The 144,179-nt window shown below is 39.5% G+C and overlaps 2 protein-coding genes, 1 non-coding gene and 1 pseudogene across 5 annotated transcripts; 2 read left to right on the forward strand and 2 right to left on the reverse strand.

Annotated features, from left to right (window-relative positions):
- Window positions 1-18,232: 18,232 nt before the first annotated feature.
- On the reverse strand, window positions 18,233-31,724 carry ELAC1 (elaC ribonuclease Z 1). 3 transcript variants are annotated; one of them, XM_069467992.1, is made up of 5 exons: window positions 31,653-31,701; window positions 31,060-31,377; window positions 25,963-26,127; window positions 21,447-21,914; window positions 19,159-19,820 (listed from the first exon to the last, which is right to left on the reverse strand). In XM_069467992.1, exons 3-5 carry the CDS (start codon window positions 26,117-26,119, stop codon window positions 19,354-19,356), a joined length of 1,092 nt encoding a protein of 363 aa, XP_069324093.1. In that variant the 5' UTR covers window positions 26,120-26,127; window positions 31,060-31,377; window positions 31,653-31,701; the 3' UTR covers window positions 19,159-19,353. The 3 variants fall into 3 exon arrangements, with proteins under 3 accessions (XP_069324091.1, XP_069324093.1, XP_069324092.1); XM_069467990.1 differs by lacking the exon at window positions 31,060-31,377 and having other exon boundaries at window positions 18,233-19,820; window positions 31,653-31,724; XM_069467991.1 differs by lacking the exon at window positions 31,653-31,701 and having other exon boundaries at window positions 31,060-31,610.
- A 4,727-nt stretch (window positions 31,725-36,451) lies between these two features.
- Window positions 36,452-96,363, reverse strand: ME2 (malic enzyme 2). The gene is made up of 16 exons (XM_069468370.1): window positions 96,203-96,363; window positions 84,692-84,810; window positions 76,021-76,154; window positions 71,741-71,890; window positions 68,775-68,850; window positions 67,493-67,654; window positions 67,083-67,186; window positions 64,751-64,860; window positions 64,556-64,653; window positions 64,137-64,250; window positions 61,491-61,605; window positions 59,325-59,467; window positions 52,618-52,720; window positions 48,708-48,778; window positions 47,483-47,581; window positions 36,452-42,256 (listed from the first exon to the last, which is right to left on the reverse strand). Exons 2-16 carry the CDS (start codon window positions 84,797-84,799, stop codon window positions 42,089-42,091), a joined length of 1,755 nt encoding a protein of 584 aa, XP_069324471.1. The 5' UTR covers window positions 84,800-84,810; window positions 96,203-96,363; the 3' UTR covers window positions 36,452-42,088.
- LOC138383546 (small nucleolar RNA SNORD55/SNORD39) lies at window positions 43,741-43,817 on the forward strand. The gene has a single exon (XR_011233612.1). It is a non-coding gene; the product is annotated as a small nucleolar RNA SNORD55/SNORD39 (small nucleolar RNA).
- Window positions 96,364-111,154: 14,791 nt separating the features above from the next.
- Window positions 111,155-111,275, forward strand: LOC138383556 (small nucleolar RNA SNORA48; annotated as a pseudogene).
- Window positions 111,276-144,179: the final 32,904 nt, after the last annotated feature.

Raw genomic sequence — 144,179 nt, forward strand, 5'->3', positions numbered from 1 at the left:
TCTAGGGGATGGAAAATAGACTGGGGTAGTATTGAATTGGTGTTAGATTTCCTGATTCTGATAACTGGAGCATGCAGGGCCGGGACTGGGGTGAAGCAAGAAAATCTCCTAGGGTGCAGAATTGAAGGCAGCCCACTGGAGGGGCCGCTCACTCTCAGGCCTTGCTCGCCTCTGTGTGGTTCTGGCCCTGGTATTGATTGTGTAAGAAAATGTCCTTGTTCTTAGGAAGTACACACTAAAGTCATAAGGGTAAAGGAGAAATAAAACAATTAGCCATGCATGGTGGTGCACACCTATAGCACCAGCTACTCCTGAGGCTGAAGCAGGAGGATCACTTGAGCCCAGGAGTTCAAGGTTACAGTGTGCTATAATCAGGCTACTGCACTCCAGGCTGGGCGACAGAGCAAGACCCTGTCTTTAAAAAAAACAGCAAAGGCATACCAATGTATGCAATTAACTCTCCAATAGTTGAGCAATAATAATAATGATATGTAGATAGAAACAAAGTTAAAGCATACATTGTAAAATGTTAACAACTGGTGAATCTAGGTAAAGGGTATATAGAAGTTATTTGTATTATTCTTGCAAGTTTTCTGTAAGTTTAATATTTTTGTAAATTTTAAGTCACCTGTCCATGTGATGAAGTTTCATTAGCAGCAGAGCTGGAATCTGGAATTCAGACTGTGCACACAGTGTGTGCTGCGGTGCTACCCTGCAACCCAAATAGCTACAGCCTAAAGCCAGGGCCTGGGAGGCCTCCCGTCCCCGTGCCTCAGAGCAGTGTTTCTCCAACTTTAACACGCACAAAAATCACATGGAAATCTTGTTAAAAGTGAATTCTGATTCAGTGGATCTGAAGCCAAGCTGGAGAGTCTACATTTCTAACAAGCTTCGAAGTGAGGATGATACTGCCGGTCCCTGGACCATGGGTCCAGAGGCAAGGCCCTAGCCCCTAGGGGCCCCGACCTATAGGGCCTAAAATTCAAAATGTATTAGGGAGGAGAATAAAGGAAGGGAACACTAAATGATTTAGGAGACAGTTTACTGTCATGATTCTATCCATTTAAAATGCTTTTCAGTGATTCTTTTTTCAAACTTCCTTTCATTCCGTAAACATGCAGAGTGAGCCTACTACTGGGTGCCATATTTCAGAATTCAGAATTGAATGGGGACGAACATTCACTGGAACAGTGATAATTTACCCAGTCGTTCCCTTCCCCCAGGAGACTCCACATCAGCCTTAAATCCAGACAGTGTGTAGTCCAATAAGTAAACTTGGCATCTACCCGTCACCCTTAATGTCACAGGCACAAGAGAGAATATCACAAGCAGGGAGTGCTGGAAATGACAAGTTCATCAAAAGCAAAAACCAAACATAAAAAAAAAAAAAGAGTTGCCATATGTGCTGTGGGATCATTTCAGTGGTAAAACGATCTTCTAATGAATATTTGTGTTGCTTTATTTATTTTTTTTTTTAGCTTTCAACAACACAAATCGTTTTCATATTTCAAAAGGATTTTCCTTGGGAAACAACCTTGAAAAAAATAATTAATGCTAGCTGAGACCAAAATCACAGTTACTGTTTGTTTTTTTTAAAGCTTCAGGAATAATCAAGTACCACCTTTTCAAAAGTGGGAATTAGGCCCAGAAACAGGTATTGAAGAGAGAAGGATGCTGTGAGCACTTGGGCAGGCGCAGACCTGACATCTGCTCCTTGGCATGAGCCTTGTGGAGGGTAGAGAAGAAGGTGGTTCCAAGACTCAGCCCCTCCTGCAAGACGCAAGGGCCCCCAGACCCCTCAATACAGGGAGGCTCCCAGAACACTTACTCCCCTGGGATTGTTCTGTCCCTTTCTCCCAGAGCTGCTGCCGCCTCTCTGCTTTTGCTTCTTCCCCTTTCCTTTCCCTGGCTGACTTTCACTTCCCTGGCACTTCTGACAAGCTTCACCCAGCTGCTGCCCTGGAACTGCCCCCATACTTCCTTCCTCCCAGGCTGCCAATGCAATGCGTGGTGCTCCTGGGGACCCAGCTCCTAAGAAGCCCTGGGGCCACAGTGCTCTCCTCTGGGGCTCAAGGACCCAGCCATCCCCATCTTTAATCAGGAAGGAAATAAGAACATGACACACCACTGGCCATAGCTGTTTCCCTCCCTCCTCCTTTTCAGGGAGGCTGGTTCCCAGGTCACCTCCTACTTGGTGCAACAGTCGCACCCATCCTCTTTAAGAAAGATGCCATGGCCCAAAAGCCCTGTCAGGCCTGGCTGCCTTCTCCAGCACACAGATCACTGAGCTGCAAAGTTAGTCTGAACTTGCCCGAGGCTACACCGGTTAGTTAGAATGCAGGCCCTGACTCGGGCCCTAACCACAGTCCACAAAGGCTCCTTGGAAAATGTTCTTTGTTGGAGGATTTGACACAAAGGCCCAGGAATGTGGGCTTAGGCAGTCCTGCCCCTACAGCTGGCCCTCCAGCTTCACTGCTCTCCCCAGGGGAAACTTGGAACTGGGTTCTTCAGCCAAGCACAAAGCCACTGTGGACAATCACAGGCCCAGGCCCAGGGTCTGCCCTTCCTCCCTCTTCCATCTTTACAAATCTCACCCTCTATGAGGCCCAGCTCGTCTCCTACCGATGACTCCATCTCCGCTGATCTCATCCAAACAACCGCAAGTCCTCCACTGGCACTTGATTTTGTACTGTCTTGTGTGTTTACATTCTGCTGTATTAGGAGACAGTGGCATAGAGGCTAAGATTATGGATGAGGTTGGAAATCAAACAGACAAGCATCCAAATGCTGACTGTATCTCTGTGTGCTCCTGGGCAAGTTACTGAACCCATCTCAACTTCAGTCACGTCATCTGTAATAGCAGGCATCATAATGTTTGTTTCAGTTTTTCTTTTCCTGACCGGGTGTAGTGGCTCATGCCTGTAATCCCAGCACTTTGGGAGGGAAGATCACTTCAGGCCAGGAGTTTGAGACCAGCCTGGGCAACATGGCAAGACCTTGTCTCTACAAAAAATAGAAAAATTAGCCAGGTGTGGTGGTGCAGGCCTGTCGTTCCAGCTACTCAGGAAGCTGAGGTGGGAGGATTGCTTGAGTCCAGGCATTTGAGGTTGCAGCAGTGAGTTATGATGGTGCCACTGCACTCCAGCCTGGGTGACAGAGTAAGACCTGTCTCTAAAAAAAAAAAATATATATATATATATATATATATATATATATATGATGTTTTTCTTTTCCTAAGAGTTAAATGAAAATTCTCATCCAACAAAAATTTACTGAGTGTCTACTATTTGTCAGGCACTGCTTTACGTGGTGATAGAGTGGTGTATGAGACAAATTCTTTGTCCTTAAAGAGCTTACATTCTAAGGGGTGATACATATGACAAACAAATGGATAATACACTAGTGAAGTATAATTATAATTGCTATTTTACATAATAGAAAGTGATGGAGAGTGATTAGATTTGGGGATGGGGTGGAGTGTTATTTTAGATAAGGTGACATTTGAGCAAGACCCTGACTGGTGTAAAGGAAGAAGCTATGCAAAAATGTAGGAAGAGCAGATATAAAGACCCTGAAGCAGAATAAGCTCGGCATATTCACATAACAGGAGTAAGAGCAACACAGGGCAGGGTAAGAAAGGAGTGAACTAGAAGGTGAAAGCAGAAAGGTACTACGTGTGGAAGAGGCTTAGCATGTAGTAAGTGCTCCATAAATAACTATTCTTAAGGGGGTCTTATTTTCCTAATAAGGCTGCATGCTCTATGAATGCATTAATTCACTGGACAGATATTTGCTGAATGACTACCAGGTGCCAGGTACTATGTTACAAGATAGGAACAACATGAACAAAACAGACTTGGCAGAAGAAAATAATAAGAAAATGAGCAGGGTGCAGTGACAAGATCACAGAAACAGCCGAAGCCACCTATTGCAACTTTAGGAGCTGAACTTGGATTCAGAGGCATCCTGACACTTGCCACTTTATAGCAAAACACTACTTAGAAAAGTGCCCAATGAATCATTATTTCAATCTTAAGAGATGGAAAAAGATATACAGGATAAATATGAATGAAAATAACTCCAGGGTAGCAATTTTAATATCACTCAAAATAGACTTTAAGGTAGAAAATATAAAGGACAAAGAAGACTTTATATACAGTGTAGATTAAGAAGCTATACAGATCATAAACTATTAATATATATACACCTAACACTATAGCTTCAAAATATATACAGCAACAATTTACAGAAGAATCAACAACTATAATCAATGATTTTAATATATTCCCTTAGAAACTGATAGACCAGTTTTTATAAAGTGAAGATAAAATACATTTGAATGACTCATTAGTAAGTTCAGTCGAATAGCCTTATACCCAACAGATGAAGAATATACCTTCTTCTCAAGAACACATGGAATAATCACAAAGATTTGTCACATACTAGTCATATATCTCACTAAATTCCAACGTATCAACATCATACAGCCCATATTCTCTGACCACAATGCAATAAATTTAGAAACCAATAATAAAAAGAAAGGACGGGTTGAAATTCTTTAGGGTCTGGAAGTGTAAAAGATGCTATATAATACTGGAATAAAGAAATTGTAACAAGGGAATTTTTACAATAAAAGCACCATGTGTGAAAGCGTGTGTGAGGTGGTGCATAAGGAGGATTGATAGTGTTGTGTATGTTTATTTAGCAAACAAGAAAAATTAAAACCAAATGACCTAAGTGTTCAGTGCAAAAACTCTGAAGAAGTAAGCAGGCAGGAAATACTAAAGATAAGGGCAAAAACCAATGATATGAGGTAGTAGGAGAAGGAGGAAGAAAAGCAATAAATAAGAATGACAAAATCAAAAGATGATTTTCTTGAAAAGACTGCTAAAATTGACCAATCTCTGGAAAGACAGATCAAGAGAAAGGAGGAAGATATACAAGTAAACAAAAGACAAAATAAAAAGGAGGAAATTATTTACAGAAAACATTCTTATTTTAAAAGATTATAAAAATTAGCCGAGTGTAGTGGCACATGCCTGGCTGAGGCAGGAGGATTGTTTGAGCCCAGGACTTTGAGGCTGCAGTGAGCTGTGAGCATGCCACTGCACTCCAGCCTGGGTGACAAGAGTGAGATCCTGTCTCAAAAAAAAAAGAGAGAGAAAGACTACGGATTAGAGGGGAATAAATAATTTGTTTTTATAATTATATTAATAATTAATAATATATTGAACTTGTTATTATAATTTACATGGAAAACTCAAGAGAATGAACAAGTTATTAACATCTAATGCGAGTTCAGGAAGGTTGCTAGATAGAAGGGCAACATACAAGAATCAGTGGTCTTCCTCTACACCTTGAATTATAAGGTAATCCAGTGTAAATAAGATACCATTTACAGTAATGATAAGATTATAAAATATGTAGAAATTAACCTGTCAAAGAATGCACGTGAATTATCTGGATAAAAATGTAAAACTCTATTAAAAGGGATAAAAGGAAACCTAAATAAATGAGAACATAGTTTACGTTCATTGGTAGAAGAGCTTAACATTGTAAAAATAACAATTCTCCCAATATTAATCTATAAATTCAGTGTAATTACATCAAATTACTTTCTGTGTTGCTATAACAGAATACCTGAGGCTAGGAAATGTGTAAAGAAGAGAAATTTATTTGTTTTCAGATCTAGACCTGGGAAGTCCAAGGGCATGGTGCTAGCACCTGCTCAGCCTCTGGTGAGGGCCTTCTTGCTGTATCACCACACAGCAGGAGGGCAAGAGCGTGCCAGCTCAGCTCTCTCTTCCTCTTCTTAAAAAACCACCAGTCCCACCATGGGAGCCCTGCCCTGATGACTTATCTAATACTAATTACCTCCCAAGGGCCCTGCCTGCAAATACCATCAAACGTACAAGTTTAGGGATTAAGTTTTCAACCCATGAAATTTGGGGGACATACTCAAACCATGGCATATGGCAAAAGGGAGTTTGCAGCTGTGATTGAGTTAAGGACCTTGAGGTAGGGAGATTATCCTGGACTGTCCAGGTGGGCCAGATGTGATCACAATGGTCCTTCTAAAAGGCACGCAGAAGGAGTCAGAGTCAGAGGAGAAGGTGATGTGATTATAGAAGCAGCAGCTGGAATGATGCACTTCAAAGATGGAGGAAGGGGCCACAAGCCAAGGAATAGAGGAAGCCACAGAAGTTGAAAAAGGCAAAGAAATGGATTCCCCCTCAGAGCCTCCAGAAGAAACCAGCCTTGTCAACACTTCACTTTAGCCCAGCAAAACTGATTTTGGGCCGGGCGCGGTGGCTCACGCCTGTAATCCTAGCACTCTGGGAGGCCGAGGCGGGTGGATCGCTCAAGGTCAGGAGTTCGAGACCAGCCTGAGCAAGAGCGAGACCCCGTCTCTACTAAAAATAGAAAAAAATTATATGGACAACTAAAAATATATATATAGAAAAATTAGCCAGGCATAGTGGCACATGCCTGTAGTCCCAGCTACTCGGGAGGCTGAGGCAGGAGGATCGCTTGAGCCCAGGAGTTTGAGGTTGCTGTGAGCTAGGCTGACGCCACGGCACTCACTCTAGCCTGGGCAACAAAGTGAGACTCTGTCTCAAAAAAAAAAAAAACCAAAAAAAAAAAAACAAAACTGATTTTGGGCTTCTGACTTCCAGAACTACAAGATAATGAATTCATGTTGTTTCAAGCCACTAAGTTTGTGGCAATTTGTTACAGTGGCAACAGGACACTAATACACCTGGGGTACTTGTTAAATATACAAATTACCATCTCTCTCCCTGTAAATTCTGATTACATGGGTCTAAGTTGGGAGCCCAAGGATCTGTTTTTTAACAAGGGTCCAGGTGATCTGCTATTGCTGTAGCAGATTATAATAGCTCAACCAAATTCCTTGACACCACTTTTCTGGTAACAGACTCCATGTGCTTGGGCTACAGGTGTGGAGACATGACCAAGGATTGGCCAGGCCTGGCACTCCATTGCCCTAGAGCTTGAAACTGGTCCACAGGTGGATCTATGGCCCATGTTGGCCAGTGATAATCCGTCTCTGGGAATTTATATATGGAAGCCACAAGAAAAAGTGCTCTTTCTTTGTGCTGGGATTTGGTTTGAGATTCCACAGTGCCGGCCCAGGATGAAGAAGCATCAGCCTGCCACTGCTGGCAGCCACCTGCTCTGACTGGATGGAGGAAGCTCGTCTGCACTAGGAAAGAAGATAATAAACAGGCAAGCAGAGTTGAAAGTTAGAAGAGAGAGGGAAAGCCCTAATATCCTTTGAGCCTCTGGATCTAGTTACATCTGATGCTGCTACCATCCTTGTCCTTTTGACCTATGAGAATCAATGAATCCCATTATTTTTCAAGCTCACTGGATTAGTTTTTAGTCCCCTGAAACGTAAAGACTCCTAACTGTCATATTGGGTGTTACCTGCGATGGCTGGGGAGTGGATCCTGCACGTTGTCTGTTTTTCTCTTCACCCATTTCTTTGTCCAACGTTGACTGCTTCATACTTGTCTATGCCAGGTTATACTAGTCTGATCAGAATTTATGTAACAATTGTGTAGAGATTGTAGTGATTCTGTCTCTACCACTCACGCTAACTCCTTAGGGTATAAACACTTTCTGCCTCAATCACATAGTCCCCAGCATCTGTGTGTTCAGGCTAATTCTCTTGCTACTGCGAGTTCCTGCTCCCTCCCACCTACTCAAAGATAAGAAATTCTGAAGTGGTGGCTCTTTTCCAATGGAAACAGACTCTGCAAATCTCCTACGATTGCTTTTGTTCAAAGTATTGTCTACAAAATACCTTTGCAGCTACGTTATATTGGGTTTTATAGGCATCTTTAGCTTGAATTGAGGAGCGAGGAGGTTGACTGGAAGATTCTCCCCCATTAGTAAAGTTAGTTCATCAATTATTCTTTCCTATCTTTCAATTCCAAATTTTCCCATCTCTAGGAGATGCAGCTAAACACTGTTATCTGTAACATCCACCTAGTATAAATCTCCATTGCCAGGGGGATGAGTCTATAACATTTACAAAGTGGGATTGACCAAACAAGACCCGGACTTTGCTGAAGGCTCACAATAGACTATATTGGCAAGTACTTTCAAGGTCCTTTGTAGAGTTGGGCTGGAAATCTTGGTGGAAGAAAATGGGAATTCCTAACACTTCATTCTGCCAGTAAAGTAGAAAGAGCACTGGGCTAGCAGTCAGGAAACCTGAGTATGATCTTGCCTCTGCCAATTATTACCATTTAGTAAACTTAGGCAAGTCAGCTAGCACTTCTTGGTTCTAATTTCTTCATCTGTAAAATGGAATTCATGATACTCCCAGCCCTGCTTACCTCACTTGTTGTAAGAATTAAACAAGGTATGCAAATGTAAGGTATTATAATGTACTATACAAATCTAAGATATAATTATGGTGCCCTAGTCCTAGACATCTTTATTTAAACCTGGGTCTGTTGGACTGTGACTATTCTGCTTACCAAGATTGACAAAAGTGAATTGCTTCTTATAAACCAATTTATTTAATATCCGTATGTCATGGGTTAGGAATTATGCAAGCCCATGCATAGAGTAGGATCAAATTTGGAACATCAGTTAGAATACTACTATATGCAAATGGTTGAAGATTCAAAGTATGGAGGCACATAATAATGTAAATAGATGCTATAAATTTCTGCAAAACATGCCTAAAAATGGTCTTCAGCAGATGCTTTCAAACTCTCTCTGGATTACAGCTTTCAAACAAAACAAAAAACCCAAAGGATTTGGACCAGGGATCTTTAAAACCTCCTCCACCCCCACAACTGTCTTTATTTAGTACTAAATTTAAAGCAGATGGAGAAAGCAGCAAGCAAGACAATGCCTACATCTGCTAGTAAATTAATACTGCTGAGCCAAGCAAGTAGAAAAATCTTGAGTGGTCTGTACATGTTAGCAGAGCCATAAATAATGCAAAGGCCCCCGCTTTTGAGGAATTTATAATTTATATAATTTAGACATAATATAGTCTGCTAACATTTATTGAGGACTTACTATGTATTGGGCACTATTCTAAGTGCTTTACTCAAATTGACTCATTTAATTTTCTCAACAACCCTCTAAAATAGGTAGTGTTATATAGTGTCCAGTTTGTAGAGGGGAACATTGTGTCACAGAGATTGAGTGATTTTACCCAAGATCACATGGCTAGTAACGGAGTTGGGATTCCAAAGCCCACACTCCTAACCATTGCACTAACCTGCTCCTCTAGAAAGACATCGAGAAGAAGGAACAGAATGACCTATGACTTCATTTCATACTTACTATATATCCTTTATTAATTTTTAGATGTGCAACCCACCCTCGTTAGAATGTTCTACAGGTCTGTATCATAGCCCTTATAGTGAGCCTTGCACACAATAGGTACTCAGTTAGTATATATTGATTTGCTCATGGACAATATTCTTTTGGATACTTAGGTTGCTTTGAACATAAAATCATCACAAGAACTTAAGGAAGCTGATCAATGGCATGAGAAATGTGTCAGACCTCTGAATTCCAGTGAGTCTCATATCTATTACACGTGTTCACACCTCATTGCAATTGCCATTTTCCATCCTGGTCTCTCCCTGGAAACTGGAAGCTCCTTCAAGGCAAGGATAGCGTCCAGGTCATCATTGCATCCTCAGTGACCAGCCCGGCGGCCTGGTACATCATATTAGTGAGGAGTTTTAATTGGGAGTGACAGGAACTCAATTGGCATTTGCTAAAGCAGGAAGGGAAGTGTTGGAAGGATGCTGGGGGATTGCATGGGTTGAAGAAAGAGCAAGAGCTGCAGGAAGCAGAGATCTCTGGAAACTGGACCCAGGTGCCACGCCACTGGAAGACCTTTCTTTCAGTCCATCTCCCTGCCTGGGAGAAGTATCACCCCCCCCACCCCCCGTCCCCCCGAGCCCTTAATTCACAGCCTCAATGATATGACACAATATGTCAGGGGCTACTTCCTCTCCCCTACTCCAGTGAGAATGATCTTGAGGAAGTCACGGATTGGCCAAGCTTGGGTCATGAGCTCATCTCTGCCCACATCTCTGCCCAGTCATTCTGGAGCACTCTGGTTGAGCATGCCTAGAGTGTGTGCTTGTCCCTGGGGGCTGGGAGTCATCTCCCAAGTAGCAGTGGAGTGTGGGATTAGGGAAAGGATGGTGTGGAAGCATGCCAGGTGGCCATAAACAACAGCCACCAAGACCTAATAGGTCCTTAATAATGATGATTGAGGATATGAGCTGGGGGTGTGCAATGAATTATTTCCTTGAAAAACTGATTCCATACTGAAAAAATAACAGGGCTTACTTGTCATTCAACTTATATTCATTCATTCAACCAATAGTTTTGAGTGTAGGTTATGTAGGTTAGGTTACATATAGTTTGTAGTCTAATTACAAATTATAAATATAAAAAATTCAGGCCAGGTGTGGTGAATCACACCTGTAATACTAGCACTCTGGGAGGCCGAGGCAGGAGGATTCCTTGAGGTCACGGGTTCTAGACCAGCCTGAACAAGAGCAAGACTCCATCTCTACTAAAAATAGAAATATTAGCTGGGCATCATGGCACACACCTGTAGTCCCAGCTACTTGGAGACTGAGGCAGGAGGATTGTTTGAGCCCAGGAGTCTGAGGTTGCTGTGAGCTAGGCTGATGCCACAGCACTCTAGCCCAGGCAACAGAGCAAGACTCTGTCCCCAAAAAAAAAAAAAAAAATTCAACTTTAGTGGAAATGTATTTCTTAAATGAGATAGATGAGTCTTTTAAAAAAATTAGTTCTGTATCCATTGATAAATATTACTGACTGCTAAAACAAAACTAGGTCCACATCTATACGATCTCTGTTTTTCATTTTTATAGATGTGAGCACTGAGAATCTTGTTTTATAAATAAGTAGATGGGGATGAAAATATGGAAATCATTTTCTAATAATAGTGCTACTCAATTTTTTTTTTTTTACTATGCCCAAGTTGTGTGCTCAACATTATAGAGTGATTATATTGGTTTTCAATAGCTGCATGACAAATTCCCACAAAACTAGCAGTTTAAAACACTACCCATTTATTATCTCACTGTTCTGTAGACCAGAAGTCAGGGAGGAGGGTTCAGGAGAATGGGGAGGCTTGACTGGGCTTTCTGCTTAGAGTCTCACAAATACAAAATTACGGTGTTAGATGAGCTGGGCTTCTTATCTGGAGAAGTGTACTTCATCCAGCTTATTGGCAGAATTAAGTTCCTAGCAGTTGTAACACTAAAGTCCCTGTTTGCTAGCTATTGTTGGCCCGACACCACTCTCAGCTCCTAGAGGCTACTCTTAGGTCCTTGAATGTGGCCCCCTCCATCTTCAAAGCTAGCACTGGATGATCAGATCTTTCTCATGCTTCAAATCTCACTTCCCCTTCTACTACCAGCCAGAGAAAATTCTCTGCTATTAAAGGGCTCCCCTGGTCCAGCTAGGCCCACCTGGATAGCTTTCAATAGAAAGTTGACTTAAGAACATTTTTGATGAAAATTTCTAGGCAGAATTCTAAAGATCTTATCTCCTGGTTATTCAATCAAGCTCTAATCTAGCCACTGCTGTGAATGGACTTTGGGACTTTAATTAAAGTCCCAAGTCAGTTGACCTTAAAGCTACCCAGGTGTATTTCTTGCTTAATTGATTTTAAATGATTTAAATCATTTAAATGATTCACTAATTTGGGCCTAGAGATTTTTTTATAAGGTTTTTAATCACAAATTCAATTTCTTTGATAAATAGACAATCTGAATAGTCCTACTTTTTTTGTGTGTCAGTTCTGGCAAATCATATTTTTAAAAAATGTTGTTTTAGTAATTTTATCTTAAAGTTATTCATAGTGTCCTTTTTTATCTTATTAATGTTTGTAAGATCTGTAGCAATATCTCCTTTTTCATTCCTGAGTTGGGTATTTTGTAGACAATATTTTTAATAATCTATCATTGGATCATTTGATGAGTAGGTAAATAAAATGTACTATATCCATATAGTGGAATATTATTTGGCAATAAAAAGGAACAGAGTACTGATATAACATAGATACATCTTGAAAACATTATGCTAAGTAAAAGAATCCAGCCACAAAGGACCACATAGTGTATGAATTCATTTCTATAAAATGTCCAGAATAGGCAAATCTATAGAGACAAAAAGCAGACTAGTGGTCACCTAGGGCTGGAGAGTTTGGGGGGCGGGGATGGGAGTGCCTGCCAAAGAGTATGGGGTTTCTTTGGGGGATAATGAAAAGGTTCTAAAATCGATAGTGGTGATGGTTGTACAATTCTGTGAATATATGAAAAACCATCAAATTTTATGGCAAGTGAATTATATTTCAATAAGCTGTTTAAAAAAATTATCGTTGGACAGATTAGATTCTCCTTCATTTTTGTTCAAAACAACAAATTGGAAACTACCTAACTTGCAAAAGAATTGTTATCTAATTTTTCATTTTTTCAACCTCAATATTTCAATTATCCCTTTCTTTGGTATCCCAGAGGTTTTTTCATCCTAGAACACTGCACAATAGTACCAGCAAGACACTTTGACTACACTAGTTCTCAGGAGGATCAATTTTAGGAAATTGATATGAAAACATGCCTGTGTACCCTTAGAAAAGTCTTTGCATATCCCCAGGAGTATTAACACCTAGTCTGAAGACCACTGCGCTAGGCTATACTCTCAGTACGGGGATGTGAGGGAGGAAATGGGTCATGTCCTAGTATCTGCTAGCTGTGTGACAACGTGTTCCATGGCAAGGCCCTTTGTAAGTCAGTTAGGATCTGCATTTGGGCTGCTGACCCAGACATGGGTACTTCTACAAGGTCAGCTACAGTCCAGGAAGAGTGGAGATAGGGTCAGACAAGCCTATGATCTCTGGAAGCCACAACAATGTAGAAAACAACCTGGACAAGATAACCTTGGTTTCATTTGGTGACACAGAACTAACTCTCAGCTCTACCTGAAGCTGCCTGAACAGTTTCTGGCAGTTAAAGGGGGATTTATACAGCTGGAAAACTTGATCCCTCACCTTTCCCCTTTTATTTTTTCGTGGGCGCATTTAATCTTTGTACCTGCCATGTCTGCTGAGTGTATAATTAGCATGCTGACATCTGAGCAGCAGTGCTTCTCAGCTAGCTTTATTTAGGGGTGGAAATATTTCTTACTTTGGATAAACTTAGGCATTGCTCCCCCCTCCCCTGCCCAACTTCCTTGTTATCCTGGGTATGACAGCTTTTTATCCCTTGGAATATGTCAAGGGCACAGGAATATCTGTGTCCAGATGTCAGCTGGAGTTACCCTGTCCTTTAAGATATACATGAAATTGGCTCAACCCCTCTCACCCTCATTCCATGGGCTACGTAAAGGTCAATGCCCTCCTCACGATTTTCTGGACATTTCTGGGAAGCATTGGTTCTCACGGTCACCTCTGACTCCAGCTCCTGTGAATTGTATTCATTTGGAGATTGTCTCTCTCTTCCTCCTGCTGCCCCCTTTTCCTCCAAATCAACCCAGTCATGGAATTCAGAACTTGTTCTCCTTTGGTGGTGTGCAGGCTGAGGAAGGATCCCGAAATCATGTGACTTCAAAGAAAGTTAGGGGGAAATGAGGATTTCCTTCCAAGCAATGCAGCCACCATAAAATTAAATATCAGCCATCTGTGTTCTTAAGGTCTCCCACCATTTTCCTACCTGTGTGGGGCTCCAGACTCCTGAAGGGGGCTTGGCCCTCTTTCTTTCTTACCTGTGTTCTGATTTCCCTATACATAGCAAAAGCCAACAGCCCAATTTCTTAGGCAGAGAAAATATTTTTCCAACCGTTTCCTTGGGTCTAGGTTTCTGTTTGCGTGTCTTAGGACACCAAACTACAGCTTTAAAGTTAGTACTAAGGATTTGCCCCCTGAAAGTCACAGGCAACCAACCATTCGCCTCCACTCCGGTTTTAGTTCAGAGACTAGGGGAGAGGCTTTTGTGGTTCATCTTAATCAGGAAAAATCCCTACAAGACAAAGGCACTGCATATTAATTGAATAACAGGATGACAAGGAAAATTGAGCCAGGCAACGCTATTTATTAAGTGCCTAATATGTTCCAGGCACGGGGCTAGGCACAAAGGGAAACAAAATCAGACAGTTGTGTTCTTGTGAAGCTGACAACATTAGTGGGAAAGAGAAACATTAAATACTCACACAAGCAAAATGAAAATATTAAGTGACAGGCACCAGGAAGACAGGCTGCAGGTGCTAGGAGAGGGATACGCTACCCAGTAGGGGGCCAGGGAGAGTTTCCATGAGGCTGTGACCTGAAGGTCCAGTAAGGGTTAATCTGGGGAGCAGAGAAAGAACATTCCAGGCTGAGAGAACAGGCCGTGCAAAGGCTTTGTGACAACAAAAAGCCCTGACAAAGGACTGAAAGAAGGCCCACGTGGCTGGAGCTGCAAAAATGTGGAGTAAGATTAGGTTGGAAAGTTGGGTAAGACAAGACCACTAAAAAGTTCCAAGCAGAGGGAGTGCGAGGCTCATGTTTGCATTTTGAAAAAAAAATTACTCTGGCTGCAGCATGGAGAAGGGATTGGAATGTCACAAAGGCTTGAGAGGAACTATTTGCCACCTGGAGCATCCATGTGGAGACAAGCAGTTGCTGTAATTATCCAGAGCATCATCTTATCTGTGTGTATTTTAATACAATGCTCAAACAAAATGAACACATACATACAAATAGTTAAGAATATCAACTAGTACTAGTACTATTAGGTTTATAAAAAATAGCAGTCCCCTGACCATCCCTCCCCACCCCCTGGCCCTGTCCACTAAGGACCCCTCCCCCTCCACTCTTAACTATTCATCTGGTGGTCTTCCTTTCTCCCTGCTTTTTAAAAACATAGTATGTTTAAAATGATATTTATTTTTCAATTTTAGACATTACTCCCTACTACAGAAGAAAAGAATTTCTTGCTCTTACCCCGCATTCCCTCCCCTCCCTTAAAACTATTCTTATCCTGCCAAGAGGGAACACTCAGCGCATTACCAGCACTTCCCTTTTAGTCTTCCCATATACGAAAAATACTGACTCATTCATTGCTTGAAAAACCCATCAATCAATAAGGACAGAAACAGTACATCTCACTGGAAATGTATACCTTTGTAAGTACAAAAGTACCTTCACTGTCCATCTGTCAGGGACCGAGGGGTAAGGATTTTTACCCCTTTAAGTAAAAACTACCAAGTTCTTAAGCTGGCATGAGAATATTCAAGGAAATCACAATATGTGCTAGTTGAAAGACATAATAAACTTATTTGCACTATGAGGCAAAAATAATCTTTACAAGACTAATGTCTTGGGGAAGAAGTGTTAGAAAGGTCACTGATTGACGATACTCCATATCATCTGCGGATGGAGTAGCAAAATAGGCCACTCCTATGCTACTGCTAGGAGTATAAGTGAGCATGAAAACAAGCGGGTGATTCCTACCCAGTCTACAAAACTCAGTCAGATGTTTTCACCCTCAGAGAAATCAATTCCAAGGAAGGAAATACTCAGAGATAAAAAGATTTACGCACAAGACTATTCACGACAGTATTATTTATAACAATGGAAAACAATCTCAATGCACCCAAATGGGAAAATGGCTAAATGATACATCTATAGCATGGGAAATATAAAATCATTAAATCTGTGCTTACAGAGAACATTTAGTGTGGTGGGGAAATGCTCATAGTATGTTAAATGAGAAAAACAGGCTACATGTAAAAATATACATGTTGCATGTGTGTAATGTGCACACATACAAACATATGTAGAAGCATATATATCTATATATACCCCAATTTTTTAAAATGCATCAAGAAAAGTTTTTTTTCCTCCCAATGTGGTCTGCCAGCCATATACTTCAGAATCACCTGGCGGGCTTATTAAAATGCAGCTTCCTAGGTACCACACCAGACCTACTGGAGTCTTTGTAAGCAGAGCCTAAGATCTCTGTCTACCTACACACCCTGAGTAATCCTGACTCACACCTCAGTCTGAGGACCACTGGATCTGAAATGACAGCTTTCTCTGAGTGCTGGGATTATGAATAATTGTCTTCCTTTCTTGAATTTTGAATTCTCTACCAAGCATATGTTGCTTTTATGATTCAAATTTCATTTAAAATGCATTAATGAGGCATAAGTATTAGAAAATAGAGCTAACTTAGCATCTATTTAGGCAAGTGTAAACAACTTGTGAGAACTCGAAAGTACATATTTTTTACCTAAAATAAGTAGGTATCTATGGATTCCTGACAATAGAAAGTCAGTTTGGGACAAAGAAATTACTATACTAAGTGTAGATATGGAAATCATTACCTCAATAAATTGTGCAAGTAAAAACATAAATAGAGTAACTTTGAGAAGTATAAGGAACAGCATTTCTAATGTTCCAAGATGTTCCTTGGCAAAAAGAGGATTCAGTGATCAAATAAATTTGGGGCACAATATATACTATCATTCCCTCTCCACTCTTAGAGTCAAAACCATGAGTGATAACAGGTTCTGAGAAGTCCAATAGAAGCTTCATTTTAATTCTAGCTCCACAAATTCTTAGAATGTTCCTAGCATTGAAAGCAAATTCTAGGCCAGAAGAGGGTCTGGAAAAAGTTCTCACCATGTACTGATATCTTATACTTGATCCAACATATCAATTCATTTCCACGTTCCCACAGTCTCTGAGGGCTTAGCCCATATATATTTATAGAGCCTGCTTCTAAGGGCATGGTTCAAGTCAGCTAGCAAGTAATGTTTAGGAACAGCAAAACTGAGCGCCAGGCTGCAAGATTAAGAGAACATTTGAAATAACTGCGGATTTACTTTGGTTTACTTATCTGTCTCTACCACTAGACTATTAGCTTAGAGCTGGAATTTTGTCCTTTGTCTATTCATTTACGTACTCCCAACACAGTAAAGCCTGGCACTTATTTTGCACTCAGTGAATGGGGTACCACCAACCAGGTGGTTTAATTTTTTTTTTTTTTTTTTGAGACAGAATCTTGCTCTGTTGCCCTGACTGGGGTACAGTGGCATCATCATAGCTCACTGCAACCTCAAACTCCTGGGCTTAAGCCAGCCTCCTGTCTTGGCCTCTCGAGTAGCTGGGACCATAGGTGCATGCCACCACAACCCGCTATGGTTTAATTTTTTTTTTGACAAGTTCAGTAATGACATGGGCTAAACATAGAAGCATGTCCTGAACTTTGTGCACTCATGTTATCAAGGCTTCATTTCACTGAAAAAATATTTGGGTGCTTACTATAGGTGGGCATTTCTAAGAATGTAAAGGTGACTAAGACACAATCTCTACCCTCAAGGGCTCCATGCAGTAGAGATACCAGTCTTAGCCTCTGTATAGGTTTGGGCATAATAAGTGTCTAATTAATGTTCATTTGAATAAACCAAGACACACTTTAAGCCTGATCAAACTTTCACACTTTGGGGGCAGAGTCTAGAGTTGGACAGAATCAGACCACTCTAGGGACTGCATCAAGATGACTGGTGTCTTAAGCAACCAGACCTATCTTGATCATTGCTACTTTGGAGTCTCCACAACTAGCCAGGAATCAAAATTTTGACCAAAGAGGCCCCAGAACCCAGAGGAATTTAACAGTATACACTATGACAATGTTTGTACTGCAAAACTCTCCAGGTTCTTGATGTGTTAACAGTTGGTATGCGGTGCAATAAGACTGAGAAAGGGGTTCAGCAGAGCTGACAGGCCTCTGGCCTGCAGGATTCTCAGCATCTTCAAGCAATGTGCTATGTTCTTTATATGCATTGTCCCATTTAACCTTCACAACAATCCTACCAGGTAGGTCTTATTATTTTTCCCATTTTAGAAATGGATATGCTGAAGAAACTCAAGAGAGAGTAAGGAACCTGCTCTAGACCACATGGAAGTACCATCAAAAGGTACAGAATGGGACTATGATATCAGGTCTTTCTGGCACCAAAGTCTGGTTCACGGGCATTCAAAGCAACACTAATAATGTTTTTAATATGCTGATGGGCACTGGACCACTCCCAGAAGGATGCAGAGCATAAAGGGCTTCCCAAGCTGATTTGATTAGGGAGCCTTTTTGAAGGAATCGGCATGTAAGACTAGCTTTCTGTGGAACACATTTTGAGAAACACCGTGGGGCAAGTGAGTCAGAGCTACATCATGGCATGGCAGACAAAAGGGAGGTGGAAGGCAGCTCAGAAGGAAGAGCTACTCTAGAACGAACACTTATTAAAATTGTGCTCAAAGAATTATTAATAGGGACTTGTAAATTAAACCTCAGTTTAACAGATACCATTTCTACCTCCAGATTCATAAGCTTCACTTGATGGCTCATTTCTTTCAAATGATATCTGATATGACATTCCAATTCCAACATATTCACACTTTAGGATTTGTTGTAAGATTTGACTTACCTAGTAATTCAAATCATTATGTCACTAATTTTGGAAAAGCATATTCACATTGGAGTGTTAAGTTTTCAACTTTCTCTGTATTTCAATGGGCCTGCAATTTGCATTTTGGGTGAGATGATTCTTTATTATACAGGACTGACTCAAATTTTGCAGGACAATCTAGCATCCCTGACCCCTGACCAGTGGTAGTAGGACCACGATCATTACCCTTCCAGTCATTGTGACAAGAAAACATCCCCACAATTTCAAAACTCTTTCTAGGGGAGTAGTAGCACTCCAACTGAGAATCATCAGTTAAGAGCAAACCAGAAAGTTCAATAAAATACTAGGATAAACACCTAGCCCAACCCTACATTCAGTATTCTAGCAAAGCTGTGGTCATGCTATCATCAATCCTGTATATCCAATGTCTCGTTATTTCTCCCTATTCTGTTAATAACACAGATTCAACATAAACTGCCAAAATACTATTTTTAGCCATGAGGGCCAGGCTCTGTGTACTTTGTGAACAATAGCAAAAATGCTGAGCAGAAGCTAAGCCGAGGATTGCATGGAGTAATGGCTTATATCTGTGGCAACAGCACAAAATGACAAGTATACCCGAACGGTCTATCGTTTTGTCAGATTTGGGCTTTAAGAAGAATGCTGGGGTTTTGTTCTTTTAAAAATGATTTATTATCAAAAATCTTGCTCCCTCTAACTACTGAGTCAGTTCAACAATGCAGCTCCATCCTTTTCAGGATTAATAGGGCTCAAATAATTTCAGACTAAAAACAAAAAATAAAAAACTTGACAACAGGTCCAGTTCACAAATATGTCAACATGTGTTCAGGAACATTGGTTTTACTTCTTGATTGGAATGCCAATCACCATAAAATCTTCTGCTAGAGTCACTTCTTGGAGATCTAACACTGATTCAGCTTGCTTTTTTAGTTCTACAATGCCATCTGTTTCTCCTTCTCTGGCCAAGGCAACTGGTTTGTACCTCTGACTGAAGTGAGTCAGAACCAGCCTCTTTGCATGGCACAACTTTGCAAATGTTGCTGCCATCTGTGGTGTGCTGTGGCCGTGCTCCTTTGCTTTGTCCATTTGGGCATCATCCAAGGTCGCTTCATGGATCAACAGGTCTGCTTCAAAGCACAGCTTCACTCCTCCATCACCCACAACCCCGGAACAGTCACCCAATATGCAGATTTTTCTTCCAACGATAGGCTTTTTTAAGACATCCTGGGGAAAAACTGTAACCCCATTTTCCAGAACAACAGAAATTCCATTTTTCAGCTTTCCATAGGCAGGACCTGGCGGAACACCTAATGATGAAGGCAGATAACATTATATCATGGGAATGGAATGTATGACCATTTAAGAGTCTATTTTAACAGCATCGCAAATAGCTAATGGAAAAGGCATCCAATTCTTTTCACAGTTGTTGTGTTTTACTACTCATGGAAAACTGGAATATTTATACATTTTTTAAAATTCTGTGTTGACTGATACTAGCAATGCCTTAGTATTTAAAACGTTTCCTATATACGTATGTCAGATGATTTTTAAGCTCCTAAATCCCACTAAGACCTTACACAGTCAAGAAAACAGTCTTAATTCTCTGCTGTGCATGGAAATATCAGTTTTAGGGAGTGCTTTATTTAATAAACTCACCTTTGGGTAAAAGTATAGAGTATATTTAAATAATAATATGATCAATGCCTAATCAAGACAGGTACCTACAAACTGACTAACTTAATAAAAAAAAAAAATTGTTAGGATTGTTTGGATCACAAGATCAAGGAGTTTCAGGCAATCATACGTGATCAATCTACTTGGTAGACAGGGACAGTTCCACATTTACCAAACTTGGCTTAAGGCTCATATTAATCTGGAATAACATCACTCTGGACAGTACTTACAAACAAGGATAATGTGATCATTAATTCCAACCCAGATCACATTTAAAGTTTCCAAATATAATAGTATTTCTACAAGCTTTTAAATAATAAAAATACTCTTGGTTTAAGTCATATTTCCTCTTTATGTAGCATTTTGTTTTAGCTGAGGAAGAAATTGCATAAATTAAAAAAAGGACATTAAAAAAAAAACACCACCATGCTTTTTTTTTTCTCTTTTTCTTTTTTATCTGGCAGCACCCCAAACCAGAATAGGATCAGAGCAATTTCCAGCTACCCTGCTTTTTACAGGCACTGCCACTCTGTGCCAAGGAAGGTGGTGATACTGGAGGTATAATGCCCTGGACTCTGCCTTGGAAGAGGTGCTGAAGACCTCCTCATGCATGCACGCAGGAGGTGTGAAGCCTTAGATGGGCCCCAAGCCCACGTTTGTATGCTTGCTTTCAACTGTGATGAACCCTGGCATGTAAAAGCGGTTGAGGCATAATGTTCTGAATACCAAATTAACTTAGTCAAGGTTGAATGAGTAGGCAAAGCAGAAGGAGAAGGAAACCCTGAAAGTAGTTGGCTGCAGCTGTGAGGTTAAGAAATGTGGCAAAAATTCTAAGACCAAAGATGTTACGGAAAACATATCAAAACGAAGACATGAAAAAATAAAACCTGGACCTAAAACAACCACTACTGCCACCCAAACTACCTGGCCAATCAAGACAGTGTAAGCTGAAGATAAGACAGACTAAGAATATGAATCCAGGGAGGTGAAGAGAGGATTCAAACATATATTTGATTTTGCTCTAAATAGTATATTTTGGCCTCATGTATTAATATTTCCCTTAATGAGGAAACTTAGGGCAAAGGAAGTAAGTGGAGAAAATGTCAGTTTTAGGTCTGGCATATAGGCCTGGGATACTACGACACTTCTAATAGCCTCAGTTAACAATAGCCTGATTTTACACGTCATGAATTATTTAAAACAAACAAACAAAAAACAATAGCCTGACTGATGAGAAGGAAAAAAAAAAAACCACTTACCAAGGTCTTTTAGTTTCTGTGCGTTGAGTTTACCTGGGCGTTTCTTTTCCACGACTGAAAACCCAAAGGAGGGAATTCTGTGAAAGAGGCGAAATGCTTTAACAACAAACTGTTCATCATCAACCAGGAGGTATGAGTTTTCTTCTGAGTCTAATAGGATAGTTCTTCCTTGTCCCTCTTTGGGAGGGCTGTCTGATGTATTCACATGTGCAAATTCCTTTAGTTCTTCTGCAGGACATTGATCCGCTGTAGGCACCAGCTCATGGACCACGTAAGGGAAGACCAACTCCGTGTGAGAGAGTTCCATGGTTCGCCAGATAAAGTCCCGAAGTCCTACAGGGCCATAGATTTCAATAGGCTGTTTGGCAACCACGGAGCTGCTTTGCAGGCTAATTGTGCAGAGGAGCCCAGGAAGGCCAAAGAAATGGTCTCCATGAAGATGAGTGATGAAAATCTTGGTAATTCTCCCTTTTGATTGAGACAGACAAATACATGTGGAAAGTTTTCAGAAATAAAAACTCGTACAAAGCTATTTGAAATAAGGATAACAATTCACATAAAAAGTTGTAAGTTGAATTTAGAAGTTCTTCTTACCACTGTAAACTTACTCGTTTACATTTTGTTACATGATTCCAGAAGCAAGAAAAACAAGCTTTATTTTACTGAATGATTTTAATAAGGTATAACTTTTTCATAAAACATCTTCAAATTACATAGTTTTACAGTTTGCAGAGCATTTCACTTAAGTAGACAGGCCTCAAGTGTCAAGAGCATTTAGCAGTTACACTGCCCCCTACTGCTCCTTCTAAGAATAGCAAGCATGTACATCAAGCAAAACAAAATGTTCCACTGACTCCAATTGACTGGACCAGTGCCTGAACCCAAAACTGCCTTTTAAGGACTCCCTACAATGGACAGAGATTAACCAATCAAGGCAGAGATTAACCAATCAAGGAAGGAGGGTAAGGGAGGGAGAGGAAAGGGAGGAGGGAAAGGAAAGGGAGGTAAGAGAGGAACAAGGTGAAGAACTGAGGGGAGAGGGTGGGCAACAGATGCCAGAATGCAGACTGGAGGGCAGATCGCCTACGGTATCATGTAAGGGTACTTGGACCCATCTCTTCCTTTCAGTCTGAATGAACACAACAGCTTTTTCAGTCCATATTGGCTTAGGTTATCGCTTGATTTAGCCAGTGGTAAATTGAGTTTACGGCTGTATGTGGCAGGGTGCCACATCAGCATTTTCTGAGATGCGCCACACAGCATTTCCCAAGTAACAATCACAACTAACACATTTCCAGTGTACAGAGGCTTCTTGTTCTTTGCTCAAGGTACGCCTATTTTAAACATTTGATACTGTAAGTGCACAGGAATCACTTGTTGATAGTTTATTGATATGATTTGTCCTATGACATCAAGTGCTCTCCAAACGAGTCTTCCCAAAATCACTACACCAAGCCCAGGCCCCAGTGCAAGAGAACAGAGTGGGCAGAGGCTGATATTGGACCTGAGAATCCCCAGGAGGCACTCTAGAAGTTTCCTCAATATGCTCCTTTTTCTTTTCTCTTTTTAGTCCTTGTTTTTCTGTTTTTTGACTTCCAGAATCCTTTCGTTTCCCCTTTCCCCCGGCAAGGCTGCAAAGCCACCTCCAAGTGTGACCTGAGGACTGTGCAGATAAAAGAACTACAGCAGTCGCTGAGTCCAGATCCCCCGTTGGCCTCAAAACTGCCAATGTCAGACTTCCTGGGCCCTTCGGTATCTACTCCGAAACAAAGCCAAACTGAACACCAAAACAACCCGTGAACCCAAAGCAAGTGAGGCAAAATAAGTAAGTGAAGAATTGCTTCCTACTGTTATCACAGTTTCAAGGAAACAAACATTTTATTTTTCGAGAAACTTGATTTCAGAGGGAGAAGGAATGGTAACCACAATTATCAAAGGTATGAGGAAGCTATCAAATGAAGAGAGAAAAATGCATGAATTCCCTTTCACTTGCAAACAGGGAAGTCATGGGAGAATATGTCATCCACAGAGGAGTGGAATAATTAAGCGTCCTCTAAAATATCATGATGCAGGCTGGGTGCAGTAGCACATGCCTGTAATCCTAGCACTTTGGGAGGCTGAGGCAGGAGGATCACTTGAGCCCACTGAGTTTGAGGTTGCAGTGAGCTCTGATGACGCCACTGCACTCTAGCCTGGGTGACAGAGTGAGACCTTGTCTCACAGCAACCTCAAACTCCTAGGCTCAAGCAATCCTCCTGCCTCAGCCTCCTGAGTAGCTGGGACTACAGGCGCACACCATGACGCCTGGCTAATTTTTATATTTTTAGTAAAGATGGGGTCTCACTCTTGCTCAGGCTGGTCTCGAACTCCTGAGCTCAAGCAATGCTCCCACCTCTGCCTCCCACAGTAGCTAGGATTACGGGCATAAGTCACCACGCCCGGCCCTACAAGTACTTCTTAAATTGAGTCTCTCATCTCCATCCCTATCTAATTTCTTGCTTCAACACCCTCATTCATATTCTCTCTCAATCTCTCTCTTTTATTCTCTCAAATGAATCGCAGCTGCCTTGGAACTGGTCTCCCTGGTGTTATTCTCTCTCTCCCAATGAATGTGCCATCAGAAAACTCTGTCCTAAAACACAAATCAGATCACATCGTTCTCCTGCTTAAAAACATTTAATGGCTCCTTACTGCCAGTAGAACAATAAAGTCCAAATACCGTACTATGCCACAGAGGACTTCACAGTCAGCCTTCACTTTCCTTTTCAGCATTTGTAGTCCCATCTAGCCCAGCCAAGTACCTGGGGTTCCCCAAACATGCCATTTCTTTCCTGGAAACTGCCTCACTTGTTGTTTACTTTGTTGTCTGTTCCTTAAATGTCTATCCCTACTTCTCCCCCGACAAAAACTTCTAGTTATCTCTTGGATCCTAGCTCAACTGTTACCATCTCTGGGATGCCTTCTGTTAATACACAGGCGCAGTTAATGTCCCCCTCCTTTGTGCTCGAGAAGTATTTAGAAAACACCTCTATTATTCTATTTATATTACATCACTGATGACTGTCAGTTCAGTTTCCATCACTAGACCAAGATATCCTTGGACACTGGAAGTATCTTTCCTTTAGTCATCAAGTGCTATGTACCGTGATGAATTATAGGAATAATGACTTCAATAACTACTATCTATCAAGACCTAATAAATGAGAGGCACTATACTAAGCTGCTAAATGTTTTATCTACTCACTAATGGAACATACATTTACTAGGCAACTACTAGGTACATAAATGATCATTGAACTTACTTTATAGTACAGGGAGATAGAGAACACAGAAACAAATTACTTAAATAACATAATTCCAGACACTGATGATGCTAAGAAGTCAACAAAAATAAGATGAAGTAAAAGAATGACTAGAGTGAGAGAGAAACTAACTCAACCCAGGAGGTTCAGGAAAAGCCTCTGAGGAGATGGCTAAGATTTAACTATGAGAAAGAGGCAATAGTATAGAGAAAGAATTATTATACATAATTCCCACAACACCCTCCCCCCCTTTTTTTTTTTCAGACAGGGTCTCACTCTGTTGCCCAGGCTACAGTGCAGTAGCCTCATCACAGCTCACTGCAACCTCAAACTCCTGGGCTCAGGTGATCCTCCTCCATCAGCCTCCCGAGTAGCTGGGACTACAGACGCCTGTCACCATTCCAGCTAATTTTTCTATTTTTTGTAGAGACAGGGTCTCCTGCTCAGGCTTGTCTCGAACTCTTGGCCTCAAGTGATCCTCCCACCTCAGCCTCCCAGAGGGCTAGGATTAAAGACGTGAGCCACCATGCCTGGCTATAACACCCTTTCTAAGTAGAGTTTTTATCCCCATTTTCAAGATGAAAAAAGTGAAGTTTAACTTTGCTAATCTGCTAAGATCACAAGCCAAAGACACAGCTGGGACCAGAACCCAGGTCTGCCTGACTCTGGGTTGAGGCTTTTCACTGGAATCCTCTAGCTCCCAGATGCCGGCCTCTGCTTACTCCATTCCTTCTGGCTATAATACCTTTCTTCTCCCCAGCCTCCTCCTTCAACAACTCACAGGCCAATCTCTCTGAGATGCTGACCCCGATAACCCAAGTGGAAAAGTACATCTCCCTCCTCTGAACATTTATTGCCCTTTGCATGCTCTCATGACAACTATCTCCTGGCGGAAGAAGTAAGTATGTACACTGTTCCCTTGCTAGGGCAGTTGTCTATCTAATATGCCTGATGTATCCCACTCCATCCTTCACCTGCCAACCTTACATAAATCCTTGCTCTCAACATTTCCAGGATGAATGAAAAGCACATAAATAAGGTAATGAAGTTCAGTGGGCATGGCCAGATGCCTGAGGGCCTTTCCAGTCTCCCAGAGCTCTAGCACTGAAGGGAGATGCAACTGTCAAGGCTGTTTCTGAACAAAAGGCCCAAAGAGAGCCAAGAAAATGAAGCAGACCAAAGATAATCTTAATGAGAGCTGAAGGCACACTAACCTGCTTTAAGCTGGCTCTTCATAAGCTGTGTCTGTGTTCCCTCTCCACAGTCAAAGAGCCAGCACTCGCCCTCACACCGAAGGACCACAGCAGAGGCACCCCGGGTTGGAGATGGGTATGCTGCGCCCGTCCCCAGAAATGTCACATCCATAGACATCTTCCACCCTGCAACAGAAAGATCACCTGGGAATTATTTCATATCACGGCACCAAAAACACATTCCTGTGAGATTTACTGTTATTTATTTTTTGTTCATGCAGAACTGTCTGGATTCCTGTTTTCTAATAGTTTTCCACACAAATCCAAAGTAAAACTTTAATAAATCTTAATCAGCTAAAACTACAATTACCAAACTTTGTACAACTGCTTACGCACACAAATAAAAACTGAACCCAGTCAATTAAAAACTAAAGCTGAATTCCAACTATATGACGTTCTCAAAAAGGCTAAACTATGGCGATAATAAAAAGATCAGTGTTTGCCAGTGATACAGGGGGAGGGAGGGAAGAATGAATAGGTGGAGCATGGGACTTTTAGGGCAGTGAAACTATGCTGTATGATACAGTTAGGACAAACACGTCATTATGCATTGGCCAACTGTACACAGAATGTACGACACAAGGGTGAATGAACCTTAATGTAAACTTTAGTTATTAAGAGTATATCAATATTGGCTCATCAACTGTAACAAACATACCATACTAAACCCAAGACGTTAACACAGGAGAAACTGGGAGGTGAGGGGTGAGAGGGTATATGGGAACTCTACTTTCCACGTATTTTTTTTAAGTCCTTCTAATAAACACTAAACAACAATTCTAGTTGAGATTCTGGGCAAGAGATGGTATTTAATGATGCTTTCCAAATGGTGTCCCTGGTGTCCATGGTGATCAGCCCTTTCTCTGAATGACCATAAACAGCAATGCTCTATGTACGCTACAGTAACGCTGATACTTCATAACAATGCTGAGCAAATGTCTCGCTCCCTACATGTCAGAGTCCATGACTTGTGAAGACTTGGAACTCTGCTATTTTAACTGATCAGCAATAACCTATTGAATGTGTGGATTCCTACCAACTCCTGGCACTGTTCCTTTCACTATTTCTGGCCACATCTAATATCTCTGATATATTTCTGTGATGGAAGATGTATATCAAATAGAATAAATGAGAATGAACTGAAACATACACCCAACCAGTTATAGATTATCCACATTGATGGTAAGGAGGAAAACATAATTTTAAGAAAAACTGCTATAATAAGAAAATTTGACAGAGAGCTAAATATATAGAAATTTCAATAGTTTTCTCAGCCCTAGCAATAACCAGATTAAAAACAAAATGGGGAAAAAAAATCCCATTCACAAGAACAATAAATAAATAAACCAACTTATAATGGAGATACACATATGTTCCTTGATAGGAAGACTTGGTATCATGTAAATGTTCATCTTTCCAAAATTAATGTCGGTATATTTGGTGCAAATCCTATTAGATTTCCAGTGGGAGTTCTCCTGGAACAAGAACAATCCAAAAATCACATGGAAGAAAAAAAAATACATGTCTGAGAAAAAACAAGAAAATTACATAAAGTAGTAAGTAATGACCTGCCTTTCTAGATACTAACATTTACTACATTAATCAGATGTAATTAAAACAGAATAATATTGGCACATAAATAGAGGTGAAAGGGAAGGGAAAGTCCATAAATAAACCAAGTATGTATAGGAATCAATACAGTAAATAACAAAGGTATGAAAAGGGTGGTTTTAGGGTCGGGTGCGGTGGCTCACACCTATAATCCTAGCACCCTGGGAGGCCAAGGCGGGAGGATTGCTTGAGGTCAGGAGTTCAAGACTAGCCTGAGCAAGAGCGAGACCCCGTCTCTACTAAAAATAAAAAAAATTAGCCACGCATGGTGGTGCACACCTGTAGTCCTAGCTACTGGGGAGGCTGAGGAAGGAGGATGGCTTGAGTTCAGGTGTTTGAGGTTGCTGTGATCGAGGCTGATAACACAGCACTCTAGCCCTGGCGACAGAGTGAGACTCTGTCTAACAAAACAAAACAAAACAAAAAAAAATCCAAAAAGGGTGGCTTATTTAATGAACAGAACTGACATAGTTGGCTGTTCTTGCAGAAAAAAGGAAAGCAAGATGTTCACTTTGCATTGTAGTTAAAAATATATTCCACACAGGTTTGAAATTTAAATGTAAAAAATCCAATAAGATATGCTGAAAAAAATAGAATTTGTACATGTTTAACTTTGGTGATGAGAAAGCTCTTATTGGTAAGACAGGAAACCCAGAAATGAAAAAAACAGACACTTTCACTACATAAAATCTTTTTATATATCAAAAGACTCAAAAAGACAAAGGACAAAAAGCACCTGGAGAAAACTATTTGCACCTCTTATGACAAAGGGTAAATGCCCCTAAGAAAAAATTTATTCCAATGCATTTAAAAAATAATAATCAATAGAAAAACAGGCAAAGGATAATACAGGGACCACAGAAGAAATCCAAATGGCCAATAAGCATGAAAAGTACTCAGACAACTATTATGCATCCATAAAAATTTAAAAAAAAAAGGTAAATAAAAAGAAAAGTGCTCAGTCTCCAGGTAGCGCAATGCAAATGAAAGAAAAGAGACCATTTTCTACACATCAGCTGGCAAATATGAGTGAAGCAATGCTAGGTAATAACCAGGATGAGGGCAAATGGGTACTCTCATAAGTGGTGAAGGTATGAATTGCTATTATGCTCTGGGAGAATAATTTATCTATATATATATATTACCAATAATAATGCTGTTAAATATGCTTTAACCCAGCAATCCCATTTTTGGGAATCTACCCTACAGAATCAAAGGATCTAAGTATAATGATGTTTATTGTGGTGCTTTTAAGGTAACTAAAATATGGAAGCAATCTGAATATGTCAATAGTGAAATGGTTGAATATTTTACTATACATTCATACTATTATTCTACTATTTTTTAACTATTTATTCCACAGCTAATAAAGTATCAGGTCTGTAACTATTGTCCTGGAGGAATAACAGTGAGAAAAGTTACAGATAGCTATGAGCTGATTTCATTTTTATAACAATGCCCCAAGCCCCTATACTTCTAAAAGACAAAGTCTGGTATGGAAGGATACACCCCATACTGTTAATACTGGTTATCTCAGAGGTGACTAAAGTGATAGGCAGGAGACAGGAAGAGAATTATTAATTTTAGTTTTAAATCTTTGGATAGTTTTAGGTTCCAATGAGTGATGTCTCATCTATTTAATTTAAATGTATTGTATTTATTTAATACTGATGATTTTTTTAAAATGTGTCATAAAGACAAACATGCTTTTCTAACTACCCATCACCTAGTCTTCCTTTCCATTTTGGGAAACAGCTCCCCACCAACTTGCTCCCCACAACTTCCACATACAAGGTGGTACATCTCTACCCTACACACAAGCCTTGAGGTTATTGCTACCTTTTCATGTGTTACTCTACATTTTCACCTCCAAGATCAAGTCTTCCTCTGATAATTAAGGAGCTTAATTTGCTGAGGCTTCCCTATTGGATTACAGTTTGCAAGACAGGTGAGAATAAACAGAATGTAGAAAGTTAAAATTTGCAAAAGCTAATAAAATGCAGAAGGGATAATAATCACTTTGCCATCCCTAACAAATAATGGATCTAGACCAGTGGTACTGTAACCCTGAGAGCATAATTAGAATCACCTGGAGAGCTTTTACACCTTATCAATGATTGGGTTCCATCTCAGAACAATTAGACAGGAAATTCTGCAAGTGAGACATGTGTTTTAGTATTAAAAATTAAAAAAGAGAGGAAAAAAAAGCCTTCCCCCATGATTCTAACATGGAGTCAGATTTGAGAACCACTTAGTGAAAGGTTAACGGAGAACTATAATCGATTGCATCAGAATGACCTGAACTCACTAATCAACTGGCCAATCTTTTCAAACACTGTTTTATTATGAAAAATTCCAAACGCATACAGAAATAGATTAGTACAATGCATCGCCACATAGCCATCATTGAGCTTCAACAATTATCAACTCATGGGGAATCTTGTTTCAACTATATCCCCCACCCCATCTCCATTACTCCAAGAATACTGGATAAGTAGTATGAGGGGCCTCCATCAAGCAGCACCCATTGTCTGGCTGTCTCTCTTTCTCTGATGTTAACAGCCACTAGTGATCATTGCCAGGATCCATTATTTCATTAGCGGTTGCCAAAAGGTGATACACTCTCATTCCTTCTGCAGTCATTAGCTGGCATCCTTCTGTAATTCCCTGATCACTTATTTGGTTACCCTGTGGTGCTATTTGTACATAAAAGGTCCACAAAGAAAGACAAGATCTTATTTAACTCCTGATGTGATGCAGTATGAAATACACAGTACCCACGAAGTTTTCTTGCTAAAAAGTAGAACCTGAAACCTGAAAAGGGCTGTAGATTTAAATAACTGCTTATGAAAGGACACCACAGGTATGGAAAAAGCAAAAGCCAGGATGTAGACACTTTACAGGACAAATGACTTGTTCTTCAAGTAAAATACAAGAGAAAAAATAGGGAGGGGATAAAGAGCTTGAAATCCAGGAGACATCAACCAAATGTTAACATGTGTAGTCTGTCTAGATCCTGATTTGGACAAACTGATGGGGAGTGGGGTATACAACTGGAGAAATGTAAACGCTGACTGGATAGTAAAAAAAAAAAATATGAAATGCTAATCAGACTAACAATGGCTTTATGTTTAAAAAGGGAGTTATTGTGCTTTATAAACATAAACAAGTACTTAACGGATGGAATGGTACATTTCAGATTTGCTTTAAAATACTAAGGGGGATGAGGGTTACAGATGAAATAAGACTGATCATGAATTGGGAGTTCAGTATACTATTTTTGTATATGTTTTAAAGTTTCCATAATAAAAAGCTTAAAATCGAACCAAATATAAGCAAAACCCTCCCATTAAGTTGGGAAGTAATTAGAAATTAATTTATTTGATCAGTGCTGCATGTTTTCGGACATGCACCATTTTAGGCACTAGGAATTAAAACTGCGCAAACCAGGTTAGGACCCTGTCTTCTTGGAGAAAATAACAGCCGCTTGCTTTCTCAAGGCTGTGATCCACCTTCGACGAAGTGCATATTCCGGTCGTGATCCCAGTACTGTCATTTCATACTCTGGGCCCGCGGTTTCGGTCCCGGCAGCAGATCACAATCACCCGGTGATGACGGAGCCTCAGCATTTGGAAGGCTTCCCAAGGGAGTCTAATGGCTGCCGGGTTCAGAAACAGCGCTCCTCGGTTTCCAGGCAGGCAGTGTCGGCCCTGCAATCACCCTGTGGTGTACGCAGGGCAGACACTGCCGTCCTCCATTTTAGAGCTGAAAGAACCATGGCCCGGAGAGAGAAAGTGAGTGGCCGAGGCACAGGGCCAGAGCCCAGGCTCCCCGACGAAACGGTGTGAGTCTCGAAAAAGGCGGGTGGGCGGCGGCAGCAGCAGCGCCGGGCGACCGAGGCTCCGGCCCCGGGCGGAGGACGAGGCGCGTTTTCGCTCCGGGCGCTCCCGGGGCCTGGGTCCTCCGCGCCGGGCCTGGACGAGCCGGCGAGTCCCGAGGAAGCGCGCCCGCCCCCCTCCGGCGCGCCCTGCCCCACTCACCCTCTCCCCGAGGCCCGCGGCAGGAGCCGAGGGAGGCGCAGGCCCGCACCGAGGCCCAGCCGTCCGCGAGGCGGCGACGCGCGCAGGCGGAAGTGCGCTGCCGGCTGGGTCCCGCGCGGCCGCTCTAGGACTCGCGGGAAGTCCGCGCTCGTTGGCGCCCGCCCGGGCCCGGCTTCGAGCGCGCGCTAGGGCCCCAGGGGGCCGCGAGGAAAGTGCCTGAGGGCGCTCCTCTCCCTCCGGGTTGGCTGGGTGTTAGATGGTGGTGGTGACCCGGGCCGAGGGGTGGGCGGACCAGAGCTGGCTGCGCGGAAACGAAAACGTTACTCTTCTGCTTTTTGTTTTCCGTGCAGTGTTTTTCAAACAAGAGTGTTATTCCTGATGTTTTGCTCATGCATATGTTTGTGTAATTTTTAGCCTTTGGTTGGAATGAATCTTACTATCTTTTAACCACTATAAGCCTTTGAGTCAGAGTTCATATCAGTGTGATCTGACCGTGTACCTTGATGAGCCTCCGCGTGCATTTCATTTTCCTGTTCCAAGGACACGCTGAAATATTAATATTTGCTTAAAACCTGCAGCTGATTGTGCTGTACTCACCCCAAGCCTTGCAGATGTGACCTCTTAGCAGACGTGAGAGTGAGAAGTCCAGGCCTGCGGTGTACACAACGCGTACGTGGTGCTTACAACCACAAGGGGAAAATGCCTTCAGTTTAAATTCCAATCTTAACAAAAAGTATTTGAGACTTCCGTGTAGTTTCAGATGCACTCATTTCCTGCTCAGTGTTCTTGAGGTGGCCAAAGTTTCCAATAGCCTCACAATAGGAGTAAGAGTGGGTGTGGTCTGGAAACTACCAAGAGAGCGGGATCAAGAACCAACCCCACCGCCACCCTTGGCTCAAAAGCCATTAATTGGTCTACTTTGGGGGGCTCTTCAGAACCTTATTTATTCAAGTATTAATTGAGCTCCGAGCTTATGGATAGTATTATTTTTGGTGCTCAGAGAATTTTAAAGATATGTCCTGGTCCCTTGTTTTAAGAAGCCCACACTCAGGCTGGGAAAATAGGTATCAGGAAGCAATCAACTAACAATATGAGGGAACTAATGAGCAAGTAAAAGAAAGGGTAAGATACGGGGAAAGGGACGTCACCAGCCAAGACGTCAGTGAGAAAGAGGTAGGACTTGAACTGGATCTTGTAGGATGCCAGAGACTTGAATCAATGTTGTGGAACTGGAAAAATAAAATGCACTTAGTCAAGTGGGATGAAGTGTTAAACACCAGATCCTGAACTTTATCCTGACATTTGCCTAGCTAAAAGTTGCTCAAGAAAACACATATCATTTTGTAGCTTAGCCTTGATCACAACTCAACTAGGGGTCCCCCAGAGCAGTGCCCTCTGGAGATCTGTCCAGGGCTTGTTCCTACCCATCCATCAAAACTTCCTGCTACTCCCCTTCTTAGCGATTCTTATACTTCTAGAGCAAGGGTGCCCAACCTATGGTGAGTTGTATAAGTATTTCATTATATATTGCAATGTAATAGTAATAGAAATAAAGTGCACAATAAATGTAAATGTGCTTGAATCATCCCGAAACCATCCTCCCCTTTCTGGTCCATGGAAAAATTGTCATCCATGAAAACAGCCAAAGAGGTTGGGGACCACCGTTCTAGAGAATAGTGGATAGAACTGTTTGTCCATTTTTAAATTTTTCTATTGTGGAAAATTTCAAACATACACAAAAGTTGAGAAAATGTTTAATGAACCCTTATGTATAATCATCCCTCAACTTCAATAGTCAGCAACATCTGAATCCATCTTGTTTCTCCATAACCCATCCCCCTCCAACAGCAACAACAGCAAAACAACAACAAAACCCTGGATTATTTTAAAGCAATTTCCAGACATAATATCATTTTATCCATAAATACTTTTGTAAGCATTTAAGGACTCTTTAAGAAAACTTCGTCACTATATAACAATGGTTGGCATTTCAGTATGTAAATATGAAAGACAAGGGCTTTAAGTATACAACCATAATATCATTACCATATTGTACAAAGAAGAAAATAACTCCTTAATATCATCAAATATTCAGCCACTTTTCAAATTTTCCTGATCATCTCATAACATTTTGAAACTCATTTGTTCAAATCAGAAAGTCAAATATAAAGTCAAAAAATAGAAAAGGTCTTTTTAGAAAAACAGAACTACATTATTATACCTGGAAAATTTGACAATAATTCCTTAACATAATCTAATTCATTAGAACTTCTACTTATTTACTAATATCATCTAATAATTGCTCAATGTTCAAATTTTCCTTATTGTTCCCAAATAGCTCATATATAGTTGGTTTGTTTGAATCAGGATCCAAAAAAGATTCATAAATTGCATTTGGTATGTTTCCCAAGTCTCTGTTTCTTCTCTCTCTTCTTTTTTCTTGTCATTTAACTGAAGAAATTGGGTCATTTGTCCTCTACCATTTCTGAAATTCTGGACTTGTCTGATTACATCTCCATGGTATCATTAAACATGTTCCTCTATCTTGTGTATTTACTCTATTACATGGGATTTAGATCTAGAGGCTCTTTCTGATTCAGGATTTTTTTTTTTTTTTCTCAAGTCTACTTCATAGGTGATGCTGGGTACTTACTGTTGTGTCATATCAAGTGTCACATAACCTTAGGGATGTTTAACATTTTAGGAATATTGGAAATATCTAGTGGGTTCAGGTGTTGTTAGCCTGATCTATCCATTATGAAGTTTCCCATTAGCCTTCCCATTAGAATGCCAACTAATAACTATAGAATTATAGAGTTAGAAAATCGATGGATGTTAAAACTTAGTGGGTGAAAGTTTGATAAGGAAGAGGTTTTTCACATGGTCTTATAACATCTCCCCACAAATTACTTATTTACAGAAGGAAATATGATTGGTTATTTCAATAAATCTTATTTTTAGGAGTGTAGACTAGATTGAGGCCAAAATTACAATCGGTAAAGAATCAGTAGTGAATCACACTTGCTAGGGTGGGGGGCGTTTGGTCATTTTGTGGTTTGGACAATGCTTGTTTTGTCTGTGTATAGACATGATTGCACATGGCTTGTTTTTATCTTGATCCATCATGGTGTTAACAGACAAAACCAAACTCTGTAAAGTAATTTAAAGAGCTTTATTCTGAGCTGAATATGAGTTACTGCGGGCCCAGGGAGCCATACCCAAGAAACCTTAAGTGGTCCCAAGATGGCTAGGTTACAGTTTGGTTTTATACATTTTAGGGAGACAGGAATTGTAGGTAAAAATCATAAATCAATACATGGAAGGTATACATTGATTTGGCCCGAAAAGGCAGGACATCTCAAAGGAGGATGGGTTACAGATTATAGGCAGGTTGATTCTTTGATTTGTAATTGGTTAAAGAAATAAACTTCTATCTAAAGGCTTGGAATCAGTAGAAAGAAATGTTTTAAGATAAGGCAGTCTGTTTATCAGAGCAAGCTACAATATACTCAAAGTGATCTGTTAAACAAATTGATGGTTTGCAGGTGTAACTTAACTATTGCCTTACATGGCCTTAAGTCCTGTTTGCAATTAGTCTAAACTCTAAAAGGGAGGAAGTATAAGGAGGCATGTCCAACCTCCCTTCCTTTCATGGCCAGGAACTCAGTTTTAAGATTTTTCTGGGGTCCCTTTGGCCAAGAGGGGGTCCATTCAGTTGGGGGCAGGGGTGGGGGTTAGGATTTTATTTTTAGTTTACAATGGTGAGAGTGGCCTTGTCTGATGTTGTTGTTTTGTGACATGGTATACATTTAACAGGAGAACACCAGGGCCAGGTGAGTTTCAACCCAGCTCTTAGCAACAGCATGCCCAGCTCCTGGGTGTCAGGAGCTGCTGCTTTTCACTTTCTCAAGGTACCTGGGGAGACAGGGAGCTTGAGGACATTATCTTCTGAATGTTCTATTTCTCTATGAGATAGGACGCAAGGATACCTGCTGAGTGTGAGGATGCGGTAGGATGTCAGAGATTTGACAGCAGGGATGGTATCAAAGTCACTGGATGGGGAAATGCCAGGCAGCAGGAAGGGTTTCTTGCAGTTAGAGATTGTAACTAACTACAAAGTGAGACAGCACAAACATGATGATCTGCTGCATGGGCCGTAGGCTCAGAGTAGGTGAAGAGTCTGGTTTAAGTAGGATCTGGGTCTTGTCAAACCATGTAAGAGATCTGAATCCTCGTGTTGCCATTTTACTAGCTACTGTCTTTGTGCCTCAGATTCTACATCTGTAAAACACAAAAATATTAGTTCCCACACCTCATAGGGATGTTGTGAAGTCTAAATGAGTAAATATGTAGCAGGTACTTAGCATAGCGCCTGACTTGAAGTAAGCACTCAGTAGGTATTAGCTATCGTATCATTTACCCCCTTGATCACAGAATCAAGTCTTTCCTGAGTTGTATTTTAATGTTAGGGTCTTGATGTTTGTGTATGGGGGGGGGATTGGGTGGGGGAGGAGAAGAGGTGAGAAATAATTCCTTTACTGTTGTGATTAAATGAGAGAAATGGAGTAGGAAGCATTACAAAAGGAAATGAAAAGGTGAGCACAACTAGTACTCCACGTGTGACTTTAAGTCTAACAATACATTCCCAAGGGATCAAGTATTCTGGAGTGTGTGTGTGTGTGTGCATGTGTTTTAAGGTTTATGATAATAACAAGTTTTCAAAGTGTCCTATACACAGCAGCCTTTAAAAACAAGGTCATAAAGCATTTTTTATGCATAGGAAAACTTTATTAGGAAAATATAAGAACACACATTTCATTACAATTAACGTATCACAAAAGAGAAAAAATAATTCACATAATTATGAAGTTTTTAGACCGATTCTGGGAACCATCTGTAAGAAGTCAATCTGGTATCATAAAGTATAATATGCTTTACACAGGCATTCCCCTTAACCTAGTTTTCCTATAAGCAATTACCACAAGACTATTCATTCCATCATTTCAGCTAAAAAACAACGATGAGCAAGGATCAGCAACGACTTGCAATGTATAGCTTCCTTGAAGTCAATCATTAATGCTTGGGATGTGATCAAGGGAACACAAAAAGCATCAACTGCAAAAATACAGTTTTAATTTTAGTTAATTTTAAAGGTCATTAGGCAAAATATAAAACATTGGGCAGAAATTTTGTCAAATATTTAGCTAAAATAGGTCTCATTTCTTATTCCACACATACATTTTATATTACTATTCTCTAGCTGTTCTCACCTTTTAATGGAAGAAGTTACATATGCATATGATATTTAAAATATACCTCATAATTCAAATGCACATTGACATGGGTGGATTCACAAAGTGAATATTATATAAGTGCTATTGAAACTGTTTTGCACGGAAGTGATAGCAGTTGTGGTTCTGTGAAGATTACTAAATCAAAAGATGTTAGTGAACTGGCTACTGAGAATCTTTGGTGTAATTTATCAAATTCAAAACAAAATCTGTAATGTTGACATCCAATACTTAAAATGAAGACTAAGGAATAAAAGAGATTTATATTACATTTGAATTATAAATGGGAACAAAATAAAAATAAAATGAACTGGTAAAATGTACTAAAAAGGACCTAAGACTAGTAAGAATAGGTGAAGAATTTTCATCTGAAATAACAATTCTTTAAAGTGTTTAAGATTCAGATATATTTGCCTACACAGAAGCCTTCCTTTCTTCTGAGAAGGGGTTTGAGCTAAGAGTCCAGGCTCTGCCATTTGCCAGGAGACCTGGTAAGTGGTTTAGCCTCTCTGTGCTTCTGTCCTTGTCTATAAAACAGGCACAGAAACGGAGGGTGATGAGAATTAAATATGTAAGATGCTTAGAACATCTGGAACAGAGTAGGTACTAGTAATAAAATTTAGTTTATCATTATTTACCAACTGTATATGCCAAATGTGTTGGTGATAATTCACTGACTGTATAGGAATCAGTGATTTGCTAGAATATACACTTAAAATTAGGAAAGGGAAAATAATTTTTCTAGAACATGAAAGAAAATCCTGAAAACTCAATACCCACAAATTTCTCTGTCTTAAAACTTAAAGTGTGCTGAATGTAGGAATAACTTCCCAAATAGCAAAGTGGCAAGCAAATTTTTATTTGGAAAAAACAAGATTAAATAGCCACAGGAAGAGAGTTTGTTGGCAAAATGCTGTTTACAGACTTAACGTGTCTATTTTATGCAACTTAACTATGAACACATTTCCATATTTACTTTTCTCTTTGAGAGGCACAATTTTCCTTATCCAAGAAAGGAAAATAATGTTTTAAAATCTAATCACTAGTTTATCTAAGAAACTCCTGGCACAGATTAAGGGAATTATGCAATAGAGCTGTGCCCTAATTAGGCCCAACTGAATTTACTGAAGTTTGAATCAAAGCATTCAGTTTTTTCTCTGCTTACATTAAAAAAAAAAAAAAAAAAAAAAATCTTATTCTGATCTCAGATGAGGAGAAAGCTTTCTGTGGTCAAATTGTCTAAAATATTTTAAATATGAAGTGTGTTACTTTAGCTCATCTATGGAGGTTTTCATTTCAACATTTAGATGCACAAAGTGCAAATCACAAATCAGTTGAGAATAAAGTAGATAGAAATATGTGCCTGCACCTGAACATATGTGGTCTTGTCTTAGGTGGAAATACATTATCATCAAATATTCTTTATAATGGTTTAAAAAATTTTTTTAATTAAACATTCTTTATAGTGGTTTTAGAAAAAAGATACTGATGCTATTTCAGTCTTTGGGACTTGCCTTTAAACGGAACCCCAGTTAAGAGCTTTGAGATTTACATTAATGTTCTCAAGTATTACATGTGCTCAACACAGCTTCCATTTCGGTGAATCCAACAGAACCCTAGAGCTATTTAAGAGTATGAAAAAGTTATCCTTGAGGGATACTGAATGGGCTTGAGAAAAAAGCCACAGGAGCATTTGGATGAGGTATTTTTTCCAAGACAAGGCGTTTTCCACTCTTCCACCATCCCTTTTGGGTTTTCTGTTATCTGAGAGCAGCAAATAATGCTCCACACTCCTTAATAATTATGTTTTGGTCTTAAATAATTAGCAACTCTTTTGCAAGTATGTAAAATCTTATTTCCTTAGAGGCTGATAATTTAGAGAAAGAAAAAAGACAAAGAATAAGGTAAGTCATGTCATATGAGAACTAGTAATAAATGTCTACTTGATAATCTTTTACAAATGAAAACTGGTTGCTAGGTTTTACTGTGTTACAAATCTATAATTTAGAATTAAACCGTTTTCTAGCTTTTATGTATTAGCAGAAAAATTTGTTTAAAAACATTTTTGTTCTTATAAACATTCTGTAAAAACTAAACGTAACACTAGATGAAAATTATTTTGTGTAAGAACATAATTTCAGTTGATCTTTTTCATATAAATTGAAGCGTATGGTATGTAAGCATTAAACCTACACTGCACAGCACACGCAGCACTCGGGAGCGATGCCGCTGTGTTCTCCGTGCCTGCAGCACAGGCACCACCTGGGAGCGTGTCAGAAATGCACAATCTCAGGCCCCACCGCAGACCCCCTGCATCAGCATCTGAACCGGTTAGCTCTCCAGATGATTCTGACGTCTGCTCTAAGACAGTGATTGTGAGGGCAGGGGAAGCGAGTCAGAATCACCTGGGAACCTGCTGAGAAGACACCTGCCAGGGCTCTGCCCCAGTGGTCCAGGGGAGGCCTGGAAAGGGGGGGAGCAGAGGCATTTGCATTTTAAAGAAGCTTCACAGTGATTCTGAGGCAACCTCCTGGTTAAGAATAAATCCTTTAAAAACATTTTAACCAAAATCTTGAACTAAAACTTTCCCCATTATTGTCAATAAGCCTTACCCTCCCTAGTTATCCAATTTGTTTCATACTACAGGTGGTGGTGGCAGATTAAAAAAACATGTATTCTCTTTTCCTACTAAATAATTACTGACACTCTACAGAGTTTCTTCTCTATTTAAAAGAATGAAAGATTCTCTATTGCTGTTTTTCAAAATAATTATCTTCTTGCTAGGTAACAGTTCTATAGAAGGCCCAAATGTTTTAGTTTCTTTTCCAATTTGATGCCATTCTGGCCTCTCTCCCCCACTCCTCAATGCTAACAGTTCCTACCTGTAGCCTGAGCTTAAATGAAACAATTTTAATTTACAACTAATAATTGATACTTGTTAAAATACTGGTTGGCAAATAACAATGAGAACAGCTAGCTTTAAAAAAAATCTAAAATTTGTCTTATTTAATAGGCTATATGACATTTAGCCTATTTTTTCTTTACAATATTTAATAATTTCCGTTAATAATTTCCATTAGGATTGTACCAGATATACATAATAAGCAAACATCTTAGTAAAATTCAGCATATGTTCCTGCCTACAATAAGCACTAAGCAAAAAACAGGATTGTAATTCTTCTTCTAATGTTAAACTGAAATCAAGATTTCACAGAAAATACTTTTAGGGGTGATTTTGTTTTGACAAAGGTAACATGAAAAACATAAGGCTTTCATCTTTAATTAAGAGAAACCAATTGTGACCTGATTCCTTATTTTATGAAAAAGATTTCTGACTTTACTCATCTGTTAAATGATTAACCAACTACATTTCCCATACTCCAAGCAGCAATGCCACTTCAACCATGCTTAAAATATTAAATTACATTCAAATTTATGAATAAATCTTTATAGGCAGAATAAAAAATGAACAAAAAATTGAAGACCCTTTTTTTCTACAGAGAAATATGTACCTATGAATATATCTTTGCTGTTTTTACTATCCTAGAATGAGCACTTAAAAGTTTTGCCCTCAAAGCAACCATGGTAGGCAGATACGTACCAGTATTTCTCAAAATGCTTCTGGATTTTCCTTTCAGCTCCCCAGTATGTAAGCTACACAAGAAAACTGTTCTCATTAACCAATTATTACCCATTTTACTGGGATTAAAAATGGCATTTCTTGGTCTGAACACCTACCTTATTCATCCCACTTAACTCTTAATTTTGGTAGTTTTAAAAAAATTAAATTCACCTTCAATGGAGAAAAAGAGTTGTCCCTACTAATGATATTCAGAGAGATGTATCATAGGAACATTACAAAATTATTTCAAGTAATAAAAAGCAACACTAGGCTGGGCACAGTGGCTCACACCTGTAATCCTAGCACTTTGGGAGGCCTGAGCAGGAGGACTGCTTGAGGTCAGGAATTCGAGACCAGCCTGGGCAAAGAGCGAGACCCCGTCTCTACAAAAAAAACCAGAAAAATTAGCTGGGGTGCGGTGGTGCACACCTGTACTCCCAGCTACTCCTACTTGGAAGGCTGACGCAGGAACACTGCTTGAGCCCAGGAGTTTGAGGTTGCAGTGAGCTATTAATATGATGAGGCCACTGCATTCTAGCCAAGGTGACAGAGTGAGACCCTGTCGCAAAAAAAAGAAAGAAAAAAGAAGAGCATCACTGTTGGAATAAGTGTATAACCTCTCCAGTTAAATACAACTCATTTAAATATGAAGCATGACTAATTTATTCTTAAAAAGTCACATGACATTAGTCATACATATGTTTAAGTATCCTACTCCCTCCTAGAATCATCTAAAAATAATGAAATTATGTGTTTTTCATCATAAGCAAACCTAAATTTCTAGTTGGGCAATAAGCATAACTGGTGCAATTAAATTTAAGATATTACTTTTATCAAATAAAAAAGTTACATTATGATTTTTATATACTGTTGAAAACAATGACTGTTTCATTTGTCTAAAGGCAGCAGTAGTTCCCACTACTCTCTCATAATGTTATTGTTAAGCCTTGATTTAGTTCCAGAAAATAATAGGGTAAAATTTTCATATTTTCCTAGATCTGTCTACTATAAGGGAATTTTAGAACATGAAGGTAAGATAAAACAGATATAAAAGAACATTTTTAGATGACAATTTTTCCTTGGAATTTGGTTAAAATTTGGCTTCCTCTCAGAATTCTGTACTCACATCCATAAAAGTAAATTTCTATTTTAGTAGCCTTAAAAGAACTAGGTGAGAAAAGATTATTACCTATAACAATAAAAAGCAAATACTTTGGCAAGTGTGAATAAGAGTACTATTAAGTAAAGACACTCACCAATACATTTTTAACATCTCTTAGATGTGGTATAGGTTATAAATTAGCATTAAAGCATCATGGTTATTTGATTGAAGGGTACTGGTGGGCATTAACAACACATCTGTCCCCAAAAGATGTGTAGCTTCATGGGGAAAAGTAAGTCAAGCAAAGTGGTAGGGGAGAATAAAACACAGAAAACACCACAAATCTCAGGACATTATCTCTTTTTGTCTGAAAAAAACGGGTTCCCTGAAGCATGGATAAAACTTCACAGTGGGAGTGCTTCTATTCCGTTATCGGGGGAGGGTTTGATGCAGATTCTGGCCATTCATACACATCTGGCAGCAGGGAATCATATTCACTTCGCCATAGTCTTTCTTTAACATATTTGGCCTTGTCTTCAGGTTCTGGGTATCGGAAAGCCATTTTATTAGCATACAGGTATTCTGTAACCTGAAAAATAAGATTACTGTATTTACCGAGAAAATATATAAATATAAAAATAAATAAGATTACTGAGTATTAACCTATTAGAGAGACAAGGTACCATTATAACACAGAGAAATGACTTTAGAAGAACGACATTTTCCCTTTTTCAAAATAAAAAGTAATATTACTTTGATTCATTTCAAAATATTTGGAAACTATGAAAAGTTTAAAAGATAAAATCAAACAAATTTAAATTCTATTATGTGTCAATCTAGTGCACATACTCAGGTAGTCTGCCCAGCCCAGGCCATTGCCCCCAGCCCTCCTAAAAGGGTGGGCTTAGGGGGCCATGGTGTGCAGGAGACTCTGCTTCCCAGCAGCCATAGCTGACTTGACCAGGGTGAAAACCTAACCCAAGGTGGGCCAGCTGACTTTGTTCTAGAATTTGGATTAAGAGATATAGAAATTATTGTAAATCAGGTGTTGGACACTAGAACTATAAATTCAAGTAAAGTTAGGGCTAGAATCTATACATGGTAAAACTCGCCACCACCATCGCTGAGTGTCAGGCATGTTCTAAGTGTCTTACACAGATCTCATTTAGTCCTGAAGAACCTTACAAATGCTATTATTCTCATTTTACATATGAGGATGCCAAAGTATGAGGACTTAAAGTATTTGTCCAAGGTAGTTAGGTCAGGGCTGTGTTTCAAACTCAAAGCATTCTGATTCCAGATACCAGACCCTAAACAGTTAAGCTAGATTCCTCCCCTGCTATGGTGGCTTGAGTGGATATCTAATCTTGGCAAGCAAGCCACATACCACAATTGGTAATGAGGATAAGCCCTTTAAACCTCAGTTTTGATGTAAAATGAGGAATGTGAAAAGCTTCCTTACAGGGTAGTACAGTGCCTGTCATACAATTACGTTCTCAAGTTATGGTTTTAACTTAAAAAGAAATGTAGCCACACATGGTAGAGAAAATTCAAATAGTCATGTCTCTCTCCTCCTCCTCTAATTCCCATTCCAAGTGGTGACCACTATTAACATTTTGTCTCAGAAGCTTTCTAAAAGAAAAATTTAAGAATAAAATGGTGGTTAAAAAATAATCCATGGTTCCAAGAGCTCAACCTCAGTGTAATTTGTGATCGAAAATGTGTTCAATTGTTTTCTATTCTATTATAAAAAACATATTTGACCAATATTTTAATATCATTAACTCGAAAACAAAGTAGGCAAGGAATAGTCCTCAGTGGCAAGCAAGAGCAATGAAGATCTGAGAAGATTTAAAAACCCAAGTGCCAAATAAACACCACACATGTCATTAGTAGTTTGTTGAGCAAACTTTTTCTCAGTTTTTGTTATTAAACGGGAAAAACAGAAATGATATGAAAAGATAGGCAGAGATTTCTGCTTCCAGGAAGATAAACACACTTTTCTCTATTCCTTCCACTAAATACAGCTAAAACCCCCAGGACATTGTATATAAAAACAAACATAAGACGAGTCTTAAAGGAGATGTGTACCATGCTGTAGACTCCCAAGTGTGCAGCAGGGAAGCCACCCTTGGAGAGCTGAGTGTGTGGCCTGCTAGCATGAGCTGGGGGGTTGGGGCAGGGGGAAGGTTGTGGAGCTGGTGAGCAGTATTAAAAGTAAATATATTAAATAAATAGCCAGGTATGGTGGCTCATGCCTGTAATCCCAGAACTTTGGGAGGCCAAGGTGGGAAGATCACTTGAGACCAGGAGTTCGAGGCTTCAGTGAGCTATGATTGTGGCATTTCACTCTGGCCTGGGCAATAGCATGAGACCTCATCTCAATCAATAAATCAATATATAAATATGTAAATAAATAAATGGACGAGAGAACAAGGCAGACCAGACATACAAACTCTTACCTGTGGCAGAGCATGGGAGGGAGAATGAGGCACTGGCCACCACACATGCAGGTCAGAAGTCAGCTAAAATTTTAAGGAACTGCCAAAGGTCAACGTGAGCTAGTGTTTTATTTAGTCTGCTATAGCCGCAAGCCTCAGACGCAGAGGGGGGAGTTTGCATTCACCGGCAATCTCTTTCCCGCAGGCCTCTAGTGGTACCCACAGAAAAAGATTAGGGGTGAGGCATGAGATCAGAGTAGGCAAGCAGGAGGGGACTGGCAGCTAGAAGAGAAGCTACACACAGCTCTGCCCACATGGCTGAGAGGAGGAGATCAGGGGCTGAGGGTTGGGGTGAGGACAGGCACAAAACCTGCCTATTGTGGCCCTTTTCTCCTTTGTTTCTAATAAAGGAAAGCCTTACAACCCCTGCAGAAGCAGCAAAGGGGGAGGAGACATGAACCTGGGGCTGTGCTCCTATACTATTAATAATGACCTCATGTACTGGCCTTTTATTTGGAAATATCAGGGATCTCTTAACTGACCAACATATTTCCCAAAATCTGCCCCACCTGTAACGTCATTCTATAAATTCTAAAGTTGAACTCAATCATCCTAGTTTTAATGTCTAAAATCTTCAATTGTCCTGCAGTAGTAAGGTAATCAGACTCCTTAGCCTGTCATTTGTATATTTCTACAAGCTGGCTTATAATATAACTTTCAAATTTCTCTTATGCCATTTTCCTACCTATACCTAAGACTCCAGCTCAACTGGACTGGTGTCTGTTCCTTAAACACATCATCCTTTCCTAATTTCCAATCTTTGGTTAGGTTATGAGCATCAAAACAATGCAACAATAACATAGTCAAAAGAGTAAAATCTTATGATCATCTGTATACACATTGAATAATATATGGTTGATAAATTCCACATCTAATCCTGATGTTTAAGAAAATCTTAGTAAACTAGGAATAGAAGCCTGCTTCTTTAAAAAAGGTAGAAAATGCTTATTTTAATCAAAAGCTAGCATCCCATTTAATATTAAAATACAAGGTTGTTAGCTGGGCCTGGTGGCACACACCTGTAGTTCCAGCTCCTTGGAAGACTAAAGCAGGAAGATTGCTTGAGCCCAGGAGTTCAAGACCAGCCTGGGCAACATAATGAGACCTTAGCTCTATATTTAAAGAAAAAAAAAAGGATGCTGCCCTTATCAACCTAATTACTTAAAACTGTTCTGCAGTTCCAGCTAATTTATAGTAAGATAGAGAAAAAAGAGCTATATATATTTTAAAAAGAAAACAATTATTTGCGGATGACTCAATTCCAAAAGAATTGAGAAACTCTGAAAAGAATTAAGACTGTTCATAAAGAAACTGGTTATCGAGTAAACTCATAAAATTAATACCTTTCCTAGATATTAGAAATGATCAGTGAGAAAAATATATGGGAAAAAACCTTTCATAGATTAATAAAATTTTAAAATATTTAGGAAAAGAAGTAAAAATGTCACATTCAGATGAAGAAAACAACAAAATTATACTGAAAGACTTTTTAAAAAGACCTTAAGTGGAGAGAAATATTGAGGAAGACTCAATATTGAAAGACTTAATTTCACCAACCTAATTTATAAATGTAACAATGTCATACAAAGTTGCAGGATTTTTTTTGAATTCTGAATTTAAAAAACTCATACAAAAAATTTCCCAAAGAATATACAGTTCAGAACAGGCAAGAAAATACTGAAAAAGCATAATGATTGGAAATATAAAGTACCACTTTTTTTTTTTTTTTTTTTTTTTTTGAGACAGAGTCTCCCTCTGCCCCAGGGTAGAGTGCAGTGGTATCATGATAGCTCACTGCAACCTCAAACTCCTGGGCTCAAGTGATTCTCCTGCCTCAGCCTCCTGGGTAGCTGGGACTACAGGTGCACACCACCACACCCAGCTAATATTTTCTATTTCTGGTAGAGAGGGGGTCTCACTCTTGCTCAGGCTGGTCTCAAACTCCTGAGTTCAAAGGATCCTCCCCCACCTTTGCCTCCCAGAGTACTAGGATTACAGGCATTGAGTCATTGTGGCTAGCCAGTACCGAATGTTAATATATATTATACACACTATGATAATTAAAACAGTGCCAAACAGTAAACAAAAATGGTGGGGAACAGACATGCCAGGAAAATATTCAATTCCCAATCAACTGGAAACAACAGATCATTAGTCAATAAATGTTGCTGGGGCAATTGGTTAAAAATGTTCCCTGTCTCACATCATACCTTAAATCTCAGAAGGATTAAAAAGTTTTATATTATTAGAAAATCCAAGTAGATATTTATGATTTTGGGGTGAGAGAAGGCAATAATAGTCATAAAAGCTGAGGAAAGAATCCACAACATAAAGAAAACAGATAATTCTGTAAAAAACTTTTTAAAAAAAAATGGCATGTCAAACAATTTCGTAAAGTTAAAACAAATGACAAATGGGAAAATATCTGCAACATATCAACAGGAGGATCACTATACTTAATATATAAAGAGCCCTTACAAATCAATCCTAGAAAGTGGAGGGACATAAATATCTCAATATAAAAATGAGCAAAGCTCATGAAACAGGAGTCCACAGAAGAAATACAATTGCTGAATAAACACAAAACAATTCTTCAATCTCACTAGTAAAATAAGTGCTTTAAAGAAAAATGAGATGAAATTTTCACCTATTAAATATGCAAGATTAAAAAATAATTCTATGTACTGGCAAAAGTGTGGGAAAAGATACACTCATATCTAATTGCTGCATGTAAATCAGTACTTTTTTTCTCAGGAGATACTTGGCAATACGTATCAGATGCCTTAAGCATCTTAAAACCTTGTTCTTATGGTTAGAATTTATCTTAAAGAAAAACCATCACAAATGCACATGGAGACTTATCTATGAGGATGTTTACTACAGCATTATTTCTGACAGTAAGAAACTAAAAATTTAAATGCCCCAAAACAGAGAAATGATGAAACTATGATATAGTAACAAAGAGAACACCACACAACATTAATGATCACATATGACAATAATTCTTGACTTACATAGAAAAGGCTTACAGTATATTAAATGGAAAAAGTGCAGTGAGAAGCCAATTATAAAAACAGGCACAAGTGACTACATGCATGTGTATCTACCTATATATTTATTAATATAAAAAAATAAGACTAGAAGGCAACAAACCCAAAATAATAATGTGTGTTATATTCTGGTAGTAAGAATATGGGTGACCTAAAATTTCTTCTTTGAATCCTTCTAAATGTTTCAAATGTATCTAGTGAACTTGTGTTCCTAGTATAAAAAAATGTCATTAAAACTTATGTGAAGAGGTATGGATTACTTACTTTAATAGCAATGTTAGTAGACACTTCCTGAATATTAGCAAGTGGTGGGTAAAGTCTCCCTTGAGCTAGCTCCTTCTCCGTCAATTGGCTTGTCAGTGCCTGAAGAGAAAAACAGCATTTTGCTTTTGTTTGTTTAAATAACAGAATAAGGACCTAGTAAAATGGAAAAAGCACTGGGAAACAGAATGATACAGGTAATATAATTCTCCTTTCTCAGAGGAATATACTTAAACCACAGCAGAAATTAAAACTGTTCACCAGTAAACAATAAAGAAATAACCAGATTTAAAGAGTTATTGATATATTCTACTTTATACATACAGGGCTTGGCATAATTACAACAGCTACTATTAAAATAGACATTAATATTTACATTAATGTGAGTTCTTCAGATCTCATATTGTGAACTAAAACTGGCCAGCTCTCCAAATAATACCAGTACTTGTCCATTAAAAATACACAAAGAGTTATATTTTATCTATGCTGTCATAATATGTTCATATATATATATAATGTAAGTACAATCTAAGTGTTTTAGTATGAAAGGATTCATAGTTTACATATATTGATTATGATCGTGATTGAAAAATTAATTTATGCAAAAGTAGATAGGTAAATCATAAAGTAATTATGGATAACTTCCTTTTCTTTAATAAGGTAGATTTAACACTCTCTCTCTCTCTCTTTTTTGTAAAGAGACAGCAACTCACTATGTGGCCCAGGCTGAACTCAAGAGATTCTCCTGCCTCAGCCTCCCAAGTAGCTGAGACTTCAGGTACACAACTACCACACCTGGCTTTCTCTCTGCTTTTAAGATCCATTCATCTTTAAAATTCATCCTTGGCCGGGCGCGGTGGCTCACGCCTGTAATCCTAGCACTCTGGGAGGCCGAGGCGGGTGGATCGCTCAAGGTCAGGAGTTCCCTGAGCGAGACCCCGTCTCTACTAAAAATAGAAAGACATTATATGGACAACTAAAAATCTATATAGAAAAAATTAGCCGGGCATGGTGGCGCATGCCTGTAGTCCCAGCTACTCGGGAGGCTGAGGCAGTAGGATCGCTTAAGCCGAGGAGTCTGAGGTTGCTGTGAGCTAAGCTGACGCCACGGCACTCACTCTAGCCTGGGCAACAAAGTGAGACTCTGTCTCAACAAAAAAAAAAAAAAAAAAATTAAAATAAAATAAAATTCATCCTTTATAACATAAACAACATTCAAAACATTTACCTTTGCAGCTTCTAGGAAAACACTGTCACTAATGTGCCGGGTCATACAGAGAATAACAGCTAAAGCCACACCTAGAAAACATTTTAAGTAGTTTATTTAGTAAGGTCACTTTTCAAATTATGAAAGGAGCCAAATTCCTAATGCAAGCAAATAAATGGCAACCCCTCCCACATCCCAAACAGCTTCTCCCAAAGCAGAAAGCAGCCAAGAGAAAACAGAAAATCAAATAAAATGATCTTTGTTATAATTCTTATTTGGTAAATAGTTTTAGAAATATCAAATGGCTTTTCTCAATTTAGTTTTCACATTTATAAAAATGACAAAGACATACAACTTATCGACTCTTAGTTCCCAGCCCACCTCTAACCCTCCACTTCTTGCTCTACAGAGGCAACTACTTTCAATTCTTTTAGCTGATTATCTTAATATTTATCACTCTCACTCTTAGGTAACTTGCTTATATTTTTTGTGATTTCTGAGTTTTAGAGATCACTGAGACTCCTTCCTGTGGGAAATAAGTATTTAGCTCTCTTTTGTATTTCCAGCCTTCTCCTTTCTTCCCAATATAGTTTAGAGCATAATTTTGGTTCAATCAATATTCAATGTTTATATTATGACTTCATAAATGTTACTCACAGCCAAGTCATGCATTAACATTATAGCATGACTTACTTTTACTCTTCTGCATAACTTTGTTTTCCCTGATTATTATTCTTTTTCCTTTTCTTTGATTTTTCATGATTTAACATCATTTTACCCTGAAACTCTCATTCAACTCCTTAAATCTTCTTCTACTTTAGCTACTTTACGTAGCCTCTAATTTCATCCTCTAGAACAAATCTCTCCTGAAGCTCTGATCTGGTTGTTCTCCCTTCCAGGTGTGGAGCTGTCATCCTGGAAAATCCCTTTATCAGCATGGGGCCTCTCTTTGCTTCTGAGTTGAGTTCATTTCCTAAATCCTGGGCTCAAGCTATCCTCCCACTTCAGCCTCCCAAAGTGCTAAGATTATAGGCATGAGCCACCACGCCCAGCCAACACTCATTTTTACCTCTACTACCAGGTCGTTTTTATGTCTATATTTATAGTGCTCATAACTGTTATTAATAAAGTTAGGACTTTAAAGTATTGTATAAAAGTAATCAACTTCCAAATTCCTTATTATATAAAAATACATGATATAAAAAATGGCTTTGTTAAAATCAGCAGAAAAGTATTCCTTTTCATGCCCTCATGCCTTTATGCCATAAAAATATTACTGAATAGAACAGATTGATTTTGAACATTATCAAGTTCTAGAAAGAGATTTATCAATGATGGGACTGTTTGTATTATAGATGCTAGGCCTCAAGAAACAACCACAACTTCATTAGGGAAAAAGGAGGAAAGCTAATATACAAAAGCACTAGGATACTTTGCAGGTCTAAATAATACTTTCTTTACTTTGACAACAGTTATCACATGCTTGCCTGATGCCAGCCTATGTAAGCTATCGGTCTACTTGTCATATCTTAATTGGAGCCTGCTGCCAGCTCTTCAGGGAAAGGCCCACAAGAAGAAAAAAGACACAAGTGCAAAGGAAATTCATACCAAATCCCTATTTTACTCAACAAAGTCTTTCCTTAGAATAAATGGACAATTGGGGATCACCAGAAATGCATGGAAAAAAACAGCACAAAGAAAGAAATATTTAAAAGAATTCTAATAATTCTCCAGAGATAGTTGAAAGAATACTGCCGTCCCTTTTAAAAAGCAGCTATTTAAAAAAGCAGTTCTAGAACAAGAAAAAGGTACTGGGAATAAAAAAATAAGTTGTTGAACCGACTGAATTGATGACAAATGATATTAAGCATTTAACTTAATTTCCTTTGGTATGCTACCAGTATTGTGGTTATATTTTTGAAAATAAAGAATACTTTTTTTTAAATTTCAGCATATTACAGGGGTACAAATGTTTAGGTTACATATAATGCCTTTGCCCCATCTGAATCAGAGCTTCGAGCATGTCCATCCCCCAGATGGTGCACACCACACCCATTAGCTGTGAATATACTCATCCCCTCCTCTCCACTCTACCTGCCTGACACCCAGTGAATGTTACTACCATATGTGCACATCAGTGTTAATCAATTAATATCAATTTGATGGTGAGTATATGTGGTGCTTGTTTTTCCATTCTTGTGATACTTCATTTAGTAGAATGGGCTCCAGCTCTATCCAGGATAATACAAGAGGTGCTAGATCACCATTGTTTTTTGCAGCTGAGTAGTACTCCGTGGTACACATACACCACACTTTATTCATCCACTCATGTATTGATGGGCACTTGGGTTAGAAATAAGAATACTTTTTAATTTTTTAGAGATACATACTGAAGTAGTTGTGAACGAAATTATATAATGTCTCTCATTTGCCTTAAAATAACTCAGTGAAGGTGGCGTAGGTGGGAGGGACTATAAATTAAATAAGACTGGCTACATGGTGATAATTGCTGAAAAGTGGGAGACTGAAACATAGGACTGAATTCAATTATTTTCTCTAGTTCTGTATATGTTTGAAATACATATTATTGTCCATAATAAAAAGAAAAAAAAGACTTGAAACAAAAATCCCAGTAACCTTTAGAAATCTAAAGAGAAAATTTTAAAGATTTTGAGAGAGAAAAAGCTAGTTAATGCATAAAGGAATGAGCATCTCTCTGACATCAGATTTCTCATCAGCAACTCTGGCCACTAGGTGTGAATGGAAGAATGTTTTCAAAGTTCTGAGGAAAATGACTTTCACTCTACAAATCTCTACCTTGCCAAACTGTCAAGTGAGAGGACAAAATAAAGACATTTTCAGATATGTAAAAACTCAGGAAGTTTTCATTCCGCATTTTAGAAAAAAAAACTTCTCAAAGATGTATTCTAGAAACATGAGTCAGAGAAAGAATAGAATAGCACATACAGGTAGGAGAGAGAATAACACGGGATACAAGCAACAGTTTGCTGCAGAGTAAGAAGAAATGAAGAACAGTGGCAAGAAATTAAAGGAGGATTCATTCGTTATACTTGATTACTTGAAAGGTTTTGAGTGTCAAAAATTTAGTGATATAAAACTGCATATTCTATTTATCAAATCACTCCTTTTTAGATCATGAATAACATTTACATAATGATGGTATTGAATATTCAGAATCAATCTGTAGACAAAGCACAGAAGACAAAAGAACACAATGTGAATGTCAAAAACCTCTCTAAAATGTAGAAATATTAATGACCAAAATTGAGATGGAGTAAGAAATAAGAAAGCTAAACATCAGATTTTTTTTCATTTTTCACTGTGACAAGCTAATAAAAACTTTTAAGTTCCTAACAAAAAGTTCTTTAAGTATGCTATATAAAGATAAAGGTAACTACTTAGTAAAACTAAAAGTAGTAAGAGTAACTGAGTAGTAAAGAGAGGAAGCAAGGTATTAGAAGATACTGTGCACTATTACTTATATTTCATAGTGGGACATTCATACATACAGTTGAGTTGGAAGAATTAATAAAGGGAGATAAGCGTATCAGCTATGATGGTAACCACCAGAAAAACTCAAAGACCACCACTGACAGTGGTTATATCTGAAAACTGTGATAAAGAGGTACCAAGGGGAAATACAGAGGGTTAAATAATTTTATACCATTCTGTTCCTTTGCATGAACCATGTACTATATCATTTCTATAAGGAAAACAAGGTTAATTAACAATATGAATAAATTTTCAGAGAAAATAAAGTAAGCTGGATTTGCTGAACTTCTTGACTTTCTCTGCACATTCATATCAAAATCCTGTAAGTACTATTGCTCAGTTTTTCAATCTTAAATTCCAAAGAATTCCAGGAAGTATTTTTATTTAATTAACTATTACAATATAAATAATACATTACCTGGAAATATATATGCATTGTTTCCTTGACCTGGTACAAAGACTCGCCCATCGTTGAGTTTTACTGGCTCAAATGGACTGCCACTGGCAAACAAACACCGTCCCTGTTAATAAAATGAAATAACTTCATTTTTTTTTTTTTACTTTATATGGATTAGAAAAGTGCGGTAAATTCATACCAAACCAAACCCTGTAGTAAAGCAGACCAATACATTACTTGGAAACAAGGCATAATTTACTGTATTATATAACCCTGCGGTCCTCAATCCCCGGGACACAGGGTAGTACCAGTCTGCTCCATGGCCCGTAAGGAACCAGGCCACACAGCAGGAGGTAAGCAGTGGGGAGCGAGGAAAGCTTCATCTGTATTTATAGCCGCTCCCCATCACTTGCATCACCTCCGAAGCTCCGCCTCCTGTCAGATCAGATGCAGCATTAGATTCTCACAGGAGCAGGAACCCTACTGCACACTGCACATGTGAGGGATCTAGGTTGCGTGCCCCTTATGAGAATCTAATGCCTGATGATCTGAGGTGGTCATGTGATTATCATTAGCAGAGAGGTTTGACTGCACAAAGACCATAATGATCGTTTGTAGACTCATATCAAAACCCTATCCGTGAGTGGCAAGCAACAATATAATAATAATAGAAATCAAGTGCATGATAAATACAATGTGCTTGAATCATCCCAAAACCATACCTGTGCCCACCCCCCCTCCCCCGCCTGTGGAAAATCTGTCTTTCATGAAACTAGTCCCTGGTACTAAAAAGGATGGGGATTGCTGATATAACCCTTTCATTAAAATCCTTTTATAAAAATGAGGTTCATCTTTACTCATAGTGTATATTCAATAAATAAATAAAGTTGAAAAATATCCATTAATTTTTAAAAAAGTTGACACTTCTATTTCCTTTAAAAAATTTAAAATGTAGATGACCGATAAATACCATCCCAAATAATAAAGACTGATGTAAACATCCCTGAATGAAGGAGGAACATCAAATTTAAACTGCTGACACTCACTGTACATCTGCTGTTTTGGGCTCTGTACCAGATGCTTTGTATGTGAATTCAGTCCTCACGAAAACCTCATGAGGCTATCATCATCTCCATTTCACCAATTTAAAAAAAAAAATCAGAAAACCAAGACTTCAATATACTTTCAAGTAAAAAGTCACACACCGAAATTGTAACAGTTGAACCTGAATCCAGATTTTTCATAACTCTAAAGCCCATAGTCTTTCAATTATGCCATAACATCCCCCAGTGGGCAGTTTATAAAAACAGACTTGTGGTATAACCGTATTACTATTCCAGAAAAAAATGGCATGTTGCCCTGTTAAAGAAAAATAAGTGTCCAAATTTGTTGTAACCATCCAATTTTAATACTACTGGCACATTTGGGATTTCTAAGAGAATTAGTTGTTTATGCAATTGAAAAGTACCAGAAAGTTAATTTATGAAACAAAATCTTTTACATGTAATTTCCTCCCCCTCAAATTTCCCTCACTGTCCCCCCATAAAAGACAAAGAACAAGATGAAAACAATAGTGATCAAACAGGATAACTTATCCTGGAATATGCAAGGAATAACTAAAATAGGTCATGTTTAAATAGCCACATTGGTTAGGTTAAAAGAGATTTACAGAAAACAAATATCTCCCCACAGTAGGTTGGTTGAACTGCTATGATACCTGAACATTCAACAGAGTTCTTCTAAGTGTTTAGATACTGCTCTGTCTTCTTTTCCTCAGATCTAAAAATGTATATTACATCAAAAGTGATTATTCTTTATAGTATTGTAAGCCCTTGGCATTAGTGAATTTCATACTCAAGAATTTGACTCCAGGAAATCTGAAAGTCCACAATGTATAATATGCATTATTTTTACAAGACATGCTTCCAATTTAAAAATGATACAAGGTTTAAGCATAGAAGTTAACTATGCTAATTGTGGGCCAGCTAACTATCCTGGACCTGAAACTCCATTCAGCTATAAATTTTCTACTTATTCTAGAGATAGCTATTATAACTCTCTACCTTGTTCTAAACATAGCTCTACTTGTGACAAAAAATAATTTGGTTTTTTGAAGATTAAAGTTAGTTCATAGTTAATGTTATACATGTTATCACAATAATGATGTGCAGAATAGATTATTTTTGTGGTACCATTAATTTTAATAGCCTTATAAAGTAGATTATACAATATAGCACTTATGGGTAAAATGCTAATTCTCATGACAGCAGTAAGTTTGAAGATTTAGAAAGATCTTGGAATCTCTCCTCTACAATATCAAGATTCTACAGCAGTTCACCTTCTCCAGGCCACCTTTCCCCGCTGCCCATAATCAATCTAGGGCCAGATCTTAATGATAACAGTATATTCTTATTCTGAGGTCCAAGCTGGCCTAAGTCTGAAGAAAATTTTTTTTTTTTTTTTGGAGACAGAGTCTCACTCTGTTGCCCAGGCTCGAGTGCTGTGGCGTCAGCCTAACTCACAGCAACCTCAAACTCCTGGGCTTAAGCAATACTTCTGCCTCAGCCTCCCAAGTAGCTGGAACTAACCATGCCCGGCTAATTTTTTCTATATATATTTTTAGTTGGCCAGATAATTTCTTTCTATTTTTTCTAGTAGAGATGGGGTCTCGCTCTTGCTCAGGCTGGTCTCAAACTCCTGACCTCGAGCAATCCACCTGCCTCGGCCTCCCAGAGTGCTAGGATTACAGGCGTGAGCCACCACGCCAGGCCTGAAGACAATTTTTTTAAAAAGTAATTTTCTCACTCAGCAGCAGAGGGTGTTAGAGTAACATTAAGACATCTCTCCCCACTGAAAATAGGGGACGCAAAATATAAGAGGTAACTGGAACTACACAAAAATTTATGCCACTATTTTATGTAACACTGAGAAAGAATTTATATTAATAGAAAGCTAAACTATGACACAATGCTTTATCATTTTTTATAAGAGGTAGCACAATTTCAAAGTTACAAAACTGAAAAATTTGGATCTTAAAACTAATGAAATACAGTATATCAAACTAGTCTTTTGGGGGAGTTTTTATTCATTCCAGTAATGTACATTTAGCATAATATTATTTGTTCAAAAAACAAAATTTTTAAATGTTTGAGCACTCTTCTAGTGATATACAACTGCTCAAAACATTTAAATTTTTTGTATTTTGGAAATGCCAAAGCCTATGATACGGTAAGTATATTTATCAAACATTCATCATATAACACTAAGATTTAATTTTGGGGGCAATAACCATTAGTTTTAGATATTAATAGTAAAGCCTGGTGAAGAGGACAGGCAATCAAGTGAAAGTAATAAAATACTTTGATAAAAAGAAAGGCAGTACGTTAGACCATGCATGGTAACTCACGCCTGTAATCCTAGCACTTTCGGAGGCCAAGGTGGGAAGATTGCTTGAGCCAAGGAGTTCGAGACCAGCCTGAGCAAAAGCAAGACCCCGTCTCTACAAAAATACAAAAATTAGCCGGGCGTGGTGGCACACACCTTGTTGTCTCAGCTATTTGAGAGACTGAGGCAGGAGGATCACCTGGGCCCAGGAGGCTGAGGTTTCAGTGAGCTATGATGATGCCACTGCACTCTAGCCTGGGCAACAGAGTGAGACCCTATCTCAAAAAAAAAAAAAAAAAAAAAAGAGACTTTTAAAAATATCTGTATGCTGATTTTGTGATTGATTTTAAGATTCCAATAATTACAGATTTCAATAATTATTATATCTATTAGACACCAATAGTCATGAGAATTTTTTTTTTATTTTGAGACAGTCTCACTCTGTTGCCCTGGGCTAGAGTGAGTGCCGTGGCGTCAGCCTAGCTCACAGCAACCTCAAACTCCTGGGCTCAAGTGATCCTCCTGTCTCAGCCTCCCGAGTAGCTGGGACTACAGGCATGCGCCACCGTGCCTGGCTAATTTTTTCTGTATATTTTTAGTTGTCCAACTAATTGCTTTCTATTTTTTTAGTAGAGATAGGGGTCTCACTCTTGCTCAGACTGGTCTCGAACTCCTGAGCTCAAACAATCCGCCCGCCTCGGACTCCCAGAGTGCTAGGATTACAGGCGTGAGCCACCTCGCCCGGCAGAGAATTTATTTTGACTAACAGAGTGGCAATGTAGAAGCAAAAGGAATTTTGAGAGAATATATGTGTCAATATAAAATTTTTAACAATAAGAAAAAAGAATGCTAAATTTATCAAGAGCATGAATATTAAGTTCAAGGAGTTCTGAGAGTTCTGCTTTGGCAACAGTCTTCCAGGTTGTTTCATACCAATTTATCTTCTGGTTACAATGAGAAAAACCAGATAAAATACATTAAGAAAATTTTTGTAAGTAGAACACTACCAAAATAGTAAGAGTTTGGTGTTGGGAAGGGAGGTTTCCAAGAACCAAAAGCAGAGGAAAGCAAGATATGTGAGCCCAGTGTTTGAAGCTTTTTCCCACAATGTGACAGCTGATTTCAAAATCAAAAGCTATGGCTGAGATCCTGAACAGAAAAGCTATCGCGAGTCTCGTGATGACAGAAAGAACAATAGAAGTTCAAAGACCACTGGATGAGGGGTGTTGGGAAATACTTCAGGACTTTTGATTCACATCCAAAAGGGTGCACATGAGAAGAAAGGGCCAACTGGAAATAGACCAGGCCTCACATGGACTGTGTCCTGATTGGATCATGGTGATCTATTCCAGCTTAACAGCCATCAGAGAAAATAGTACAGCCCCTTTGGAGAAAGACAACTTCATCCAGAGCCTCAAATTATTGCTACAATTCTTCATCTACACTGTCTATCACTCAATAAACAAAACAAAACAAAAACAAAGCACAAACTAGGCTTACAAAAAGAAAGATAACCAAGAGGGAGAAAAAGACAAATAATAAAAATGACTCACAGAAAGTGAGATATTTGTTACTACCAGAAACCTTAATTATAATTCATATAGTCAAGAAATTAAATGACTAGATAGAATATTTCAGCAGAAAACTGCAAGCTTATACAAAAGTATTAAATAAATATTTAGAAATTCTTGTTTAAATTATGAGGTATAATAGGACTGTGATTTTATTTTTAAAAGAATTCTTAACTTTTGAGAGATGTCCCATAATATTTATAATAAAATGATATGATATCTGAGATCGCCTTCAAAATGATCTGTGGTGTGTGAGACGCAGTAGAAGCAAGATTAGCAATAAGTTGATTTATTTTTGAAGCTAGGTATTAGTACATTGGAGTTGATTATATTATTTGCTCTTTTATGTACGTTTGAAATTTTCCATAGTAACTTTTTTTAAAGAAGTAGAAACAAAAATTTTATCATAGATTTATTAATCATTCTCAAGGGCATAACCTAACAATTAAAACTGCTAGATATCATTGTAAACAAGCCTTCAAAAATCACTTCCTCGAGCCACTTAAAGATTACTGACAAGAACAATACAGAAAGTGATTGTGTACTTTCTACAGAAGGTAGAAAAAAACTCAGCTGTCCTAATGGTATATAAGTAGGTATTTATAATTGGCATATAACCCAGTGGCATTGTCAAAGAATCCAAAAGCACTGAATCTCAAACAATTTGGATGTAAACAAAAATTTGTTTCACACAGCTGTCAGATGACTCAAAAAAAATGGTTCTAGTAAAGACAAACATTGACAGTGAAGATGCATTTGAAGAGAGTAAAAAGAATTGTCTCATTAAATGTGAGCACAAGAAAGCAGTATTTATAAATTGCCTATTTCTATAATACATGATTTTAAGTCTGTCACTAAATTATTATAATTAGAATCAAACAGAAATTTTACAAATGAAAAATATACAATAACTAAAAAAACAACAGGTTAGCACAGCTGAAAAGAGTAACTGCAAAGTGGAGGACAGGTCCAAAAAAAAAAAAAAAAAATCGCCAGATTGAAAGAGAGCAAAAATGATAGTATATATAGAAAATAGTCTAAGAGATACATTAGATATGGTGAAAAAAATCTGACGATGTAACTGGAATCTCCATAGGAGAGAATGTGGCCAAAGAAGAGATACTGGCTGATATTTTTCCAGTACATTAAAACAAAAACCAGACATTAAACCACAGATTCAGGAGCACTATAATCCCCAGGTAGAATAAATACAAAGAAAATTACACCTAGGTAGCCAAAGGAAAACAGAAGTCAGAAAACAATAAAATGATATCTTTAAAGTGCTCAAGTATTTACCAACTTTTATTTCTATACAGAGTAAAAATATCCTTCAACATGAAGGCAAAATAAAGAAATTATCAAGAGAATTCATTAGATCTACAGTTGAGAAAAGGTGTTCTTTTGGTCAAAGAAAATGATCCTAGGTAGCACAGGCATGCAGGAAGGAATAATGATAGAAAAAATTAAAATGTACATAAATCTAAATGAATAATTTTTATATAAAATAACAATAATGTCTTTTGGGCTTAAAATATATAGAAAGTTGAAATGCACAACAACAATAGTGCAAACAGGGTGAGGACATTAAAATGGAGTTATAAGGTAACTGCTTTCCAGAATTAATACAATAATTTATAAAAGATTTTGAAGACCCATGGACACATGGTGTAATCTCTAGGGAAACCACTAAAAGAACTGTGCAAAAATGTATAACTAATAAGCTAATGAAGTGAAAATAATACACATATCAATTCATATAATTGTTATTAATACCTCTGTAAGTGTATATGCTTCTTCAGCTGTGCACTCAGCCTGTGCTGTAGGATTACTTAATGCAAATATTACTGGCCTTTCATTGATAGAGGCCATGGCTTTGATTACACCAGGAGTGAAAAGGCGGCCAGCTCCTGCAACTCCTGTAATAAATAAAGGGGAGGAAAGGCAATTTCATGACAGGTATAAAAGCAATTCTTATCAAGAGCATTTCTACAGCAGGTTTACCATAACAAAAGCACTGGTTCATTACAAAGACAGCACTATTTCAGCAATGCAAAATCTATGAGAACACAGTCTCAAATCTGAAAAGAAAAACAATAAAATGCTGAAAGTTTTCACTTAAATACTTATTATCTACTACACACATAGTAAATTATGGAAAATTAAAAAAACCAAAAAACCATCTCCATCACTCTCTCAAGAGACAAAACTTGCTACAACATGAATAATCTTGAGGACATTATGCTAAGTAAAATAAGCCAGTCACAAAGAGATAAGTATCATGTGATTCCACTTATATGAGGTACCTTGAATAGTCAAATTCATGGAGACGGAAAGTAGAATGGTAGTTGTTAGGGGCTGGGGGAATGTGGAATTGTTTAATGGGTATAGAATTTCAGTTTAACAAGATGAAGAGAGGTCTAGAGATTGGTTGCACAACAATGTGAATGCACTTAATGCTTCTGAACTATATACTTAAAAATTATTAAGATGGAAAATTTTGTTATGTGTATTTCACCATAATTAAAAACTTTTTAAAAAAGATAAAGTTTGTGTCCCAAATGTTAAATTGTTAAACTCTGTGGTACTCCTTATAAAACAGTAAGAATCCAGAAGGGATAAAAGATCATCTTTTTTTTTTCCCATTTTATTTATTTTTTTTTATTTCAGCATATTATGGGGGTACAAAAATTTAGGTTACATATATTGCCCTTGGCCCCCCTCGAATCAGAGCTTCAAGCGTGTCCATTCCCTAGACGGTGCGCACTGCACTTACTATGTATGTATACACCCATTCCCTCCTTCCCCCACATCTGCCTGACACCCGATTAATGTTATTCCTAAATGTGCTCTTAGGTGATGATCAGGGAAACCAATTTGATGGTGATAAAAGATCATCTTGATGAAAGCAATCTACTTTCTTGAAACAGTTCAGTTTAATGAACTTTCATTAAGCCCCTACAATGTCCCGGACACTGTATTAGGCCATTAGAATACAAAAATGAGTACAATGCAGGCAGCTTATGGTTGAGAGAAAAATAACAAAGTACAAAGAAAATCAGAAAATCTGTAACAGGTGCGATGATAGAAGTATGCAGTGTAGTGGAAGCACAGCATGAAGGAAGAATACTTAAGCCATGGTTGGAGTTTGGGGATGACTACCTGATGCCTCAGCTAAGTGGTACTTAAATAGTCCATCCAGTAAGATTACTTAAATTAAAAACTTTTTTCATTTTATTTCTTGACTCTCCACATGAGTTTTTACAGAAATGGACTAGAGGACCTATAAGATTTCTTCTTGTGCTTAAAAATTCTGATTGAGTTCTAACCAATGAAGCAGCTAATATAGACATCCTTTTCCTGATCATAGGAACGTACTGTTTGTGAGTGTGTTTTACTATTTACTCAATAGAGTCCTGCATGAAATAAAATTACAACAAAAATTAATAGATTCAGATATTACAGGTACACAGGAAATCAAATAACACCTCTTTTAAAGACTTTTACATTTTCAGTTGAGAACTTAATGCCATGTTGGCATAGTGTGCTGTCAGCTATGCAATGCCTGAGTCAAAACACACTGAAAGTTTTCAGCTTTGTTGCCAATGACAGTCTTGGACTCTGCATAGGATTTTCGTGGTATAGTCTGCAGATGACCTTGTTCTTTTTTTTTTTTTTCTTCATGTTTTGAGCCCAACAATCATACCAACTCTAAAAGCAAAGCATGATCAATTGCCTCGCTAGTGTCTAGCACTTAAAAGTACAAGCAACATCTGTAACTGAACTTCCATGTACAGTAACCAAAAAACTATCATAGAAAACATCATCTATGCCAAAAGCTAAGTGAAACTGTCAATTCATTTTTAGTAATCCTACATGGTAGTTATGACTAGCAACATACAGTTAAGAAATAGAATTATTTATCAAAATAACTTTACTTACCAATTATAGCTGAAGGCTTAAGTATATTTACTGCATCTTCAAAAGTATCAGGTATGCTCTCTGGGGCTGAGTGAGTAAATGGTTCTTGATGATTATCTATTTTGGCTTTCCGCCCCTGAATTTTGAGATAAAATACAGTATTTTTTGGTACATACACATTGAAGATGAAGTGAGGAGTTATCATTATGAGTTACATATTGTTTCTACAATAGAAATGTCTTTTCATTTTCATTTACCTTCCTCTTCAGCCCCTATCTTCCAATTTTATCTCCACAGTGTCCATAAACTCAAATATAAAACAAAAATCAAATCCTATTATGCCCAGAAACTTTCTAGTCTCTCTCAAAAAGTCATTTACTCTGCGAAGTCCTCCTAAATCCAATATGGCACAAATGCCTACAATCCTTTACATGTGCCAGATGAGTTTTAGAGTTAAGAATTTTTCATGTTTTAGAAATGTAATATGGCAATATATCAAATATTATAAATTTCCCCCTCCTGACAGGCACCCCATAACTCAACTAACTTATGAATAGTCACACCAAGTACAAAAGGTTAAGACTACAAAATAGCCTCTCATTAGTTCGGGTCAAGTTTTGCTACCAGATAAGTTTAGATCAATCAGATTTGCCACCAAATGAATTTCAGGGGAAAAAAAAAAACTTTGGGTTTTAATAGCTTTTAGGATTTCAGAATTGCAGACTGACATCATGGACTTGTACTATCAAGAGTTCAGAAACAAGAGGAATAGGGAATTCTGGTTCAAGGTGGTTGAATGAAGAAATCTGCTTTCCTTCCCAAATCCCAGGTCAAAAATAATAAAAAATAAATCCTTAGTAGTGCCACAAAGCCAGAAGAGGTACCACTGACAGACTAGAACAATGAAGAATTTCTCAAAGATTTAAAGCAGACAAAAACATACTAAATGCAAAAACCAACCAGGCTGAGAAACTCATATTCGTATTTTGGTAAGAGAAGACTTCCCCTGCAAAAGTCAATTTTTTTGTCAGAACTCCAGAATAATCCCAGACAAGAACTAGCAGACGCTAGGAAAGAAGCACACCATCATCCGTTGGCTAAGAAGTTAATCAAAGGACTGAAAAACAGCCTCAACAGACCTGGTTCTTGAAACAGTGACTTCTTCTGCCTGCCCCCAGGATTACCAAAGCTTAATATGGGGATTCGACAAGAGACTCTCAGTCTCAAAATAAGAGGAAGCACTTAGGGTCACTAGGAGACACAGGAAGCCTAAAGCCCATAGGTCAAGCTACCTGCACACTCTAAGAGAAACATATACTCTGATGACAAACAGAGAGATAAATAGGGATTCTCACTTGTGCTAAGGAAACACACTGTAGCTACCAATACTATATTTATTCATTTTAGACCTGACCTACCAATATGATAAAGAATCACAACACATTTGATGAAAAACAACATTGCAAAAAGAAGCACCAAACCAACTGTGTACTAGTAAAAAATATATATCCCCCCAATAGCGTTCTAAAAATATGTCTTATCTTTCTTTGCATCTTACACACTAGCAAGCACAGTAGTTGCAGCCTCCCTGGAAGGTAGCACAGTTTAACAATTCCGAGCATAGGCTTCAGAGCCAGGCTACTTGGATTTGAATCCAACCTCAATAACTTATAAACTAATGACCTTGGAAAAGTTCCCTGACCTTTTAAACTTCAGTTTTCTCATTTATAAAACTTCACAGGATTTTTGAGAGGATTAAAGGAGACAATACATGTAAAGTCTTATTACAATGTCTGGTACATCTTAAACCACTATTATTTTAAATTATAGGTAGCTTAAGCACTCAAGATTTTTTATCAACACACTTCAATTTTTCATTTTATTTTTTGTACTAATAGAATACTGGTACTAATTAAGAAGAAAAGATTTCCAAACTGGAGGAAAGTACATTGAGATCACTTGCTCCATAGACATAAATGCCAAGTAACCAGTATACCATTAAATTATGATGTGTACATACAAAAATACAATAGCACTGTATACTGGATAGGCTCAGCTATGAAACAATTTACCTATATTTCAATGTGTTACACAGTGTAAGATATATGACATTCTTAAGATAATAAAAAATGGTAATCAATGTTAAAGAAGGTAGGCAGGCCCAAAGGGCCTGTGAGAAAGAAGTTCTTTATTATCAATAAATTGGTTTCAGGAGTACATGCTTTTTTCTGGGGAAAGGGTCCATATATTTCTATTAGATTGCTACAGGGCATTATGATTTCCAAAGGGTTAAAGAATTTCTGCTCAAATATCAGATGTACTGATTATACTGTAATTTAATCAAGAAGTTCTGAGTTCCCATTAAAAACCTAATTTTATTAACAGAAGTGTCAAATACAATCATACTTGTACAATGGCTATTTGATCTCTTAAGAGCAAGAGAACAAAGAGTAAGTCAGCTGCCAACATAGAGACTGTGATTTACATACAAAGCAAGTCTTGAGATTAGAGGATCTCCATTGAAAATATAGTAGAAGGTCCCAACTGGTACAATTTGGATAGCCCAGTGAGAGGCAAGATTTCAAGAAATGATAATATTTTAAAAACTCAACTAAAAATATCACAATAATAACATGCTTTTGCTTCTCCAAATTTTAAATACCTTACCTTAACTAATAAACCATACTTGTCAAACATCCAGATTTTCTTTTGTGCCTCTTGTTCTGAGAGGCCATTTTCTACCATAGACATAACTATGAGATTTGCAATTCCAAGAGCAGCCTGTCCAACAAAACATAAATTTTAAGAATAAAGAGTATAACACAGTGCTTGAATTACTTTATATATGAAGATTATATGTTATGAGCAATATTTGGTTTATTCTTCCCTCACAAATCAAACAAAGTTGATTCTTTGTGATATTCCCTCTAAATTTAAATTGCTTATTTTACAAAAGAAGTCTTGAATTCATATCCTCTATCTCAACAAAATTAGAAGCTCATTATGGTCTTTTCAACATTCTGTCCCAGTTTCCAATTCTAAAGGAGAGTGTTGGTTTTTGTTTTTAGAAGTTTACAAGAACTTACCTCTCCTGCTCCAAGAAATAAGATTTTGTGTTCTGAGATAGGTTTACTAGTAACTTTTTGTGCTGCAAGAAGACCTGCTAGAGCTACTGCAGCAGTCCCTATAAGAAAAACAAAGATTTTTACAATTAAAAAATGGGCATAATAAAGATTTAAAAAGTAGGAAATCAAAAATCTAAAGTTTTCTTTTTGTTTTACCTTGAATATCATCATTAAAAGTACAATATTTTTCTCGGTATTTTCTCAAGAACCTGAATGCATTATGATTTCCAAAGTCTTCAAACTGAATAAGTACGTTCCGGCCATATCTAAAAACAGTAAAACCCACAATTGTTGTGTTGAAAATATCAGTATTAAACAGCTTTCCTTATGTCCAACATTCCTTATGACAGCATTTAAAAATAATGTTATTATGTTAGTTCAATTAAGGTCATCTGAAAATTTTCAGAGCCCGTGATAGACCTGAAATGTAGAAATCTATCAATCAAAAAAAAAAAAACAAAAAACATATGGAGTACTTAAAAAGAATGTGTACCATGATGAGCCCGTGGGATACCAATCTATATAAACTATTTCCAAGTGCCCAGGAGGGTACCCAGCACATATACACACTAAATTACTTCCTAAAAGAAAGAGACTCTGAGTGTCAAAAAGTATATATTTGATGTGTATATTCTTATTACATTAACAGTTAAACAGAGGCACAGGAAAGTATATATTAAATTAGTAGTAATAAATAATCGCTTTATGAGTTTATTGACATTCAGAAAAAGAAAACGGGTCAACATCTAGGTGACTCAGGGTAATAAGGGAGGGCCTGAAAAGGAAGTGGGACTTTATTTGGGCCCTGAAAGAAGAACAAAAAGTAAGGAAGTGGGAAGAAAAGCAAGGTGTACCTGGGTGACCTTGAATTTTTAAGTCTGGCTAGATATTTCAGAGTTTATATTAAAAGATAAGGGAGAACTTGGTTAAGGTAGGTTGGGGCCAAATAGTGGAGAATCTTGAATGCCAAATTAGAGAATAAGGAATTTCTTCTGCATCCCATGTAGAACCACTGAAGGCTACAGAGAAGGAAAGAATTCATATAAGACTCCCTTTAGGAAGGACAAACCTGCCAGTGATATGTAGCACATACTGGTGTGGGGAGAGATGAGAACGATAGCAGCAGCTAGGAGGCTACTGTGATACAAGGACAAGAGATCTGAACCAGAAGATATGGGAAGCAAAAGGGATATAACTATGAGACATCAGAATGAACAAATAGAAATTGATGATGAGCATCAACTGGGAAGTATGGAGGAAGTTGTTACAATATCAAGGCAACCTAAACAACTAAGATACCATTTGGTTGTTCAAGGTATGGAAGTGAGAGGAAGAAAGGGAGATGGCCATTTCTAGCAAGTCAAAAAATTCAGCTTTAGATATGTCAACTTTGACTCCAAAAAGGAATTAATTTTTGAGTATTTTCTATGTGCCAGTAATTTAAAAGGTAGGCAGGGCTAGATCATTAAGGTAAAGAGTTTGGACTTTACCCTATGGCAGCAGGACACCAATAAGCTATTTCGAGTGAAAGAATGATACAATGAAACACGTGTTTTTAAAAGATTAATCTGATGTTAAGGCGTAGATGAACTGGAGAGAAGAGAAATTAGAAGAAGGATTAGAAGAATCCAGAAGAGAGATAAGGAGTGTGGCAATGGAAAACAAGAGACAGATTTCTGAAGCATTTAAGTGTTAGTATCAGCTGGATTTGAGGAATATTTGACTGCATGGGAGTGTTGATAAAGAAGGAGGAAGAATCACAGATAATACCAAGACCAAAGGTTTGGCAACAGGGTGAATGTCACTGCCAACAACAGAGACATAATAGCAATAATAATAATAGATTCCAGCTATTAGAAATATATGCCTCAGAAGGGCAGTGCAACCACAGAGACGGGCTTTCATAGGTTTAGGAGTCACGTGCATCAAGGTAACAGTTTACGTGGCTCAAAAAGAGGACTATGTAGTTACCCACATTTAATAAAAGAGAGCAAGAAGAACCAGTAAAAGATGATAAAAGAAAGAAAGGTGGGAGAAAGACCAAGTTAGGAAAGTCTCTTGGTAGTCAAAACAGAGAGTTTCAAGGACCCAGGAGTGGGAAAACTTGGTCAGATGTTGCAAAGAAGTAGAAAGGAAGGAAGATCAAATGGTCAGAGAATTTAAAACACAAAAGCTACAGGAGAACTCCAGTGGAATGGTGGGAGTGACCCTGTATGTCAAGGGCTGAAAGGAGGACCGAGGAGTGAGGGTTTGAGAGACACAGTGAGGGCAGACTTCCCTTGGGATGTCAGGGATCTCAAGAAAGCAAGGCAGAGCATGGATACCTCCTTGTATCAGCACATCTAATCAGACAGACAAGAACCAAAGTTCTCAAAAATTTAATCTCCTGCTTATGTTCATAAGAGATAAAGGAAAACAAAAGCACTGTGGCTCCTGCTCCCCACCTCATTAAAGGTGCTTTCATACACTCAAACTATTTTTTTAATACCTGTCAGTAATAGCTTTCATAAACTCATCAATCAGGTCATCATAATGTTGTGAGCGATCTCGTTTCTGATACAAGCCCATGTAAAATGGATCTTTTAAGAGTGCCTATAAAACAAACCAAATGTAAAAATAAAATCATGTTTATTACATAACCAGTTTAAACATACAAAACAAAAACGGTAAAATAAAAAAATAACTAATACAATTTTTTAAACTTCATTGCCCTTTAAGAAACTTTTAATAGGCTTAATTTACTACTATTTATACAAATATTATAAGTAGAGTTTAAGAAAATGACCAACATCCCATCACAAAATTTTCCCTTCTTAAATTAGCTTCAAAAGAGGAATATAACTAAAAAGTTTTAAAAATATACGAAGAAGATCAAAGGGGGAGAACGATATTACTCACTACATTATCAGTTCCCACGTCAATACACACAGGCAGGCATTTATCAGGCTGTATTCCCGCACAAGCAGTATACAAACAAAGTTTTCCTACTGGAATTCCCATTCCATAGACACCAAGATCTCCAAGACCCAGAATTCTCTCTCCATCAGTCACCACAACAGCCTTAATCACAAAAAAAAAAAAAAAAAAGCAAATTAAAAGTTGCCAAAAATGGGGCACCAAAGAAAAGCATTTTAAAAAATTGATTCATTTCACATATTTTCACTCTCACTTTTAAAAAATAAAATTGTTTCTTGGCTAACTTCCAATGTAAACCAACCAAGCATACTCAAAATTCTAGAATTTCTGACTATTATAAGATATTAAACAGAGAATTAACTGGATTTGATTTCATTTTGACTTTGGTTTAGGAATAGAATGTTTTTCACTAGAGGACCAACTTAAATATCTTCAGAAAGACTACGGCAGAAGTGAACAAAATTCTGATGGAGAGATTACCACAAGAGAAAAATAAGAGTTTAGAATTAAATAGCATGGGACTTTGACATAATAACGTAGGGCAAACAAGAAAAACTTTAGCAACCATGAAAGAGAAAAAGATCTAGGACAAAAAATAAACCTACCTATAAGGTTTTAAGATGATACTGTGAGTTTAATTATCTGTTGAAGTATTTTTCTAGATTATTCAAACTAATGATTGTTCATCAATGTTTACTTTGGTAACATACATAATAAAGGCAAGTAAGATCACTACCTATAATAAAAACAAAAGCCTACCAAAAGATCTTGAAGTTCTTACTTTTTATTTTATGAAAGATAGCCAGATTGACCATGTATGTTTATATTTGCTAAATTTAAAACTCTCATATTTGCTAAGGATCTAAATCTATCTTGGTTTTAAAGGAAAAAAAGACATAACCAATCCTTTCCAACATCCTACAGAATAAAAGTTTTATGGCATTTTAATGCATTTTCTCTGCCTAGAATAATATTAGTGAAATAGAAAAGGAATACAGAGAAAGCAAGAGACACCAGTGGTACTGACCCTGAGAGAGATCCCCTTGTAATACTAGCTCCAATTTTTTTCTCAGAGTTAAACACTAAACCAGTAAACCATTTTATAACTATTACTATTATCATCACCTCAGATACAAAGTACTAAATCTGCATGTATATAAGTTCAAAATAAATCAGAGCAACAACAAAAAACTTCTTGAAAATTTAGAGGCAATTTACAAGGCAAGAGAAAGCATTGTGAAAAGGAGGGTTGTGCTATTAGTACCTTAACATGATTTTCTGGCCAGTTATCCACAATTGATCTAACATGACCTCTGTCTGAGATTGAAATAAATAATCCCCTGCAACAGAACAAAAACACCTTTGCATTTCACAACAGTTTTGTTTCTAAGTTTTTGTTCATAATTGGAATATTTAGGTATTTTAATAAAACATCAAGACATGGTATAATTTCCAAGCAGATTTAGCTAAGTCACACTGGTTTATTTTCAAACATTTTCAACTATTTCAAACTGTAATTACATTGTTCACGTAACAGCTGCACAAAGATTATCATTAAATAATAGATCATTTTACCCAAGAAGAAATGTACCCACATCTAATGTTCAAATAAACTCAATACAGGCCAGGCATGGTGGCTCACGCCTGTAATACTAGCACTTTGGGAGGCTAAGATGGGAGGATCACTTGAGGTCAGGAGTTTGAGACCAGCCTCAGCAAAAGCGAAATCTCGTCTCTACTAAAAATAGAAAGAAATTAGCCAAACAACTAAAAACAGAAAAATTAGCTAGGCATGGTGGTGCACGCCTGTAGTCCCAGCTACTCAGGAGGCTGAGGCAGGAGGACTGTTTGAGCCCAGGAATTTGAGGTTGCTATTAGCTAGGCTGATGCCATGGCACTCTAGCCCAGGCAACAGAGTGAGACTCTGTCTCAAAAACAACAACAAAACCTCAATACATCTCCAGTAAAAAAAAAAATAAAAACAAAAACAACAAAAAAACTAAAGATAAACCACCAATGTAGGAGAGCAAAACAAGGCCAATAAACTACTGTTAAAACTAAAAACCAAAAATATGAAATGTGAAGGAACAGGAAGGGAAGGAAGAAAATTATAATAAATTCACATAAAAGATGACACTCCTAAAGCATTAGGAAAAGTGAAAAGTTATTTTTATTTTTTAACTGACAAAAATTGTATATACAGTTGATCCCTGAACAATGTGGGAGTTAGAAAATCAAAAGTCGAAAATCCATGTATAACTTTTAACTCTCCAAAAACATAACTACTAACAGCCTGTTGACCAGAAGCCTTACCAATAATGTAAGTTGATTGACACATATTTTGTATGTTGTGTCATATACTGTATTTTTGCAATAAAGTAAGCTACAGAAAAGAAATTATTATTAAGAAAAAAGAAGGGGTTGGTCTTGCTGTCTCAGAGGTGGCAGAGATGGAAGAAAATCTGTGTTGTTCAAGGGTCAATTGTATTTATCACGTACATGTTTTGAAGTATGTATACATATTTCATATGTGGAATGGCTAATGAAAAGTTATTTTAAACACAGTATACTGCTCTCTAATTGAGATAATTAATCCAGATTTCAAAAGAGAAAGGAGGAAAGGAGAAAAATAGAAAAGAAATATAGGTTCTAGAAAACATGTCAGGTAGAGATGAGGGCCAACAGGTCCCCATTGCCTTCAAACGGATTCTTACATTTAACTTTCTCATTGGTATCTTAACTTTGGCATTACTACTGTAGTTCAAATCAGTTTAGCTCAGCAGTTTCTCAAGCATGGCTACATAACAGGCTCAACTGATGAGACTTTTAAAGTGCCATGGTCCCACCTCCAGAGATTCTTATTTAACTGGCTTAAGGTTTGCATCAATCAACCAAGATTTACTAACCATCTTCTATGTAAAAAACAAAACAAAACAAAAAAACCCACTACAAAAATAAAATACAGCAGCTACCCACACCCAAAAGCCGAGCTCTTTATGTTTCATGTCAGTTCTCAACTCTAGGGGTGCACATCATAATAACCTCAGGAGCCTTAATGAAAGCCCCACACCTGGGCCCGAGTCTAGACTAACTGAATCAGAATCTCTGGGGGTGGGGCTCAGGCATCAGTATCTTTAAGTTTCCCTTTATCCTTTAATCTAGGTTGAGAACCACTATTCTAATAAGAAACTATGAAAGAGTTGAACAGCATCTCATGGAAATGTTTTAGATACATTAATTGATGGCAGCATATACGTCAGAACAGTGTTTCTCAGTGTCTTCCAGGGAATACCCGCAACACAATCACTGAGGATGTTCACTAAAATCCAGACCTCCAGACCTCTTATTCATCAGAAATCTTGGGGATGGGAAGGAGAGGAAAGTTGGCGGAGATTAACATTTTCAATAAGTTACATGGGTGTTTCTTATGCACGTTAAAGTTTGAAAGCCATCAGACTCAACGGCAGGAGACTGAAGATAAACGCTGTCACACCTTGTCTGAATTTCTACATTTGTATCAGTATGTTAGCTACATATGGGAAAAATATAAGGATTGGGGAAAATGATAAGAGGTTCGAGTAACAAGAGAAGAAAACTCAAATTAAGTAAAAATAGTTATTTATATAATGCTCATAAGTTAACAAAGAACTGTCATATCAGTTTCTTCTCAATAGTTCTTTGATAGGTACCGCTATGTGCATTTTCCACATGAGAGAACACATCCAGAGGACTATGTGACTCATTCAAGGCCTTACGGCGATGGCTCATTCCAGTATTCTTCTCACTTAAAATATTTGGAGGTGTTAGAACTATTTGAAATTAGAATTCATGAAAGTTTATAAAAAACGAGAACAATCAACAGGAATTAAAGCTGACATAAAATGATAAAGAACCAATCCTGTAATTTAGCCAGACTGACAAAACCTTTAATAATTCTGGAGAATCTGCCCCCAGAATTAAGACTTTTCTTGGTTCCAAAAGTACACAATTCCTCTAATAATCACAATAATTTAAAGAAGGTTAGGAATGAATAATGCTATTTCTACAAAAAGTTATGAATATGTTGGGTTTTTATTAATCCCTTTAAATCCAAATTAAGGTTTTGTAAGGTGAGAAATGTGGTTGGGAAAAGACTGCAACACATAGACTAGAAATATAACAGGTATTATGGAATGATATTTTCCTTATACAATAAACATTTATAATTATATTTTTTAAAATAAGCCTTACTTAGGTCTTCTAAAGATGTGTCCATACTGCGAGCAGGCAAGCCCAACTGTTGGTGTATATACAATTGGCATTAGGCTTTCGATATCATCTTGCAGTATTCTATAAAACAATTTCTCATTTCTTTCTTGTATTCCCATTACATAGATGTATCTGAAATTAAGCAAAGTAAATACTGGATAATCAGCCCACATTACGTTAAAAGTCTGGCTTAAGAAAATTAAATCTAAACATATAAAATTGAAATTGAGCCCCCCTCCCATGTCCACGCTTCAAAGAAAAACAAAACCCTAAATTATCATTATTTAACACCTAGGACTAAAAATTAACAAAAATATAAGGGTACTTAACATGCAGATGAAGACGATGGTGATAAAAATAACAACACAAACAACACCTAAAGTTTACTGAGCCCTTACTTGAGTCAGGCTCTGCACAAGGCACTGGAAATGTAAAGATCACCTTAAGCAGGGGTCCCCAACCTATGGTGAGGTGTATAATTATTTCATTATATATTACAATGTAATAATAATAGAAATAAAGTGCACAATAAATGTAATGCACTTGAATCATCCCAAAACCCTCGTCCCCCTAACCACTGCCCCCGTCCATGGGAAAAATTGTCTTCCATGAAAACGGTCCCTAGTGCCAAAAAGGTTGGGGACCACTGCCTTAAGGAATTGATCTTCGAGGAGACTGACATTTAAAAAGGGAAGCAAAAGAAAGTGGCATTCATTCAAAGGTTAGCTTAACACTGTGTGCCAGGCACTACTTTCAACTCCAGGGATATAAGAATTGACCACTGTCCTTGAGGAGTTGGTAACCCAGTAGGGTTATAAGCATTAGAAGGTCTGCATAGAGCACAGAGGCAGCAAAAAGGAGGCAATGGTCAATTCATGTAAATACATACATAAGTAGCTTCTTTTTAAGTTTAAAGAACAGGGGAATATTGGCTTGAAAACCAGTAATCATCTTGAATGAAATATGTCTAAAACAGACTCATTATCTTTCCTCCAAACTTGTTTCTTCTCCTGTACCATCTGACCAAACGGAAAACCCAGAGTCCATTCTTGATTTCTTCCTCTCTCATCCTCCCCTACACCAATCTAATGAATCACCAAGTCCTACCAGGTAGACTCTGTGTCTTTCACACATGCCCATTTCCTCCCTCTACTCTTGCCCAGTCCAAGGCACCATCATTTCTCACCGGGACTACCTCAAGAACCTTCTAACAACAACCTTTTTGTTGTTGTTGTTGTTGTTTGTTTGTTTTAAGAGACAGGGTTTCCCTCTGTTGCCCAGGCTGGATGACGTGGAGTGGTCCTAGAATCATGTCCTCCAAATGCAGCTCAGGTGGCATGCTCTCTGGGAGCCCTTCTCTGCCCACTCCTGTCCCCCACCACATACACACAGACACACATATTAGACTTTTCTGTTTTCCCATGATGCCCTACTCCCTCTTCTGTAACCTGCACTCCCCTTCTTGACTTTACAGCTTCCCTCCAGCCTAGACAATACCATGAGCTAGGGACTATCACCTCATATACTTCTATATTTCCAGGAACTAGCCAAATATGTGGCGCACAACTGGTGTGCAAATATTTGGTGACTGACTAAGGAGAAGCGATCCATTTAGAAGAGGAATTATATCTTCTATATAGCACCCGGGGCAGAAATGGTATCAATAGGTAGAAATTAAAGGGAAGCAGATTTTTCCTCAGTATAGGGTAGTAAGCAAACAACTGAACTGAACTGTTATTAATAAGATGGCTTTGTGAAAGAGACAGCAGAGATATTAAGGAAAGAACAGGTGACCTATCACGCATGTGACAGAGGGAAGTTATGCAAGTTGTGGACTTCTTTTTTTTTTTGAGACAGAGTCTCACTCTGTTGCCCAGGCTAGAGTGAGTGCCGTGGCGTCAGCCTAGCTCACAGCAACCTCAAACTCCTGGGCTCAAGCGATCCTCCTGTCTCAGCCTCCTGAGTAGCTGGGACTACAGGCATGTGCCACCATGCCCGGCTAATTTTTTCTATATATATATTTTTAGCTGTCCATATAATTTCTTTCTATTTTTAGTAGAGATGGGGTCTCGCTCTTGCTCAGGCTGGTCTCGAACTCCTGAGCTCAAACGATCCGCCCACCTCGGCCTCCCAGAGTGCTAGGATTACAGGCGTGAGCCACCGCGCCCGGCCTGGACTTCTTTAATGGTATCACTCTCACCTTCATTTCACTTTAGTCACTCCTTGTGTTCCTCGCAGGGATGCCGTAGCACTCACCTAGGATCGTTATAGCTCAGAAACGGTGAATGGCCTTATTCCACTCTCAGATCGCAACCCTTTACCATTCTGGATAGCTATACGATGCCCTCACTTCATCATCCTTCCAGGGATCTCTAGCTCCTTGATCCCTTCATTTTCTCCCATTCTATTAGCTCCCTTTGGGATCCTTTTCATTCCCTACTGGATCCCATAATCAAATCTCTCACTCCGAGCAAATCTTTCCCTGTCATTACACTATCTTTACCACTGCACCGCCCACCCAGACAGTGAATTCCCTGAAAGGAAGGACCAGGTTTTTTCATTTTTTTGAGTTCTAGAGCTTAGACCAATGTCTAGCACCTAACAGCCCTGAATGAGTATTAGCTGTATTAATGTAGCACCTTTGCCAGCCCAGCAAACTCCAAACTTGAATCAATGTTACATTTCATCTTTTCTGTGGAAAAATAACATTGCTGTTCAGAATGGCACCCATACAAACAAGATTATATTGACAGGCTGTCAGGGCCTGTTCAATTCCTTTAATCTGCCCTTACAGCTTTATCTCATAGCTACATGACTCTTCCAAACATTTACCTCTCTCCTTCACCAACCTATTCAACCCTGGCCCTTCTAAAACTGAGCCATGACCTTCATATTTTATATCATAAAGAAAATCAAGGTCAAAGACGTTAAATGAGATCTCATTATCTTTGCTCCAACACCTCCATACTTATTCTTACTAATACCTGTAATTTATCTTCTTAACTCCTGCCTCGGCGAATGACCAGCCTCTCTACCTCTGCACTTGACCGTATGCCTTTTTCCTGAGACCTTGCTCTATCAATTATTCTTTCTCCTGGGCTCATTCAGGTTCAGCTTCCTCCCAGTCTAAACCATACTTCAACCCAAGTCCTCCTTTACTTACTGTCAATGTCCTTCTGTCCCCTCTTGCCTGAACTTATTGAGAGTGGTCTACATTTCTTTCCCTCCCTTTCATTTTTCAAACCATTGCAGTCTCCATTTTGCCCCACCACGTCAAAGAAATCTCTCTCCAGTCACCAATAATCCCCTATACTTAACAAACCCAATGGATATGTTTTGCCTGTATTCAGACTGATCCCTTTATCCAGAATAACTTGTCTTTCTTTCTCATTAGCCTGCTACCCACAGCGTATTGTTTAAAATTCAGCTCAGCCAGCACAGTGGTGGGCACCTGTAGTTCCCCAGCTACTTGAAAGGCTGAGGTGGGAGGATCACCTGAAGCCAGGAGTTTGAGGCTATAGTGTGCTATGATTGAGCCTGTGCATAGCCACTGCACTGCACTCCAGCCTGGGCAACACAGTGAGAACTCATCTCTTAAAAAACTTCAGTTCTTGCATCACTTCCTCCAAGAAGCTTTATCTGATTCCTCAAGTTGGGCTAGGTACCCTCTTCATGCTTCCAGAATATACCTCGCATGTACCTTTTTCTTACTGCACCTCACACTGTGGTCTAGAGTACAGTGACAAGCATAGTGTAACTATCTATTGATGAGCTTCTAGAAGACAGGGCTGTGCCTTACTGGGTTGGTCATACATTCTAGTTTGCCAGGGACAGTTTTGGTCGCACTTCTTTTTCACTCCTCAAAGTGCCTGGTTTAGATGATATAGTAAATGGTTACCTTATCTATTATCTATTGATATCCTCAGTGGCTAGTATAGTGTCGCACACAAAGTAAGTGATCAACAGATGTTGTCGAATAAAATGGGTGCAAATTAGATGATAACCTTTGCTTCTAATGTTCTATTAAAACCTGAAATGCTCTGAGTTTAAGCATAAAACCTGACTTCTGCTAAATTTTACAGCAGTGAACACAGTGATGTAGTCACTAAAGTGAAAGAAACAATCATTATAAAAACAGTTAACTGACAAAAACATAAATTATTAAGAGACTGTATATTTCTCATGCTATAATAACCATAATATGCTCCCAATATTCCTAATCAGAATATCAACAAAAAACAAAACATTTAATCAACTCTTACTTTTCCAAAGGGCTACTTATTTTTTTCAAGTTTCTGTGGAATCGTAAGGCTTGAATATCTTGTGTCTCTATTTTGGGAGGTAGAAGTCCTTGAAGACCAAGCATTTGTCGTTCCTGTAACGTAAATGCCATTCCCTAGAGGAGAAATAAAAAGATTAAATATTATTTTTGCCCAGACATGGGGAACAAAGTTACTCTTATATACCATTGTTGGGAATGTAAACTAGTTTAGGCTTTTGGAAGACAATTTTAAAGTATTTTTAAATTTTTTAATGCACATACTCTTCAATCAAGCAATTCAACTTCTAGCTAGGCACCTTAGAGAAATATTCACACATGAAATAAAAAGGCATATACAAAGATATTAGTTGTAGTATTGTTTCTAGTTCCCCTGGCTGTTAAAAATTAAAAGTCCATGAATTATGATATAGTTAAGCACCCTATGGTATTCCCATACCATGAATACCATAGAAATAGTTAAACATATATCTCTAAGCATATAGTAGAAAGATCTCCAAGACATATAGTTAAGAAAAAAAAAAGCAAATTTCAAATCAAAGCCAACTCACTGTTAACACATTCATGTTTAGAAAACCCACATAAAACTACATATTATACATAGATGCATGTACACATTATGAGTGAAGTCAACATAGTTTGAAAGAACATAAACCAACTCATAGCAGAGGCTACCCCTGCACTCTGAAAGGAGTGAGGTTGGGTAAGGGAAGGGGGACGGAAGAAATGATACCTAAGGAAAAATTAATCTGTGTCATAAGAAAATCTTTTTCGATTTCTGGTATTCTGCTGTAGGTTACATTCATTGCATCAAAGCAATGTCAGTGAAAATGCTGGACTAAGGACTTTGGAAGATTTTTTCCTCCATAAAAGCAACAAGAACACTGGCAAGTGATCAAAATCACTCTTTGGAATACTGGAAATTAACCAAAGGTTTGTAGTTTCTATTGGGGAGCACTTATTCAAGAAAAACAGCTGAATTTTAGTAAACAGCAAACTTCATAACATTTTATCATGCTCCCTTCTCTAGCTCCATGGTAGTCTTGAAAACCAATAGCTCATAATCACTGTGAAAATCAACAGCCTGGAATAACCACTGGAGGGGATAGAAGGGACTACAGATTCTTCCAAAGCCCCATTCTCAGGGAAATGTCATTATTTGACCCATCTGGTGGTTCCCTGGAAGACTCCACTTGCAAAGCTGTCCTTATTTGACCTAACTTGGAGCTCACCCAGTGTAGTCTTTCCCCCAGAAGTGCTTGTTGAAAACAATCAGAGGCAATTATTTAGTAAGACAATTGCTGAGGCAGTGGATAACAGTGAGGTAAACAATAGGGTAACCAAAAAGCTGAAAAAGAAAGGCTAAGGAATGAGATGTCTTTGTGGGAGGAGCTCTGACAAGCTCTGAGGTGGTACTGGGAATCAAGAAGGCCAATGCATGAGCTGTGGACATGCCCAGGAAAGACTTGAGAAGGCCCTAAGTTCCCACTGCTGGCTGACTTTGAGGCTCTGTGCAAGCAGGATGTGTGGTTGGAAACAGGCTGGCTGAGAGCTGGAAGCACGCCCTACCAGGCACACAGAGTTCCTTGACAAAGAATGGGGAATGTACTGGTTCTAAACATTTAAGTCCTTGTCTAATCATTAGCTGATTACTAAACTAACCAAGCAGAGACTTTAGTAGGCATACAGAACAAGAATACAGATTTTATAATTAGTTCAGAATTGTCACTAAATAAGCAAAAGCAGCAGCAACACAACAAACCCAAGAAGGAGTATCTGATTTCCAGAGCTACCACATTGTTTAAAATGTCCAGTCTGCAACAAAAAATCATGAGATATACAAAGAAACAAGAAAGTTTGGCTCATATACATGAAAAAAAGGCAGTTGATAGAAACTGTCCTTGAGGAAGCCCAGACATTGTACTTACTAGACAAAGACTTTAAATCAGTAACTTTAAACACATTCAAAGAACTAAAGGACACCATGTTTAAGAAACTAAAAGAAAGTATGAGAATGATGTTCCACCAATTAAGAGAATATCAATAAAGATATAGAAATTATAAAAAGGAACCATATAGAAGTTCTGGAGTTGAAAGTCCAATAAATGACATAAAAAATTCACTAGAGGAGCTCATCAGCAGATTTGAGCAAGTGGAGGAAAGAATCAGTGAACTTAAAAATAGGTCAACTGAGATCATCCAGTCTAAGAAACAGAAAGAAAAAAGAATGAAGAGCTATGAACAGAGACTCAGAGAACTGTGAGACACCATCATCAACTGTGCCAACATATGTACAACAGAGTCCCAGGAGAAAAGAGAAAGAGGCAGAAGAATATTTGAAGAAATAACACTCCCAAACTTCCCAAATATTATGAGAAAAATTAATCTACACACCCAAGAAGCTCAATTCCAAGTATGATAAACTCAAATAAATGTACACATAGACACATCATAATCAAACTGTCAAAAGACAAAGAGAGAAATCTGAAAGTAGAGAGAAGTGACTTATCATGTATAAGGAATCCTCAATAAGAGTAACAACGAATTTCTTTTTTTTTTTTTTTTTTTTTTTTTGTTGAGACAGAGTCTCACTTTGTTGCCCAGGCTAGAGTGAGTGCCGTGGCGTCAGCTTAGCTCACAGCAACCTCAGACTCCTCGGCTTAAGCGATCCTACTGCCTCAGCCTGGGCAGTAGGCTGGGTACTACAGGCATGCGCCACTATGCCCGGCTAATTTTTTCTATATAGATTTTTAGTTGTCCATATAATGTCTTTCTATTTTTAGTAGAGACAGGGTCTCGCTCAGGCTGGTCTCGAACTCCTGACCTTGAGCAATCCACCCGCCTCGGCCTCCCAGAGTGCTAGGATTACAGGCGTGAGCCACCGCGCCCGGCCAACAACGAATTTCTTATCAGAAATCATGGAGGCTAGAAGGCAGAAGGATGACATATTTAAAGTGCTGAAAGAAAGAAACTGTCAACCAAGAGTTTCTATTAATATATCTTGCAAAACTATTCTTCAAAAATGGAGAAATTAAGATATTCTCAGCTAAACAAATATTGAGAAAATTTGTTGCTAGCAGACCTACCCCATAAGAAATATCAAAGAGAGTGCTACAGGCTGAAATGGAAAGACATTAGACAGTAACTCAAATATACACAAAGATACAAAGAGCAATTTTCTTCCTCCTGATTTAAAAGGTAACTGCATAAAGCAATAATTATATATCTCTGCTGATGGAAACACAACATATAAAGATGTAATTTGTACAACAAAACAGCACAAATGGGAGGATAGAGTTACATAGAAGTAAAGTTTTTGTACACTACTGAAATTAAGTTGGTGTTTATCTGAACTAGATTGTTATAAAGATGTTCATTGTAATCCCCAGGGCAAACCACTAAGAAATTCACTCTAACAGGCAGTAAAAGAAAATACAAGAGAATTAAAATGTTATACTAGAAAATATCTATGTAACATAAAGGAAGGCAGTAACGGAGGAATAGAGAAACAAAAAAAGACTTACAGAAAACAAATAGCAAAATGGCAGATGTAAATCCTACCTTATCAGTCATTACATTGATGTAAATGGATTAAACTCAGGGATTAGTTGAATAGATGAAATAACATGTTCTAATTATATGCTGTCTACAAGAGACACACTTTGATTCAAGGACACAAATAAGTTGGAAGTAAAAGAATGGAAAAGATATACCATACAAATAGAAACCAAAAGAGAGTTGGATTGGCTATACTTACAACAGACAAAACAGACTTTAAAACAAACATTGTAACTATGGAAGGATATTTTATAATGATGGAAGGGTGAATCCATTAAGAAGATATAACACCCCTAACAACAGAAGTCCAGAATACATGAAGCAAAACTAACAGAATTGAAGGAAGAAAGACATCAGCAAGTTGGAGACTTCAATACCTCACTTTCAATAATGAAAGAAATGCCAGACAAGATAAATAAGGAAAGAGAAGATTTAAACAACAGTGTGAATCAACAGACATTTACAGAACACTCCACTCAATAACAGCAGGGTATACATTCTTCTGAGGTGCTCCATGGAATACTTCCCAGGACAGAACGTATGTTAAATCATAGAACAAGTTTCAATAAATTTGAAAGAATTTAAACCATTCAAAGTATGATTTCTGACTGTAATGTGATGAGATTAGAAACCAGTAATGTAAGGAAATCAGGGGAATTGACAAATATTTGGATAGTAAACAATACTCTGCCAAATAACCAACTGGCTAAAGATGAAATCACAAGGAAAATTAGAAAATATTCTGAAATGAATTAAAGCACAACATACCAAAATTTATGGAACACAGTGAAAGCAATGATTAGAGGCACATTTACCTCTGTAAATGCCCATATTTCAACAAAAGCAGAAAGATCTCAAATCGATAACCTAACCTGAAGCAAGCAGAAGGAAGGAAACAAAAATGAGAGTGAAAAGAAATGAAATAGGGAAGAGAAAAGACAATTGGGGAAAAAATCAAAAAACAATGAAACCAAAAGATGGTTTTTTGAAAAGATCAACCAAATTGACAAACTTTGAGATAAACTGACAGAAAAAAGGAAGAAGACTCAAATCATTAAATCCTTTATGTCTCATGCTTCTCCTTATAAGACTTTACTGAAGGCTGGGAAATGTAAAAGAGGTAAAACCCAAACTGTCACTCTTGCTCCCTTTTTCCAACTCTAGTAAAAGGCTAAAGAAAAAGCTAAAATTTATGTTTAAATGTACTGTGCGGTTCATTTAAAAGTGCTTTACCTATGCTTACTGCCAAAGGTAAGTGAGTTGGCTACACAAAGTTTCCCTATCTAACTTCTATTTAGATTTAAGGGACACTCAAAAGTGCTTTATTTATAATGCAGGGTAGAAAATAAAATGATTATCAAAGACATAATTTTATGTATAGGTATTTATGTTAACAGTTGATCAAATTCTTAAATTTGCTAGCCTGGTGTTAATAAGTGAAGCAAGTCTGTGATGATGACATTAGTTTAAAATGAATAGTTTGATTACTTTGTTAACATTCAGCAGAAACAACTGTCTTCTCATCTACTCTTCTACTTTCTGCATCTTCCAATGCTATTTCTCCCTTTTTCTCATCTATGCAACAGCAAGGCCCTCCCTTCCACTTTACATAGTAGAGGTGTGCTTCCGTTAGCTGATCCTGTAGGATCCTGAGCTATTTTCCTTTAGCACATACTGCTTCTCCACATAAGTCAATATTGATAAAGATCCCTTAACTTGACTTTCGAACATGCTGGTAAGCGTGCCAGGGGGCAAATAGAGGCCTCTTCTACTCCTTTTCCTCTTAGTGCAGTTAGAATAATCTGCCAGGGATTAGGAAATTTCCAAATATTTATAGAACTGATAGCATGACTAGTGACTAATGATTAATAATGTCAAAATTGGAAACAGTATTTAACAACAGGGTCATGGCTAACTAAATTATAAAACATCTAAAGGGAAGAACTCACATTTATATAATATGCATTTTACTGTATCTAAAGTAGATTTACAGTTTTTCTTTTTTCTATACAGCAATCTAAATTAAGAAATTGGGGTCTGTGCTAGTCTGTTCTGGCTGCTATAACAAAAATGCCACAAACTGACTTATAAACAACAAACACTTATTTCTCACAGTTTGGGAGGCTGGGAAGTCTAAGATCAAGGAGTTAGCACTTTAGAGTCTGGTAAGAGATTATTCCTCATAGAAGGAACCTTCTCGTTGCATCCTCTCACAGTGGAAGGAGCTTTCACTGGAGCCTCTTTTATAAGGGCACTTACTCCCATGCAGAACCCTCATAAATTAATCACCTCCCAAAAGGCCCCCACCTCCTAATAACATCACTTTTGGGAGTAGGATTTCTACTAATGAATTTTGGGGGGGATACAAACATTCAGGCCATAGCTAGGTCTAAAGATACATCAACACTAAAGATTACACAGTCAATAAGGGGTTAAGATGGGACTCTCATCAGCCTTTGATTCCAAATCTACCTACTACACTATTACACAGCCATATAAGCCTAATTAAACACTTTGAAGATAATTTACAATATACTTTTTCCAGTGGTAAAATGGTATATGAAAATATATACTATGATCTTAAAAGTAAATATAGTTTTAAGAGGATCATGGCAAAATAAAAATAGACAATATACTGGAATGGTAGGAATATTATTAGAAAAGTTAATCAAATAAGCATGGGGAGAAAAGGAGAAATCCGATCTTACACTTGTACAGCCCTTTAAATGTTTCAAAATGCTATTACCTACATTATCTACATGAGAAAACTGAGGCCTAGAGAGGTTAAATGATTTGTCAGAGTTTCATGGCTAGTAAATGGCAGCACTCAAATTAGCACCTTTAGGTGCTTATAACTCCTGCTTATAACCCAGCATATGACCCATCCCCTGCTTATAACCCACCGACCTTTTAAAGTATAAGAAATTTTTTAAAATTTTCATAACAAATTTCATGTTTATACCTGAATAGGCAAATCTACAGAAACAGAAAGCAGAAGCTGGGAGGGCAGTGGAAATGGGAAATGGGGAGCATCTGCTTAATGGGTACTAGGTTTCCATTTGAGATAATGAAAAAGTTCTAGAAGTAGATAGTGGTGATGGCACAAAACTGAATGTACTTAATGTCACTGAATTGTAAAGTTTTAAATGGTTAAAACTGTAAATTTCACATTATGTTTACTGCAATAAAAAAGTTTTATGAACATAATAACAGGTAGACAGTGATTATAGACATACATTTAAAAAGATTCAGAATTCAGTACTGCCTTTAATTACTAATTCATTAACCATAGCAGCAACATACTCTTAAAAACAATATTTATACATATGTGAAAATTAATTCAGTCTACGAGGTTTGAAGCACAAACTTGATTTAACATTTCTTAAGTCTCTAAGAAGTTCATAACCCATCAATTTGGAATCACTGGTCTATGTTCCTTCTTAAACAAAAACAAACTCTTTCTGATGTTCAAGGGATTTCCAGAAGTGGCCCTTCAATGACGTCTCTACACAGATGTTACTCAACCTTGGAGATTTCCGAAGCATTAGATCTTATTTTAGAGATTCCAGAGTATTAGATCTTACTTTCTTTAGCGAAGTACTGTAATGCATTTAAGACTATTCTCCCTCTTGAAATTTGTTTGCTACTCAATGTGCTGTGTAAGTTTCTCATAACCCCTAAGTCTCCAGAGTAGGTATTAAATATTTTCATAAGGATAAAAAAGAATATAAACCAATATATTCATCAAATGTCTACTATATCCACAGTGCTATAAAAGATACAAAGAAGTATCTGAATGATCCCTGCCCAAAAGGAACCTGAAATATAGTCAAGATGATATAAATTCATGAAAATATAACTACCATCAATGATTTCAGTAACAGCTTAAGACACGAAAAGAAACATAAAGCAACACATATTGATTACTTGTCAAAGAAGCAGGAAGATAAAAACTGCTATGAAGTTTCAGAGAAGGGAGCAATTACTTTACTGTATGGTGTATGAAAAGGCTCTACAGGAGAACTGAATTTCAAATAAGTTGCACCTTGAAGAGCATACAAGATTTGAGGACATTAGGCAAAAACAAGAGAGGATTAAAATATCCTTCCTTAAGCTTCATTTAATTCACTGATTGCTTGCTGAATTCTCATTCTGTACCAGATACCAAAAATACAAAGATGAGGCACTCTGTGTGACCCATGGTCAAATTTCCCCTTCTAGGCCTGACACCCCTCAAAACTTATCATAGTATACAATTAACTGTTTTCTCCGATTACAGGAAATAAATGGGATTGGCAAATTTTTGATGACTGTTCTTTTGAAATAAGTCACACTTTTAATCTGAATGTACCTTTCCCCAAAAGGTCGATTTCACATATTACAATAAACTCAATGTATCCTCTTGAAGCTTCCTCTAAAAAGTCTCTTTCCAGAATTATATTTACTTACTATTTAATACTGCAACTAAAAAACAGAGAGGGACTTGCCTATTGAACCCAGCTTAGATAAAGGATGAAGTGATGATTGGATCTCAATATTACGCAACACTTCTATCCCAAGCGTGATAATAAAAAGACTTAGAGGTCCTTCTCTCTTCTGAAGCAGTAGTCTAATAGGCAAAATTACTTGTGTGCAGTGGTTTGTGTCCAAAAAGCTGGGTGGAGGTGGGTTGGGGTAGACTTTAAATAAAGGTTCGTTTCACAATTTTGACTCCACCTTCCAAGAGCCTGAGTGGCCCAGGTTAAGTACCTTATGTGACCTGGGTAAATCTAAATATCCCACAGCCCACATCTGGCCCAAAGTTCTGGCCAGAGCACTATTCTAGGAATTTTTTTCTTTCTTTCTTTTCTTTTTTTTTTTAAAGCTAGAATTAGGAAGCAAAGTCAATCCTTTTCTGGTGGTAAAAGTTGTGAGGGGTGAACTTTAGAAGGCATAAAGCAGCCATGATCCTTGCCATGTGGAGAAGCATGATAAGCAGAAAAAGCAAACAGCTCTGAACAGTCTCAGCAAAAAGTCATACTTTTATCAGTCTAAAAAGTAACAAACCTCTACCAGAAGAGAGAATACACATTTTGATGTTAACGTTAGTTACTAACCTTGTTTGTTCTTGGATTTAACATAAGTGGCTTGCCTTTCTCTTTTATGTGCAAATGACGACATGCCAAAGTACAAGGAGTGGCAACTACTCTTAACCGGGATAACATCTTTTTTTCACCTGGGAAAAATGAAGCAAATAAACCACTGATGAGAAACATAGAACCGCATGTACATCAAGTATCAGTTTTCAAAAGCAGATTTAAAAAAAAAAAAAAAAAATCTTATCTTTCCACATGTGAAAATGTTTTTACAAAATACATTTATGTTTTCTCAAGTTGTAACAGTTGCAAAGGGTAACAATAAGGTGAAGGTGAATGACACAAGTGTGGCAAGGCATATCTCCCACTTGTGAAAGAAACAAATTAAGATGTTAAGAAACAAGGTAACATCTAGTAAATAGTAAAGTGAGTTCCATTTAATGAGTGTAGGAGTTTAGCTTGAAAGTGGAAAGTAAATAACAGGAAAGTATGGGGCATACACATTAAGGGGGAGGGAAACTATACAGATTCTTAATCTAGACTTAGAATTTTAATGTACTATATTCAATGTTTAAATTTAATGTACTAGGGCTGGATGTGGTGGTGCATGCCTGTAGTCCTAGCTACTCCACAGGTTGAGGCAGGAGGAATGCATGAGCCCAGGAGTTGGAGGCTGCAGTGAGCTATGAACGCCACTGCACTCCAGCATGGGTGACGGAGCGAGACCTTGTCATTCATTAATAAATAAGTGAATAAATAAATTAGAATTTTTTATCTTAGAAAACCTGTTATTTAATATAAACAAATCACGTAAATTGGCTAGAAAACATATGAAGAACTTCAGCATACATCATAAACATATGGGACTTTTTAAAATGAAGAACTATATATAAAACCTTCAATATTTAGTGATAACAGATTCTTCTGCTTATCAATTCTTCTACCAAAACTCAGAATTTCCCATTTCTTTAAATATTACAAATCATTGCAATGATCATGCAGTAAGTTTTTTCAAATGTGACTTCTATTTGCTGAGAAATCCATGGTCTGTACATGGGAGGGCATCAAAATCATTTGCATAAGGATTAAAAAATTTTCTTAGTGAGGTGACAGTCACGTAACATAAAATTAAGTTACATTTTAAAGGGAACAATTCAGAGGCATTTAGAAAATTCTTTTTTTTTTATTTTAAAGAAAATTCTTAATGTTGTACACAACCACCACCTCTAGCTGGTTCCAAAGTATGTTCATCACCTCAGGAGGAAACACCATGTTTGTTAAGCAATTATTCCACATTCCCCTTCTACCACCAGTACCTGGCAACCACCAATCTCTTTTCTGACTTTATGAATTTACCTACTCTAGATATTTCATATAAATGTGGTACCTAAACATGACCACAAAAACAAGAAATCTCTATCATCATTGACACATCAAGAATCAAGAGATACATACTACAAAATAACTGACCTTTTTTCTTAAAAAATGTTAATGTCATGAAAGACAATGACTAAGGAACTATTGCAATTTAAAGAAGACTAAACATATGATAACTAAAAGCAAAACCTAATCCTGAACTGTATTGCATATTGGGGGAAAAAATGCCATAAAGGACATTATTGGGACAATTGACAGAATTGGAAGATATATTGTAGATTACATAAAAGTATTATATAATTTTATATTTTCTGAATTCGATGACCATGTATAATATATCCTTATTCTGAATATACACAATGAAGTATTAAGGAGCAAAGGAGTGTAATGTATATGATCTTTTGAAATTATTCCAAAATAAATTTTAAAAAGAGAGAAATCTAAACATTCAGTACATTAGCATCACGTATGCTAACAAACGCTACAGGAGCAATCTAATTGGGCAGTGTAAGATCTTAGTAAAGACTAAAATGGCATTAAACATAGGGCTGGAAGATATGACTTTTAGCTATTTATCTATTGATGTGGTAAGAAAAGGCTTTTTTGGCTTCATTTTTCAAACTACCCACCAAAGAGGAGCAGCCTCTGATAAGCAGAACTTCAAAGCCACCAAAAGATAGCTTAAAAGTTTATATCAATGCCAAAAATATGGAGACTGGTAGTTAGGCTTCATTTCTTTATAAAAACAAAAATCTAGTTTGACCAACTAAAGAAAATCCCAGAAGAAAAGTGTTATCTTCAAAAACAAGATTTTAAAATAAGCTTTTATTTTCCAATAATTTTAGATTTGCACAAAAGCTGCAAAGATAGTGCAGTGCCCATACATCCCTCTCCCAGTTTCATCTTCCCCCGACGTTTAGAACAGGTTTTTAAGATACTGAAGCCACGAGATTTTTCTAGGAAAAAAAAATGCCCACTGAACTTTAAATTTCATCATTAGACAAGTTACTGGCTTCACAGCATCTCAAGACTGTACTGTTTTATGGGAAAAACAATAACTGTTTATGGTAGTGTACTCTGGCACTCAAAGCTAAGCTTGCTTTTCTGAAAAGCAATAGGCTGTGGCCTGATTTTGGAAGGTTCTTGAGCTAAGAATGTTTTTTACATTTGTGTAAGGTTGTAAAACAAAACAAACCCCCCAAAACAATATGGGACAGAAATGCATGTGACTCACAAAGCCTAAAATTTTTATCTGGTCTTTTACAGGAAAGCTTTTTGCCAACCCCTACTATAAAGGCTACAAATTCCTGTGAACTCAAAGGCAGGAAGTAAAATCTCCTGCCTGTGTTGTACACACATACACACACACACGCACACATACACGTACGTCTGAGTGGTATCACCACTATTTCTGGATTAGTTCTACAGATATTTGAATCCAAAGATAAGGACTTCAAATAAGGGATGTTTTAAAAGTGTTGCTGATCACTTATTCCTGGACACTGAAACACTCCAGTCTGCAGGTTAACTATGTTGTTTTCTGCCTCCCTATCACTTTCTTCTACCAGCCTCTGAAGCGAAGCGTGATTTACTGTTTCAAGACCATTTGTATGAGGCTTAGAGTCTCACCAACACATCTGGCTGTGAATGGACATCCTAATATTAAATGTGATGCAGTGTTGGAGTCCTTCAATACTGCCAAGAATGTTTCACTCACATTAAATAGTCATGGATTCAATTAAGCTTTAAATAGTCAAGGCATGAATGGAATAGATAAAAAGAATGTGAGAATTATTTGAAAGGTTTGTCAAAAAAAGGAAAAAGCATTGTACAGATAGCCATGCCAAGACAGTGGGGATGGTTTTGTTCGTGGTTCCAAGGAAAAAATTTAAGAATCCATTGGGAGCCTGAAAGAAACACTGACAATGTAGAAAATGGAAAGAACATAAAAATCATGACTAAGAGGAAAAGCCAGCAATATAAAATCTTCATAAATGTATTGTTCAAAAATGATTTCATTTCTGAATATGTTATCAATAGCATAAAACCTCAAAATCACACATAGATTTGAGATCTTTTTAAGAGAGCTTGGTTTGCTGCCTGTCAGAGGCTCACAAGTTACTGAGTTTGCATGTCAGGCAGCCAACTGAAAGATTGGGGACTCCCGTAAGAAAAACCAATATGGCTGAACACAAATGGATCCCATTTGTGGCTAGTGTACTGACTGTTGCCAGCTCTCAGGGGGATATCTAAATTTCTTTTTTTCCTTTAGCTGTCTTTGGGGGTGGCTCTGGATTTGCTTCTTTGCACCTCTTTGGAGAGGTCTCATGCTAAAGGCTTATTGGTTGTGGTTCTGAGTCACCTGATAGGTACCTTTGGTTTAAAAGAAAGGAAAAAAGAGTTCAAAATCCAAGAATATTGGTTGTTTGTCCTAGCTAAATCTGATAAGAGATTTGAAAAGATTTTGTTTGTTTGTTTGTTTGTTTAAAGAGCTCAATAGTCAAAAGTTGGTTTAATTAAAAGCTGGTATTCGGGCTGTAATTTTTTTTAAAAAAGCCTTTCTGCTTTTTCTCTTTTGGATCCTGTTTCTCCCTGGGAATTCTTTTCAGTCTCCCGAATCCATTTTTAAAATTACATATTTTGTCCCTTTGTTTACTGTCTTTCTTGTTGGCATGATTTATGCTGAGAAGAATGTAAAATTTCATTGGCCTTTTCAGGAATCTTAAGATCTCCTGAGACTGGCTCCTCTACAATTCATTCTTCCATCTGCCTCTGGCTCTCCTTCTGCCACCTCCAATCTTGCATCTAGCTTCTGTTTCCTCCATTTGGTGGTCAGTGTATGAAATGCTACTGAGAGGAAACATCAATTCTGGTTATTACATAAAGGGATCTAAGAGGGACTTCTAAAGACTCCTTGAGGAACACATCTAATATGCTGCTGACCCCTTTTATTGGGTCCTCTCTCTTTCTCATGAAGTCCCAAAAGTGGTGAGTGGGTTTGGCTCTATCCATTAATGAGCTCAGTAATCCAGTGAAGATTTTTACTAGACTTATCAGTATAATCCTGCAGTAAACTCCTATGATTTTGTTACCTTGTCATCCATTTTTAATCTTCCTCTGTGTCTCCTTTTCAAACTCCTTCAAAAAGCTTAAATTCTCTCTCTACTTTTAAAATTGTTAGTAAAATAAAATAGATATGTCTTTAGAATTGTCAGCATTAAATATAATTTAGACATTTTTGCTTGGGTCCAGTGGTCAAATTTATACTATCTCTGTTAGATGTTTTAAGGCCATAAAACTATTTCTTCTGTGATATTTTTGATACTTGCTTGATTCGTCTGTGAGCTTAAGTCTTTGGTTTTGAACCTTTAGATTATGTGGTCTAGACAGGTGGCCATGAGGAGGCCTAGGGACCAATGTGTGTCCACAGTGTCTGGGCCACTAGCTGCAGAGCAGTGCCACGCCCAATATGGCCCCATCCTGTGTGGTCCAGCTGTGCCTCCTTGCCATGCTAGGAGGGGTCGGGTCCTCAAGGCATCATCTTTGCAGCTCTGTCCTCTGTCCTGGGCTCTGCACCTAGTGTATAACAATTAAGTCATTTATTTCTAGGCTTTTTACTGGAAATTAGGGTTATTAAGAGTTAAAACTGTAACATATGTAATTAAAACAAGTAGATATAAAGAAAACAATTCTGTATACAAAGTGTACAAGAAAAGTAGGATGTGTTTTTGGTGAGGAAGGTTGTAATAAAGACATAAAGATGTGGTTTTTATTAAAGAAAAGTAGTTTTGTCTAGTTTATTTTTTTTATTTTTTTTTTTTTTTGAGACAGAGTCTCACTTTGTTGCCCGGGCTAGAGTGAGTGCCGTGGCGTCAGCCTAGCTCACAGCAACCTCAAACTCCTGGGCTTAAGCGATCCTACTGCCTCAGCCTCCCGAGTGGCTGGGACTACAGACATGCACCACCATGCCCGGCTAATTTTTTCTCTATATATATTTTTAGTTGGCCATATAATTTCTTTCTATTTTTAGTAGAGACAGGGTCTCGTTCTTGCTTAGGCTGGTCTCGAACTCCTGACCTCGAGCGATCCACCCGCCTCGGCCTCCCAGAGTGCTAGGATTACAGGCGTGAGCCACCACGCCCGGCCGTGTTTTGTCTAGTTTAGAGAGTATTTAAAGGTTGTTCAAAGTGAAGGGGAAAATAGATACAACTTAACAGATATAAAAAGTTGGGGAAAGAAAAAATTTTGTAAGCAGTCATAAAAGCTTTATAGAAATCTTGTGTGGTCAAAGTTGATTGAGATTGGATGGATTTGTTTATAAAGTTTTATTAAAACTAGCTTTAGTAATAGTACACTGAATTTGTTTTTTTCTTTTGAACAAGATTTTCATGCAGTATTAATAAGAAATAGAAAAAGACTTTGGTTGGCTCATCCTTTAAGAAAACTGCAAAAAAAAAAAAAGAGGGTAAAGAAAGATTCTGTTTGCCTCATACTATCTCTATTAGGTCTTTTGATTGTTTGAAAAGCTGAGTCTCCTCTCTACCAAAAAATAAAGATTTTTGCTTTTTGAGGTCTTTTAATTATCACTTTGGCTAAATGAGTATTATTTCACAGTGGAGCTGTAATCCTATTTTTGATAAAGTGTTTTAAAACCTTTGACATATCTGACAGCTTCCCAAAATCAAATTTCACATTCTAACTCTTTCTGACCTCAAACTAACTTCCTGACATTCCAAAAGGGCCCCAGATAGTCCATGAGAAACATATTAGGCTTATTGGGCATGATCAACTATATAGGGAGCTTGGTCAAGGAAGTAATAATGTTTAATCCTTTTTGGAGTCATATTTGTATAAACGTGCTAATATGTGTTCCAAAATTGTATGAGATTCCTAGAAATCTGATGGCTTAGTATACATTATCAGTCATAATTCCAATACTACATTGTTGTATGTCACAGAAATAACTAAATGGCCTTGTCCATTGCATATTATCATGAACTCTTATCAGGTCTTTAACCATGGCCATTTTAAGTCTTATTGTCCATAGTAAATTTGCTTTTTCTAATGCTTCTGCTAAAAGGTTGGTTTATTATAAAGGATACTATAAAAGATACAGATGAACAGCCAGAAAGTAAGCAACTTCTCCACTGCCTAAAAAACTTGTGTGCTTATGAATTATCTTTACTATCTCAACCTAATAATAATTAGATATCTATTGGTTATATATTATACAATCTAGAAGAAGAAACAGAGGTAGAGCCTGCTTTCAGCAAACTCCACTGAATTTATTTTTTAGGGAGAGAATTTGCTTTAAAAGAGAATTCCTCACTGGGCTCCTTGATTCAGTAGCCTGAAGCAACTTCCTTCAGGCCACTTTGAAATTTCAAATTACTCAAATTTGACTTTCACACATCTTTTGAAGGCTTTGTGACATAAAAGGCCCATGTCACTTTATTTCCATTTATTAATGTACCGCAGAAAGCACTAGCAGTTGACTCTAAAAGTTGGGATTCTGTGTATACCAAGTTTCTACAGTTTTAATAATCAGGCAAACAGTACCATATTACTAATATAAATTATAGCAATACAGTGGTGGAATAACATATACCAAGTAGCTTTCTCCACTCCCTCCCACAACATGGCAACAAAGTATTAACAAAATAGGATGGCTGACACTCAGGTGAGCGGAGAAAAATTCTTAAAATCTGACTGTGTCATTAAGAAACAGTTTTAAAAGAAGAATTCATTATGTTTGTGTGGCTCTCCCAGGAGAGACAGCACTATTTACCACAATTAAAACTTTGATACCAAAAGATTAGATCAGTATTGCAATGTATTGGTGCAACAGACAAATCTAAAATAGTATGAATATATTTAATCTGAATCAAAGGCAATCTAAAACAAATACATTTTACAATCAGTAGTTAACTCCTATCAAATAATGAATTTGGCCTGTATAACAAAGATAACACCACCTGTCAAATCTACCTCATAGATAACTGTGATGATCAAATGAGTGAATATACGCAAAAAGCATAAAGACCAAGTGTTATACCAATCAAATTATTAGAGAACTTTATTACTAAGTGGTAGAGTCAAATAAAATATAAAAGTAATCTAAGTAGAGTTTTTAGTAGTCATTAACTAAAAAAACAACTTAAGGAAAAAACTAATCTTTGCCAAAATTACAACTTAGGACACTTAAAGAGAGAAACAGATAGGTGGGTTTAATATGGGCTAGAGACAAGACAAAATGGGGAAAAACATACCTAACTCCTTACGTTATAGAGATGTGACAGAAGAACTATAAGAACGGGTGAAGTAAAAACAGCAAGCAAAAGAAGGTGGGGCTTCTAATTTTGAATAAATACATAAAATTAAGCTGCTTACTGGAGAGTTTCTTGGATCCTGGAATATGCCTGCGGTTTCTCCCCCTGGTGTGGCCACTGTCATTCACACTGCCTTGCCCTTTCTGTAAGCAAGCACTGGTAAAAAGACGGGTTCTTGATCTACAAGGCAGTGGAACTCAGTCTCTGGGTGGTGTTCACAAATTGGATTGGGACTAAAATGGATGGCTGCCGAAGACTACTCTCCCCCATCCTCTACCCTGGGCAGAAAGGAGACTGTTAACAGCTGAGAAGGACTGTTTACTAGAGCCCAAAACTCTAGAGACTTTTCCCTAGAAAGAGGTCATGACTTGGCACGCACACAGGCATGCGTGCACACACACTCACTTTCCAGTCAGACAGACTTGAGCTTGAATCTGGACTCAGATAATTACTAGTTTAGAATCAGTTGTGTCACCCAGGCATTCCCAAATGGTCTATGAATAGGTGTTAGTCTAGGACATGTTTTTTTTTGTTTTTTTTTGTTTTTTTTTTTGCTGGTCCCTAACCAAAACTAGGACAATGTCATACAGTTTTTCATAATACTAAACTTATTCTCTTTGTTTTTATGTTGTAATGACCACCTTCCTACCTTTTTGGTGGTAAGAATGTCCTTTTTTTTTTTTTTTTAAAGAAAGAATGGGGACAGTAGATTGCAATAGTTTTTGGTGGTTGGTTGGGTATTTTCCCCCGAGACAGGGTCTCACTCTGTTGCCCAGGCGAGAGTGCAGCGATGTCATCATAGTTCACTACAACCTCAAACTCTCAGGCTCAAGCAATCCTCCTGCCTCAGCCTCCGAAGTGGCTGAGACTACAGGTGAGTGTCACCACACCCATCTAATTTTTCTATGTTTTATAGAGATGGAGTCTCTCTCTTGCTCAGGCTGGTCTCAAATACCTGGCCTCAAGCAAACCTCCCGCCCTTGCCTGCCAAAGTACTAGGATTACAGGCATGAGCCACCATGCCAATATAATCTTTTGATTACTTCTGAAATTTGTACTAGTTTTTAAGATGGTCCTTAACTTTGGCAAAATTAAAAGTAGGTGATTTTATGTCTGGTCCCAATTGCACCCCTACACACACACTTTTTTTACTTGTCCACAAAGTCTGAAAGTCTGGGAACCACTGGCTTAGATGTCTCACTGTTCTCATCAGTAAAATGGGAAAGGGGACAGTCTCTTTTGCAGAATTTTGTGTAATTATGATGAGATATATATACATAGTATCAAACCCTTAAAGTTTTATCATCACCATTAAAACGAGCTTGACTACTTGACTTGAAGATTTGCTTAATAAAACCCATCCCCAGGTAGTCTAGCAGAGTGATCAAAGGGCAAGCTCTGGAGTCAAACTGCATGGAATCAAATTCCAGCTTTGTCCTTTGCCAGCTCTGTGATCCTAAGTTACAACCCGAGTTGCAGTTTTCTCATCACACAGATGGGGCTGATAAACAACAAGACCTGCTAAATAAGGTTGTTTTAAGATTCAAATTAGATGATCCATTTATGATGCTTACCACAGTACCCTCCAGGTGCTCTAAAAACATTAGTTATCATAAGCATTACTATTATTAGTAGTAACAGACTAAGGTCAGAAGATGCCTCCTAAATGCCTGCTAGTTTCTGCATCAACATCTTCTAATGGTGAAATCCACATTAAAAGGATAATCATAATTAACATTTATTTAAAATATTTCAAATTGTCTCCAGATCAAGAATGAGAATTTGGATGGCATATAGATCCAGGCAACATCAAATGTTATCCCAAACAGTATCTATAGAATCAATACAATATTTTTCATTACTTTTGAAATTTGTACCTATTGATCAAAGATATAATATGCAGTCATAAAATCAAAATAGTGACTTTCAAATAAAATAGTTAACTTCTAATAAAACAGTTACTTTTTTAATAAAATCAAATGTAATTTTTATTTAGTGTTAATTTTATCCTCTAACATTAATCCTCAGTAAACCAATATGGGTTTGTTTTAGTGTTATTTGCATTTTAAAACATGGCTAGTTTGCCTGAAACTCACCAAAATAAATTAGAATTTTAGTTTAACAATACATAAATTATGCAGGTCAGCATAGGAGTCTAATTTACAAAAGAAATTCAGAAATGGTAAATGGGTTTTTTCTTTATCAATTTTTAATGTGTTTTCATAAAATATTAAAAGACAAAACCATACATAAATACTTTCTAAGGGTGTAAAAGCAGTTCTTCTTGGGAACAGCTATTAAGCAGGAGTATGTTATTCTCAAGAGAATGAAGAACTTCTACAAAAGCAGACCTCAACATTTCCTATTACTGCATGATAAAAGTTATATCAGCATTTCTGGACTCTAGGCCTAACTTCCAAGTCTTTATAAATACCATAAAAGAGTTAGGCACAGGTTACAAATCAGAGTTGATTATTTAGAGGTTCAATATTACAAGAGGGAGTTAAACTGTTTTTTTTCCTGTATTTCTGCAAACGGTAACACAGCAATAAACCATCAATTGGAGCAGTTAACAGGAAAGATACATATATTTACTTATTCTTGGAAAACGACTGTTTCACATCTAATTTACAGAATATTTGGAAACTAGAACTCAAAATTTATGAGTGCAACATTGCAAACAGCTTAACAACATGAGCAATGCTTAAGGAGCATACAAATTAAGGGGGGGATGTGTAGCTGTAAAGTGAGACTACTTGAGTTTAAATCTAGGCTTTCACTTAAAAACTGTAGTCATGGGCAAGTTAGTTAACCTCCCTATATCTTAGTTTCCTCCTTTGTAAACTGGCGATAGTAACAGTAACAACCTCAAAGGGTTGTTTTGAGGTAATCCATGTAGATAGAGAACAGCGCCTAGTTCATCACTAACAATGAATACGTGCTTCTATCATCACCACCACCAACTGCAATACTAACAGAAAGAACAATGCTATTAATATTAACTGTTTTGCTTGGAGTGACTGACACGTCCATCAGGAAGGTAAATCCACAGGTATGATTAAACGTTTTGTAAGGAAGCACTTCGGTTGAGGTTATTTTGATCACGCTTCTCACTACAAGCAACATCAATTTTCTAGAATTATCATCAGGGCCAAAAAAGAAAGTCAAGTCTGGGACCACGAATGTAACATCACATGCAGAGATGGTTATCGCGAGCGTCAAAGGAACACCTGCCAATCCTAGTGCACAGATGCCATTTCATATGAATGGACAGAACAGTTCCAATCTTAGAACTTTCTAGCTTTCAACAACTCTCTTTTAAAATGAGGAAGGAATGAACACGAACGAACACACACACACACACACACACAGAGCGTAATTCCTGTCACTAACTCATCTCGGGTGAAAAGGACATTTACTTGCCAAAGGGGTTTCGAGCCACAAAAACTGGTCTTTAACGGGCGCAGGAGGAAAGAAAGAAGATGCTCGTGTTTGGAGGCCACAGGGCCTCACTCCCGGGCGCAGGGGGTGTGCCCTGGCACCAGCGAGCGGAGAAACCGGGAAATCGAGCGCCGGCAAGAGCCGCGAACGGTGGAACCCGGGGTCGCCGCCACCGAACCGGTCCCTCGCCCTCCGCTGGACTCCGCGGGCTCCTTCCCTTCACCCAGCAATCATCCGCCAGGCGGAGGCCACTGCGGGCCACACGCGTAGAGGCCTGCGGCCGGGGCTCGGCCGGAGATGGCCGGCGCCCGCTCCGTTCCCGGAGCTCCCGCCCGGGTCCCGCCGAGCCAGGGCGCCCCCGACCGCGCGCCGCGCCCAGCCTTACCGGACGTCTCGGCCCGCGACAGGTGGTGCTGCCGGCGGAAAGGCCGCGCCCTGCCGCCCGCCCAGGCGATGCTCAGCTGCTGCGCCGCCCGGCCCTCCCCTTCTCCGAGCCTGCCCAAGCCGGCGCCAGCTCAGGCTTGCCTCCGCGTGGGCCGCCCAACACCCGCCAAGGTAGCCAAGAAAGCGGCGTAGTGAGGAGAGCTAGCCGGCAAGAGAGCCGGCGCGGCCCCTGAGCGGAGACGGACAGGCGCGCGAGCCAATGGGAGGCGGGAAGCCGGCTGGGGGCGGGGCTCCGCCCAGAGGCTCGGCGGCCCGGGAGCTGGGGTTACTGCCCCTGCGCCTTCCTCCGTCCGCTTCCTCGAGGTCGCTGTTCCGAGGCCGGGCGCGCGTCCGTGTGGACGCGATTCCGAGGCTGTGAGGACTGGGCAGAGTAGAAGGAGCTCGGAAATACGCCGCCCCAAGAAAGAAGCTGGGGCCGGTTTACGGCGTACCCCACGCCCCCTACACTCCCGGGGCCCGCGGGGGTATCGGGGTTGTGGCAGCGCGTTCGTGCGAGAAGGGGCTGTGCGCAGGCGCGGACGGGGGCGCCGGCGGGTACCAGTCTCGCGGCCCGCGCAGGGGGAGGGAGCGGGGCGTTTGCCCCAGTGCAGGGAGCCAGAAGGTGGAGGGCAGCCCTGAAGGCTGGATGCGGGGCGGGAGAATGGAAAGTAAGGAGAGGGAGGACTCAGGAAGTACTAGGCTCCTGCACTTTAGGGACGTGTTATGTTTGTGAGCTCTGTTTGTGTGTGTAGGACTCGCTCTTCTGCAAAATTCGTTGCCACTCTCCGCAGTTGCTGGCACAGTTACTGGCCCGCAGGGAATCTACTAATCACCTCTACCGTCTCACTCACTATAAATAGATATTCAGTGTTCTCTCGCAGAAACACTGGAACACTAAATTGTTTTGTCCTTGAAAGCAGTGGGGACCATTCCTTCGTACATCTGTACCCCCACACAGTTGTTATGTTGGAGGATATTTCTTCACTCTTCAGAAAATGTTACCACCAAAAATTCTTTACTGTAATCAAGTTTTTGTACTCTTAAAGCAAGGTATAGTAATGATAATTTTAAAAATAAAGATGTAAACGATAAAAAAGAGAAAAGCAGGTAAAATAAAAGTGATGGAAATGCAGGATAGACCCAAACTTTTGACAGTTATGTAAAATGTGGTGCACCCACCCCACTCTGAACATTAAAGGGTGTGACGTGTGAGGGAACACTGTAGTTAGATGACAAACGATAGGTGTGGCTGCTGTAGGAACCACCAGTAAAAGAGAGGTTATAAATAAGCATGACCTAAAATAACCCTGCTTACCAGAAATGTTCAAGAGGCAGCAAGTTGAATGAAGGAACCTTCAAAAATTACAAGCGTCTTTAAGAATGAATGCTTCATTAGTAGATGTGAAATTCTTTTGTCTTTGAAAGACAGTTTGGGGGGAATTGGGAAGTGGACAGAGAAAGGGGAAATGTTGGTCAAAGGGTACAAAGTGTCAGGAGGAAAACAAGTTCTGGTGATCTATTGCACAGCATGGTGACCATAGTTAATGGTAGTGTACATTTCAAAATTGCTAAGGGTGGATTTTAAGTGTTCTCACCAAAAAGAAATGATAAGCATATGTGGTGATGGATATGTTAATAAGCCTAATTTAATCATTCCGCAATGTATACATGTATTGAAACATCACATTGTACCCCATGAATGTATGCAGTTGTCAATTAAAAATAAAATTTTTAGGCTGGGTGAGGTGGCTCACACCTGTAATCCTAGCACTCTGGGAGGCCGAGGCAGGAGGATTGCTTGAGGTCAGGAGTTCTAGACCAGCCTGAGCGATTGTCCCTACTAAAAATAGAAACATTAGCCAGGCCACCTGAGCCTGCAGTCCCAGATAGTTAGATGCTGAGGCAGGAGGATAACTTGAGCCCAGGAATTTGAGGTTGCAGTGAGCTATGATACAGCAACAGAGCAAGACTCAGTCTCAAATTAATTAATTAATTAATTAATTAAGTGGGTTTTTTGTGTTAAATAAAAGGCATTTTGCCCTACATTAGAACAATCCCAGGTTGAAGAGTTGAGCTACCATGGATGGTACTTAGTATGCTTGAGTTCAATTCATTTCTTATTAAATGTAATATCTGCTAATGTCAAGCAGTTTGGCTGGTCTACTCTGATTCACAGATTCCTTCTCCTTAGCCATTTTCGGTGATTGGTCAAAGGCTTTCCAATAAAAAAAAAAAAGTGTTTCTGCTTCTGTACACACAGTCACCACAGAATACAATACTTCACCTCTGGTCACCAAAATGTTTGGGGTTCTCCCTATCAACAACCAATTCTCCAGCTGAGACCAACTGGGTGTCCTATAATTTAACTCAATTCTCGTACTGTCTGCTGGGAGATAGCATCCCACAAGTTGAGGGCTCAGTCACACTCTGCACTGTACTTCAGATGCCAATCAAAAGCCCCAGGTCGTCACTACCTCCTCCTCAGGTTCCATTAATGTGCTAGGATGGCTCACAAAACTCAGGGAAACACTTTACTTACATTTACCAGTTTATTATAAAGGATATTATAAAGAATACAGATGAACAACCAGATGGAAGAGATGCATGGGGCAAGGTATGTAGGAAGGGACACAGAGCTGTCATGCTTTCTCTGAGCGAGCCACCCTCCAGGCACCTCCATGCATTCGGCAACTCTGAACCCTGTTTTTCTGGAGTTTTATGGAGGCTTCATTATGTAGACAGGATTGGTTTCATCATTGATATTGGTGATCAACTCAACCTCCAGCCCCTCTCCCTTCGCCAGGAGTTGGGAGTCGGAGAGGGAGCGAGACTGAAAGTTCCAAGCCTCTAGTCACGTGGTTGGTTCCCCTGGCAACCAGCCCCATCCTGAGGCTATCCAGGAGCCCACCACCCGCCAAGAGTTGCCTCATTAGAACAAAAGATCCTCACACCACTCAGGAAATTCCAAGGGATTTAGGAGCTCTGGCCCAGGAGCCAGGGCAGAGACCAAATATATATTTCTTATTCTATCACATTATCACAGGCTACCTATCTAATGTAGTGACATATGGCTATAGAGTAGTTGAAATGTGGTTAGTTTAAATTGAGATACACACTGGATTTGAAGGCAGTGCAAAAAAGGAATGTAAATATCCCGATTTAAAAAGTATCAATCACATGTGGGAATAACATTTTGGATATTTTTGGTTAAATGAAGTATATTATTATAAGTAATTTCATCTCTTTCCTTTTTGATATGGTTACAGAACATTTAAAATTACATATGTAGCTCCCATTTGTGGCTTGCACTGTATTTCAGTTAAACAGTGCTGGTCTAAGGAGACCCTGTTAGAATCACACACTTGAAGGCCAACGGGTAGGGCTTCTGAAAAGGCTTTTTTAAAAAGAGCAGACTCAACTGGCCTGTACCTTTGGCTTTTCTTTTTCCTCCCACTTTTTGCCAGCAATGTTTAGAGGCATGGCGCCCACCATTGTACTGTAAGATCACAAGCAAGAGAATGAAGGCCTACACTCTAGGGGTATCAGCAGGATAGAGGAGCCTGGATTCCTCTTCTCCAATGCACATTCATGCATACTGGGAAATTAATATAGCAACCTAATGTGTTCCTTTCATGTAACAGGTACTTGGTGACATATACATTACATTGGGATTTGAATAATGAAATGCTAGGAAAAAGATAAATGTAATTGGAAAATATGAGTAATCATTAATAGAGACATAACACCCAAAACCTCCTGAAATTTTCTTCTGCTGGTTTCTGTGGGCAAGAATTACACTGAAGGATGTAACTCCTGGTTAAATAAAGTGGTCATTACTCTGCAACTGGTGGTGAGCTTTCTGTATGATTGAAAACAGATGTGTGCAAAGTCATTCACATACTTTAATCACTATAATCATCTTACACTTTGAAAAACACTGTGCTCATTTGAATTTGCCTTTTAGCTTCTATCTGTCCAGCATTCTTGCTTGAATTGAGTTACTTTATCTTTAAGTGATATTATTTTGATTCAGTAATAGTTACAGTGAGCCACTAAGATGTCTCATTTAATGTTTAAAAGGCCAAGGGGGATCATATGTCTCTAGAAGTCACGTGTATAGACATTTTTCAAGTATAGAATTTTATTTAAAAATGAATTTAAAGGTCTGGTATCTAATATAGTAGGTCTTGGGCTCACAGAACGAAAGTGGCATTACTATTACTGCTATGAATACTACTACTTTAGATCTGATATCTTCAATTGGGCCTAATAGGAATTACAAGCTATATTCTAAAGAAAGAAGTATACATTAAAATATTATGACAGAAACAAGATTTTTGTGCATTTTAACAGCAACTGTTAGAAATGATTCTTTAGCTGCAAACAATAGAAAACCCTATTCAAGTTGGTTTATACAAATAGAAGCTTTTTTCCCAAAGCAAGATATACTGGGGGTAGGATCCAAGGCTCAACATGGCTCAATCACTTTCTGGATTTTCCTTGAGAGAATGAAAGAATCTCTCCTAAACGCAGGGTCTCTCCAGTAAATGGAGACAGAACCTGACAATCCTGGACTAAAACTACAGCTGAACAAGAAATACAACCGCAAGGAGATGTAGGTTGTCCACAAATCAGACATTACATTTGTGCGTAATCAGGGAATGATAGAAGAAAGGTTGATTTGATTCCTATGGTGTGTGGGGGTGTTTGTAGAAGGGAGGTATTTGCAAATTACCTGGACAATTGCCTTAATTCTTCAACAATTTTTTGCTTTTCTTTTTTTTGTTTGCTTGTTTACACTGAAGGAAAGAGCACACTTGGGGAGTTTGGCACACTTGAGTTCTAGTGCTCTCTCTCAAACTCTCCTTATAAGGCACGGGATGCCTTTTTCTCCTGTCAGGTGGACACGATTAAACTTTCCCCTACCCATCTCAAAAGGCATCGAAAAGAGGAAATAAGGTGAAAAATATGCAAGGGTTTTGTAAAGTTAAAAAGGATACAATGCAAACAAAGTATTCTCATTCAGGATTCCTGCCTGGCATGTAGATGCTGTTCAATAAATAATAATTATCATTCATTGAGCACTTATTTACTAAACATTGGTCTAAAGCCTCTAGTAGTATATTAAAATCATTCAATTGTCTTAAAAATACTATGAGGTGGGTATAATTATTACTGGGAAAACTGAAGACTTTGAAGTTTATTTGTCCAAGGGTATCACTAATACGTGGGAAAAAATACAAGCTATGCTATACAAACTCTGAATATCTTTAAATATTTTTATGTACAGTTCAATGTCATGGAAAGACCTGAAAGAACATTTGGGGCTTATGTCACCCCATTCCCCAACCTGGGAAGGCCCTCCCCACTGTAAGGTGTCAGTTAAATTCCCCTTCATGACTCAAGGACAAATTCTAATCTCACCTCTTCAGAAGACCCTGGTGCACTTGACATCACCAGGGAGCTTTTACATTCTGGAACATTCTGGAACTCGAGCACCTGTGTTTCTTAATAGTTCTCATGTATTTGTTTTAGGTACTTCTTATACAGTATATTATAAATGCCATGAAAGTGAAGAGTTATAAGAATTATTTCTTCCTGTATTCCTCCCAAATACTCACATATGATTAACACTCGATTAAATGACAAGAGCGTCTGTTTTATTTGAGTGGGTGAGTCAGTGTCGACATCTAATGCAGGAGTTCTTACAGTGTGATACTGGGACATCATCACCATCACCGGGGAACTTGTTAGAAATGCAAGATCTCATGCCCTACCCCACACCCACTGGATAAGGAACTCTGGGCTTGGGACCCAACAATCTTACTTTTTTTTCCCCCCAAGATAGAATCTTGCTCTGTCTCCCAGGCTAGTGTCCAGTGGTGCAATCATAGCTCCCTGCAGCCTTGAACTTCTGGGCTAAAAGGAGCCTCCTGCCTCAGCCTCTTGAATAGCTGGGACTATAGGCATGTGCCACTATGGCCAGCTAAATTTTTTATTTTTTGTAGAGATGGGGTGTGTTGCACAGGCTGCTCTCCAACACCTGGCCTCCAGTGATCCTCTAACCTCAGCCTCCCAAAGTACTGAGATTATAGGCGTGAGCCATCATGCCCAGCCAACAATCTGACTTTTAACAAGCCCTCCAGGTGATTTGGATACACACTCCAGTTTAAAAACCACGGTCTGATGCCAAGCATGATCAAGCAATCCTCAGGGCATAATTTATTTTTCTGTATCAAATTTCCTGCTGAGAAGAGCTAATTGGGAAGTAGGAATGACAAAGAGACAACATTTGCCCTCAGGGAGTCTACATTGTAATATGGAAACAAAGCATTTACTCATATAAGTATAATAAAAATCAGTGTGTTATTAAATATTTATGGGTGAAGTGATACAACCACAATGTTTGAAATAAGATTGTTATGCTTGGATGATGTCTATATAGGGTTTTATTATACTACATTTTTTTTGTTTAATTGAATATTTCATTACTAAAAGTTTCTTTTTCTAAAGGCACGACGTGAAGAATAAGCTCAAAGTGCTGTCGTAGTTCAAAAAAAAGCGTCACTTCTTAAACTCGAATTACCTCAGAAAAATTTATGGAGACCATGACATCAGAGTGGGCCTTGATTTAAGTAGAAAAGTTCCTTAAATAACATATTATTTACTCCAGGTCCACAAACTATTATCCATAATTCCAAAATCCAAAAGTTTTTTTTTTATTTTGATGGTGCCAGAACTTATTTGGTGACAAGTGAGAATTTGTCACAAGGCAAATTTTCTTCCCCCAATGTAAATATTTATTTCTCTTCAGAAATGTGAATGCGTTTATGACCCTCTGCCCTATATAGTATCATATAACATATGCTCCTTATAAGTTTTCCCAAGTGCAAAAGTTTCTAAATTCCGAAGCCCAGCTGGCTCCAAAGGTTTCATCCATGTATATGATTAAAAAGTCAACCCTTGAAATTAGGGATAGGCCATGTGTAGTTCTTAATTGCAATTTTCCTGGGAGTAAGCAGATAATTTATTACTTCAATACTGCTTATTATAAGACCTGAAAGGTAAATTTATCTTGAATGAGAAACAACCATTATGACATTTTACTTGTTGCTGTGAGCACAGAAACCATTGATGTGATGAGTTTTACAAACTTAGCTTTTAAGGAAATATTTGTGATGACAGTAAGTAAAGTGGTTACCTTTAAGGGGCTGGTTGACAAGAGACATAAAGGAGACTTCTGGGGGTTGAAAATGTTCTGTATCTCAGTCTGGGCAATGGCTACACAGGTACGTACATATGTAAAAACTCATTATGCTTGAAGTTGGTGTGCACACCTCCCTGCGTGAATTTTATATCTACCGCAATAAATATATAAAATAAACAATTTGCATTGTGCATTGCTGTTTCTTTTGGAGTAAATGCCCATTGGAACTCTGTTGTGTACTTACTATCTTCCTTCCTCCTTGGCGTCCTACACTGGACCCTCCAAGAAAAAGGAGGAAACCATTCTTGGCACATTCTTGGTTGCCTGGAATGCAGCTCACCAGGCCTTGTCAGAGCTGTCAAATAGCCTGCAGATGATACAGACAATGCCAAGCCCAGAAGGAACAGACAAGCTTTTCTTGGAAGAAGGATGGATTGCAAGACAGAGGATCAGGTAAAACAAGGTGCCAAGGCCCAAATCAACAGGAAACCAGAAGGAGGAAATAGGTGTTGGGCTTGGTCACTGAACAGAGAAAGGCGTGTTTTGTACTGTTGGGAGTTGAGGCTGCTATTTGGGGCTTTGTCTTCAGTTTGGCCTGTTTACCTGTGAAGTGGGAGGAGCCTCAATGTGGAAGTCTGCAGGTGCACACCTGGCCACGTGACTTCCCTGTAAAACTTTCTAACTGGCAGAGTTTAAAGAGGTACATATGCCAGTTATCTCAAGACGGACACATGTCCATCAGTGTTTCTCAAAATTAAAGGAAGATGCCTGGAAAAGCCATTGTTACAGTTGTCATGAAAATAGAACGGCTTTATTTCATCCAAACACCATGGTGTGTTTCCTTAAGGAAAATCCATATTACTGAGGTTTCAGAGTTACAGAAGCTCATTCTCTTTGTAAGGAGAGTATACATGAGTAGGATCATTGGTTTTAGGTTGACACATCTATAGTAAAAGCAGATAGATTGTGATAATCACATCTTTGGATTTATATAACTCCATCTGCCTTAGAATAGAAAACATTAATAATGAATACTTACTACACCATTGGGAATTATCCTGTAATAAATTAAGATCATTAAAAATGCAAATTCTTTAAAAATAAAAGAGATAGTAAACAGCATATCTAAGAGCATTTTAGCTAGACATTGCAGAAACAAACCTCCTGTCAGCTAGTCAGGAAGCAAGACACAAAAGCGTTTGGTAAGTACTAGCATTAAGAAAAAACACTGTTTTCTCAAAATACAGTGAAGTGCTAATGGTGGTAATTACCTCCAAAAAGGTAATAATTAAAATAAATACAACTTTTCAGACCATATAAAGAGTAAACTAATACTATTATCAAAATATTTTAAGCAAAGTTCTAGGAATTTTTGTGAAGAAGAAGTTAACATCATAGGCTTATTAATGTAAGGAAAAATTGCATGTTGAGATTTATGGATAATATTGTTCTACACCTGATTTTTCTCACAAAACTTTAGGCAACCTTGGGGAAATAAAATAAAAGTTGGCTGACATCATGGCATTGTGGAAATACTCTCCTTTCTTTTGTAAACGTGAATCAATCTTGCTGAGGCTGCTCCTAAAAGTCTCCCTGAGCCATAGGATGCTTGTTGTTATTTATTTTAAATCCCAGTCCTGGCTCCATCATCACCTATAAGTCTTTACAAGAGGATTCTTGGAGCAGAAACTCTGGCATCACCAGGGCGCTTGTTAGAAATACCCACCCCAGACTCACTTCATCCTAATCTGGCTCTGTAACAATATGCCCAGGTCACAGTTACATTTGGGAAGCACAGAGGACCTCTGAAGTTCTAGATTCCGTGAACTCACATTGCTGCAAATAGATTTTTATTTCTAGATATGGGATAATGGAAAGCCTAAGATACTTTCTTTACCTTCAAAAACTTCCTATGTCAGATGGGTGCAGTGGCTCACGTCTGTAATCCTAGACTTTTCAGAGGCTGAGGTGGGAGGATTGCTTGAGGCCAGAGTTCGAGACCAGCCTGAGCAAGAGTGAGACCCCTGTCTCTACAAAAAATAGAAAAATTAGGTAGGCCTGGTGGTCCATGACTGTAGTCCCAGCTACTCAGGAGGCTGAGGCAGGAGGATGGCTTGAGCCCAGGAGTTTGAGGTTGCAGTGAGCTGTGATGATGCCACTACACCATAGACCAGGTGACAGAGCAAGTTCCTGTGCCAAGGCAAACACATGGTTGTTCATTTCCTTCCTACCCCAGATTACGCTATGCTTAAACCATGAACATTATTGAACTTTATTGTTCATTCCTTAGATCTGTAGTAATGGACTAAGCACCAGGTAGAAAGCTTGCACCAAATAGGACAGATGCAGTGTCTGGCTGAGACCCGGAAAAAAAAATCCCGGGAATGTTTGCCTTGATCACATAGTGTTCCTTGGTATCTTGAACATAACTCTACGTAAGTGTCTTTCATAGACCCTGCAGGCTTCATAGTTCTTAGACTACATGAGTTTCAAAAGCTAACTCTGAGATTCTATCCCTTGGGGGCAGTACAGGGACATTTTTTCTATAAAATATTCAAGATTCCTTTGGTCAAGAGAGCAGCTACAACAGACAATGGTAATTTAAGGGCACCAAAATCAATAAATTGGGTTTGATTGTCTAATATCTTTTCCTACTAAGTAACAAATGGTGGGTTCTTTGGTGCATGGGATATCAGAACCCTAAAAACAGTTTTTACACTTTACATTGAATATTTCATATATTTTACATCAACAAGATGTGGTCTAACCACAAAAGAAACCTCCTAGGTGTGCCTTCCCCTCTGATAGTTCTTGACTTTAGACTTATCATTCTAAAATGCTTTCTGAATTGAATTACTTCTTACACTAAACTGCACTCCTATACTAGGGATTCTTCCAAATGTTCTTCCCAAGGCCATCAGTTAGCTCAGGAACGTCTGGAGGACTCCAGGACCTCCCTGGAGATTTTACTCAATTTGAGTTGTTCACCTTGGAACCTGGTTATCTGGGGATCTGCACCAGCCCCAGAAACTAACTGGGAACATTCTGGATTAACAGGCATCTAAAGGGAAGTTGAATATCTTTCCTTCCTTTCATTTGAACTATATGTTATGCTTAAACTGTGAACAGTACAATCGTATTATACTATTCACTAGATGTGTAGTAACAAACAAAGTACCAGGTAGAAAGTTTGCATTAAATAGGATGGAGGCCAAGTCTCTGACTGAGGTCTAGGAAAAAAAAAAAATTCCAGAACCAAAATTGTACTTAGACTGCACAGAATATGGACTAATCGATTATTGCTAAATAACAGTCCTTTACAGAAAAGATACCTAGATTCCAACTTACTAAGGGCACTAAATGGTGCTGATAGAATCTCTTGTTCATATCTTCCTGCCTGCAACTAAAAATGATGAACCGTAAGCTTTGTCCATACAGTACCAGATCAGGGGTTCTCAACATTTTTCGGTGTGATGGACTCCATCGGCAATCTGGCGAAGTCTACAGACTCCACAGAATGGTTTTTTAAATGCATAAAACAAAATACATAAAATAACCACAGAATCCAATTGTAATAAAATAAAGTTACCAAAATAATTTTTGAATCCCCAGTGTGTGGTGTAATAATATATATGCTGCTTTATAGCACATTAAATAAAAGTTTAGGCTGGGCACGGTGGCTTATGCCTATAATCCCAGCAATTTGGAAGGCTGAGACAGGAGGATCACTTGAAGTCAGAAGTTCAAGCCCAGTCTGGGCAACATAGTGAGACCCCATCTCTACAAAAAATTTTTTAAAAATTAGCCGGATGTGATGGCTCACACCTATAGTCTTACCTGCTCAAAATGCTGAGGCGGGGGAGAGGATTGCTTGAACCCAGGAATTTGAGGTTACAGTGAGCTATGATTGGGGCTCTGCACTCCAGCCTGGGTGACAGAGTGAGACCCCATCTCTAGAAAACAAACAATAAAATCCCCACAACAGTTTACAGCTATTTTTTTTGGTAGAAAAATATATTTTAGCTTCTTTTGTGAAGATAAATGACTTGTTTATATTTTCATATTTTATTAACATTCTCTGAATAGGCACGAGTGGCAGCAGTAATCTTTGTGTAAGGTTGGCGGAAGTGATAAGATTGTATTTCAATCCAGTTGTGAATATAATATTCAAAACGCATGATGCCAACAGTGAGGAAAGGGACATGGAACTGCGCTCCGGTCACAGACTCATGACTCTCAGCCCATTCTGAATTTATTAGGGCAGAAAGGAGAAGTGAGAAGAAAATGTGACAGAGAGAACATTCTGGAGCTCATTTTGCTCTATCCAAATGGGGGAGTTTCGCTCCCCTCTGCGTTGTCATTTCAACAAACAGCCCACCGCTCTGCTCCCGCCTGTGAAATCAGTCCCTTCTGCAACTCAGACCATCTGGCTTTTGTCTCCACAACTTTATTAAAACTGTGTAAAAGTGACTCTTTTTTGGTGAAATTCAAACCTTTTCTCAGTCTTCAACTTCCTTATTCTTTCAGCAAGATTTGACCCAACTAATCTTCCCATCCTTCTTGAAACGCTTCCTTTGGCGTCTGAGGCATGGTGCTCTTCCAGATCTCCTGGCTCACCTTGGCCATCTACTCTTCCTTCTGCTTCATGATTAAGGGTGATCACCAAGGTTTGACTCTCTCCTGAATTCCATCGAGATGACTCCCACATCTGGGTGCTCCATGGTGGATTTTCACTTTTATTTTATTTTATTTTATTTATTTTATTTATTTTTTTTTTGAGACAGAGTCTCGCTTTGCTGCCCAGGCTAGAGTGCCGTGGTGTCAGCCTAGTTCACAGCAACCTCAAACTTCTGGGCTCAAGCAATCCTCCTGCCTCAGCCTCCCGAGTGGTTGGGACTACAGGTGCATGCCACCACACCCAGTTAATTTTTTGCTTCTATTTTTAGTTCACTGGCTAATTTTTTTTCTAGTTTTAGTAGAGATGAGGTCTCACTCTCGCTCAGGCTGGTCTGGAACTCCTGAGCTCAAGTGATCCTCCCGCCTCGGCCTCCCAGAGTGCTAGGATTACAGGCGTGAGCCACCGTGCGCCCAGTCAGTTTTCACTTTTAATCCAGTCTTTTTCCCCAGTTGGCACCATTCATTGAGCAAACACTTTTGGAATGCCTACTTGGTTTCATATGATGGTCTCCACCATGACAGAGCTCCCAGGTGGTGATGGGGGTGGCAGGTGAAGACTGAAAGGTAAATAGAGGTGGGAGGCAGACACATCTACAGACAATTATAATGTCAGTGCAAAGATAGAGATAAGTATCACAGTGTATAATGAGGACATAGAGAAGGGACACCTAACCCACCTAGGATGGGGGAGGAAATCCATTAATTAACATTAATTCAACAAACAGTAGCAAGGACCTGCTATATGCCAGTCATCACGCCAGGCACTAAAACTGCAAGTGTGAACAAGACAGGCCTGGTTCTTGCCTTCATGGAGCTCACAGTCTACCAAGTTAGAGACAAAATACATTAAATGATTCATACAATTTTATAATTGTGATAACTGCTACAGAGAGATGAACACAAAGCACCAGAGAGTTTGTAATGGGGAGAGTTAATCTGGCTTAGGAATCAGTGAAGGTTTTCCTGAGGAAATGACATTTATGCTGAGACCTGCAGTCTGAGTAGAAATTAGTTAGGCAAAGAGGAAAGAGTAGTCAGGGTGTACAATGGCTCTAAGGAAGTAGAAGTCAGCAAAGGACTGACTGATACTGAGATAATGAAGTGAGAGCACCAGGCAAAGGGTGGTTTGCAGGGTCTTGTAGTTAAAAATGTGGTCTTTATCTTAAAAACAAAGGCCAATTATCCCACAGATTTTTGTTTGTTTGTTTAGAGATGGGGTCTCACTATGTCACCCAGGTTAGACTCAAATTCTGCGGTTCAAGCGATCCTTTCACCTCAGCCTCCTGAGTAGCTGAGTAGCTGGGACTACAAACTTTTTTTTTTTAAATAGTCTTCATTTTTAATAGGTAGCTGACAGAATCAAATGTCCATTCAGAAAAGGTCTGGCTACAGGGGGATAATGGATTGGGGAGGGGCAGGAGCCCATGAGGGGAGAAGCTATTGCATCCTTCTGTTTGAGGGTCAAGGATGGCTTAGTTTTGGGTGGAGCAGTAGTGATGGGGAGAAGTGGACAGATTTGAGAAACCAGAGGGCCTAGTGATTGGATGTTGGGGGTGAGGGAGAGGAGTAGATATGAAAGCTCATAGGAAAAGCTGCTGGTATTAGAAGAGAAGGAGGAGAACAATGGTCCAGAAGTGCTGGGATATTGCATGGGCGGGGACATGGCATGTGGTCAGGCTGCAGGAATGGGCCATGGGGGAGTCCAGTGGTGGCTGCGGCTCTGGCCACGGTGGGGAACAGCCTGGAGACCTGTGTTTGCAGGGGTGGAGACACCACTCTGTACTCCTTGTCACACCTCATGACTCGAGTATCCTCTATCTGAGTGTTGGGGAAGATTTTCGGGGGCATCTGACCTGAGTTTTAAAGAATGAGTAAGGTTAGCTCAGAGGGAGTTTAGAGGAGGGAAGGTTTTCCAGGTAGGGGGAATAGACTGTGAGAAACAGTTTAGCTTGAGCAATTCAGAATTTCTAAAGAAGGGACAGGGTAGGAAAGCAAGAGAGGACACTGGGGAGGAGGCAAGAGCCAGATGACAGTAGGACAGTAGGGAGCTACTGAGGGTTGTAAGTAAAAGAGTGGCAGGGCCAGGTTTGGATTTTGGAGCAAGCACTTGAGCAGCTGCGTGAGCCTAATGAGAGCAAGAAGAGAGGCTAACAGGACTTTTAGGAGGTTGTGGGAACTCCTAACCCACAGGCAAACCAAACGAGGGCCTAACTGAGAGTGGTTTGGTGATGGAGCAGAGGGAAGGGACTGGAGAGAGACTTGGGAAGCAAAGGAGCCAGTGAGGTTGAGGAGGACCCTGGTTTCTAGATTGGCTAATGGCACAGGTAATGCCACCAGCTAAGACAGAGAACAGAAGAGTAGAAGCAGGTTGAAGAGGAAAGATGACAAGTCCAGCCTGTAGCTCATTTAATTACAGAGCCATCAGGGTGCACATTCCTAGAAGGCAACTGGGGAAAAATATGTCTGAGGTTCAGAAATGTCTGAAGTTCAGTAGAGAGGTCTGCAGAGGATAGGTGGATTTGGATATGGCTTCCTGCAGTTGCTGGTCTGGGCTACCTTGACACTCCCCTGTATATTTTTTCAGCTCTCCAATGTCTGTATGATCAATTCCCTGGGTCAAACACCCTTTCTTTACAAGACAGCTTCTGTTTTTCTGATTGAACCCTAACTGACTCAGACCCCTGGGGGAGGTAGAGGAAAAGCCTGCAAAGGAGATAGAAGGGTAAGAAGGATACCAAGAGAACTGGAGGTGAGAATGAGGACCGTGTCTCATGGAGACAGTGTAGCAGGGAGCTTCAGCAAGGAGGAAATAATGGCCTTTTAAAAATGGAGCAGACCATATGATCCAGAAATACCTCTTTAGGATTTATATACAAAAGAATTGAAAGCAGGGTCCTGAAGAAATGTTTGTACACCCATGTTTTTTTCACCATCATTCAAAATAGCCAACAGGTGGAAGCAACCCAAATGTCCATCAGTAGATGAATGAATGAACAAAATATGGCCTGTCCATACAAAGGGATATTATTCAGCCTTATAAAAGGAAGGAGGGGTGCCCATCTCATATCAGCCAGGGACAAAGCAACCCCTTGTTTATCCCAGCTTAGTTTTTGGTCTGTGCCCATGACCAGTTCATGCATTGGACACATGAAGGAAGAAAAAAAGAAGAAGAAAGAAAGGTAGGAAAGTCTAATACATTCCACAGCATGGATGAAACTTCAGGATATTATGATAAGTGAAATAACCCAGATACAAAAAGACAAATACTATGTAATTCCACTTATATGAGGTATCTAGAGGGGTCAAGTTCATAGACACAGAAAGTACAATGGTGGTTGGCAGGGGCTGGGGGAGGGGAGGGTAGGGAGTTGTTTAATGGGTGAGAGTTTCAGTTTGGGAAGATGGTTGCACAACAATGTGAATATGTATTACTTAACACCACCAAATTGTACGTCTAAAAATGGTTCAGACAGTAAATTTTATGATATGTATATTTCACCAGAACTAAAAATATAAAACTTTTTAAAAGGAGCAGAGAAGTCCAGTAAGATAAAAATTAGATGTGTCTATTAGGAGGGTGTTTTTGATCTTAGGGGCATAGTTTCAAAAGCAGTTGGAAGTGAAAGTCAGACTGTAGCGGGCTGAGAAGCAGGTGTGAGGTGAAGAAGTCACGGCTAACTTTCTTTTGAGAAGTCTGGAGAAGCAGAGAAGGAGAAGTTAGGAGCTGAAGGAGGAGAGGTTGGAGCATGTTGAGAAGCTGAAAGAAGGGAGCCAGCAGAGGAAGAGAGAGGACAGACACACAGTGGTGTGCAGGGGCAGACTCTGAGGGCAGCAGAGGAGGGTGGCATCTGGACTTGGGCGGGAGGGGTGGGAGCTTCTATGCTGGGGCAGGGAGAGCAGTAAGGAAGGGTGTGGATGTTGCTGCCTTTGTAGGTAGGAGGTTGATGGGGAGAGCAGGCGTGAAGATCTCGAAACTTCTCCATAAATAGGAGGCAATTAGAGAGAGATGCCGGGCAGAAGAAGAATCGAGGGGTGCTGGGGGCCCAAATGAGTTTGGAGATCATGGATCTGTGAGTGTTCTCTGCAAGACGGAGAAAGTTTTCTCTGGCAACTAAGTAAAGGTTGCAGATTGTAACATCAAGCCAGTCTTGGGTGTTGTTTGAGAGATGTTGTGGAGGAACGGAGTGTTGGGGAATCAAAGGTTAGAGCAGGATTTGGATGATGAGCTAAGGCATCTAGAGTCATCTAGGGAGATGGAGAAACCCGGAAGAACTAAGAAAAGATTAGGAGAAAATAGAAAGATCAAGGGATTGATATTTCCAACAAGTCAAAGGCATTTGTAATGGGAATGAGAGAACTGGAACCCTCGAAGTTTGGCGAGTGGTTGCTAGTTTGGCTATGGTTTGTTTGGCCACCCCACCAGGTCTCATGTTGAAATTTGATCCCCAGTGTTGGAGGTAAGGCCCCATGGAGGGTGTTTGAGTCATGAGGGCAGAACCCTCATTAATGATTTGGTGCCCTCCTCATGGTAATGAGTAAGTTCTTGCTCCATTAGTTCCTGCGAGAGTTTCCCTGAGAGCTCGTTGTTAAAAAGAGCCTGGCACCTTCCCCTTCTCTTTTGCTCTCTTGCTGTCCCCATGTGATCTCTGCACACATTGCCCCCCCCCCCTTCTCTTTCTGCCATGAGTGGAAGCAGCCTGAAGCCTTCACAGGATGCAGATGCTGGCACCATGTTTCTTGTACATTCTGCAGAGCTGTGAGTCAAATCAACCTCTTCTTTATAAATTACTCAAACTCAGGTATTCCTATATTGCAACACAAACAGACTAAGACAGTTATATATATAAAGAGAGGTATAGATATAAAGGGAGCAGTTGCCTGAGATGGTGGGATCTAGCATGACCCAGGGGGAGTAATGCAGTGAGGGTCCCTGATTGTTATGTAAGTCAGGATGGAAAGCAAGACATGCACATCGTCGATACAGAAAATCTATAATTGGATGTCCCCCCACAGCTCAATATCCGCATGCCGAAAATCGAAGCCACCATATTCCCCTCCATGGGCCACCCTTCCCAACTGTGCCATTTCTGTAAGTGCCACTTCTCCGGATCCATGATGTCATGAAAAGAACATGGGACATGGAGTGAGGACACCTGAATTCAAATTCTGCCCTACTGCATGCTGGCTACAGACCATGGCAATTCTCTCAACATCTCCTATAAAACTCATTTATCTCTTCAGGGTCATTCTGAAGACCGAATTAAACAGGCATGTGAAAGTGCCCAAGCGTATAACTAGAAAGAGAACAAGTGCTCAATAGACATCAATGGAATCTGAAAATGGTTTTTCCTTCATCTCTTGCAATGAATTTGTCACCATGTCTGGCTTCCTACTCTTTACATTGCCTTCTCCTGCCCTTATTAACTGCCACACCTCCTAACTGGTGACTTTTCTGTCCCCTTCCTCTTCCAGTGCTTGTCTGTCTTACAAATGGCTGCCTCACTTACGTTTCAGAAACAACCCTTTTATCCTATCATGCCAGAGTAGTGGAAAGAGGCCCTGAACTTTATATCAGAAGTCTGGATAGACATTCCATTTCTCTCATCTCAGGTTTTTCTTCTTCCCGGAGTCTAGGGAGGTATGGTGTGAAGCCACTACAAATGACTAGAGCTGGATGGTCCGGAAGGGGACCTGGAATTAATCCCCCATCAAGATATTTAGGTGGGGCATTATTGCTGGGGGGCCTGAAATATTTTATTCGCCAGGACATTGAACCTGGTTGCTGTCCCTGGATCTCACACAACTCTGAGCATACTGTGAGGCTCAGATAAGATGAGGGATGTTTTGTTCAAAGTCTGAAGTTCATTGTTTTCCCTCCTTCTTATCACTCCTTTACCCCCCATGCCTCCCTCTCCTCTCCATCCCCCATGTCAAAGTCAGATGTCACAGCCTGCTCTCCAGACTCTCCATGAATTGGCCCCATTTTATCCCTACCGTGTTCTATCCACTTAGTTGTTAATTTTTTTTTTTTCAGGTTTGTTAGTTCTGTCCTCCCCAACTGTGCTTGGGCTTTTTTTTGCATTTCCTAGGGATATCACAGAGGCACTCACTCAGAATTTGGCTGACGAAGTGAATGAAGGCCTCCAGACCACAGTTTGAGAGCTAGAGAGGACCAGTTGTTCCCTAAGTCCAACATTTTTTCTTCTTGGAAGGTGAAGTCGAGGCTTGGACAGGTGAGTGACTGAGTCGCCTCAGGACCCAGAGCAGGCCAGGGCCACAACTGACCCATTTCACTGACCTCACTGTCAGGGTGATCCTCTGTCTATAAAATAATCTTTCTTCAGTGTCCTGCGTGACAGGCTGATTAAATCTCAGTGTTCATTAGTCAGCACCTCTAGGATGACTCCCCAGCTGCTCTGAGAACCAGCGCTCAGGGGACCTCAGCGCAAACCTTCCCTCAGCCCCGTGAGGTTCTGTATCTAATCTCTGTCCTCATTTGCTGGGGACCTTGAATATGTTCCTCACCCTTTCAGTTTCCTCTCCTCCCTCTGCCTCGCAGGGAACACAGAAGAACTGGTTCTTATGGAAAGTGCCAAGTAGGCACTACACAGTTATCTGGAGTATAACACACTTGAATTTAGAAGGAAAGCTCTTTTCTGTGTGAATTAATCTCTGCACTGAGAGTATGATCGTATGAGAAAGAAGTAACATAATTTCTGGACAAAATGTACCCAAACTGGAAAAGGTTAAAGTTGAAGCTATTTAACTACAAACAAAAGTTGTTGACTAAACTCACCACTTACAGATTAATGGATTTAGCAAATACTTTGTTAAGTAACTTTATGCAAGGGAATGTGCTAGGCATTGAAAGGGATACCAAATTCAATGACACTGTCCTTGACCATGGAATTTGCAATTTGGAAGAACTAGAGTATGTACACAAGCTACTGTAATACAAAGTAAAACGTGACAAGCATTAGGGGGGAGGTTCATAGAAGTGCCAAGAGCAGGGAGAAAGCATTCTGGTGGGAAAATCAAGGAAGACTCATGCAGCAGGTGCCATTTTATCTGAGCCTTGAAGGATAGGTAGGGTTCTGATAGGAAGAAATGAATTCCAGACCGAGAAGTAGATGTGAAATCTTAGAGCTTGCCCCATTAATAAGAATTTAGGATATGAGAATGTAAGTAAGACTAGATTAGTGGGTTGGGACTCAAACATGGAAGCCTTGTTGAATACCATGCTAAGTCACTCGGTCTTTGTTCTGTAAGCAATGGAGAGTCAGTGAAAGGTTTTGGGGCAGTTACAAGAGGGTGCAGTGATTGTAGTGACATGATCAAAATGTACTGTAGAAGTATCATTCTGGAGTGATATCAGAAATCAGGTGACCAGTTAGGAGGGTAAAGAAATACCCTGGACTAATTAAACCACTAAGAAGGCCTAAGCCAGGGGAATAGGAACAGAAAGGGAAGAATAGGATAGAGTTTTGTTAAGTTTGTGAGAGACAGGGAGGAGTTTTTCCAAAGTGATAAGACTAGTTTGTTTTAAAAAAAAAGATGTGAGAAAATGGTGATCAATCTTCGGTTAGGCAGAGTCCCTGTCTGTATCCGGAAAGTCTCAGAAATGCAAACAGACTGCTTGATAAAGGGCAGCTGAGTGTTCTGCAAGAATTGTACTGTCCTGGGTTGAAGGTCAGGCCAGAAGGAAGCAGGTGACGAGGCTTTGGTGAGCTTCCCTTTGGAAAGAGAAGCAAACTACAAGTTTATTTATAGTTAATCACTGTTTGCTGTGCCATGAGAGTGGCTATAAAACCCTTCCTTGGAAAAGGGATTGTATATTCTTCTCTTTGACTTAACTTTGGCTTTGGGGATAACCCTTGGATGAGGAGGGGACCCTGGCTTCCCCCTTAGAGGTCACAGCAAACATGAGAGGAGACCCTGGCATCTGAGTAGGCCTAGGAGAGAAAAAGGCTTTGGGGCTGGGTGGTAGAAAGTTCTGTGCTCCCTGGCCTGGGAAATAGATATGTTTATCCAGGATTGAGAAACCAGAAAGAAAGGCAGCCTTGGCATGTGGAAAGGTGAAGGGTTCTATTTTGGACAAGTTGAATTTGAGGTGCTGGCATTATGAGGACAGGACATGGAGAACCGGACTTAGACTGATAGAGTTCATTGGTTTGCAGCCAAGCTTGCTTCAAATGAAAATAAGATCTAAGTTGGCCAGCCTGAGTAAGAGAGAGACCCTGTCTCTATTAAAAATAGAAAAAAGTTAGCCAGGCAACTAAAAATAGAAAAAAAATTAGCCGGGTGTGGTGGTGCGCACCTGTAGTCCTAGCTACTCGGGAGGCTGAGGCAGTAGGATCGCTTGAGCCCAGGAGTCTGAGGTTGCTGTGAGCTGGGCTGACACTGCCGCACTGTAGCCCGGGGAACAGAGCGAGACTCTGTCTCAAAAAGAAAGCTCTAAGTTGGGAAGGATGGTCTGATAGGCAGTATGCAGTGTGCAGTGAAGTAATCTCTAATCCAATCAGAGGGTTCTGATCACGTTTCTGTGTCAATACAATGTCCTAGATCAGGGACAAACAGGCATCATTGTCAGTAGTGGCATAGGTTTCCTTGAAGAAGCAATGATTTGACTGAATGAGATGTCCCAGTGACAGTTTTAGGAATGAATCTGTTCATTTGCAGCGGGGAGAGGTTTCTAACTGAGCCAATTGATTGTTCTCATACACACAGCGCTTACCTTCTAGGGAAGGAATTAACCTGGCTTCTTAGAGTTTAAGCCTGCGTGTGGTTGTTACATATGCCTAGCTGTGACTTTTCTTTTTAAATTTTTTTTAGAGATGGGGATGGGGCAGTGTGGGGGGTGGGGGTGGGAGGGATGGGTCTTGCTGTGCTGCCCAGGCTGGTCTTCAACTCCTGGCCTCAAGCGCTCCTCCTGCCTCAGCTTCCTGAGTAGTCGGGATTACAGGCATGAGCCTGGCCTAGCTCTGACTTCTTTAAGGGTAGCAAGCAAAGCCATTGAGCAAGCAGACTTGAAAAGCAACTGGTGAGAGAAGCCAGTAAGCACAGGCTGTGGGGCCAAGTATCACCCATCCAGGTAACATACTCCTGCCACGTGCTCTGCCTCTGCTATCTCTCCTTATTTGTTTAGACACAGTCCCTCTCCTTAACCAGTTGGCTTTTCACCCAGTTCACCTTTATCCTCTGCTCCCTCACCTTCTCTTGCATACTCCCTTAAAGGGAGTTTCCACTCAGAAGGGCCTCTCCTCTATGTAACAGACTTCTTTTGTCACCTTCCCTTGCTTCCTTTCTACCTCGATTTACTGACAATCCAGTCCCTGTAGGGTACTCAGCTAAACGTGTCGGGCTAGACATGCTGTCCAAAGACGTAGTTCCTGACACCAAGGACTTTACAACCTAGTGGAGAAAATAAGATTTTTACATATTTCACCCTAACACAAAAGTGGAAGAAATTGGAAAGTGCTGTAAGATAAAGCCAAATACTACTGAGGAAGTGCAAAAGAAGGCAGGTTGCTTCTGGCTGAAGAGGTGGGGAAGACTTCCTGGAGGAGGGGACATTTGCACTGAGCACTGAAAAATGGAGACAACTTCAACACTCAGAAATGGGACATTTTAACTACGTTACATGAAATGTATACACTGAACCATGTTCATGTTTCTCAGTCTCATTTCAGAGGCCATAAATCACTGAGTTGGGATTTGTCACAAGGAAGACGGTAGTAAATATGCATTTTTAAACATAGCCAGCTGCTCTTATGCCACCCCACACTTTCAGAATCAGAGAGCTGCCCAGCTGTCAGCTGTCCATGTGACAACCGTCCGGAGGCGGTGGAGTAGGAAGAATGCAAACATCTTTCTGATGGATGGATGGACCCAGTTACCCTTACTTCTATTTAATATACCTTCCAATGCTGACATTTCAGATTTTATAATATTTGCCGATGACAAAATGGTGCATTTCCTCATATCTCTGTGTTGCAGATGGGGAAATGGGATTTCATACATTCTAGGTCACCGAGAGGAAAAAAAAGCGTTAAGTCAGGATGACAACGGATATCAGCCTATGACAAAGTTTTCACTAGTCTGAGGTGAAATGAGAAAAATGAGGAAGCTGCAATGAGTTTTTCATAACCTTAAAACGTATTAAACACAAGGATTATCTTTTACCCAGGGATTAAATTTCTGGTCTTAAAATGACTTGTTAAAATGACATGATGGTAACGATTGGTAAAAAAAAAGTCCATCCTTGTTCCCAAAAAAAGGCTTCTAACTCTATGAAGATCCCATAGAAAAAAGCTAGGGACAAAGGAATTTTGTTGGCCTGTGATGTCTTAACACTGAACGCACAAACTAATAAACTTGCTGATTTAAAGAGCGGAGGGGTAGTTTTTTGCCTACAGAATAAAATAATGTCAGAACCGAACAAAACACAGGGATCATCCAGTCTGTGCAACCTCCTCAATTAAACATGAGGAATCTGAGGCCCAGAAATGTTAAGTGGCTTGCCCAAAGGCACTTCTCTTTTATTTTTATATTTTCAAGTGGCCCTATTTATAGCAATTATGATTTGTAGGTAATCGTGTCTGACCAAAAAAAAAAAAAAAAAAAAAAATCAATGAGCTCTTACCACTCAGGAGATTTATCATAAGCTCACATTATGTGTAATAAATGTTAAGGAACGTTTGACATCACTTCCTCTAAGTCTGTGCTGTTATTAAGTACTCATGAAATAATTGTGTTTTATTGTTCTGCACCCAAGAAAGATCTCAGCAACTTACAAGGTCATGCACCTATCAAAATATCCTTTCTGTGCTTTTTTTGTGTGAAAGCAAAACATCCATACCACTCACCAACTACTCTGCCCCAGTAATTATAATCCAATGGGAGATAAAACCTGCTCCATGGGCTTCAAGGTTTTTTGGTTCATTTGGTTGGAATTCACTCCCTGTGTACTCAGTATTCCGCACTGTGCAGTCTTATAACAGAGGATCAGCAAGATCAGCCTTCCAAAAGGTAAAAGTCTACTGGAGGGAAGATCCTGAAAAGCTGGTAGTAGACTATAAACTGATGTTGGAGAAGGGCCAGTGAGCTACCATGCTGGGTGTTTGTGCTAAGAAATGACTCGGTGAAGATGATATTGCAGAGATATCTAGCTAGAATGTTCCAGGCAGATGTGATTGAGGGGAACCCAGAGTAACAGATGTTCCCATCTGTGTATGGTTACCAAAGACCTGCACAGGCTGAGCATAGAAGAAGAGAGAACACGCGTTTTTTCAAAGAAGCAATACCTAGAAATTGATGCCTAATGGGATAAGAGAGATTTAAAAAAAGAAGAAGAATGAGTCAAAAATTACTCCAAGTTTTAGAATTTTATGCTTGGCTGATTAGAAATTGGTGACAGCGTTGGAAAAAGTCCGGGGAGTCGCAAAGGAAGCCTCAATCCTAAATTGAGGTGACGAAGCAGTTTGGGTTCTAGTACTTCCTGCATCTCTTTATTAGTAAGGACCTGCCCTGTACTTTCATGCTTCTAGATTTCAATGAGTTCATCTGAAAACCAATTCATGTTGTTAATAGCAGTATGACGGCTAATATTTTGTGCCAACTTGACAGGCTCATGGGATACCTAGATAGCTGGTTAAACATTATTTCTGGCATGTCTGTGGAGGTGTTTCTGTAAGAGATTAGTATGTGACCCAGTGAAGCAGATGGCCCTCCCCAGAGGTGTGGGTGGGCCTCATCCCCCTCTGAGTGCCTCAATAGAGCAAAAAGGCAGAGGAAGGTTGAATTCACTCTGCCTGAGCGCTCGAGCTGGGACACTGATCTTCTCTTGTCCCCAGTGCTCTTGGTTCTTAGGCCTTCAGACCCAGACTGGAGTCTACACCATCAGCTCTCTGACTCTGAGGCCTTCAAACCACACCTCAGGCTTTCCTGGGTCTCCAGCTGTGGTTGGCATATTGGGGGATTTCTCAGCCTCCATGATGATGTGAGCCAATAGAATGAAAGAGAGAAAGGAAGGGAGGGAGGGAAGGAGGGAGAGAGAGAAAGAGAGAAAGAAAAAAGAGAAAGAAAAGGAAAGAAAGAATCTTTCTTATTGGGTCTGTTTCTCTGGAGAACAATGTCTAATACAGATAGTTTCTTATTTTATTATTAATAGATAATTACATCATAGATAAGCAAAAAATATATATCTGTAATTGGCCTGGATTATTCTTTTTAGCTGTCCATGTGCGGAATTGACAAGTTTTGTATTTCTGTTTTGGGAGGTGGGAATGGCCCACAAACTGGGCAGAGGTGTACACCTTTGCAGCATCCATGTCTTTTTCTAGAATGTGGGTGGTTCACATCTCTGGTTCTATTCTTGGACCTGAAGAGCTGGAAATTTGAGTGTGGACTGGCTTGCCAAGCTAGAAGGGGAATGAATTGGAACAGGACTATAACAACAGCTTTGACCAGCCTATGACTTTTGATTCAAGAAGAATTGGCCTGCTCTGAGCTTTTAGGCCTGGAATACCCTTGCACCACTAAGTAAAGCCGAAGTGTGGCTATAAACCTATCTCACCAGTAGGTATTTGACCCTGGTAATTGGGCTATATTCAGTCTCCAAACCACAGGCTATTTTGGGCTTGCTATGTAATTCTGCAACCCTTTGATGTTAAGGTTGTTCTGATACAGTTACAGAGAGAGACAAACAATACATCATTGCATTTATAACAATGCAGAATATATTGTTCCTAGCTTTTGAGGCCCTTAAATCTAGTACACTAGGTTCTACCGAAAGGTGCCGGCTTTCACTTTCCCCCCATCTACCCTGCCATACCAGACTGTGAAGAGTGTTCTCAGTCCCTTGTAAATTATATCTCCTACAATGCTTTCTTTCATAGGAAACACCACTACCCAAGAATAACTTTGTATTCATTTTTTTCCATCTGATTCTTAGTGTACATGTTTGTTTTATCAAAATAGTAGTACACTACGTGGACATCTTCAAAATGCACAATGATATTCCTTGAAAACTCTGGAGGTAGAAGTTTAAGGGTGACTACTGAATGCTGTGCTTGAAGTCACTTTAGTAAAAAGTAAGCGAAAGTCAAAAGTAACCAGTAGGGATGCATAACTAGAAAGGAAATTCTCCCTTCTTTTTTTTTTTTTTTTTTCGTTTGTTTAAAGCCAAAACCCACATAACCTGTTACATAATTTATCATGACATTTCACGATGTCCTTTCTAAACAATGTAAATCAGTTTGTCTCTTCTAAGTGAGGATAATGTCGGAGCATTTCTGTACCATTAATATCATGGTTCTTTCTCAACATTCACGGTATGAGTTAAACATTAGGTGTGTGGGTGAAAGCGAATGCCTTCGATGTGGATACTCCTCCACTAGCTGACACTTGTCCACTAGGGTGCTTTGTCCATACAACCCAGGGGTAATAAATAAGACACTTAAGTATAGACCGGAACATGCTGGGGAACTAGAGTAAAAGAAGTAATTATCTAGCAGCACAATCACACAGTTGATATATCTATGGGATATGCCATGGAAAATCATACAAGTGTGATTTATATCACACAGCTGGAAAAATTCCTGGGAATATTAATTCTTATCCTGACACTTAATAATAGTACAATTGAGCAAGTGACTATCTAGTAGTATCTCAAATTTCTCCCTGAATGGAGCCATACAGTGTTTCTTTGCTGGACTCTAGCTATATTGCCGTGGACTAATCTTTGGGCCTCAGTTTCCTCAATTATAAATAGAGCTGTAGATCTTCCCTCTTTAATGTTAAAAACATCGAATTGTACACTTTAAATGAGCGAACGGTATGGTAAGGGTTATGGGCTGAAATGTGTTCTCCAAAGTTCATATGCTGAAATCTTAACCCCAGGTACTTCAGAATGAGACTGTATTTGGAGATAGGATCTGTAAGTCATGTTAGGCCCTAATCTAATGTGCCTGGTATCATTATAAGAAGAGAAGACTAGGACACAGACACACAAAGGGAAGACGATTATCTTCAAGCCAAAGAGAGAGGCTCCAGAAGAAACCAACCCTACCAACACCTCAATCTCAGATGTCTAGCCTCCCATCGTAAGAAAATACATTTCTGTTGTTTAAGCCACTGACGTTGTGGTACTTTGTTATGGTAGCCTGTGACGATTCATTTTAGGTATCAACCTGGCTGAACCACAGTGTCCAGATATTTGGCCAAACATTATTCTGGATGCTTCTGTGATGTTTTGCTGGACTCTAGCTATATAGCCTTGGACTAAACTTTGGGCCTTGATTTCCTCAATTATTAATAGAGCTGTAGATATTCCCTCCTTAATGTTAAAAATATTGACTTGACTTGTACACTTTAAATGAGCGAATGGTCATTTCTGGATGTTTTTTGAGTAAGATTAACTTTTAATCAGTGAGCTTTGAATAAAGCAGATGACCCTCCCTAACGTGGTTGAACCTCATCCAATCAGTTGAAGGCCTTAAAAGAACAAAGGCTGACATCCCCTGGGCAAGAAGGAATTCTGCCAGCAGACAGCCTTCCACTCTAACTGCAGCTCTTCCCTACAACTCCAGCCTGCAAGAAGATTTTTGGACTTACATATCCAAAACCGTGTGAGCCAATTCCTTAAAATAAATTTCTCTCTTTCTCTTTTCCTCTCTTTTTCTCTGTATACATATTCTATTGGTTCTATTACTCTGGGTAATGCTGACTAACACACAGCCCTAGCCAACTAATACAGTATGTGAATTATAGCTCAATCAGGCTGTTGAAAAAAACTTAGAAGGCTACATCCAAAATGTTAGCAGTAATTATTTGATGGTAGAATTTTTTAAGGTTTGTTTTTACTTTAGTTTACCTGTACTTGTGATTTTTATGACCAGGTGTTCTTTGTGTAATGATAATTTAAGAAAAGATTTCCATTCAGAGGCGTTTAGAAGCAAGGTTAGATAACACAGAGCTCAGAGCACATGGGAACGTGGCATGGCGGGATGCATTTTAACACCACATACCGTGACGATTTGGATGGCACACACATCAAAACACACCTACTACAGTGAAAAGAAATCTCAACCCCGAAACAGAGATATGATACAGTTGCTAACGCTGTTGCTAGAATATGTGTATTAAAGGAATTTTTATTTTTCCTACCAACTCTATTTTCCTGCCATTTTCAGTTATTCTTTCATTTGATCAGCTAGCAAGCTTTTATGAACACCTGCTATGTCCAAGGGCTGCACTAGATGCCAGAGGTCGAAAGACAAACAGACTCATTTGAGTTAAGGAGTGTACGCTCTAGCACTCTAGTGGTGGGGACAGTATTGAGCTGCCGTGGGGTGAGCCAAGAGAGTTGTTTGGGCACATGGGAGGGGCGGCCAGCCCTCAGGGCATGGTGGGGGAAAGAAAGGCTTTTTTAATCCTCCGGACAACCCTGCAAGTTAATTATTGTTATTCCCATTTTACAGAAGAGTAAACTGAGTCTCAGAGATCTTAAATAATTTGCCCAAATCACTTGAGAAGTGGAAGAAAAGGATTTGAGCACAATTTTGACACCAAAGTCCACACTTTCCACTATACTATGCTCCGTGTCTCTAAACCATTGTCAAGTAGATAAGCGAACAAGTAGAATACACTGAAATGTCAATTTCATTTTTACTTTGAAGTAAGGACCTAGCCCTATGGACGCTATATCATTTGTCTCAGACTTAATTACCTTATCCTACTCTTTCACTAATTCTCATAATTGACAATGATAATAGTAACAAAAATAGTTAACATTTATTGAGTGTTTCTTATGTGCAGGATATCATACTTGGCGCTTAACATAGGTTCTCTTAATCCACATGACAGCCTGATAAGTAGGCTATAGTATTGTCCCTATTTTATAGACAGGGAAACTGAGGCTTTGAGAGTTAAGTTATATGCTATTAAGTGACAAAGCTGGGATTTGATCCCAGATCTGATTCCAAGAGTAAGTTTTTAATCATTTTGCTGCAGTATACCCCAAACCAGAATACTGACAGCTTATAAATTCATTGCCAGTTGCTTGATTGTTTTAATTAGAAGAAAATTCTGGAAGGTAACTGATCTTCCAGATCTTGGAAATGACCAAGAATTTCTCTTCAGTCCCTGAAGGGCTCTCCTTAAGGGAGTTTCAGTGATTCTATTTCAACTAGACTATTTTTGTGTTGGTCCGTTCATGAGTTGTCCGCATCGAGGCTCTGGAAGGAAGTCTAGGTTGCTCTAAGGGACAGACACTGATGGGTGATGTTTGGATTTGGGACCAAGGATACCAAATGGAGCCTTTTGCAAGATTCTGGCTGGGCAGCGGGCTCTGGCATTCCGTGCCACCAAAGCGACTCACACTCGCCCCCACAGGAATCTGGAGGCCCCTTGAAGGGCTTGACTCTCTTCAAGACAAAGCAGGCAGCATCCATAATGATAAACCACGGGAGAGGACTTGGAAGGCATGGAAGAGAGACGAGTTTTGCTTCCTCAGACAGTTCAACCCTGGCTTCAGGCTGACGGTGACACCCCTTACCCTATCCTGGGGCAGGAATGAGCTCACATGGGGGGTGGGCAACAGGGGCAGCCTGTCCTGTGGGCCTGGTTCCCGGGACTCCTGGGGTCTAGGGAATTCTAGCAAGAGAAAAGGAAGGAGAACAAGCGCATGGCCAAGGCTTTGGTTGGAAACAAGGCAGAGAAACACCCACAAATCAACCAAGCTCCAGTGTAAGGTAGATCCAGTCCACGACAGGAAAAGACAACTTTCAGAATGTCACTTGCTTATCGTGGAAGTGTTCACCGTTTGCCTAACTGATCCAAACTGGCCTTCCATAAGGGTAGCCCCGAGGCTACGGAGCTTAGATTACAGGATTATGCCTGACTTCAGGAGGGGGGACAGAGACGTGGTAAGCCAGTGTTCCAGGAAACACTCGCACGCTGTGGCGGAGGTTATGAACACCCAAGAGCCCCAGTTCCCTGCTAAAGGGGGTGGATTTACTCGCTCTTTTGAAGTAGGGAGGGTGAGAGAAGAAGGGGGCCTCAGAGAGTCTTGCCCACCCCTGACATATCTGGGGAACATCACGGTACCAGGTTGCGAGCAGGTCAGAGGCGAGTCTTAGTCATCACTGCATTCTTCTTCCGATGCCCCTGCCCCAACCCGGCCCCCCTGCCCAAGGCAAGGAATCTATAGGATGGTCCACCACATGCAGATAAGAGAGATAGAGGAGATGGGGCAGGCAGGTGTGGGTTTGGCCTGGATCTGGGAAGCTGCCGTCTCCCGGGCACAGCATGAGACCCTCGGGGCACATGTTGGGCAGTGAGAACTGTGATGTCTCTGGACAATGAGGAGCTGTGCCTGCTGAGGGACAGTGAGAACGTGGCCTCCAGAAAAGGCAAAGCTGCCAGTGGTGGCGCTGCTGGCTTGGTTGGGGGTGGGGGATGGCATTATAGTCAGGAAAGATCAGCACTCCGTACTTAAGGCCTGAAAAAGGAACACTGGGACCAGGACTGTGACATTGCCCATGCTGGGACAAAGGACATGGTGCCTAGCTGTTCTGATTTATGAAGGAGGGGTTGGGACTGGGACAGGACTAGTGTTCCCGAAGCTAATAAGGATCAGAAGGCTTTGTTAGCTGATAATCCATTGTACCTCATGCTTTCAGAAGTTTTTTTCTGGACACCTGTTTAGAGATCTCAGGATCTATTTTGTACAACAGGTGGGGGTTAAGCCAGATTAAAGATTATGAAGCAATCCTGGCAAATGGGATGATTTATCCCTAAAAAAAGAACATTTTCTGAATCTGATTAACCTTTGAGAGCCTGTGGATGTCCCACATATTCACAAAACTAAATGATGGATTGCTGTGGACAATGTTGTGTACACCGTCTTTGTAAGTATTTGCTGAGTAAATCCACAAGCACACACACAAATGTGTTCAGTTTAACAAATATTTACTAGATGGCTAATAAGTGCCTTCATGGCAACTAGCGTCTGACTCAGTGGCTTAATTTTTTGGCTGTGACACAGTAAGAAATGTATTTTATGCTGTGACTCAATATACACACATACATGCACACCTGCAACAAAAGTTTCCTGAAACAATTTTTACCTTACTAGGTGAAATGCATTCTGATATTTTCTGTCTATTTTCTATTCTACCTAAAAAAAAAAAAAGCTGGTTAAGACCCATTGGTTTGATTTTATGACCTATTAATGAGTCACAATCTGCAATTTGGATGACACTGGTTGATACACGAAGTTACTGAGTTTCTAAGCTCATCTTTATTCGGCTACAAATTGAGGGAGTGAACGCAGAAGTTGGTGCTATCAAGTAGGTGCTTACTCACTTCCTAGTGTCGTGTACAGACGTGTCTGTCGGTGGAGCCAAGTGACCAAGAGGCAAGAAAGTGAGCGACTCCTCACTGAGCCCCAAGGAAAGTAGGAAACAACTATTTTTTCTTTTGGCTATTTTCCCACCACTCGAGACCACTATGGCAGGCAATGATGAACGTCTCTGTTGTCACTGAAAACAAAGACAGACTCTCCTTCACTAACAAATCTTTAAAGAGTTTAGATCCTATGTAATTATTAACCAAGAGAAAACACATCTGAATGAACCTCATGAACATTCTATTTCAGCTCCTAACTGAACAACTCATTTACAACATTAGGCAAAACCAGATCTTTCTTATAGTGAGAGCTCGCGCTGTTGGAACAATCCAGAAGATGCTAGCTCTGGAGAAAGTCTGTGATGTTAAGGGATCAGATTCTCAGAATTCTGACTCTACTCCACCACTCTTGCTTTTTTGTCCCCTTCAAGTATATATTAATATAAATACATATACACATACATATTTTATCATAGCACCTGTGACACCCTATTGCTTATACATTACTGGCTCACAATTTTTTCTCTCTCCCAGATTATAAGCTCCTTATAGACAAAGATTGTTTCTTCTCTATCTTTATATTCCCAATGGTTGTCACAAAGCAAGTGCTTTGTGAATGTTTGTAGAATGATTGAATGAAATTGAATTGGAAAGGTATTACTAGGGAAAAGTACAGATTAGTTTACTTATTAAGGAAAAATAAGCTGCAAAAAGGGAAAGAATGGACTTTCTGAAATAGAGCTTGAGATTCTAACACATCTTAACTTAAATAAGGCCCAGATAAGGGTATAATAGTACAAGATATTCTTACATTTATTAATATATAAGAAGTATACACAAGACCCTTGTGGTTCCTATGTTGAATTTTGCATCATAGGTCTTGGACCTGTGAGAAATCATCTAATCCAGTTTCCTGCTTTTACAGAGGTGTTTTTTTTTTTTTTTTTTGGGTTGATAAAGCAAATATACCAAAGAATTGGAGATATCTATATCTATATATATATGCAAGTTCAATCTTAATTATAGTAATATAGCCAAGAGCTCTACATCTGATGAAAGTTGTGGGTGGCAAAGGGGGCTTCAAACCTTACAGATGAAAGGTTCATTGAGTAGAAGGTCAAGATGGTAGACTGTCACCAATGCCATATCCATTCTTCCTAAAACATTCTTGACTTTGTTTCAGGTGGTAATATGCAACTTAGACCAGCTGATGACTCATTATTAGTCTAAGCAAAATATGGCAATCCATCTTCCCTTTGCCAGACACTTGATTTCCTCACCTCTCTTGCAATTGGGAGGATGTGCCCATGTGGACAGTTCTGGCCCAAACCGTTTAAGAGCAAAGTGTACTGAAGGACTTCTTGTGAGGACTTGACTTTTCTGATGAAAGGGGAAAATGTGGCTGGTGTTTCCCTTTCCCACTCATCCAACCTTGAATGTAGAATGACACCTGATAACAATCTGGACAAGCGGAAGGAAGAAACATTGCCATAATGACAATAGCAGAGTAAGCAAAAAGATGAACTGAGATCCTTGGTGGCACCCCTGAGCAGCTGAACCAATGCTAATGACCCCTATGTCTAGGTTTTTGTGTTTTATATTTTTAAAAAGCCAAAAACAAATAAAAACAGAACTCTTCTTTCTGTGAGTTGGATATCCTGATACTTGCTTGCAATTAAAAACATTCCTAATTGATATGGCCAAAAACATTCCTATTGACATCAATGACCAGATTGTCTCAGTCCTATCAAAAGAACTTACGAGAATGAATGGAAAACAATTGGATTTATCTTAATAAAATGCCAATATGGGGATTTTAGTTTTTATTCTTTTATTTTTTTATCTTATAACTGTGAGATACTTGCTTTAGAGGGATTTTAGCTTTTAAAAAAATAATTAATTCATACCCAAATAAAACTATAGTACTAAAAGATCAATCTAAAGATATACACAGGCCATACTTTGAGAATCACTGAAAAAGCAGGTAAGGAAAAAGAAACTGATGCTTATTACGTGCCAACCACTGGCTGGGCTGTAATACTGGGTGTCTTCACACTTAGTTCTCACAAACCTCACAAGAGTTATTTTTTCTGTCTTACAGATAAGGTCACTGCACCTTAGAAATGTTAAAATAACTTGCCCAGAGTCACACAGTAAATATTAGAGCCAAGAATTAGACCTACAGAATTATTTTAAGGATCTTCAAATGCATAATGTTGTTAACCTAAAGGGAGAAACTGAGGCAAAATTAACATAGGGAGGTTACTTGGGCCAAGGTTGAGGACAACTAACAGGGACACACTTCCAAGTGGCCTTGGGGAGTGCTCCATTCCGCCTTTGTGACAAGCAAGTTTTTAAAGACAAAAAATAAAATAAAAATGAACAAGGAGTGGGCTGATAATAAGTTTTTCATCAGGAATTCTCATCAGTTTACAGAAATAACATGGATTAGTGGTTGGCTCCACATTGTTGAACGATAGTGTGGGTTATGGTGTCCTGTGTGTGGCATTGTTAGGTTCGCTTAGAGCTACTTGCTGTCCTCCAGAGAAACAGAACCAACAGGAAAAGGATGTGTAGAGAGAGAGAGAGAGAGAGAGAGAAATGAGACTCCAGAATTTTTGCAAATCTTCTTCCTAACTAATACTAAGACAACATGGAAGAGGGCGGGCAGGTGGTTCTTTCTTTCCCCAATACCAGTTCAGATGGATAATGTGGCCCCAGAGTCCCTGATCCTGTGTGACATCTGCATAGATTCCCCTTTCATCACTTTTTTTTTTTGCTCAGATCTATAGATTTTGGAACCTGAGCCTCAAAGAACTGGGTGGCTATTTTTAGAAAGCCCTAACCTCAAAACTTGAAAGCAAAAAATATAGAAATGATTCTTTGTGTATATTTCCTGTAAAACAACCAACTCCCAATTATCTAATTTTAAAATCTCATTGATTTTTACAGAGTTTCAGTCTTTACACAACCTTTCCAGAGCTTATGTATTGAACAGTGTGTGTTTATTCACCCGCTGGCCACTACCTAGCTATACTTCAAGGCACATCTCTTGGATGTGTTCCGGAACTTCCAAGTTTGGAACATTTCTGGTTGACAATGCCTACTTTGATTGCAGCAGTAAAGCCTCCGCAAACTAGAGAACTCCCACTTTTTGCAAGTGACGCTCATTTTGGTTTTAATTGTTATACATTTTAGGTGGAAAAAGTGATGGCTGGATGTGGAGGGAGGAAGGAGGAAAAACATGTCACAATGGGCTTTAGCTAAGATCCTTCTAGAAAGATAAGGGCTTTCTATTCAATATTTGGAATTTTTTTTGCCTAACATATTTTCTCGAAATTGCTATAACTCTAAGCTGTGTTGTTAAGTCACACCGTGAAGACAAACATCTCATACCGCAGGTCTCCTGCAAGGAAACAGCACAGGGAAGGGGGCACAGTTACTTCCGGCTTCCAGTGATTGGTCATATTCGAGCTTTGGCCCTTGAGTTCATTCCCAATGAACTTCACACATGCCCCAGGTCGGGTGGCTACTGAACCCGTCGTGAGAGGTCCATCCCTTCCATGGCCTAGTGTAGAGCACATGCCATTAGTAAATTATGCTAAGGGTCCCAGGCCACTGACTCTTCCAGGACACCATCTCACAAAGTATCCTTTTTTGGGGTACATATCGGATGGGGGAGCAGGTTGCAGTTTCCCACGTGGAGAAAGTGATGTGTCTTTGTGATGGACAAGGCCACGTTCTCATCATCGGTAAAAAGATCCTGCTGTTGTTAGGAGCTGCCTAATTGGAAGAGGGTGGTGAGTGTAATTCCTTATTAGAAGCCATTCGATAATGGTGTTACCCCATAAGTGGATGTGGAAACCTTCACCCAGTGACCGACCATCTTTTAGACAACACGGAGAAAGCGTGTTGTCATAAATAAGTTAACACCCTTGCAACACAAATGATATTAGTACTAAACAAAATGTCCACTTACTGAAGCTATTATTGCATTTAATTAGCTTCTGGGAAATAAGAAAATGCATTTTTTAGCAAGCTAGCTCATTTTAATTCCTATCTTGCTTCTGCAGAATTAAATTCAAGTGCTGTGAATGCCTCAAACTAATGTTTGCTTCTGTGAAAGTGCAAAGAAACTTCAAAAACATTGTAAAGATTCAGATAAATGAAGGAATCATTTGCTAGAAGCCCACCATATACCAAGGACTGTGCTGGGGGCCATGGGTTTGGAGTGGGGTCCCCGAAGGCTGGCACACAAGCCTTGTTTTCCACAGGCTCACTGGCAGGCCTGGAACCCCAACCCAGAGGACATTTATTCTGCTGGTAATGAGACACCGAAGTGGTACAATAGTTTTGTGCTCCCAGAAGATGACCCTGGAAGCAACCAACATGTTGGTTGGATTGGGAAAAGAGCCAGGGAAACCAGTTAGGAAGCTTCTGCAGGCATCTTAGAATGGCCTGAGCTGGAGTGGTGGTAGGGAGGGGAACAGACTGAAATCATGACAGAAGAGAAAAAGTTGAAATTAACACACAAAGATAACAATTAAGAATATCCTAAAAGACACATGATGTAGATGTCAATGCACTGCATTCTGTGATAGTTAATTTTACATGTCGGCTGGGCTGGGCTACAATGCCCAGATATTTGGTCAAACACTTTTCTGGCTGTTTCTGTGAAGGTGTTGTTTGGATGAGATTAACATTTAAATCAGTGGATTTTGAGTAAAGCAGATTACCCTCCATAATGTGAGTGGGCCTCATCCAATCAGTTAAAAGCCTTAATATAGCAAAGAGTGAACTGCCTGGGCAAGAAGGAATTCTGCCAGCAGACTGCCCGCCCGCCCCGTCAGATTCTGGGCTCACCAAGCCTTCGCAATCACATGAGCCAACCCCTTAAAGTATTAATAAATCAACCTCTCTCTCTTTCTCCCCCTCCCTCCTTTTCTCTCTCTATGTACACATATTCTGTTGGTTTTGTTTTTCTGGAGAACCCTGACTAATATATATGCCATCACTACAGAGGCTGGGAGCCAGTACCTTGGATTTCAGTCCTATTTCTGCCACGTAATGTCCATGTAGTCCCATTTAAGTCACTTAACCTCTCTGAACCTGTTTTGTCATACATAAAATGACATTACATGATCTTGCTTTGCCTGTCAACGAAAGCTGTTGTATTCGAGGCCACGACTTGAGTGAAGTTAGGAGCCCTGGAGCTCAAAATTCACTGAGGCCTTCACCCTCAGGTGCCTGCCCTGTGCAACCCTGAGAGTGAACACCTGCTCCAAGTTTGTCCTAGGTGTCACTCTTGCCTCACCTTAGCCCGGCCCTGATTGTATAGAACAAACATCGTAATGAACATTGGACAGAAGAGTGCATGGCCTGCCCAGCTTACAGCCTCTTTAAGGGTACGGACCATATATTAATAGTTTTTAATCTTATATTTATCTTTATATTCCCTGTGCTCTAGTGATGGGCAGGGAGCCCAGGACCTAGAAGATTCTCAATAAATGTTTATTGAATGAATAAATATTTGTTTAATGATACAGGGCAACCAAGGCAAATGTGCTAAGCTAGTGAATACCAGGACTCTAATCAGTATCCACATAGAAATTCAGCAAGGTATAAAAGAGCATTTGTTGCAGTAATGTGTCGAGAGAAGATCTTGCCCTAGAATGAGTTCAGTATTTAAAACCTATTTCCCAATGTGTAGAAGAATGGAAGGAGTGTAACTTTTGATCAAAATGTGTATAACTTGTACTCAAAATCAAGGTCTGATGCCTTGACATTTGAACAACTACATGATTCAAAAGGCAAAACTCCAAAGTAGGAAAATGTTCTATAAAATTTATAACCTTCAAAGTGCTCTCCTCTGACATCTGTTACTGAAGAGAATTAAAAAAAATGTCATTTAATACAAATACTTCATCTTAAAAAGAAAGGCATAAATGTCAACTCTCTTGTTAGGTTTGGGGTTGCTAGGTTACTTAATTATATGAAATGTAATTTCTGTTCATCAAAAAAAATCATTCTTTTTGTCCTCTTTTTTGGGGAATAATGTAAGTGTAGCCTAAATAAATATTCATTTGGGGAGATGAAGTCTTAGCATAAAATCTGCAGTAATGAATTCGGTAATGAATTCAGCTGTACTTTTATTCTAATGGTGGTTTAAATTTCAGGAAAAAATAGAAAGCTAGAATTCTCTTTTCCCTAGAGACTGGAATCAAAGAGAGAAAGGTAGCTAATCTCATTCTCCTACACCTACTTAGCATGGTAAAGTGAAGAAAGTACACCATTAGTACCCTTCTAACAGTCCCTGGGTTTCTAAGTGACGGGCAGCCCTGCACACGCTGCATTTAGATGCAAGTAGAACCGAATTAACAAAAGAAAGCGAGCTTAATGATATTCGTTTTCTATGATGAAATATATTAACTGTCCCATGGATAAATGAATGCAATATTTGCTAGTTTTCAGAAGCCAGAATTGCGAGGTGGGAGTGTCGCTAGAGAACGGGGCTACAGAGGTCTGCCTCCTGGGTCAGCGCCCAGCCTCCACCGCCTGCCTCCTTCCTCCTTCCCTTCCTTGGTCCCATTACTGTAAAAACAACAAGCAACAACAAAGAAACCCAATCCTGCAGTCTATTTTTAAATGTATTCTCTTTGGGGAATGTGCATAGGAATTAATACCTCTAAGATTTTTTTTATGCCAAAAGGTATTAGGAAAAAAAAAAGATCTAATATCTTTTTTTTTTTAATTGGGAAAAAGATGAGCAATTTTTCCCCAAGAATCCATACTGATTTTTAAAATCGAAAGTAATAAATGCTTTTAGTAAGAAAATTCAAATCAGACAGAAAAGTATACATTTGAACTAAAAACTTCCTTCTTCATCTACTTATTCTCTTCTAGGAGGCACGTGTTAATGAGTTTTTAAGGATCTTTTTAGGAAAAAAAGGCTCTCTCTCTATATATCAGCATGTATCTCTTTTTAAAAATGTACATAAATTGAATTATAATATATTCTCCTCTACATGTAGCTTTTTCCACTTAATCATATACCTTGAACATATCTTCTCATCAGCACATACAATATAGATATACCCATATTATTTTTATAATGCTTCCTAGCATTCCAGTGAATAAAGATACTCTAATCTATCTACTTAAATTGTGCCCTGCTGATGGACATTTCCAACAATTTTTTGCTACTACAATGAATATCCTTCCATGAATACCCTTTCACATATATCTTGACATCATCTTTCCTATGTATTCATAAGGTACCGGGGCCAATGCATACAGTTGCATAAGTTGTATGCTGCACCAAGTGCCTCCTCTATGTGGGCACGATGCACTTTGCAGGCATCGTTACGTTAAATACTTATTATGATAATTTTTCTGGCAGATGGACATAAAATCTTTTGGCCAAAGTTTTCCTTATTCTAATTTGCACAAAATCGCTAATAGCCCTCAGTAAATGACTATTGACAGAACAACTGAGTCAAAGGCCACTGAGGCGACTTGTATGTTCCCTGTTTTCCTCTCCTTTCTGAGATGACCTAATGGATAGTCCCTGAGGAACGGACACAGGCAGTAGAGCAAAGAGGCTGCTCCAGTCTTGCAGCACCTAAAACCTGCAGAGTTGGTTCCTGAACACATATGTTTGATAAAAATGTCTTCTTCTGTTCTTTTCCGGAAGAATTAAATAAACAATATTGGGAAAGGTGCGGTAATGTTGTGATGGAGTGGTGGGAGGCTAGTATTATGGGGTCAAAGTTGGGATCGTTGTGATTCATCTGTAATGTTCTACTCTAATAGTAGAGAGTCCAATAATAGCCTGACTATTTAATGACAGCAGCACACATTGTAAAGCACTTTTGGTCTTGGGTTCATTTTTCTATTGGTCATATTGTGGCTGACATTGCTCTCATTGTCATAAAATGCCTACACATCTGGCACTCTGCGGGATGGGAGGAAGGCAGGCCAGGAGAACAAGAGCTCTGTGCTCAGAGGTGCATGGCAGCGTCCACAGAGTGACTCTGGCTCATCAAAGCAGGAGAGGAAGCCCAACATTTAGATGTCAGTCCCATTAACTAGCTTGGAGACTTTGAGTAAGTTTCCCACTCACCCTGGCCCCTTAGTTTCCCCATTTGTCAAAGAAGCCTGAGAATGACCCCCTTCCCAAGTTGAATGCTTTTAAAAGCAGAGGCAAGATGATAATCTACGCAGTCATGTCTGTGGAACTGATTTGGCTTCTCCTGGTGCTGCCTACGGATCCAGTTCTCTTCCACAACAAAGCAGGTGTCACCTTCTCACTGGGCACTTGCAGAAATAGGAAACGAAACGTGAGTCTCAAAAGTTTGAAAACTGCGTGACTTAGAATGTATCACTAGCAATTATCAGGGCAGATGACCTAAAAAGGTCTTATTATGTGTTTGTTTCTTGTGATAAACTAATCTATTCTATGTTTCATCTTCAAGGACAAAATGTAGCTTATTGTCAGTTACAAGTTTGTTTAAAGGACAGAGGCATTCCTAGAATTATTTACATTCGCCTTTCATCGGGACGAGCACGGAGGGAGAAGCTGGCCTCGCAGTGCCCCGTGGTACCTAGCTCAGGTAGGACAGCAGAGAACATTCTCTGGATTCAACTGATTTCATTAAACATCGTAGTTCAACACAGCTGATTGATTGCTACAGATATAACCAGTTTGGCTGGGAAATGTTTACATAAGTTCATGATTACTTTATGGGAGTAGGAGTATAGGTGATGATATGGGAATAATTAATATCTCAGGTAGAAAAGGTGTTTAAGCTTGAACTTAGTCTTTCTTTAAGAAAACTATTATTTGCATTTATTTTATGCTGGATTTCGTACTCCTGGGCCATATGTTGTTACTTCTTCAGTTTCTTCTGGGATATCTTTTTCTGTGCAGTCCTCTCCAATTCTGGCTTAGGAACAATTTGTTCCTTTTCAGCGAGTGTCACCTGGATGTGACGGGGGAACTTTTGTATGCGTTAATCTGACCTCAAGCTCTGTAAGTACAGTGCACATCTTGGGGGCTTTGTTCACCTGGATATGCTCAATGATCCAAGAATCTACATCTAAACCTTTAAGTTCAGCATCACTCTCTGCATTTTTAAGCATGTGCTGCAGAAATTCAGCACTTTTTATGGGCCACTGACCCTGTGTCCAGCCCCACTCTCTGGCCTGGGCACATCTACCAACTCCACCATGGTAATGACGGGATGGCACACACTGCTTCTGTAAAGTGACATCTTTCAGATACTTGGTGGCTTTTGGGACAAGCATCGCTTGATGGCCTGGGCAGTTTTACAGGTGTTCTTAAAGGGAGCAAGAAGACTTGAATCTTTCCATTGCCATGATTTTGTGGGGTTTTCTGGGTCAAGTGAGTAGCGAACCATTTTCAGAGATCACTGCAGGCCAAGAGGCCACAGGAGGAACTTCAGCTTTTTCTTACATTCTGGTACTAATAACGACTGTCAAGTAATAAAGTCAGGAAAACAGAAGGCAGAACGGCCAGATGGTGGGTCGGACAAGGAAACTGCTGAGAGCAGCCTTCTGTTCAGAGTTTGTATAATCACATCTGGGCACGATGAGACCAAGGCCACACGGGGCTCCTGCTTCCACGTGCCGGAGAATATTTGAAGCTGAGGGATAAACCCAGTGCTTCTTCCTGCAGCATCGATTTCATTCAAACATTTAAAGCAAAAAGACCATTGCTTTTATATAAAACAAACACACACGTAGAGTAGTGGGAAGCCAATATGGCATGAAGTTTGATAGGAGCCTCCCAAGGATGTCTGCTTCCCGCAGGCAGCTTTGCCATCGGTGCAGGTGGATTGCAGAGGAATCTGAGGAGCACCAGGTCAGGTGGCTCGGCCAGGGTCAGCTCGATGGTCATGCTCTAACGGCCTCCATGTTCACACCAGGCCTGCCTTCTGGGATGCCTTTGTCCTCTGTCTTCTGTGCTGAATGGCTTCCACTAGCCAGGTGCAGATGCTTCTTTAAAAAGAATTTCCTAGGTGGCTGCCCTGTGACTCCAGGGCTCCTTACCAACTCCCCTCTGTGGCTCTGATCAACTCCTTCCTTGCCAAATGGACCCAGAAGGCCCAGTCCCAAATCCACTACTGGTCAGTTCTTTTGGGGGGCACAGTCTGAGTATTGGTCCCACCTGCTGGGCACTCTGCTTCCGTCGCTGGAAGTAAGACCTCAATAAACATTTGAAGAATGAAGAATGAATGAATGAGAAGTTGGTGTTTCCAATCTGTGGCTGAGGAGGTGGCCAATCTTATTTCCTTTTAGAAGTAAAAATCAAGAGAGGGTTTGGCCTAGCTTGGGGGTATTTCTTGAAAGAAAATGACAGGGAGGAAACTTAAATCCTGACATTTCCTGATTAGACAACACACACTCACACGAGGAGGTGCTTATGAAAACCCTGAAACGGAAGAGGAACCATTTTGATTGGCAACTCTCATTTGTCCTTATTTCCCAAGTCAAAATGGAAAATGAATTGTTGATTGCTTTAGTTTGCCTGTCACCCGTTTCATCAGTGATGCCGGCTAAATAATCACCCCCTTTGCTTTTTCTACTTGTCTTAGCCCTACTGTACTTCAGGCAATAAAGAAAATAGAATCATTAAACTCTTAAATTAAATAATTATGGTGTGTTATTTTAAGGACATCCTGTCATCAGTCTATCAATATATTGCAATCAAATTATCAAAGAACCTTTCCCTCTAATTCCCAGAATTATGTTGTGTCTCAGGCCACATAAGGAGAATTTTGGATTCTCGAGGACCTCATGCCTTGGTTTGGGTTCTTCCCAAGTTTGTGCTGTGTCTGGGACTCCCGGGGGCTGTTAGCTGTGTCCACCGCCTTTGTGAGAAGCACTGAATGGAGCTGAAGTCAGATCACTGCAAGTACCAGAAAGGCTCCTGGGTACCAATTCTAGTTTTGGCCCTGATTTTCTTTGTAGCTTTAAGCCAAATAAGAAAACTTCTCTGCACTTTAGTCCTCCCATTTAGCAATGGAGAAGACACTGTTTCTCTGATAAATGTCTTAAAACTTGAATACAAAGAAACTTTTAGACGCGAAGAGTCATTCAGAGTGTGCCTGTTGTGTTTCTGTCCATGCAGGAGCAGGGTAAATTTCAGTTCTGGTTCACAAGTGAGATTCTGCAGAGAATCCTTACGATCGTACTTCAGACGTCCCTTTTCCAGTTTCTTCTGTTCCTTGTATAATCTGATCTGCCTTTTGGTCATCGTACGCACACATGGATTAGATCAGTACATAGGTTATGTCCTTACAAACCTTATTCCCATTCTTAGCAGATAACACGTCTCTAGTTTTACCGGAAAGATTAAGGCTAATTAGGAAGAATTGGACTCGCTCATCCCTTGCATTTTCATGTCAATGCCTCTCTGTCTCTGTGGCTGTCCCCCAGCTACAGACAAAGAAGAGAATCTCTCTTCCTCCTCTCCAGAGCTAACCCTTTCTCTGTGACGGTGACCTTCCTCTCCACCTCTTCCTGTTAATCTGCCACTATTTGGCACCACCCTCATCTTAGGGCTCTCTTGCAACCAACCTCTTGCAAACATGCCCAGGATTTATTCTATTTTCAAAAGCGCACAAGAAAAACAAAACTCTGCCTTTGCTCGACCTTACCATCTCTTCTAGTCCATGTATTGCTTTCCTTTTGCAGCAATAAGACATCTCCATTTCCTCTTTCCTCAGAGCCCCTTAGTTTTGCAATCCAGTCTTCCTTTCTCCATCACTCTACTGAAACTGTGTCCTCAAAAGTCAACAGCGGTGCCCTTGTAGCCCAATCCAAATAGAGTTTTTGTTTCAGCCTCATTCTTCTTATTTTCTCAAGAGCATCGATTTTCTTTCCCTCTGCTTTCTTCTTTCACCCTCCGCTCTGACATAGCTCCCTGGTCTATATCTGTCTGCCTGTCTCCTAACTGGGTTTCCGAGAGTCCAAGCTCTACCATCAGCCTGCATGTGGTGAATTCTAACTCTGCCACTAATTAACTGCATGGCCTTTGTGAAGGTAATCTCTCTGTGCCTCAGTTTCCCCAGCCTTAAAATGGGGCCTGTAGTAAGAATATTTACCTCGGGTTTGTTGTAAGAATTGAAAGAGACAGTCTATATATTTACCCCAATATCTGGCACATAGTTTTTATTAAATGTTATCTACTAGCACTACAGTAAGCTCCTCTATCTTTGAAAACATAACTGTTTTTTTCCTTTTAAGACATATTGCCCACATTATCCAACACAAAGCCAGACAGTAAATAAATTATTGATAAATAGATTTATGCACATGATCGTGGAGCCCAGGGAAGAAGGAATGAAGGAGGGAGGGAGGCTCCTAAATTCTGCAGGTGCTGTTAATACCCAGGTTTTAATTTTGTTTCATTTTTACCAATAAATCAGTTAAATTGTGGAGAGTTTAAATCGCTCCTTTCCGGACATATGGTGTTTGTTGAGCAGGAAGGGGCGTCAACAGTTAAAGCTCTAGTTGTTGGTGCAACAATCAGTCACAATGAGGCTGCTTGGCAGGGAACACGGCGTCCCATCCTCAGATTAAACGGCGCCCTAACAGGATTATGCGGAAGCCGCCCGGCTGCGGCTCTGCGCAGAGGCCGCCTGGACTGCGTCCACTGGGTGATGCCGCCATCTAGCGGCGGAAGCGGGAACGGCGCGGGGCAGGGCCGGTTGGTTTGGTGCAGGGGATGAGATCTGTCCTTTCTGCAGAAAGTGTGGGTGACGCTGGACAGGAGGGAGGAGTAAGGGCAGACCACAGCAAGGGGCAGAAGGAAAAACACCTCGGCACAGTGAGGGCAAGCACAGGGCACAAGTGATGCTTGGGCCCACCTACAGCAACCCCGTCGGTGTCATTCCAGGACAATTCCCTCCCCCACCCCAGTACCTATAAACTTTGATTCTCCCCCCTTGTTCGAGTCTCACTTTCCAACACTCTGTGCTGACCCGTTATCCTGAAACAGACCCCGCTTCACCTTCTAATTTCCCTTGTTGCATGTTAGGAATTCCGGGCTGGGAGCATTTAGCCGAGTCATCACATTTGGCTACCACCCACCCTCCTCCCGAGTCGCCCAGGACCCGTCTTCAGCGCCACCCACAGCAGCTCGTCACGTGACAGCCACCCGCAGGAGCCGCAGGTAAGGGACACTGCTGGTGGGGCCAGCCCACACCGGCGGGAGAAGTCTCGGTATCAGAGGGAGTTGAGTCCTAAGGGTGTAGGTATCTAGTGATGTTCTCCTTGTAAAATTGAAGTGGGCAATGTTGCCCAGCCGATTGTATTTTCACAGACTGTGTTAATTGGTCAATAGATGGGTTATATAGATCATTATATTGTCAGCAAAGAGCTTTAGGATGGGAGGGACTGAAGGGAAGATATTGATGCTTCAAACTGAAGCATCTCACAGTCTATCTTCCCTGGTTCCGCACCCAGGACATTGTCCAGGAGCTGAACATAAGCTTATAATCTGGTGTCTGGAAGTATAGCTTTTGGAGTCTTGAAATCCGCTCTGCCACGACTGTTAGACTTTGGGTGAATTGTTTAAGATTAAGCCCCAGTTTCTTCTTCTCTAAAATGAGGACAAGTAAACCTATCTCTTAAGGTTTTTGTGAAGATTAGATGAAATACAGTAAAACTCTCTCATTTGAGAGGTTGGAACTGGATTTTAGAGAGTGAACGAAAGAAGTTGATTAAAGCAGAGAATCAAAAATGATACATACCTCAAATATTTTACCTTAAAATATAACATTTCTCAATCTTAAATGTGGGGCCGTGGCCTTTTTTTTTTTTTTTTGGAATATAGATCCACTAGTCAGAGTTTTTTGAGTTGTCTTTCCCGAATAAACCACATACATAATACTTTAGGAGTTCTAATTTTGGTTTCTTTAAATTGTAATGAGAACTTAGACACGTGGGAAGACTCTTGTAAAGTCACTTTCTATAGAATCATTCCAATTCCAAAAATCATTTCAGATTATCAAGACTTTTCTCAAACTTTTACTGTCCACACACCTAATCAGACAGCAGTTTTTTTTAAAGCAGCTTTCTAATGTTGAATCTTTCCAAAACATCCAAACTTGCTTTCCTAGAAACAGCTTCTTTTGTTTGCATACTCATATTTCGTCAGTCTATGCAATACTCAGTTTCAGTAAGAAGCATAGCAGCTGTACACCGATTCTGATGAGCATATAGTCACTGCTGGAACTGAGGTAGGAGGGGTCCTGCCAGCTGCAGGATGGGTTGAAGAAGCTCACAGAACGCCGGAGAACCATGGTTAAGCCGCCAAGTCGGTTAAGCAAAGGTCAGCTAAAACAGCTTCTGCGTGTCTATAAAGTGCCTAACAAAGGGCCTAGCATACAAAAGTGTCCAGGAAATGGTAGCTGTTAACATTATGATTATCATTTATAAGCACAGTGTTGGAAGGATTGTTAGCAATCAGATAGTTTTGTCTGCTCACTTTACAAACGAGAAAAGATAAAAGTATTTTGTAATTTTGGCTTTCATCACATACCTTTGGGCTTCAATAAGTAAAAGGATTATTGACCATAAACCTAGCCTTTTGAGTCAGAAAGATTTACGTCAGCACAAAGCATGCAACAGCCTTCTAAGTTACCCCAAATCCGTATCGCTTTAGTAAGACCAGGCAGAACCACTACATGGCAATGAACAGATAAGCTTCAGGGTCTTGGGGGTGGTGAAAATAAGGGCTCTGGGTACAGCTGACTCAGGGAAGCACTTCCCAGAAGAAGAATTCACTGACGAATGTGTACAGGAATCCCCGAAACTACAAACAAAGCCATGTCTTTGGTTTGAAGGTGGCCTTGGCCACACTAGGCGAGGCACCCGTGATGACCATGGAAACCCACCAGAAAAATATGACTCTAGCAGGAAGGAACAGCTGTTCGGAGGTGAGTGGGCTTGTGGGAGGAGTTAGAACACCTGAGAAATCCTTGAATCTGTATACTATGTTTGTTGTAGTGTGTTTAAGTTTCCTCGCTTGGATCCTGTGTTGCAGCAGATGGAAATGATCCTTTTGTGTCGATTGGACGGGGTGTAAAGGACTTACCTTTTTGGAGAGGAGGTGGGAGGCCCTGCAGGCAGGAGGGAGGCCAGGTCCGTGGTGGGAGTCCTTTAAGAAGCTGCACGCTCAAAAGACGAAAAGCTCCAGGTGTGGGGCATTGTGACGTTGATTTAACCCCCAATTTGTTTTATTCTTAAAGGAAACTTTAAATTTAAGAATAGCAGCCTAGAAAAGTGCACAAGTCACAGACATACAGCTTGCTGTGATTTTAATTTTATTTTGAAAGTGAAATTCAAAGTGCTTCACAAACATATGGCATCAATTCCTTGCTCCCTGCAGACACCGCCACCCTTTTCTTCCTCGCCCCTCAGCCCCAGCTCCTCCTCTGACCAGGGTCTCTCCTGATGTGTGGTTTCAGCTCAGTGGAATATGCCAATTCTGGGATTATTTAATTTCCAGGGCAGACAGTCTTATATATCAGCGTATGTGCAGCATCACCAGGTGCACCTTCTAAACAAAGTGCAACGTGCAGGCCCGACACGCCCTGAGATTCGGATCCAATAATTCCGGGGTAGGCCCGGCGTTGAAAATAAGTACCCCAGGGGATTGGAACACAGGAGGTGCAGCCAACAGTGTGGGAAATGCTTTGCTTGTCCTGCACCAAAGGTCGAGACGAGTCCTGACAACCTATGAGATGAAACTAGATCACAGTTTTTATCCTGTGATGGAGAGTAGGGAAGGGTTTTCTAGGAGAGGCAGTGAGCTTGAGATGGAACTGTGTGTGTGTCTCTAACCACATACTGAATCTTCCGAGCGAAGCCGCTCGACTCGCATTAGCTTTGCCCCGCTTGAGAGCCTTCCACGACCTTAAATTCTACTCACGCCTATTAAGACTGGGCTGGCCGCTCGGTTTCTGAAGGCTGGGGGAGCTGCCTGGGATGGCTACAGCCCTTAGCTGTTATGCTAATCTTGCAAGAGAAGTCAAGCAGAAAGAACAGGGTAGCAGGTCTGTTTTCCTTCCCAATAGAGAGAAGCTTCAGGCATGATTTTCTTTTGCCTTCGAACAGAAACACCAGCTGCTTTATAATGAGGCCTGTGCCCTCCTTGGTGACAGGTCCTCAGCTTGAGGGACTTTTGTTTCTTTTAAGCTACCCGTACCCACGGCCAGGCACTGTCAGCTCTGATCCAGAGCATTCTAGAAGTGGCAGGTTCTATTGAAACAGAAGAAAAGCCCCAGAAAGAAATAACCGAGCATGTGTTTTGCCTCAGTGTGAATTTTAAAACCCCTTTATTCTGGAGAGAAATGACATTGTGAAGCTGTGGTTTCTTTTTGTTGATACAGTGGCTCTCAAAGCGTGGTCCCCAAACTGGCCACATCCCAGTATCACCTGGGAGTTTGTTAGAAATGATTAGGCCCCGCTCCAGACGCACAGAATCAAACTCTGGGGATGCCTGGGAGGCTGGGCTTTCACAAGTCCGCCGGGTGATTCTCGTGCCCGCTCAAGTGTGGGAACCACTGGCTTAACCGTAAAGACTCTAGGAATGTCCGAGTCAAAGGGAATCTCGGTTCAGCCAGGTGACTGATGCAAAGAGAAAATCTTGCTAATTGACTGAGGTTCCGTTTTCTGGGTTTTTACTTTGGTCTCTCATCGCAGTGGTGAGGGGATTTCTGTTGGCCAGAGAGGAAGGACAAATAGCTACAGGAGGCTATGGGGTGAAGAGGTGGTGTTTTCAGGGACCTCTCTGGTGTCTTCTGACCAAGAGAGGATGACCGAAACCACCTGGGGGACCAAGATGGCAGGGAAACCAAATCCCCACGCACCTCCGGGTCACACTGAGTCCAAAGCACAAGTGCTTAAGAGGGCCGGGTTCTATCGGATGGGGACATGTCCTGGTTTGTCCAGGACCTTAGCACCGAAAGTGCCGTGTTCCAGGAAACTCCTCAGCACTGGGCAAACCAAGGCAGTCGGTCACTAGTCACCCTAGTTCAGTGACTGCCAGTTGGAATCACTTGGTGAGCCTTAAAAGAATACTGATGCCTGGGTCCACCTCCAGAGATGACAATAGACTTAGTCTGGGTGTGGCCAGGGCCCTGGGATGTTTAAAAGTCCCTCAGGCAATTCTAATGGATCCAGGGTTGCCAACCACTGCAGCTACGTGCCTGTCATTTCTCCCATTAAAGAAAATAAATAAAAATACAAAACACACAAAAGTCAATGGTTCTAATGAAGGTGAACCTCTACCACACATCATATACAAAAATTAACTCAGAATGGATCAATGACCTAAATATAAGGGCTAAAACTATAAAATGCTTTAATGAAAGTGTAGAGGTAAATTTCATGACCTAGGGTTTAGCAATAGCTTCTTAGACATAGCACTGAAAGCACGAGTAACAACAACAACAAAAAAAATAGATAAATTGAACTTCATCAAAAGTAAAAACTTTTGTGCATCAAAGGACACTATCAAGAAAGTAAAAAGCCCACAGAAAAGGAGAAAATATTTGTAAGTCATATGTCTGTAAGGGTCTGGAATTCAGAATATATGAAGAACACATCCAATTCA

The sequence above is a fragment of the Eulemur rufifrons genome, chromosome 5 (assembly GCF_041146395.1).
Source record: "Eulemur rufifrons isolate Redbay chromosome 5, OSU_ERuf_1, whole genome shotgun sequence".
NCBI classification, from domain to species: Eukaryota; Metazoa; Chordata; class Mammalia; order Primates; family Lemuridae; genus Eulemur; species Eulemur rufifrons.

What these genes read in the sequence shown, in the direction of transcription:
- ELAC1 (XM_069467990.1), bottom strand. Translation starts at nt 26,119, where the DNA reads ATGTCTATGGATGTGACATTTCTGGGGACGGGCGCAGCATACCCATCT. An exon ending in GAAGAGCCAGCTTAAAGCAG is followed by an intron (nt 21,915 to 25,962) that starts GTTAGTGTGCCT and finishes CTCAATCAAAAG; the next exon opens with GGAGAATTACCAAGATTTTC. An exon ending in ACAGAAACTAAAAGACCTTG is followed by an intron (nt 19,821 to 21,446) that starts GTAAGTGGTTTT and finishes CTTCATCATTAG; the next exon opens with GTGTTCCGCCAGGTCCTGCC.
- ME2 (XM_069468370.1), bottom strand. Translation starts at nt 84,799, where the DNA reads ATGTTATCCCGGTTAAGAGTAGTTGCCACTCCTTGTACTTTGGCATGT. An exon ending in ATGAAAGCTATTACTGACAG is followed by an intron (nt 64,861 to 67,082) that starts GTATTAAAAAAA and finishes TACTGTTTTTAG; the next exon opens with ATATGGCCGGAACGTACTTA. An exon ending in TAAGCCTTCAGCTATAATTG is followed by an intron (nt 59,468 to 61,490) that starts GTAAGTAAAGTT and finishes TATTTATTACAG; the next exon opens with GAGTTGCAGGAGCTGGCCGC.